The sequence below is a fragment of the Ambystoma mexicanum genome, chromosome 2q (genome assembly GCF_040938575.1).
Source record: "Ambystoma mexicanum isolate Mex_15411 chromosome 2q, UKY_AmexF1_1, whole genome shotgun sequence".
Classification (NCBI taxonomy): Eukaryota; Metazoa; Chordata; class Amphibia; order Caudata; family Ambystomatidae; genus Ambystoma; species Ambystoma mexicanum.
Window position 1 is genome coordinate 1,441,684,691 of NC_090924.1, and position 144,179 is coordinate 1,441,828,869.

Here is a 144,179-nt window from a genome sequence, read left to right on the forward strand (position 1 = left end):
TTTACAAAGATGGCAGCACCTTTCTGAGATTGCTAGCCGCCTTCGTGGACCCACCACTTCCAATGAAAACTGAATGTTGAGTCTGAGTCGCATTAAAATAGTCTGATATTTATGATGGGGAAGCGTTGAATGCAGTGTAGTAAATCATCCAGTTACGGTAAGAAACTTTTCCTTATAGAACTTGATTAGCGGAACCATAGAAAAAGGAAATGTTTTAATTATGATTTATTTATAATATGTTTTCACATACAAAAACAAATACTTTTCATACAATGCAGTCCATTTTATAACATTAATTTAAATACATTCCATTAACATTCTAGAGAATTAATTCATAGTATTCTTTCAGTTAAATTCAATATCAGACTTAGGAATATTATACCATTATTATAAAATCACATACTTATTGATTCAGTTAGGTGAGAATAAGCTGACAAGGACACCTTTTAAAAATCTAATCAAGTTCAACTTCCATGAAATTTGAGGGCCCTCTTGCAACTTATGACACAATTCTTCTGCCGAGCAAGTTCTAAACTCCAGGAAGAAGCGCCCCAAATATAACTGTCTTGTGTTTTTTAAACTGAGGCACTCAACCACAAGATGTTGTAGGGTTTGAACTTTAAGGGCATCTTGGCAGAAGCGACACATTTTTAGATTTCTTATAATTTTTTTCCTGGCTCCCAAAATGTAATTTGTAGGCAGTAACTTAAGCTGGATTTTAAGAAAATAATATCTCCAGCTCGCATCTGGGAATGTCTTTAAATACTATAGAATCATAATAACAGATTTCCCCACCAGCAATAAATGATGATTCAAGGTGTATTTTTTAGACTCTTCAATTATGCAAATCCACTCTAAACTCCAGAGGCAGGTGTTTATATACGTAGGGTTTGAGGCTAACATTTCAGGTGTTACTTCTAATGATTTCAGAGTATTGTTACTGTTTGTTTGTTTTATTCGTATTTATATAGCGCACAACAGTCCGAGGACATTGTGGCACTTGTTACAGTACAAAGCTTAGTTACATAGTCATTAGCAATATATACAGGGTACAATATAGTGGATTCTCCACTAAAACCCTGCCTAGAGTAATATTCCAGTTAGCCAGTAGAGGGCAGACGCTTCCTGATCCCAGACCTGGGGATGGTGTACTGTGGGAGGATCACATGGGTGGAGGCAGGGCACAGGGTACTGGGGTGATTTCACAGGGTGAGACATGGCACTGTTCCCCGGATGATGGCAAGATCATTCTAAGAGAGGTTATCCCATCTTGCCATTCTGATGAATATCAGTCTATGGTTCTAACTAATTCAGTAAAAACTAGGATTAAAAAATATAATTAAAATATCAAAAGAAACCGCCTCTTCATAACCATTCTTTATACCCCTAACTCCCCATATCCTCCACAATGCCAAGGGTATGCCAATAGGAACATTTAATATGTTCCTTTTACTTTACAATCTAACTCTAAAAAGGTTAAAAACTCTAACTCCTTTATTAATAACATCAAGGGAGGAAAATCCATTCATAAAACATTTGAAGTAGAGAAATAGATGTTTCCTAAAGTGCACTGCATGTCACAGAATCCCTCAGGGACTGTGAAGAAGGAGATAGCTGAAGAGGCATGCAGGAGCCAAAGTCAGGCAGGCAAGCCTAACAGCTTTTGGCAAGGTCAGGCAATTAGTTCTAAGGGCCTGTACCTGATACCAATAAACCCACCTGAGAGGCGCAAAAGGCTGCAGCAGGGAGGAGCAGTAGAAAGAAACTGGAGCAGAAGCAGGAAGTTCGGCAGTAGCAGAAGTAGAAGCACAAGACAGGCAGGCTCTAAGTTGGTCCTGCGCTAACAAACCCTGTTTGGCTATTGCAGTATTGGAAGAGGCTGGAAGAAACAGGCAGTCTTTCCAGGTGCGCCTCATTGCCATGAATGCAGAGCTGAAATCGGGCATCCACCCAAGGTCTGTGTGCAAAAGGAAGCCCAGGGAAACTGGAGAGTGGCCAACTATCCCTTGATGAGGCCGGATTGGAGACACCTGTGCATTAGAGCCGTGTGGTTTAGAGCTGAGACTGTTCAAGTTGGGAAGACATAGTCTGGAACCTAAAGACAGATTTTGTGGTAGCTGCAAGACAGAAGGAAAGGCAAATAGGCTGTCCTTTCTTGCCATCCAAGAGAGAAGAGTGCCTTGCCAACTTGTAGAGTTCTAAGAAGTCTTGTTGAAGTTGCCTAACACTTTAAGTTGCAGTAGCAGCAGTAGAACTGTGGTCATCAACATTCTTGGCAGCACTGTAGTAGGTGAATGTAGTAGAAGCAGAAGTCAACTGTGGGGCAAGGGAGTATGCTGGCACAGTTTCATTAGTAGAAGGGAGTTGCTGGAGAGAGAACAAACCCAAAGCAGGAGCATCCTGATAAACTGTACGTAAAAGGCGCTGCAGAAGTTATATGCAGAAGAGTTGTGGTTGAACAGAAGTGGTAATTTTGTCATCAACTTTATACATTCTTTCCTGGAAGGAGTTTATCCAGGAACCCTCATTGGTGCTGTTGTTCACAGCTGTTCTCCATGACTTAGGGATTTGCTCAGCTATCAGTATCTTATCAAACAATATCACACGTATAATAGCCCAGCTCTCAGGGTCATTTTTCAAAATAATACTGGTAAGGCTATCTGGACCCAGTGATTTAAAGGCTTTTAGTTTGTCAATCTTATATACAATTTCACTACGTTCAATCTGTATATTAGTTGCATAATTGGCAGACTTTTTAAAGGGTTTGTTCACTATAACTCCATTATATGGTTCTATTTTCAGATATTCTAACCATTGTGCCTCGTTCACAGAGGTTCAGCATCTTTATATTTCTATTATCCTTAGCCTTACCCAATATGCCCCATATACTCCTGTATCCCTTGAGTTCAATGCTGGCAGCATCCTCTGCCAGCTCGCACTTCTGCATGAGGACTGCCAACAGCATACCCAATTTTCCTAACTAAAATGACAGCATTACGATAATCACTTTCACATTTCATAATCCGACGCCCGCATTGGTTTCTTTTTATATCTCTTATAGCTTCATTATATTTTCTAGATCTCTGGAGTTCACAATCCACATACATGGTTTTATGAACTGCCATTTTTATTGGAGAACTGCTGAAACCACATTTCAATTTCATCCATGTTCATCTGCTTCAATTTAGTAGATATACTACTTCCACTAGCTTTTATTCTTCTACTGGCTCAAACAATATTGTGAACCGACCAGCAAATACGATTGCTAGCATGGTAACTTTTGGCTGGTAACCTTCCACCCCTGGAGCTCCCTCTTTCGGGCTTGGACCCCTTTCAGATATCAGCCTTCCTCTTCCGGGTTCACTTTAGCTAGATTGTGAATGCCTTCAAGTGATTCAGAATAGTGCAGTCAGGGTAGTCTCTGGACTCAATTGGAGAGACCATGTCGCTGATGCCAGGCGACACCTGCACTGGCCCCTGGTGAGGGCCAGAATTCAGTTACCACTTCTTCTGATCACTCAAAAATGTCACCTTAAACTTATGCCTTCCTATTTAATGGAATGATTGGCTATAAAGCATAATTTAAGAGCTTTAAGATCCAATAATACAAATCGGTTATAGATTCCACGTTGTAAAACCACAACATCACTTGTGGGTTCATTTGCCAACGCATCCCCCAGAGCCTAGAACACTCTTCCAGTTGATCTTAGGGAACTAAAGTCAGTGGAAATGTTTAAGGAGAAACTTAAAACGTTCTGTTCTATTAATAAGGGCTCCTGGATCTGGTTTTCACCGAGAATATGCCTAGCTGTGTTTATCTGTTAAATCGGCGTTAGAGCTGCTTTGTTTATTATTTGTGGGCACCCGTAAGCCTTCAGGTGATTGGAGCGCGGTACAAATCACTAAACATAAACATATAACACGCTTAATAGCCAGAGGTTTCTAAGCACGGACCCGGGGTTCAAACCTGTGTTGAACTGCGTCATCTTAATTCCAAGACAAGAGCGTTGCCCCTGAGCTATCCTCCCGTCCACTTGATAGAAAGATGTTATTTTGCCTTTAACACCAGTGTTCTTTTGAGCAAGGTTCTCATTCTGCTCAGGCAATACATCCAAAACAGTTTGCATTTTCAATGCTGCAGCTGTTTGTTTCCCTTAACACAGGTTATATGTCGTAGCCTTTGCTTTACTCTTACTTGGCATTATCCTTTGCGTCTCCCAACAATGAAATCCCATCGCCCGTAACACTCGTATCAAGGGATATCACAATTTGAAGGCACTCCCCAAGTTCAATATAATCCCAGCCCCTTCCCGCTTAGCGCAGACAGTGAGACAGCACTCGCCCAAAGAACTCTCTCACGGGATGTGCGTGTGCCGGATGCGCACAGCCAGTAGATGTTATACTTCTGGTGCTGCGGGGGGTGGAGGGCTTGGTTATTATCCAATGGAATTAATGAGTTTTGTGTCTGTGGCCAATCAATTGAATGAGTCTCGTTAGACTAGACAGGCATTTGAGCACGAGGCTCGCTGAACAATAAATGAAGTCGCCAACACTAGTTGCACCAAGAAATGTCAGCGGGTATAGGAAGCGAGACAGCACTCGCCCAAAGCACTCCCTCAGTATGCGCACACGTATATGCATTATTTAGTACAGGGTGCATTTTTCACTATAGGTTCCTTGGCACAAAGAGCAGTTGTAAATTAAAATATACGAGAAACTATATAAAACAACAGAAATCAAAGAGGAAGAGATGGGTCTTTAGCAAGCACCTGTAGGCCAGATGGTCTATGTGAATTTATAGTATCAGAGGGGGGACATTTAGATATGTTGAGCTGCACCACCCCGTAAATGACTTCAGAAACAAACAGGGATGCCCAATCCAGTGGAGGAACTAGATTCAAGACTACAGGGAGGGCAATAGGGCCTGTAGCTATTTAACAGCCTTGTTTTAGGCACTGTCATAATTTCCAGTGGTCCTTATTTTGCCTAAGGCCCTTAGACATTGTTTCATTGAATGTGTATTTTACCACAGAAGACACTTCCATTATAACTTCCAGTAGGATGCATTGCAAACACCAGTGTTTCTCCCAATTGTAAGCAGCAATTTGTAAAACAGTCAACACACAGGGCTTTGATGGCAATGAAAACTCAAGAGCTGAGATTTTGGTCATTAGCAGTGAGTGCAGGTGACATTTTCTAACCTGCATGTCTGCTGGTGGTAACTAGGGCTTCTCTCTGACTGAAATTGCTCCCTGTATTCAGTGTACTGTTCACATTTTTCACCTGTATATATTCTCTAGTGGGCAATAGGTGTATCCTCAAGACAACATTTTCCCCACATTAAATGCATTGAAAAGGTTTCTCAATTGTATGTGTTCCCAGGTGAAAGGGTCCCTTCGACTGCATCTTTTCCTGCATTCAGTGCGCTGATTAGTTTTCTCATTTTTATGTCTTCTATGTAGATTAATAAGAATTCTCTTCCGACTCAATGTTCCTGCTTTCATTTCACTGTTAAGCAACCTCAATTGTATGTATGCTCTTGTGCCCAACTACTAGTAAGATCATGCAGTAATAAGGTGTCTTTTCTATATGTTTTATCAGGTGGAGGGTAGGTCTTCACTTTGCACTGATTCTTTGCCCACATTCTGTGCACTGTTAAGGTTTCTCACAAGTATGCCTTCTTTGATGATTTATAAGAATGATCTTCCGACTGAAACCTTTCCCACACTCAGTACACTTATAAGGCTTCTCAACTGTGATTGTTCTCTGGTGCTTAATAACATCACAGTTACTAGTAAAGTTTTTCCTACTTTCCGTGCAACAATAAGGTTTCTCAGCTGTATGCATTCTCAGGTGTCTAATAAGATGTTCCTTCTGAGTGAACCTTTTCCTACATTCCGTGCACTCATGAGGTTTCACCCCTGTATGTGTTCTCTGGTGCCTATTAAGATTTTCCCTCTGACTGAACCTTTTCCTGCATTCTGTGCACTGATAAGGTTTCTCACCTGTATGTGTTCTCAGGTGACTAATCAGATTTCTCTTCTGACCAAATGTTTTCCCACATTCAGTGCACCGATAGGGTTTCTCACCTGTATGTGTTCTCTGGTGCCTAATAAGATCACGCTTAACACTGAAGCGTTCACCACATTCACTGCACCAATGAGGTTTCTCTTTTGTATGTGTTCTCAGGTGATGAATAAGACTTCTCTTTACGCTGAAATTTCGAAAACATTCAGTGCACTGATAGGGTTTTTCTCCTGTGTGTGTTCTCAGGTGGTCAATAAGACTACCTTTTACTCCAAAGCTTTTCAAACATTCATTGCACTGATAAGGATTCTCACCTGTATGTGTTCTCAGATGTGTAGTAAGATTTCCTTTCTGACTGAACTTTTTCCCGCATTCAATGCACTGATGGGGCTTTTCACCTGTATGTGTTCTCAGGTGAGTAGTAAGATGATCCTTCACACTGAATGCTTTCCCGCATTCAGTGCACTGATGAGGTTTCTCAACTGTAGGCTTTCTGAGGTGGGTAATAAGATGTTCCTTTACATCAAATCTTTTCCTGCATTGAGTCCACCTGCAAGGCTTTTCTTCTGTATGTGTTCTCTGGTGTTGAACAGGATCTCCTTTCTGACTGAAACTTTCCCCGTGTTCAGAACACAGATAGAGTTTCTCATCTATAGTTCTTCTCTGGTGACAAAGAAGACTTTTCGTCTGAATTAGATTTTCAGCATGTTCAGTGCATGGATACTGTTTTTTGTTCATTCTTATCCACAGGCGATGTACACAACTCTTCAAATAAACTCCTTATATTCAAAATATGTATATAATGTCACATGAAATTAAACATCGATAATAGCATAGACAATCACTTTTATAGAATATAATACATTGTGTGCCTATGATTGGTCCACAATTTTATACATTTATTCTATCTACATGCTGTCGGAAGCTGGTTGTTACTACAAAGATGTTTGGCTGCAAATCACTTGTCATGCAGTAGGCTCCGTCCTAGAGTTTTATATTTTTTAAGATATGTAGATAGTGTGTATTCCATCCACAAACTTTGCACAGTATTAGTCCATCAGAGAATTTGATCCGAATCGCTGTTATTGTATTTTTCTGGGCATCAGTCACCTATTGAAATAAAAGGGCAGTTAAATTAAACTTTTATACATGATCAAGCTCACAGGCATAGCATTTGATAGGCAGACTGGTTCTCAATTATAATGAGGAGTGCTAGTTAATTGCTTTCACATAACAAGTGATAGAACCGTTTTAGTGCCATCTATTGGGGATAAGCATCCTAACAGGTACTACAGTAATGATGCTAAAGTGATAAAGGTAATCTATCAGTGACAGAGCAGATATGACAAGGAGCAGGAATATTCTAGTTCATTGATATTTGCATACACCTTCATTTTAGTATAACAGATCATTCTACAGAGTAAATAATATAACAGTCAAAGACAAGCTGGAAGGCAAAACCTTTTAGGTAGATGCTTTGCTTATCAGGACCGTGTGTTTATGCTGCTCAATCTTATTTATCGAGCAAGTCCTCCACTAGCACATGAAAGCTCCACATTTCCATGCATTAATGGTAAGGGCAATTGCTTCACACTACGTCAGCAGTTTGTTACTGTGCAGATGGACTTCTAATCACCTTAACCCAAAATAGGCCCACCCCTTAAGAAGCGAGTGCACGTTTGTCCGCAAAGCAAGTTTATTGTACAATCAGCCGGGAGGAGCTAGATGATGCTGTAGAGTCAAACAAACCCGAGTCTCCCTGAACCACACAAACACTTGACATTGTATACATTTTGCAACAGTTAAAACACTCCCACATATTTTATTACAAGTCATCTCCCCACACACGATTGGTCAAACCTACACAAAAGAAACCCAATCTTCTATAATTCCCACATTCTCATTGGTCACTTTTAGTTAATCACATTCGCCTTTTCCTGGGATCTTCCGTGGCAGGTCATGACATCATCACATAGTTACACATTCGCATACACACATAATTCATTACAAGTTCCAGCTGGGGTGGGACCTTCTAACCACAGACGTGCTGTACATGGTTTGCAAGAATACTTCAAACAATATGAGGTGGGGGAGAATAAACAAGTTCCCTTTGAACTGCCGATAACTATCTCACCCGCCCAGACTTGCTGGTGTACTTGGAACACTCTAATCTAAACGACTACCAATTCAACATGCATGAACACCAGATACAACCTGAGAAAATAATCAAAACCCATAAAGTATTGGTCAACTCTGCCCTTAGTGGTCCCTTCACCTCAGGTTTATTGCTTAGCCACAAATAGATGGCTGGACCTATCTGGACAACAAATAACAGACTCTCATGCACTTAAAAAGATTGCATGTAATTTCCGCAATAGTGCTAAGTCATAAAAACCCTGAGCCTGCCTGCGACTGACCATCTGATAATGTTGCAGCTACTCGTAGCTCTTTCCTTCGGCCTTCAACCCTGGCCAAACCAGTTTTCCCCAGTCACACAGAGTTCACCTCGCAGAGTCTGGCCAAACAAGGAAGAAGCACACGGCAAACAGATTTGTACATTCCCCATGTACCCCAAACTGTCCCAAACATATGTCCTGCAAGACCCCATGTGTATATATATATCTATATACATGTTGGTGCATGCATGTTCAAGACTACCGCGTCCTCTTTACTGTGGATTCTTCATAGCAAATGTCATTTCGCGCGTGCGCATTATGAAGCTCCTCGTGGTTCAGTTTCCAGACACTTTGTGACACACCATGCCTATATTGTATTTATATTTAATCTGTGGTTTTGACATTCATCTTGTTGCGTGCATGCAAATCTAAATGTATCAACTAACACACAAGGTAACACTAAAAGAAAAACATATCCCATTCTCATTAGCTACGCTAAATACTAAGTAAAATTGCAACATCGCGCCAACTTCGCTATTCCCTTAGTCAACAATATGTCCCTCCTCTGGGCTTTTCCGCAACCTCTGCGACACTCTCTCTCTTTCCATTCTGTCCTCTGGCGCGACACACTCTTGTGGACATACTTTGGATGTTCTCATCACCTCAGACATCCCGCTCTCTTACCCTCTCACCACTCCTCTCTCTTGGACTGACCAATTTCTACTCTTCACTCATATGAAACTCTCTATCCCTCAGGCAAAGCCACCCCTTAGCACTCCCACCTCTTCTCAGCCATCGGCCCATAAAGCGTGTATCAGTGGATGCCTTTGCCTTTACTGTCTCTGCTCATCCTACTCCTGCGGCTGACTCACACCCTGACACATCCCTTTCTAATCTGCATCTTTCTATTTCGAACACCCTGGACATCCTTGCCCCTGTCACGAGAATCCAGCTGAAGCCTACCTCCAAGCGCAACTCTTGGTATGATTCCGACTTCGCCGTCCTGAAACGCAAGTGCAGGGTGGCTGAGAAAAAGTTGAGGGCTTTGGGTTAATTCTCTGACAAACTGGCCTGCCGCCTGCTCCAAAGGCAATACAGACACTCTGTCATGTCCAAGAGGAGAGCAAACATTCAAGCATGCGTCCCTGTGGCCACTAAAAAAACGGCCGACCTCTAAAGTCTGCAAGGACTGGCCAATCATGTTTCAGTCTCTGCCTCTCCTGTTCCCTTCCAATCCCTCTGTACGGCTCTGGCCTCTCACTTCACCGCAGAAAATCTGGACATCATGTCCCCCATCTCCTCTTCCACTTCCTCTTACTCTATTGGCCCCCCTTTGGCCATCTATCCCTCTCCTCCACATTTCTCCTGTTTCTCTCCAACACCTGATGAGGTTTCTAGACAAGTCTGATCTATGAAAGTGTCATCCAAACAGGTGCTCCCCTGCTCCTCCAGAACCATCGTGACACCCTCGATCCAGCCTTGGCCGATTTCTGTAATCACTCTTTCACCACTGGAATTTTCCCCTCTCCCCTTAAGCACTCCCTTGTGCACCCCCTTCTCAAGAAGCCGTTGGCCTATCCTTCCTGCCTGGCAAACTATCGCCCAATATCCATCACACCTTTCGTGGGCAAACTCTTGGAAAGATGGCCACCTCCCAGCTTACTCTCCACATTGAATCTGTTGGTTGTCTCCATGATCATCAGTCTGGCTTCAGAGCTGCCAGAGGCATGGAAACTGCTCTCCTGAAAACCAGTGAGAATCTGCTCTCTGATCTTGTTTCCAGAATTCCTCCCTTCCTCATCCTCATTGATCTTTCCTATGCTTTTGACACAGTCACCCACGCCATCCTGGTCAATCGACTTTGTGGAACCTGGGCATCATGGATCAGGGCCTGGAGTGGCTGACCCCCTTACTCTTGTACCGTCAAACTTGGTCCCATTCTCTCCGCCACCTCTCTCTCTACCTGTGGGATTTCTCAGGGCTCTATCCTATCACCCTGGTTTTTCAACCTCTACTTGGCCCCTTTGGCCCATCTGACCTCTACCGTCTCTAGCATTCACTGTCATGCGGATGACACTCCGCTTTCCTTCAGGCTCCCCTTAGCTTTCTCTCCTCTCTTGCTCATTCCTGAATGTCTATCCACGATTCAGGATTTCTGGGCCTCCAACGATCTCTGCCTTAATTCCATTAAGACAGAGATCCTTTTCATTGAGACCCCTGCCCCTGCTTTCCTTCTCTCACACTGGCCGCCCGCTTTGGACCCTCTTCCTTCACCTTCCTACGAGGTAAAAAAAACGTTGGTGTCATCTTCGCCTCCCTGCCCCCCTCAAACTTGGGCCAGACCACCTGAAGTTCTCCTCTGCTTTCTATCTCTCCCTCCACTGCTGACCTACCCGTCTGCTGTACTGACTGGTTGCTTGGCTACTCTCAGAGTTGCACTGGGTACCAGGCTCTTTCTTGGTCAATCACCCTTGCACTGTCTTCGGGCCTACCACGCATTTACTCAGAGCATTGCTTCCCTGTTTTCCCCTCCCCTCTCCCTTGCACTTCCCTTTTCCTTTCCCCTTTCACTTCTCGTTCTCGCACTGAATGACACAAGGCCTAGTAAGATTGTTTGTCTTGTCCTCCTTCTGTCTTTCCACCTTTGTCTTGCTGCGCCTAGAAACTCTTGTCTACAGGCGCATTATAAATGACTTATCATATCACGTGCAACGTGAATCCCTCTTTCTCATTGGGACCTTTCCTGACCACCCAACATTACCAATCGCTATGCATCTTGTGACCCACCTACTATGTTTCGCCTGATTACTTTTCTGCAAAAGCATATTGTCCTTGTCAAGCAAATATAAAACAGCCTTTGGGCCTCAATACAGGTCCGGCGGTAACCCTGCCAGTGCTAATGGCGGGTTGCCGCCGGACCCGTAAGAAATGACCAGCGCCTGTCTTCCCGGTGCCAACGGGCTATTACAAGTCCATAGGCTGGGAAGTCAGGCGTCAGTAATTTTGTTAACCCCCATTCCCATAGAGTTCCATCGGACTAACGGTGCCGGTGCTTCCACGACGGCTTTGCCTACTGTAACCAATGTGCCTGGCAGGCAAACCCATAGTTTCGGAAACAAGGGTGCCGGTGAGCTTACCGGCACTCTTATTTCCAGACCAGCAATCTTGTAATGAAGTCCAATATCTTTGAAAAGACAAGGACCCCATCGAGGGTAAAGCAAATAGCACCATTCTCTTTCCTCTGTGAGAATGATGCAGGCTATGATGACGTAGTCAAGCAATGACATTAACCCAGATGTTTTGGCAAGCACATTGATGTCCTGAAGGATTGCAGAAAAGTATGAGCTTGGTTCTGGGACAGACTGAAACAAATTCTTAATGATGCGGCATGGTCTATAGGAATCTTCCCCCGTCAACCTTCCTAATTGCACTATTTTGGTCTACCAGTAATAAGTGTTCCAGAGGGAGGCCCCCGCTGAAGAAAGAAAGGTACCCCCAACTCGTTGCTTGGAGAAGCGACTGACCCTGAGGGAGTTGGAGGAGCAAAGAGCTCCAGTAGGAAGGTATTTCCCAAAGGGAGAGTTGAAGGTATTGCGGGCCCAGGCCCCAAACGGCCTTGTGGACAATGCAAAGGGTTTGAACGTAATCCTTGCAGCCACTGGGAGCCAATTAAGGGATTTCAGGGCTGGAGAGATACGATCGCAGGGCTTGAGGCTTGAAGTGATGTTTAGTTTAAAAACACAGAAACACATTTATTCTGCTAAGCTACACTACATGCCTGTATGCAACAGGGAATCCATGTGTACTCATGTCTAGAGAGGAAATAGCATCAAAGTAAATGGCGTCTCCTGAGGTTGACGGGCATCTGCTTCCGTGGACCTGGCTGTCTCTGTCTCCTCTCGTTCCCCCGGGCCCCTCTGGCTTCAAAGTGCAGACAGGTCTGCTAGCCTCTCGTGTGTTTCATTGCTGTGCTGGACAATATATTCATATATATGGATCTGTAACAAAAAAAGGGATGCCCTGCGCGTGGGGACTTTGTAATGTCTGCCTCTTTTACAGTCCATGGGTGACGTGTTATTTTCCTTATCAGAGGTAGAATTTTAAACATTAAAGAATACAATTTTTCCGCAAGCTATGTTTGAGGGCTTTCTGTATCAAAGGTCAAATTGTCTTAATTTTTATCAAGTGCGTCTCACTGCAAACTATGTAAAACGGGTTTGTACATGTGAAAAGTGAGCATTGTGAATGTTTAGTTCATGCCGATTTCTTGTGTTGTGTATTAGCTTAACAATCAGCCATGTAAAGCTACAAACTGCCAATTTTTGGTTTGAGAGCCAGCTGGCTGAGACAGGAAACGCACCAACAAGGAAACAAACAATGTACCATTCGTAGGCATAGGCAATTAGACAAAAATCAGTAAGGGCACGGCCATTCAAAGAGAATTATCAGTACAAAATGTATTCAACAAATGCAGAAATATTATTGTCCCATGCAACTAACAGGATAAAACAGACGAAAGATATAAACAATTATAACACAATTATATCAAAATTATGAGGTAGACACATTTTCCCCCTTTGTCAAACCACCCACCATAACCATAATGTCAAACTTTAGTCATCCAACATGCGAAACACATACTGCAAACATAAAATACATTAATCCTATTAAAAAACATTACAGGTAATTATTGCCTATCGGTGCCAAAATGGTGTATGCCGTGCGCCATTACTATACTACTTGTGGCATACAGACCAACATACATACTAATGAACAAAAACTATTTGTAGTGAATGATTACTGGCACGTGAGACGTGTTCATGCTAGTAGTTCATGTCAACTCGAGTTTCGGCCTACGGCTGTGGCTGCTTCCAAAGAGCTTGGCCTTCTTCAGGGTTAAAAGATTTGTTCGATAGGGTGGACAGTTAATATTTTCAGAATTGTGTGCTCACTGTATAGTCTAAGCCGCATGCGGTTTCCAACTAATGTAAACTCCCAACCGCAAACATCAATTGCTGCCTTATACCATTCATACTTCCCACAAATGGCGCTGAGGTGAGAGAGATGCTTCTGTTGCTTGCCTGTGATTGAGGCTCAGGTGCAATTTAATCACTACTATGGCATTGTCTGCATGCCACAGCTTGGAGGGATCCAGTCTCCCTCTCCTGATTCCAACACAGTGTATACCAAAGCCCGCTTTCAGACGCACTGGGGGTTTGCACGGGAAACTACCCTTTCCTTGTTCTTAGCTAAGCTGGCAAACGTACAAACATTTACAAGCTGAGACTTTGCCCTATTGAACTCTGACGAGTGGTAAAGAGCTGAGCTAATGCAACATAACAGTACACACATTATGTTTGTCTTAAATTGTCTGCCCCATTCTAACAGTGCACAGGTTGTGTGGGCTATTCATGCTGTCTGAATTTGATCTCTGTTTCTGACGCATGTCACTATGGCCCCTAACAAATGATGTCTGATTTTTATTTAAAGCATATATGGCAATGGGCAATGCATACTACCATTACTACCAAGTACATTTATAGTGAATCAGTTCCAACTCTTAATATGACTGTCAGTAAAAGATATTCTAGTTAACAAAACTTGCTGGATAATAACTAAATTTCCAGCTCATAAAAGCTAAAGCAACACCAACAAGAGCTTCAATAACTGGAAGTCAATGCATTGGAACTTTAGCCTCGCACATTGGGAGTGTGTACAAGAGACAGTCACAGATAATGTCCCAGAACACACAAGGCTCAAACAAAAGACAATCTGTTGCAATAGAAGCAGTCACTGATAGTTAGGCCAGAATTTTATTTCTGGGGGTCCCTAACAGTTATGTTATATGGCATTTGGACAGCACCTAATGCCATTAGTATGGCCTCAAAGTGCTGTGGGGTGAATGCTCTTAGGGGACCGAAGTCCGAGGTATGAGAATTGAAAGGAGAATTTTTAGAATGCAAGTGTGCATTTTAGCCAGAACGAAGGAAGTTATGGAGGGTGTTATATGTTCTTTCATCAATGTCTATTTTTCCGATAGGTTTTTTAACTAAACCTTTTGCTGAAAAATCCCATTGGAAAAATGTGTTTTTTATTTTTGGGGGTTACCACCCAAGCACCCCTCCCCTATTGTTTTTTTACTATTCCCGACCCCCCAACCCTTTATATGCCCTTTCCCCCCTCTATATTTTTCAATGGGTTATTTCATCAAAACATTTCTGTAAAAAAAAAAAACATCTAAAAATGGGCTGTCGATGAAAGAACGGTATACGATGGAGCGGTGGCTAAGTCCCTGCTAGTGACCCATGGAGATCTGGTTAGTGGAAGGGTGCTGTGATAGACGGTCAGGAGAGTAGGGGAATCAAGGGGACTGATTATGTGCCCAGCCGGACCAAATTTATTTCGTGGGACTTAGCTGCATTCTAACGGCAGAGGTGATGTGCGATGTGAAGTCGAGTAGTGAATTGTTGCAGATGTTTGTGGGTGGGTGGCGCTGCCACGAGAGGGATACGGCTATGTTCCATTGAGACGGAGTGCTATACATACCAGAGAAACCCTTTAACCTTTTTCTGGCTTCCTTGAAATTTTGATTTTCATTTTATACTTTCTTCTGCAAGTATCATAAACTGTAAAAGTTCAAATGTACTAACCCTGTGTGAGTTTGCCTTAATCAGTGATACTTTATTAAGATATTGGAATCAAATTAAGAAATACAATTAATACTTGACCTCCTTACTCATCTGAAACAACATTCCAAGGCGCGCACAACAGGAATACAATGCATCAACACATGGTTTAATAAAGAAATTGTCAAAGCAAAGCACATTAAAAGCAAGCAGAAAGGAGGTGGAGCAATGACAGGGCCCTAAAGTCCATAGCCCCTGAACTTTGAGACAGCCATAACAAACTAATTAGGAAAGTTCCATGAGGTTACAGTTTTCAGGAAGTACAGCAAGACCACCAGCATTAACTGTACATTATATTTGGCATACTGATAGGCTAGCTTAAAATAACACACATGGAAATAAAACAACTCAAAATCTGGGTCCAACCCTTGTGTGGTTTTGTTCTTTGAGCCCAGTCGCTTACATGGCCCACCTACGAGAACCTCTGTCACTACCTGCTGCAGGCTTCTCAGGTTCCCAACCTCTTCTTATTAGAGGTGGAGTAATCAGACATACTCAAGTCTTCCTCCACTAGTCTTTGTCTCAAGCTGCTGCTCATCTCTCTGATCCTCCAGAATACTCCCTCTCAGGTACTCATTCATCCTCCCAACTCTAACCAATGGCTCGGACCAACCCGCTTCACTGGAGCCTTCTTCCTATGCTGGCTAATGTGGTGCTTTGCTGCAAAGCTTCCCGACATCTTGCAACCAACTTTGCCTTCACCACCACATGATGTTATATCGTCTACCCTACTACTGCCTAGTATTCTTTTTTTTGCGGCTTTTGCAGTGTTCCAGGAGCTTTATTTAGAAAATGTAACATTCCATAGAATGCCAGTTTTAGAAGTGTTGTTTATACGATTATTTTCCGTGTCAGCTCTATGATCTGGCTGATTACTTCATCTGCATCATAAAATTTGCTGTCATCTTGTCAGTATCAGAGGTAATGGTTGTGTTCTTCATCATAGTCATAAGCAGAACTGCTTTCTTAACCCTTATCATATGTACGATTGCTGCTTTTCTCATCGTGATAAGTGTCAGCATCAAAAGTACTATTGCCTTCATCACTAAGCACATTAGTCGAGCAAACCTCGCCATTGTAATATGGCCGTCTGATCCCTTCAGGAGTGCTGGTGTAGTCTTCATCATAACTGTCGAGAAAAATACCACTACAATCACTGCTTCTGTTTTGTAAATAATCCCTAATGCTATTATTGTCAAATGTGAAAACATCAACAACTGCATGGACAGCGCTTTGACTAATGTCTTTGCAAACACCAGTAGTAGCTGCTAAATAGGCACTGCTCCGTGATTTATGGGACTGAAGGCATGCATGTTCACCCTCTTTAGCCTCCTTTCCTATACTGGGTTTCATGTTTACAAGGTTGTAGGCATCGATAAAACAGTCAACCAGTTTCTTCATGGCTTTATGGTCTGGCATGTGGGTCCAAAGCTCTGAAAATTTGGAGAAGTCCAGTTTGGGCACAACCAGCAGCAATGAGTGCCTTACAGATGGGCTTTTAAGCCTACTGCCTGGGCTCTAGGGGCTTCTAGTGACAGTTGGGAGCCCTATTTCTACTTTTCTCTTTTGCAAGATCTCCTGTCTGACCTCTGTTTAGCTTGTAAAGTATTCTCCGCAAAACCAACCCTGTATGTGGTGCGCTACACCCAGTCCCTCCATCAAATGTTCATCTCTACCAACCTTCTAGTTCTTCCTGCCAACCTCCATTTCTTTCCCTCCAACCTCTTGATCTGTTACACCAAAGTCCTCCTGATGCACTCCACCAACCTCCATCTATTATTTTCTCTTTCCTTCTACATTTCTCCTGACCTCTGATGTGTACCAACTACCTGATCTTCCATGTGACCTTAGAAGCCAACCATCTGATCTTCTCCCCAGCCTGCATAGACATCTACAGCTGGAGAGCAGCCAATACATTAAAACTGAACACCTCTAAAATTGAAATCTTATACAAGGTGACCTGCTGTTTGACTGGCCTTGAATATTAAGCCTAACCCTAAGTGCATGCAGGGCACACCATTAGGATTGTATAAGCAGGAGCTACACACAGCTCTTGGGTATCCAGCAGTAATCAGCACCAGGAGCTACCACTAGGGGAATAAGGAGCTAGTACACAGCGTTAAACAAATCTAATTTACAAATGAAATGCAAACATATAATTGTATCCATTATTTATGACCCCTTATGCTTTAAATGTTGTATAGATCTGCCCTAATGTTTATTTATAGATTGTCCAAAACACACAGAGTTAAACACATAGCTGTGTTTGTTTGGCATCAGTTGACCTTGGGAGCCAAAAGTAGCTCCTAGAAGCTGTTGGTTTTCTGCTAACCATGCTCTTCTAGGATACAAGCAGGAGCTACATTTCTCCCAGCTCCTCTCCATTTTGAACCCTGTGCATGCGCCCCACCAGGAGCCCAGGTGCACAATCTGGAAGTTATCATGGATTAAAGAGGCTCACTGGATAAAATGATCACAAAGTCCAGACTCCATACTGTGATGAACCTCTGTGGCCGCCTGCTGGCCAGGCCTGGGCGCCTCAAGTATGGAACTAATATTCAAAAAGGGAAGCTGCAAAACAAAGCCTATTTTGAATACTGAACTGGTGTAAAGTTGAAAAATAAGCTGGTTGAAAACCAAGCTCATTTAAAGAGAAGAAGGTAGCAGAATAAGAACTTGACAAACAGACCACAAAGGTGTGATTGCATGTATGTGGGTCAGAATAAGTGCCAGCAACAAAAGAGGGAAATATTACGAGAAACCAATACAAACAACTGTTGCTAAAGCCAACAGAGAATAATACTAAGGCTAGTCAAAAAGAACTAACATTGCTAAGGCCAAGAGAATTAAGAAACCAGGTGTTTGTAAATCATTTTGCCTGTGTGCAAAGACGGGCATAAGAGGAACTGGCTTATACCCACATTGCCAAAGCCAAAGAAGTGTAAGAGTGAGAACAATCAATTGTCAGTATTTGGTTAACGTGGCAGTGGGGACACAAGAGTGGCAGGAAGTCTGCTCTTCTGGCATACGGTATTCAGGACGAGTGGAGCATAACCTGCATTGCTTGTGGCAATAACAAGGGTGTAATAAACAGCACTAATGTGTTTCTTGTCTTTCCAAAATAAGTAGTAAAACCTGATGTAACGAAGCAAAAGACATTGCGAAATTGTTGGAACAAACCTTTACCACAGAAGTACTGGTAGTAGTGAGTAGTTTTCATTTAGTCCTGGCAAGGAAATACACCAGGACAAAAGGATCTTGTAGTATAGGCCTGGCAGGTGAGTGGACTAGGCAGAAGTTGTTGAAGAACTGTGATGAGGTTGAAGGGGCTGAAGAAGAAGGGTCAGAACCACTGTTGCGTTTTGTGAAATATTGCAGAATCATCCTGACAAAGACATTGATGTTAATCCTAATGAAGTGTGGAAGTATTCTAGCTTCATGAAAATAAGTTATTTTTAACTCCTTATCTCAAGTGGAAAGAGGAAGAAAACGTGTTGAATATTGTGAACTCTTGGTGGAGTTCAAGTTGGAACAAAAGAACGTTATTGGAACTGTGTTGCGAGCAAGGATTTCCTTATCCTTTGTGGAACTGTGGAATAAGAACCTGCTTGAATCTGGGGAAGGGGACTTGACTCGGGTTATAATGAGAAACAGTAACCAGGTTGTGAATAGAACTGTTATTTCTGTTTTATTGATATTGCAAATGGTTACCTTGTTAAGCTGTTGTATATATGAGGGACAGAAACCTTTGATACAGTGTTTCCTTTTAGGCAGGGAAATTCTCGTCAGGGTACAGATAGTGAGGCATTTATCCAACCTTTTGAGTTGAATGAATGGCATATTTTGTAAAACCTTCACAAAGTTTGTCCACCTCACATTTCTGACCCCGCAAAAAACCCTACAACTACTCTGACATCTCACCCTTTCCTTTCTCATGAGCACACATTTTGGGCAGTAAACCGGCAGAAAGCTTTTGCCTGACTGACCATTTCCACCAGCCACCAGTGATTGGCTTTTAAAGAACCTGATCAATGTCACTGCTCCCACAGAGCTTTCTGTGATACTGACACCACATTTTGAAGGAATAAATGTAAACAATATAAACCTGGTTTCAATCCACACTCCCACTCTGCCTTTCTCTTCGATCCAATACGTTTCTGGAAGAGAGGATCTGGGGGTAGGAGATTTGTTACCCAAGCCACCCCAATATGCAATAACCTTCCTCTCCATCTCATAAATCTATTATCGGCAGTTTATCCCAAACCTTTCCACCATTGCTAATAATTAAACACATTTTAAAACGCCCTAGCCCAACAGACTTTTTTTTGACTCGGGAAGACCCTAAATGGCTAAGATGGCCTTTTACTCTCCCTGTCTCTTTGAGCCAATACTTTTCAGGAAGACAAGATTTGGGGACAGGAGAGTTGTTACCCACCCAAGCCACCTCAATCTGCAAAAACCTAACACTCTCTCTCAAAAAAAAGAGGTGACCATTCCCTCTTTGCCAAAGAACCAAAAAACCCATCTGTATATAGTATAATTCACTCTGACCCACTACCTAATGTCTTATACCACAATTCCTTCTTCAAAGTGCCAAAAAGCCATCCAGCAGTTCTCATGATGAAGATAAACCTTCATAAAATAAGACTGCCATTGTCTACATTCCAATTTTTTGCAGCTCCTACTTTCTCCAATTGATGCTTTCTTTCCGGCGGGCTCCCACCATAACCGGGGTGCGTTCCCCTGCCACAAAAATAAAATACCTTCTTACCACCATAGATTCGAAATACCAAAGGATCCAAACCTCATGTTGGTACTTGTCACACAGTTTGGAAGCTTTGCTGCTGATCAACCTCCAAAGACTAAAGCTTGCCCTCAGCCTATGGTGACATAATAGATGTAAAGGAGAAACACAAGCCACTTCCCGTTAAACATTTCTGACTTAAAACATCACTGGCACAAGTTGTGGTACACCTTCTGGCATAGCGCACAGAAGCATGTGGTCTCTCTTGTACTGCTTCTGGATTTAGTACTGGACTGCTCCTACAACCCAGTCTGCCAAAATAAAACAGTTTAGATAATTGTATATTACATAGCTTATTGGAATAATTCAATTACTGAGGATTACTAGCTTGATTCAAGCTGAAAGTTGTTCTTCTCTGAAATAAATTACGATCTAATATAGAAGCTCACGCCATCTCAAGCTTTGGGCCCCAATGGGTTGTCTAATCTTGTTTATAGTGGACAATTGTATTTATGGTCAGTGATTCTTAACATCTTGTTCACGCGCTTCCTGGCTATACACGACACTCCCCCAGGTTGAAAAATGTCTCATCTTGTTCCAGTGTTCAAAAAGGGAGACAGGATGAATACAGCCCAATAGCAGTCCTAGACATCGCATGTAAGGAACTGTCATTGTTAACATTTAGAGAACTGGTGGCCTGGGCATCTACAAACGGAAGAATAGACCATCTTCAATCAGGGTTCCAGAAAGGTATGGTTACCTCTGTTAATGCATTTTTTCTAGTTCAATCCCAAAAGAGAACTCTGAGGTCTCTCTAGTGTGAGATGGGCATTGTATCAAGAGATGACACCGAGAATGTTGAGGTAAGTATCAACAATAACTGGTTTTATTTTAGTTTTCAGGATGGTAGAAGACCTAGCTTGCCCTATCTCTAATTTGGGATTTCCCTCAACTGATGCAACTAAGGAAAGTCTAAGTCAGTTAGTCCAAAACAAAAGTCGGTCTGTGTCATAACCTATGCTTGTCCACACATCTAAGACAGAATGCAGTACTGGGTTCTTCAAAAGTAACTCAGTTTTCAAAATTAAAATCTGGAGCGGTTTCTGGATCGCTTCCCCAAGTTCAAGATATATTTGTTCAAGTTGTAGGTTTCACATACTCCACTTGGATTTCCCTTCCAAGGCTCACTTGTTTTCAGTATACAATGTTCACCTGGTTTCACAATCTTCCAATAGGAGTTTGGGGTTCCCTTCCCAAAGTTCCAAATACCAGTTCACAAAAACACTGTCTCTCAAGGCTCAATTAGGAGCTTAGAACTCCCTTGCCTTTGCTTTCACAAGCTTCTTTAAATTTAGTTGGGGCATCCCGGTTTTGGCCCAGTTCATAGATCGCACGGTCCTTCCATTACACATCATTGCAACAAGTGGCCCTTTCCGCAAACTCTGCATCATCTTGATCAATCTCTACTTGATCGGTTTTTACTGCTAGCCTGGTTCCTTATCTTTTCAACTAGTTATTTTGCCAGTTCAGTTCAGCAATTTGCACACTTTTTTTTGCTGCTGTTTTGCTGCTCCCATTGGCAGCTCATTCACATATTTCATGCTCTTTTAAATCCACAGAGACTTTTGAACATGTAGTACTTTTCTTGTGACCACTCTGATGCTCAGTTTCCATATAGTTCAGTGTTTTTAACTGTCCTCATCCTTTTCATTATCCTTCTTCAATAGGAGACTTTCAAGAATGTGCCCATTGCACACAACCACTCCGATTCAATGCATCTTGTCACTTCATACGCGCAGCGGGTCTCTTGCATTCTCTGAGACTTGGTGGTCGCGTTTCTGGTTTCTTTGGCTTCTTCGCACATACAGCTTCTCACAAACTGAGGTCAGGGCCTCACCACCTACCACTCAGACGTTCTTGGGCTGGCTTTTCCATCTAGGGGATCAAGCACATGCAGAACTGCATATAGCTCCCTTCCTCCAACCTGACTGGCTCCCAGGAGACACAGCCCCTCGCCACGCTTTCCGCAGAGTGCTCTGCTCTGCAACCTTCCAGCGTTCCCAAATTCTGTTCTCATCCGGTTCCCAACAGTCAATCTGGACTTCTCTGCTGTTCTTCCCGCACCTTCCTCATTCTTTCTTGCAGTCCGCCTTTTATACACCTGAGCCCTACCAAGGGGATTCAGATGTGACACCTTTGCATGGTTTGCCTGACTCCACTCGAGACAATTAGTGTGACATGCCTGACCTTCAGCTCTGTAGTTTGCAAGATCCCTCTTCTTCGTCCAAGTACCATAGTGGTGTTTCCTATGGGTGTCATGCATTACTCAATGAGGCTTCTTCCTCATCTCAGTACTTGGTGTAACATAAGGGGGAATAACTTTATTAGAGGAAGCCCCTTTTAATTCTGGTTATTCTTTCCTTACTCTCCTGTTAGAAGGTGGTTTGGTAAGGGATGTTCAGGGGATTTCTGTTGGTTTATTCCTGGCCTCAGTGTTTTGTAGGATTGAAAACTTGGACACAGGATAGGACTGACAATAGCTGATGAAGTAGGATTGGTCGGTATCAGACAAGGGGGTATAGCATATCTCGCCCTTGGGCGTCCCTTCTCCAATCCCCAAGGAGCACCTGCTTAGGTGATCCTCCCTCGCTAGTCCACCCCCAGGGTTGGGATCCAAAAGCGATGGCCATCCCCTGGTCACATGAACAAGAAATCCACAGGGAGCAGATGTGGAAACGCCTTCAGGTTTCTTACATAAGCCAATTTATTTCTGTTTTATTGACCTTTCTATGGCCTTCGATTCTGTAAATATGAATTATGTGTAAGCAAAATTGTGAAGATGCGGTTGCCCTCCCTCAGTGGTAAACATCAAGTGCTTCATTCACATAGATACAGTGGTTGTGGCGAAACAACATAGGTTAATGGCAAAACCAGTCTCAAATAAGGGACTACAACACGGCGGTGTTCTGGTCCCTATGTTGTTTACTCTTCATTTATCAGATATAGGGGAGGCCCTTCGACGTCGGGAAAGTCCAAAATATCTTGGATGGCTTATGCTGACAATTTAGTATTGACTGAATATAGGTCTTCATCACTAACAAAATTCTAACAATCACGAAATGAAAGTGGCTAAAAGTAAAGTAATGCTCATGTCCGTATGAAAGAAATCTAACCAGAAAGTTTTCATGGAGACTACATCATGTAAAGAAACCATCAATACTGTAACATATCTTGGATTTCCTGTTCGCGAGCGCCACTCGGCAAAGGCCTCCCGGAGATTGCTGCAAGTTAAGACCTTACCTAAAACATGAATTCTCTGTATGTTCGTTTCTCTCTAATTCCTGTGATGAAGTTTTATAAAAATGAAAGTTATCCCAGTGTTGACTTATGATGCCGTGATAACAGGTCACTCGAACAATCTTCCTGGGGCTAGATTAGAAATAATCTACTGGAGATCCATTCTCAGACTAGCGAAAGGGGTACCAATCTCCATGATTAGATATGATCTGGGTCTGCCATCGCTGGACTAGATGGTTAAATAGAAAATCATATCCCGGTATAGGAACATACTCGGCCCCCCAAGGGACTCCTTATATGGCTTCTTGAATTCAATGCTGGTTTTAAATGCTGACAAAGAAATGTTAACATGAAGGAAGGGAAGTGTGGGTTTATTAATGAGCTGCTGATTGGCCAACCACTGCTGCTATGGAAAACAGCAAGCAGCAGAACTAGAGAGGATGGCACCAAATAGAAGCTTCTTACCTATATATCTGGACCAGAAAAAGCAGTAAAACCTCCCTAAATATCTACAAAGATGTTCTGCCAGCTTTTATTTTTAAGGATGTGGGCTAAATGATTTCCTACAAACGAGATAGTGGGGGCGCGCTAAAAAGTTCAAGGCTCTAAACGATTTAGCAGATTCTGTAAGCCTGCTACTTTTAAAAAAGGTTTTATGTTTTATTGGGTAAACCAGCCACCTTTAACATTTTCAAAGAATAAAATACAATCAGCACAATTAAAAGGAAAACAAACATTGGAATAAAACAAGCAAAAGAAAAGCAACAATAAGAAACATGAAAACACATTGGAAAGTGTTACAGGGAACTAATTGTAAAAGAACACTTGTTCTTCCACACTCCTAAACAGAATTTCACAGATAACAAATGAAGCGAAACAATTGCTAATGAGGCAGCCATTTTACAGCTGGCCCCTCTTCAAATTCCAAAGAGTCCAGGATTCCCACCACTGCATTAACAATTGATGTTAGGATCCCAGACAAACAACGGTTCCAAATTAAATCCTCTCAGTCCTTTCTCCTATAAATGTGTGGAGATTGAGTCCGTACTTGTAACAGGGCAGGACAACCCAACAACAAATGCCGAGTTTTTTCTTTCACATCACACTCTTATAGAACCTGCAAAAGGACTCGGTTTCAGTGGCCAACCCATATCTTAATATGATCTCTCTTGTTCTTAAGAGATTTAGCCTAAATCTTATAAAGGTAGAGCGGACCACTCTGCTAGCATATATTGATAAATAGGGGGCCAAGCATCCCTGCTTTTTATGATCCACAGCAAGATGGGATACAGCAGGGTGTGAATGGAAATAGTGAACTGTGTGCGCCCAGTCGGCCTTAAAGAAGAGTGTTTTCACCCCTTCCAGATTTTCAATCGGCTCTTTTTCTGAGCAACCATTGTTAGGGAGAATTCTCCAGAATGGCTAATTTCCCTTACCTACTGAGTCCCTCAGCAGCTTTGCTGGATTTCTAGGATTTATTTTTTCACCTGGTAAGAGTGTGAGCCTTTTTTTCCCACTCTTACATGTGTTTTGCTGTGCGTGTTTAACATTTTCTTGTGTTCGTAGACTGTGGAGCCTCACCTACTCCACAGGCATCATCTTTTTACTGTGTTACACAGCACCTTCAGTGCAGTGACACAGGGTTGACTTCCGAACTCAGACTCCATTTTCTGGGACTGACTACTGTCTGTGAGAACATATAAAGTTGCCATTAACTTTATTAGCCTCGGTAAATCCACAGACCCCGTAAACCCTATCTTACATAGAGTACTGGAAAGGGTTAATACTTATCCCTTTTTTTCTGTTTCTCTTGGAGCATTGTTTCGCTCCATTTTCATCAAGACTTGGCTGGTGGCAGTGGTAACTACCCTATTTTTCCTACCGTGGTTATCTTAAATAACCTTGGTATTGTTTTAGGCTACCTTAGTAGCCTCAAACTTAAACCCGCTAGACCATGTATGTTTTATTTTGGTTCCGGCTGGGTTTATTTGCCATTTCTTTTTGTAAAAGTCTTTCACGTGTTTTACTCTGCACGCCAAACCTGTTACGCTCACCTGGACCCCACAGGGGTGTCGATCGGACCCGGACAGCTGCGGTCTCCTTCAACGTGATGCGTAGTGCAGAGATGACTGTCTGGACTGGCCTGCCTAGTCTTGTCTGCTGGACCCGAAGAAGTATTTTCCTTATGTTTGTAAAAGATGAGCTCTCCATCCTGCGTGTCTTGCAGGGGCGCGTAGATACCAGTTACTTCACTGGTTTGAAGGCGTTGGGAGAGTTCCGGTAAGCATGGACTCTGAAGTCCCAGGCGGGATTGGTAAGTATCAAGTTCAAAGAGTTCAATGTGCCCGATGTTCACTCTTGGCCCCTTCCTTCCTTAAGTTGCAACTGAGTTCATGAGAAGAAGGTCTCATAGCTGCTGCTGGCGTTCAGGTAAGAGTCTGTGTTACCCAACGCTGTCCGGTAACTATTGCATGCGTTAACGTGTTGTTTTTCTCCCTCTTTACAGATGCGGCATATGAAGATATGGAGAATAATACCGCCGGTGGTAAATCAGGTAAGTCTATGGTGGTAAGAGGTATTTGTTGATTCCCTTGGCTCACCTTGTTATTCTTGTGCCCCTAGGTGCCGGAGTACGGCGAAGAAATGATGGAGACAGTGCCGGATCGAAAGATGCGGTGAGAACTGGTGAGTATGGCGCCGTGCTGGAGCTGGCGAAGCGACGCGTGCAGGACTGATGTACTTTCCAGGTCGGGAGATGAAATGGATCCGGGATCAGGTGAGGAATTTGAAATTAGTTCGTTTTCTAACCTTGTCCTTTTCTTCCTCTTTATTCTAGGAGCTCCGGATTCGAGGCGGGCGTGGCAGAAGACTGGATGCTGGCTGTAGGCACGCGGGCATGGCAGAAGACTGGATGCTGGGTGCAGGCACGGTGAGAGTCACGCTGCTGGATGCAGAATAACACGAAGCACGTGCTGCTGTTCGGGCATGGTTTAAATAGCCTCCAAAGTAGTCCCAGGAAAGAAGTTCCCCAGGACCACACCCGAGTAAAAAATAGTCCCTGTAGTAAAATTGTCCCATCCAGGCCTCACGTTGGCTTGGATTTATTTGCAGCATGGTCTGCATGAGGTAAGTAATGTCTATGAGCCTGGCGCCTATGGCGCCAGGACTCATTTTTATTATGAGCCTGGTGCCTACGGTGCCAGGACCGAACCCAGACAGCCCCTAGCTGGGGCTGCTGGGGTTTTTGTAAATGTCTCGATGCCTGCTCCCGAGGCTGATGGGCTTGATCCGGATGCCCGGGGGTAGGCATCCTGACAAAACCAGGTCTGGTTCCTTTGTTCACTGTCTTTTCGCAGGCTTCTACTCAGAAGCCCTCCTTAGGCACATGTATGTCTGGGGGGGACAGGATTTGATGGAGGGGTTTAGGACTCCCTGCACAGGGTTCTCCTTGGAGTCCCAAGTCGCACTCTGAACTGATTGGCTGTGGTGACTGTCCCGACGGGACAGCCACCCTGCTGTGTGATTGACAGCCAGGCTGTGTGAATGGGGGAAAACTGCATAAAAAGCAGGTCTCTGGGTCTGGAAAGGCAGAGTCGCAACTGGAACGAAAGAACCGACGAGGAGCTGACGGAATAGGACCCCTACCACGACTGAACCGCCCGGTAAAGCCCTGCTGCAGGTCTGAATCTTCAAACTCCAATGACAGAGAAGATCCTCCAGGAATCTTCTTCCCCTGAGCTGGTGGGACCAACCAGTTTGCCCAAACTACAAGCCAGGACGGCCTCCTCTGGTGGAATTCACTGTACAGAGATACAGTGGGCCGGATAGCCAAGAAGGTCGGACGTTGCTTGGGTTTTAAGGAGAACACCTTTTATTCGTTGCTCTGCTGCTGGTTTCTTCCCTGGGCAGTGAAGGACCCTCCAGTCTTCCTACTTCTTGTCAGCCCGACAGTCGCTTCAGGAACCGTGAGCCTGCAGGAACTGCCAGGAACGTCTGCCTCAGCTACAGCTTCTTCTCCATTTAAAGGTACTGTGCAAATCCGGTTGTTCGTTTCTTCCAGCCGTGGTGAAAGTGTGTGAAATCTTTCTCCAATCTGAGGGCTTGTCCTTCTTTACTCTTTAAACTAACTTTTCTGCCGACCAACTTCGTCTGGAACTCTTGGCCAAGACCTAACCGCAAACTACCCTCCACTGTGTGATCTTGAGCAAAAGACACTTTGGCCCTAAGCCTTTTTTATTTGATTCCATCACTGTAGTTCCTCTTTCTAGATTGCCCTGCTTACTTACCTGTTGGTGCTGCACAATTTCTGCCTAACTTTGTCTTACCCTCTCTTTTAAATTTCTTGAGTTCCATTTTTCTCCCACTTCATTTTGTCAGCTTAACTTGTCAGGAACCTATTGGGAGTGGTGTGCTGTATTAAGAGTGTGATTTTTTAACTGCTTTACTTTAGTGAAATGTTATACAACTGATGTGTAAATAAATGTATTTTCTTTTACTCAGAAACCTTGAGTCAGTGTTTGTTTGAATCATAGTAATTGCTGTTCTTTGTGTAACTACTGATACTGCTCGCTTGCTCTTGAGATAAGTCTGGCTGCTCAGCCATCACTACCACTTTGCTGTGTAGTACAGGCTTGTACCAAAGGTGAATTTGTACTGTCACTTGTAGTCTTAATTGTGTGTGGTGTGCCCATAGGGTACTGCATATAATTCTGCCTAACAACCATCCTCCTGGAGTGCCACATGGGCAAGATCTTTTATTTCCACCAGGGCACATGATCCCCTCACCTTCAACATCTCACCAAACATCTCCCAGAGAGAACCTTTTACAGGAATAAGTGACTTCCTAAAAAAGGAAATGTATTGCCACAACACCCTGGCTTTCAAAGAAACCAGTCCAAATTCATATCTGATGCTAGAATGAGGACCGGAAGGAGCGAGACGCAACACTTTGCGCCAGATGAGAGCTTCCGGAGTCAGCAAGTAGTGAATTAGTATAGGATTATAGATCTTGACTTCATAGATTAATTTTGGAATAATCTTACACCTATAGAATTAAATGCAGGGTAGCAAAGAGAACTTGCCGAATCTGGCATTCACCTGTTGCATTTGTGCTGCGAGTTTTACTGCCCTGGAGTGATGCCAGTCCTGAATCAAAGTCAAAAATGAGTTTGACTGAGATGAAAAAGCCTAAATAGATTAAAGACTTTATTCTCTAAACTGGGGTAGCCTGTGCATTACACCTATAGGTAGCTGGCCTCCGCCTATTTCAAATTCCCATAACTTTGATTTTGAGTGGATTTGCATTCAAAGCATTCTCACATACAAATTTGGTGAAGGCATTGAGTACCTGCTGCAGACCCACAGGAGTCGTATCAAAAATAAGAAAATCATTGGCGTACCTTGTCCTCACCACCTTGTTTTGAGCTAACTTGGGAGAAGGCAAAGCAACAGCTTATAAGTGGGGTCCTAAATCTGCCATATGTAAATTGTAAAGAAACAGTGCCAGGATAAATCCCTGTCTCACTCCTCTAAATGTCTTCATTGAGCGAGATAGGTTGCCTTGTTGATTCAGGCAGACTTAAATAGCTGAATCCTTGTGTAGGCCTATCAGTAGTCTTAGCCGCCCCAGAGGAATTCCCCATCTCTGTAGCTTACTCCACAAAAGTGCTTGGTCTACTGAATCAAAGGCCGCCGCTAGATCTATTGTGGCAAGGTATACCGGAAGCACCCCCTCAGCCCATGCCAATCCCTGTAAACATTTGACCATCATACCATTTAGGAGCGTCCCCATTACCAAGTATGAAAACTGCGGGTCATCCAAGAAAAAGTAGGCAACTAAGAGTGAGTGATTGCTGATATTCATAGGCAAGACCTTAAAATCCACACATTTTTTCATCCCCTCCCCAAAACACTAAATCAATTGTAGAAGAACTCTTTCCATTCGTCCATGTGGATGAGTATGGAATGTCTCCACTAAAGGCACCATTGAGGGGGGCAAGACCAAAGTTCTTGAAACAGTCCAACCAAGCTCTACCATTTTTCATTTTCATCCCCTCCTTACTCCACCAAGAGTGACGATGTGCCAGAGCCCCCATAAAGTCTGAGTTCAAATTCCCTACCACCATCACCTGGCCTCCTAGTGTAACATTCAACAAATCCGCCACACACATTATTATAAAATCCAAGCAGGAAACTAACTGGCCCATGCAACCATGCCAGTAGATATTTAGCATCAAGATGTTCCGGGAATTAAATCTAATGTGAGTGACCAGTATACCAAATGAAAGCTCATGCGAGGAAACAAAAGGAGAGAATTTGATGAGGGTAAACAGACCCCCAAAAGGGCACCTGTTCACCACCTGATGTGCTGCTTGATGTATGACTATGTAGCCATCACACGCCGGTGCCTTTTTTAGCCAAGTCTCTTGCAAGTTAATCATTGTGCATTGTTTCATGCCGGCTGCCAGCTCCCAGCTATTTTATAAGTGAACATGGCCTCTGGTGTTAAGACAGGCAACTGAGAACAACCTTGCATGATTGTCTTCGGATCCAGGCACAGGCTGAACATTGGGAGGACATCCAATGCAGGTCTAACTCTAATGTGACAGTAACAGCCAGGACCTATCTCTAGATTCCTCTGATGCCATTATTTTCCTTTTCAGCTACAGGACTTGTTCTTCAACTAGAGCCTGTCTCAGCGGATATTGTTGGGAGTTAATTCTTCCCCATTTTCCCAAGTCACCCTGCTTGTCCACTTGATGGTTTAGGGACACAGGTAACTATATCGTAACCAAGCCATTTAAGACTTTCTCTTTCTTTCAGGGCGGTGTCCATAACCAGTTTTGACTTAAAGAACACAATTACCTGGTCCAATCTAGAGATATCTGCCAAGAGTATCCTAGCAATGTCGATCTAATACCTTTCAGAGCTGGAATCCCAGGCAGAAGAGCCAATAATGTGAGTCAATTCAGAGCCGTGTCGGGAGTTTCTGATATCACACCTTCCAGAAGCACTGACAACGGTTTCTCTTGAGGGCACGATGGGGAGTCTCCCACAGCGCGAGACAAGTTGGACGGTCCGGTAGGAAAACGTTGAGAGGTCCTTCCCATATCTTGTCTCTTTTCATTTGCCTGCATTGTCCCGGCCCTGCACTCGACTGCCCCAGCCTTACTATGTTCTTCAGACCGTTGGAGTGGAATAGCAGTATTTACTAGTAAAGGCCATATCGGGTCCAGCACCATTACACAGTCTGTCAGTGTCACTATGTCAGGCTGAATCTGAGGCGCCACCTCCTTTTGTTGATCGCTTTGTGAAGGGACTTGGGATCCTCCCCCCTGGAGGCCGATCCCATCTGAGCAGCTTCCTCCATTCACCTGCTTCAGTTGTGATCAGGCTGATTTTACCGCCTGTTGCGCAAATAAGGAGATTAGGGAGTTTCTAGTACGCACATTCCTCCCTTTTTCTATGGGCTATATTTTTCATTTTCTTTTGCAGGGGCCCCTTCAACTGTTTTTTCTTTGTTGAGACCCACCGCCCGCCCACTTTGCCCTTCGTAATTGTTGGAGCCTCCGACATCATCTCCTCAATGGAGGCCTCCTCCAACACTTCTTGAGTGGACATATTCATTCCTTCACAAACACGAGGAGTTTCCCTTTTTGCCTCCTTGTGTAGGACTTTATTTCATGGCCCCTTGCCGGTAAATCTGTTCTTGAACCTCATCCTGGGCTAGTGGAACTAGAGTCCCCTCATTCTCCTGTTTGTCCAAATCAATGTAAGCAACTGCTGGCTTAGTAACGGCATCTGTTTCCTTTGTTTCCATCCTGGGCCCCAAGAACCCTCCAAAAGCTAATGGATTATGGGCATCAAGACAGCTCTGCGCTGCCACATGCATTCGAACATTATCAAATTTGAAAATTAGAGATTCCAATAGGGCTGTATTGCGCTTAGTCTCACACTTCAGGCCCTCATAAAGTGAGACCAGGATACACAGAGCCTGATTGATTTCCGTGCATAGATCTGTCTTCTCAGCCTGTAAGCCCCAGTCCAATCTCCTCAACACTGCAGATAGCCTCCTTGGGGGAAACAGATTATGAGAGGGGGCGGGGGATGAGCCAAAAAAATCTGTACCTGGGTTTTGGCCATTCTGCACTCCGAATCGTGAGCACTCCTCAAGGTCCCCCAAGTCAGGAGGAGTGTCTTCCATGAAGGTCTCCTGATTGATGGCATTACTACTCTTTCCATGTGCCACTCCCTACAGTAAGTATAGGCCGCTCCAATACTGGGTAGCCTGTACCCACTCCTTAACAAAACACAGGCCGACTACCCACATTGTCCACAGCCTGTGAGGCTTGAGATGACTCTGGTAAATTAACTGTTTCACTTATCTTGCAAGTCAGAGTGGCCCCTTGTGGCATCCGTTGCACCCTATTCGCCCGTGTCCTCTCGTAGTCCTCCGGCTTACTAAGGGCCTCATCACGACTTTGGCGGTAATGCTGGCGGTATTACCGCTGGCGGTATTAGCCCTACCGCCGAACTCCCCGGCGCTAATAGCGCCGGATCACAAGTTCGGCGGTAATGTAATTCCCCATTCCCTGTTGGGCCCATTCAGGAATGCCCCATTCCCCATTGGACTCAATCCGCCGTAGTCCTGATTTGGCGGACCCTTAAATCCGGCGGTTATAGCACGACCGCCGGATTTAAGGGTCACCGCCAAAGTCGTGATGAGGCCCTAGTCTGTCCTAGTCAACTGCCCTGCCGGTGATAAGTGAGTCACTCAGTTCTTATAGCTATTTGTTTTGGCAGCAGCCGCAGTGCATTCCTACATTAAGGCTCTGTTTATTATCGGCTGTTGTGCATCAAGCCCCTCACACACATTTGATGAACGTTTCACCTGTTCAATCTCTGATGGTAGATTTGTTGATATTAATGTCTCGATGTGCACATTAATTGCAGGTGTCGGTGGAAAAAAAGACGAGGTGGACTTTGAGCCCAAGTTTTTCCGTTTCTCTCTTTTCCCCTTTTTCTTGTCTGCTACTGCCGCAGTGACAGAGAAATTGCCTGTGTAGGTGCAACAGGCAACTCCATAGGAGATGATGGAAGCGGCAGAAGGGACGCAGCTAACATTTCTGCATCGGAAATTGTAGTAAGCGGAGGAGTAGCAGATAAACCCCCACTCAGTAGTTCATAATCATAATAGAGGCACTCAGACGTGGAGGACAGGTTCCTAAAGCTTGCTGTGTTTCAGGGACAAGTAGCAGACTTCATTCTTACTGTCAAACTCTGTAGCTTAAAAGTTCCAATGTCGGTCTGCCTTCAGTGGTCCGGTGCAGCTCGACCGCCTTGGCCTCCTACTACCTCCAACCACCAAACACACTACCCACACAATGCGCGCGCTCTGTGCCGGTATAAGGGTTTTAAGGAAAAGTCTTCCTCCAAAGTTGAAAACAGCAAGAAAAGACTCCAGAGGGACGTACTGTAACTGCTGTATTGAAAAAACACACTGCCCGCACACCGCCTGCTACTAAGATAGAAACACTAAAACATCTCTTGTTGTAAAATGTACAACTTAATGAGTTTAGCTATTGGACATGTTTGCCCTGCATGAATGTTATCATGTGTTTTAGTCAAGATGAACTGTGGCAAAGAATTTTAGAGGGCCATAACATTTTAGATTCTTACTTACAATCTTCCCTAATTGATTTGGTGTTTAATGGCTAAGTTGAGACTCTGATGAAATGCGGCTATGTACTATTTTATTTGTAATTGTGAGAAACCAAAGGATGTCTCACCTGCTAGTCCCCGGGGATCTCTTTCTCAGGTGGCCTGGGCGCGGCCATCGCCTTTGGATCCAGACCCTGGGGGTGGACCAGTGTGGGAGGATCACCTCGGTGCGGGGTCTTCGGGGAGTGGAGTTGGGACAGCCGATGGTGGGATGCAGTATTCCTCCCTTTCCCGTACCCATGACCCCTCCTATTTCATAGGATTCTCTGATGTCCCAACTCCTCCCCTTTTTTACACAAACACTGGCCTGAGGAAGAGGGCGACTGAGAATAAAGAGACTACCTCTTACATATCGCATTGGAAATGTCCCGCTTATTGGTTCAGGCAAAGTCAGGCCCTTGACTCTAAGCGCATACATCTGATACCAATTAGCTCTCCTCACACGGATAAAAGGCAGAACCTAGAGACACACTCTGAGCAAGGTGGAACACGAGTAAGAGCAGAGCTTCCGTGGTGAAGGCAAACCTACTAGAGCAGAGCAACAGACCGAGGGACAAGAGCCACAGGTTGAGAACGCCAGGAGTTCTCTGCGGGAGATCATTGCATTCAAAAGGCCACAAAAAAGACACGTGGGGAAGGCCAAAGTCCAAACAAGAAGGCTGCATTGTGTTTAAAGGACGCAAGCGGGTGAACGGCAGAGTTGGGGAGGTGAGGCCAAGCCTGTGGTACTAACCTTGAATCGCAAACTGGAAGACAGTAAAGACAAGAAAGAAACGCACACAGCCACTGAGTTGGCAAGTGACACGAGAGACTGGTGTGGGCTTAAGATTGAAGTGTCAACATTCTACAACATTATACCGCACAACTGAAGGCTGCACACATGTGGGTGTGATGCCAAGAAAGGCAGACCTGCGAATGAACCTTGAAGTAATGATAGCTGTAAAATCAGCGATACTGAGTAATGGAGTGGTCCGGCGAAAGGAAGTAGTACACTCGAAAGTCTCAGTGAAAGGCGAAAAGTTTGTAGCGATAAAGTGAATATACTATAAAAGAAAGGTGATGAAAATTAACCCAGAGAGAAGGGGAAAGTAAAAAGGTGAAAGTTGAACTTTGATGCATAAAACAGTGAACTGCCCAGACCAGTAAGCACTGGGGAAAATAACATACGAGTGTGAGTTGAAACCTGAAAAGTCAAAGTGGTCCTGCAGATGTCTGTAGCAGAAGCCACGCACAGTCCAAATCAGGAAATGCTCTGAGCCCGACTGGGGGAGACCGTAAGTGGAATTAGTTAGGGGAAGGGAACCCCTAAAGGAGGTGAATTAAACTTCGGGAAGGGAACCCCTGCAAGTATTTTGTTTTGCTGTGAAAGGTCTGGCCCAGACTGAGGGAGACTGAAGTGAACTTTATGGTGAACTGTGTTTTGGAAAGACTTTAATGTGGAAGGTCAGGCGGGCCTCGATCTATGTTTTGAACTGCCTTTGCGTTAAAATCTGAGCCAGAGTATTTCACCAAGCCTATAGGGACTGCCTTACTCTGTGCTGTCCAACGTGGGGAGGAGGAGAGCTGACTCAGTGACATTTATTCTTTATATTGAACACTGACTTTCCTTTACATACATATTCTCCTTTTCACACTTTTTGTACATTTTGATTTGACGGACTCAACTAGGACTGTTTAATTTATTATTTGATGGTCAGGACTACTCCCATCTTAGATACAGGACAATGTAGGCATTTCTCCAACCCCACTGAAACTTCAAATAAAGGATTTACAAAGTGGACCTTTTGCGTCAGTGTCATACTTGTCAAACCATGCCTCCCTTACATAACATAGAACTACTTTTAGTTTTTAAGATGCACGTTTCTATTTTCTACGATGTATGTTATTGTATTGTTTTGTGAAAGGTTTGCATCACAAGCCATATCACATGCATAAATATATAATATATTAGATAATGCCTGGGGCATAGTTGAGGCATTTTTGCTATTCAACAAAATCAGATTCTTGTTAGGATTGACAAAGTTAGACAAGAACAAAAGGGTACATCACAGTAAGGAGGCAATGAGGCTTGAGTAAGTTAGTGAATTCAGTTAGCCTGTGAGACAGCTAGTCAGGGGAGGTAGCCCTAGTGGGCTAATGCATAGCACCAACCCCAAAGCATGGTAGTAGTGGTCCCAGAGTAAATGATTATGAGGAACATAGTGAGAAACACTTTATGACACCTCTTCCTCCAATTTACTTAGGTCACTAAAATGTTGGCATGGATATTGCCAGGTGGTTCACATTCTGGTGGGCACATTCAGGGTGTAGCCCATACCGGAATATTACTAAGGGGACATCCTTAGGAGTAAATTGACCCCAGGAGGCTTAAATGACTTGGTAAATGGAAGCCCCCAATAGAGGTACATGCACACGTATATGAGAAATACCCTGGTGGGCTACTTCTGTGAGGATTGGTAACAAGTTCTATTGTTTTCAGGTGCGCAGCGGCATGGGAGTAATGTCAAATTATCTAGAGGAGAAGGATCCTCAGAAATGGAGTTCATCAGGAACTTGAAGTAAAGGCTCGGTACTATTGGATGACACAACAATTATTGGGAGCACAGCAGAGCCTGTGAGAGATTAGTCTGAAGCAGAATCTATACAATCCTTAGGTGGTTCCACAGCACCCAGACCACTGGCTGAGGCCACAGGAGTGCATGACAGCGCTCCGGAAAAGGAAATATCCTGGGAGGGGCTAACTTACAGAAGGATGGCTCGATAAACTGGTAAAGAGCCGCTATCCCCAAATGCATAAAGGGCTCCATTGTCATGAATTACCGCCCCTGGTCCTTATGGTCATACTGGAGATTGTCCACGCGATGGACTGCCGCCATTTTCCCCTCCAATATGGCACCCTCCTATTCTGAGTGTGAACACATGATGAACTCTTGTCGTGCAGCAGGTCCCGAGCACCGGCTTCTGTTTTCTGGTTTTCACAAGATATACATCGCTCGCAAATGCCAAGACCTCGCGCCTCCTTGCTTTCCGGGTATTATTCTGCCCGTTCCTTCACTCCTTGTCTGGACCCCTCATTTTGCTACGTTCTGCCTCCCTTTAGCAACTCTTCCCCTGCAACTCTTTCTCTCCTTGGAGTATACTCTCTGTTCTTGGTTCCTGGGAGTTCTGGAATTGCTAAGCTAGAATCGACTTTCCAACAGCTGATTCTCCTGGTCGCAGTCTCTCCTGGTTAGTCCTTCTGGAGAACTACAATCATCATCATCATCATCACAGGGTTTTTACCTCCCTTTAAACCTTTGGGAGATTTCTCTCTGTTTCCTTGGCCTTCTGCTCCGGAGGTCACATGGCCTGGGTAACTGCCTATCAGGTAGGGTGGCGTCCCGAAAATGTCTCATCCTTACCTGCATGACATCCGCTCCAAGCAGAGGGCCTTTCAAGGATTACCTGCAAGCAAGACTCCACGAAGAAATCTCAGGTGAGCCCAACCTCAGATCCTGACACCCATCCCCAAAAGGTACCAAAGGCACCACAATCAAAAATGCACAAAAAGTCTTGTGTGGAGACGGCAGACTTTGCAAGACATTTAAAAAGACAGTGTGCTAGGTTTGCCCGGAATATTGTTTTAAAAAGGGAGAAATCGAGCCGGCAAGATTTCACTGATAGAGAAAGTAAGTGTTTGAAGAGTCCTTATAGAGGTTCTTCAAGGAGAGATTAGAAAGGTAAGGCCTGGATGTGAGGGCGATCTGGCTGCGACATCTGTCACCCCATTGATCGCTAGGGTTGATTCGGCTGATCTGGCTGGCTTCCTCCCTCACCGCTCCATAAGCGTCCCTCCTAAAGCTGTGCGCTCGGTCGCATAGGACGGCTGTTCCCCGCTAGAAGAAGTACTGATCGCCGGTGTCTCCTGGGTATATGAGTAGCTGCGCTCCCCTGCAAGAACCTCCAAACAAGTTTCAAGAAAGGTACGGTCTCCCTTTGTTCCCCATGTTCGGCCAGTCACAGAACCAAGTGGGATGCGGGGAGGGTAAGGGTTGGTTTCCCCATAGAAGATAGCTGTACGTGTCTCATGCTCTGGACACTGCTATGCTTTCTCGTGTGGTTTGTGAATAAAAGGCCAAACAATCCCCACATATAAGCAGCTAACCAGACAGCTTTAGTCCACAACAATAAGCAAACACACCACACAAAAAACAAAGAATAGAAAGTATCAATAATGAACAAAAGAAAGGAAATGATGGCCACACAAGACTCTATCCCCTGCTTCCACCCGTACATCACAATACCTGCAGAGCAGTACCATATGAAGTAGCTCTAACACTATTAAATCTACTCTGGGTAGGAATGTTATAATTGCCATGAATTAATAGATGCATAAAAGTGCAAACTGTAAAAAGCAGTATAATTTAGAGTTAAGACAAGGAAATTACTTGTTTACTCACTAAATATATTGATTTTACTTCCAAACAATACAAAATAGGGAGTATACTACTCCCACTTCAAAATCTAATCTGGAGCTCTAGGCCCAATCTCCAGGGAACCCTCAGGGGTCAGACCCTATGTTTTCTTGTTTGTTTGTTTATTAATTTCTATTGGCCACCAGACCCTGAGGTATCAAGGTGCAGAGGTTCGAGGGAAATTCACAGGTTACGTTACAGAAATAAATACACATGGTAGACAAATATTGATCAGGTCAATCCAAAGGTAACAATTACAAGTCTTTACAAGCAAAAATAAGATCATGATCGAGGAGAGCTAAGTTTAAAGCATACTGGCAACATTCTAGAAGGCTATGTGTGAATTGGTTAGGAGGCTGGCATTAGTGATCTGTAGACTTGAGCCAGTTAACACAGTTAAGTCTGGTATGGTTGGTCTACTCGGAGTGTCGACGGCATGGATTCCATTTCATAGTTGTGACGCTTTGACGGGGAAGCTACTGCCTCCGTCCATAGCTAATTTAAATCTGGGAGTGGAGAGGCAGTTGGTGTTAGTTTGTCTGGAGGGTCTGGTGGAGGTCCTTCTGTGAAATCTCTCCGAGAGATAGCTGGGTGCAGCATTGTTCAAGGATTTATGAACAAGCAATGCGGTTTTTGGTTGGATTATGTTGTAAATCGAGAGCCAATTGTTTTATCGCCTAGTCTCGGAGATATGATCTCTCCTGGAAACGCAGAGGGCCACTCTGAGGGCGATTGTTTTGAAGCGTTTGGATTCTCTTTAAAATGGATTTGTTGGCGCCGATGTAGAAAGCGTTACAATAATCCAGCCTGGACAGGTTGAGGGCTCTGGCCAGGATTATGCAACTGTTACTGGAGAGAAAAGGTTTGCCGGTTCTGATAAATTTGCAGGTGTACGAGGTAGCAGATGCCAGGACATTCACTTTAGTGAAGGAAAGAGTAGAGTCAAGGTAGAAACCTAGGGTTTTCACCTCATTGGCCACTTTAATAAGGTTGCCATCAATTATGAATGAGGAGTATTCCTGACCTAATTTTTTAAGCTTGGTCAAGGTGCCAGAATGATGAGCTCTGTTTTGTCACCATTCAGGAATAGACCGTGAGTTGCCATCCATGCCTAAATAATGATGTAAACGCTATTCACCAAGGCCAAATCCTTAATCCCCAGAAAGTGGGAGGAGAATCTTAGTATCATCTGCATAATTAGTGTAGGTGATACCAAGATGGTCCAGATCATCGAAAAGGGGCTTAGTGAATATGTTATACAATGTGGGAGAGACACAGGAGCCCAGTGGTACCCTGCAGGTGATGGGAATAGGGTCTGCGGCTGCTGAAGGGGAGAAGACCCTCATGGTTCTGTAACACAGGAATGATTCGATCCACACTGTCGCCTCCTTGGAGAACGGTTCAGTCTAGATGGCTGCATAAAACCTTATGGTCCACAAGGTCAAATGCAGCTGAGAGGTCGAGGAGGAGAAGGAGGGCTGATTTCCCTAGGTCTCTGAGCTCGTCTACCTGGGCCTTCAGATTGATGAGGGCAGTTTCTGTTCCGTATTGGGGGCGAAAACCTGATTGGCGTGCTCCTAGGAGGTGGTGTAGTTCCAGGTGTTTCTGAATTTGTAGGTATGCTACCTTATCCAGTATTTTTAAGAGAAAAGGTATTGTCGTAATGGGCTGGTAATTGGTTGGTATTAAAGGGTCTAGAGTTTGTTTTCTTTAGAAGTGGGAGCACCCACGATTCTTTGAGGTTGGTGGGGATGGTACCAGAAGTGAATGAGGCATTGATGAGTTTTGAAATGATGGGAGCTAGATCCCTTGCTGCATCCTTGATAAGATGGGCTGCGCAAGGGTCGCCCTGGCAGTTAGAGGGTTTAAGTGAGATTATGACTTTTTCTACCTCCAAAATAGAAGCTTTAGAAAAGCTGAAACGAGTGGGTGGGAGGTCAGAGGTCAAATGGGTATTGCTGTGAAGAGTCGAATGGGTTAGGGATGCTTTTTTTTGGGCTATTTTATTTTGGAGTGTGTCTACTTTGTGGAGATCGGATGCTGGATATCAGAGCACCGCGTTTTATCTTTGGTGCAAGTGTCTGGCATAGGGGTGGGGGGTCTCTAATTCTTTTAGGATTGTTAATAATTCCTTCATAATGGAATTGGCTTGTGAAATACGGTTATTGTAGGAGTCATATTTGGCCAGGCAGATTTCTTTTTTATAGCGGGATGAGATTTTGGTGAGTTTGGTTCTGTTAGCTTCTGGAGGGAGTAGTCTCCAGGAAGCCACACTACTTCTTTTTGTTTGCGGTAAGTTTTTTTAGGTGTGGGGTGAACCACTTGTTCAAATGAGTTTTAGGCTTGCTTTGTCTCATTTTAAGCGGGGCAATGGTGTCTAGTGTGGTTTTCATAATTTTGTTGTACTCATCGACAGCAATCCGGGATCAGTACTGTCTGGAAGTGCATTGAGAGTAGTGAGAATGAGAGGAATGAGTCTATCTGTAGTGATATTCTTTTTGTTTCTAGTTAAGGTAGGGGGGGTGGTGCGAGAAGGTACAGGGAGGGGTCTAGCAGTAGTGAGAGCAAATGACAGAAGGGAGTGATCCGTCCAGATTTTAGGGGAGATAGAGGTAATATCAGCATGGTATTATAATCTGCCACCCAATCTAGTATTCTCCCTTTATTGTGGGTGGGCGCTTTGGTTCTTTGGGTGGGGCCACGTTCAGACAGGATGTTGGCAATTATGGTGGCATGTTTATCTAATGGGCCATTGAAGCCAAGGTTAAGGTTGCCTAGGAGTAGTACTTGCAACGTATTTTTGAGGTTATTTGAGAGTATAATGTAAATGCCCTCCTCAAATGTCCCAATGTGCGCCCGGGGGTCGGTAGATCAAGTGGATAGTAAGGGTGTGGGGGTTGACCAGAGGTAGTTTAACTGTTAGAATATCACATGACTGGATGTCTTGGGAGGGGGGCAGGTCTCATAGATAGACTGGCTTTGAAAATAATGGCGATGTCTCCGCCTCGCGTCTCATGTCTATCCTGTCTTAGGATCGAGTAACCATCTGGGACTGCTAGCGTGAGTATAGGGCCTGCTGCCGCAAGCAGCCAGGGTTCAGTGATGGCGAGAAAGTTGCGGTTTTCAGCCAGAATCACATCAGCAATCCCTGTGGCGTGTTCTACCAATGACCTAGCAATTATTAGTGCCCCCTGGAGTTGAGGAGTGGGGGGATCTGAGGCAGATGTGTGGGAATTGGAGGACAGTATTTTCTTTGGTTGATTGGCCCTACGGTACTTAGGGGTAACGTAGGGAGGTGTACAGTTGTTGGAGTGTTTGGCACTTGTAGTGTTTAGGCTGGAGCGGAGCTGGTTTCTTTTAACATCTAGGGTAGGTATGGATCTGGCGAGAGGTTCGAATATTTTGGCCAGTCTGGAGCGGAGTCTAGTATTCCTAATATCTGTATTACCGGGATTGCTTAGGAACAAACCCTGGGTATGGTTGCTGGCTTGGTGAGGGTTAGAAGGGACTTCAATAGTCATTGTGAGATTGGTCAATCTCTGGGAGTCACACTAGTGGGGGTGGAGGGTTTAGCAGAGCACATTAAGATATTAAATGCAAGGAATGTAGCTACGGTGCTAGAGCTGGAGGTCGAGGTAAGCATACTGGGATAGGAATCTCAGTATCACAGGGGAACGTGAGCTCCACAAAAAAATATAGGATTAGGAAGCATGGGGAACCTGTAGAAATCAAACCTGGACCAAGGTGCACTGCGTTTCCTAATCCTGAGAGAATGTGGGCAGTGGTTTCAGTGAGGAGAAGCACAAGGTTTACTAGATGTTCCTAGCTTCTGCAAGGGAGGGCCCCACTCAGGGAACCTAAGAGGCTCGTACCAAAGGGACTCCTATGAAGCACATCCCATGTGTGTAACTGTCTATTTCCCGCATCCACATCTCAGAACAGTTGAAACACAGGGAACACCTGTTTTTAGACAAAAAAAAAGATAAAAGGCTGCCAAGTTTGTACTCCCGAGGAAAAAGAGTCTGTGTCTACAAAATGTCATAACCTTAAAGGAGAGGAACCGGATATGGCCATGGTGCTCCATACTTCAGCACTGGGGTGTCTTTTCTGTTTTCAACGAGTTGCCAAGACCCAGGGAGAGGAAGGCTGTCCTGACTGATCTGTGTTCATAGTGCATCCAGTTGAAAGAAGACATAAGGTGGATGTTTAAGAACTAGATGAGGTGAGAGGAGTCTAGATAAACCAATGTCTGATATGTGGGGGTTCTTCTCTCAGAATGCCTTGTGGCTTGCCTCAGTTTGTTTGGGTAGTCACTGAACAAGGGTCAGTCCAGGACCCTCCAAATGAGTATCATGCCATCAATCCAGGTAGGCTACATTGGCCCTAGATAGGCGCAATCCCCCTTGACCTCTCTGAGGAGAGCAGAAACAATGGCCTACAATGTGATAGTCCCAAAATTGGTCTCAAAATTGGTCACAAAGATTTTTAACACAGCAGTCGGCAGTGAATCCTCCAAATGAACAGCATCAATGACGACTCCTGTGAGTCCAGCTGGGCCACCCAGCCACTGGACAAAGGATCTGTTCATTGACCTCTCTGAGGAGAGCAATAGTCACCCAGGAGGAGTCTTTTGCGAAAAGGAAACTCGAGAAAGAAGGGCCACTTCATACTGAGGGCCCTGCCTCTTTTGACTCTGTTGCAGTCATTGGGATGCTCATATCAGACAAATGTTCACTAAACCAGACGGAAACCTATAAACTGGAAGGACTGGAAGGACAGCAAAGATGAAGGACACATAAGGTTACTGTCTAGAGCCCTGCACTAACCCGTCTCCTAGACCAGTCCTTAAATTCACCAACTTAGAGAAACACAGGGACCCCAAACCCTTGATCATCCATCCAGGAATCTGCTGTGGCCCAATAGAACATGTGGGGCCTACTAACAAAGCCATTAATGCAGTCATGCAAAGCTAATGCAATTCCTCTACACTAAACGGGTGAACACCGGTGGGTGAACCTGGGCCAATCCTATTACCGAATGCAAGGAAAACTGATTTGCAAGACTTTGGTTATCGCCCAAGCTACTCTTCTTTGAGCAATCAGTTTCAGGTTAGCCACTTCACACCAAAAGCAGCCCTATTGGTATCGGTGTAGGATCTGATACTATGGCTTACATGATTGCTCAGGAAGGCAGGCATGCCCGGTAACAGCCCGCCAGCCCGAGCTAAGGCAGGCCAAAGTGAAGCGAGGGTCTCAGCTCGTGCTGTGGCCCGTTACGGGCAATGGCCACCCTTCTGAGCAGGCATGAGAGCCATTTGAACCCCGGAGTTTATCCGTTGTACAAATGGCTTTCATTATTTTCCTCAGGAGGTGTACACCGTTTGCACAGTCGATTTCCAGACGAAAAAAAGAAAAAGGTTTAAGGAAGACAAGACCTCAGGCCGGAGATTTGTTACCCAAGACACCACAATATGCAAAAACCTTCCTCTCCCTCTCAAATACCTATTATCAGCAGTTTATGCTGAACCTTTCCACCATTGCTGCTAATTAAACAGACAAATTTAAAAACGCCCTAGCCCAACACACCTTTTTGGACTCGGGAAGACCAAAATGGCTTAGATGACTTCATACTCTGGCTGTCTCTTCGGTCCAATACGTTTCGGGAAGACAAGATCTGGGGACAGGAGATTTGTTACGCAAGCCACCTCAATTTGCAAGAACCTTACACTCCCTCTCAAAAAAACAGTTGACCAGTTTTAGGATTAAAGCAGAGTGTAACCTTCATCAGCACCAGTTGTGCTGCCCAGCATCTGAGAGGATCACACCCACTTACCCAAAGCCACTGGCGAATGAGAGGACAGAAATGAGGAAAGCCATTATACCTCAGTGATTGGACATATTTACTCCTATTTTGGATACTTGTTGTATTTAGTGGACTGTATCATGATTTTACTGTGATACTCAGGTGGAAGGGAAAGAAAGTGGAAGAAAGAGAAATAAAGAGCCAATGAGCGAAAATACAGCATGAAAGATAGATATTTAGAGACTCATAAGTAAGAACCAGGTAGAACATGTCTTCAGACAGAGATAGGTAAGAGGCCAGGGCAAAAGGGCATACAAAACATGACGAACATCTGCGTGCAAGTCCCAGCCAATCCATGGAGACACGTGTCCCGATTAATCACAACTGTTCACGCCGTCCTGTGGCTCTATACAAACAAGATACGACAGATCTGTGGTGTGGGAGTTAGGAGTCAGTGTTTGCAGAGAGGAGTGGGGAGGCGGTGAAGAGTGAGCGGGGAGAGAGGGAGCGGGAGACAGGAGAGAGAGAAAGAACAGAGTAAGTGCATAGGAGCAAGAGCAAAAGAGAGGAGGAGAAGAACATACATCAGAGATGAGACAAAAACAGAGCAAATGAGGAGAATGAGGAACAGAAGAGGAAGTTAAAGACTGGAGAAGAGGTGGAGGGATGAAGTGGAAGAGAGACTTTCTGAGGTGGCCGAATGGCTAAAAACAATTATTACAGACAACCAAAAGCAACAAGTGACCATAGATCAGCAGAAAGGAGTTCCACCAAGTCCACAAAAGAACAGCAAACTAACAGAAAATATTGCAAACCACATCACTGTAAAAATCACTGTAAAAACCACGTCTTAGATGATAAAGGGTTCCCAAGTCAAACTACTGAGGCCCTCTGAACGCTAAGGATCTTAGGTCCTATTCAGACAGCAACCACCAAATGTGATCAAAGCATGAGGCTGAAGCCAATAGTATCCAAGGTGATGGAAAGATCAAGGAATGCAAATAAAAGGCACAAGCCCAGAGGCGAACCCAAAATTAGCAAAGACCATCAAGTTGTCCTCGAACCTACACAAAGGCGGATAATGTGCTTTACTGAAAGCTAACACCTAGTTGGCTAAAGCAGTCCTCGCAGTATGCACTCGTCACTAGCCATTGGCTAGTAATAATTGACACAGGAAATTGTGTGCTCTGTGAGCGAGGAGAATTGAGAGGGAGAGTGACTTTTTATGCTAGTGACTTTTTTGGCTAGTAGCTTGCAACTTGAAAATCTGACGACTGCTATATAGCTATATAACTTAGAAGGCAGTGTTCTTCGGGGTGACCTTGGAGTAATGTTACCCTTCTCTCTCCAGGATATCAGTCAGAGATGGGAGAATGAACCTAGGCCGATAGTTTGTATGAACATCAGTATCAAGGGAAGCCTTTTCCAACAGATGCTTTAGCAGTACCTTTTTCAAGATGGCAGGAACGGCCTCATCTTGAAGGGCGCTATTACAGATATGATACAAAGGGGGTTATTTTCACAGCACAAGATTGCAGAATCCACCCAGGAATCTTGTCAAATATTCCCACTTTCGCTTTGCTTCTCACTGGGGTGACAGAGACCTCCTGTACAGTGAGAAAGTGAAAGGGGGCATTAGGAATCCTATTCAATGTAAGCGGTGGCACATGTGCGTGGGCATCAAGCTTGCCTGTAACCCCATTACACTGTTGCGCTGAAGTTTGAATGCAAAAAGGATCAACAGGACGACCGAGTTTCAGCAAAAGCCGGAGGAACAGCTCTACGGAATTGCTTAGAGTAGGGCTGTAAGTGAAATAAGAAATCCTGGGCAGGTCTGAAGAATCGCTAAACAATATTTGCGGCAATGTCTTAGAAGTGGTCGGTGCAGCCTTAGAATCGTAAGTAGCTAATTAGCCTTTAAAAGAGGTGTGTCCTATATAACTAAAGGAGTGGCCTAGCATGCACGGTTAATTTTGTATTCCTGCCTGGCACGGAACGGGAGTAGAAGCAGTTTAAAAAGTGTGCTTAATATGATACAATGAAAATTGACTAAAATATGAATATTGAAAGATAAACATTGAGAGGAAATCCAAAAAGGTCAATGCTGTTCCAATTCCTCATTTTTTGTTGAAGGAACCGTTTGATTCCTATGTATCATTACATTTTATTAAATCATTCTAATGACAACATATTAAATATGCCACAAGAAAGCAAATAATGTCTTCTTCATTTTAAAAAAAAATGTATTTTATTGGTTTTTTGGTGAGGAAATACGTGCAATACAACATGAAATAAAACAGTGATTCAAACAAAGGAGGAAATGGTGAAGGGGGGAACAGAAAAGAGGGAAGGAACAGACAAAACAACAACAGTCTTCATGTAGTAGCGAACTTTTCGGTGGATGGATGGGTCAAGGCCAGTGTCCCAGTGTTTCAGGAAGCAGGGGAGGTCGCATACAGGGTCTGTCCGTTCGGGCTAGGTGCAGGGAGCTAGTGTCGGTATGATGCTATGGGATTTCAGGGGGGCTTGTAATCGGCACTGAAGCGTATGTCTCTGAGGAGGGCCTTCCAGGATTCCAAGGTGCCGCTCTCTGTTTCGCCGCTTGACGTGGTTCCTTCTTGCCAGGCTCTGGTTTCGGCTGCCGTCCATCTCTCCATCTCTTTGAGCCAGCGTTCATGCCTAGGGCCCGATGGCGTCTTCCAAGCCATCGCAATTGTTCTCTTAGCCAGGATGCATGAGATGTCTATTAACCTAACAGCATGTTTGAATTTGCTGGGTCTGGGGTACTTCCCCAGTAGGCACTTACCGGGAGTCCATTCGTACCTCCGCATTCCGGCGTCCATGCAAGTCTGTTTGGCTTTGGACCATAGTGTCATCGCCCTAGTGCAAGTCCAAAACATGTGGATCATGTCCGCATTATCATTCCCACACCATGGGCATGATGGGGAGGATGACTTGTTGAAGGAGGCGACCCTATGTGGGGTCATGTATGTCCTATACAGGACGTTCAACTGAATCTGGCCGAATCTAGCATTCCTAGACACTTTTTTGGGAAATATTAACACTCTTTGCCATTCTTTATCCGTGATCGGGGTCTCGAGGTCTGCTTCCCATCTCGCCCTCAGAGCTTCGCCTTTAGGGTTGGGTTTATCACATAGTCTGTTATAGAGCCTGGAGACGGGTCTCCAGCCATCCGTGAGGTCGTGCATTTCTTGTAGTAGAGGGTCGGGGGAGGGCTCCTCCGGCCAGCCGTTCCATTGTTTCTTGGCGGTCTGCTTGAGGCGGTGGTACCAGAGAAACTGGCCCGGGGGTATTCCTTTGATGGCCTTTAGAGATTCAAAGTCCCTGAATTCCCCGTCCTCAAACATGTCACCCCATGTGTATATGCCGGCTTCTTCCCACCTCCTTGCTGTGGAGAGGTCTGCCTCCGTTTGGCAGGTGTCTGCCAAGATAGGGTTATCCGGAGAGTACGGGTGTTTCACTCGCCTGATGTAGCAGGACCTGGCCCATATCCTCCTACCTAGGTCTATCACTTGTAGGGTGACCGGGGATTGCCGTGTGTTTCCGTTTCAGCTGAAGGTTCGTCCGAGAGCCATTTCGTTATGTGGCTTAACTGGGCAGCCAGGTAGTATAACTGGAGATCTGGTAGCTTTATTCCTCCCTCTTTATGTGGCAGGGAAAGGATGGATAGCGATAGTTTGTGTCTGTGAGGTCCCCACAGGAAGTCCTTGATGATTGCCTCCAGTTTCTTGAAGAAGGGCGGTCGGACATAGTGACAAATATTCACGAAGAAGCATAGGAATCGGGGGAGTATGATCATCTTTACTATCGCTGCTCTGCCAACCATAGACAGTGGGAGCTTGGACCAGAATTTTATAGAGTGTCTAAGACTCGTGGTGGCGACTTCTGTGTTGTGTTCATGCGTGAGTAGCGGGGTGTGGCTCACGTTGATCCCTAGGTACCGGAACTTGACCAGTTGCCACCCTATTCCTAGTGCCGGGAGATCGCTTTCTGGTATGCCGCGTAGGCCCACCAGAGGGAATGCGGAGGACTTACTTCTGCTGAATCTGATCCCCGAGTACTTTGCGTAATTGTCGAGCACCTCCAGTGCTGTTGGGGCATTGACCTCGGGGTTTCTTAGGTATAGGAGAACGTCGTCCGTGTATAGAGATATTATGTGGTGTACATTGCCCACCTTGATGCCAGAGTCGAAGAGCTGCTCCCTGATGTATAATGCGATCGGCTCCAGGCCCAGTATGTACAGCATGGGCGATAGCGGGCACCCCTGTCTCGTTCCCCTTTGTATTTCCCAGGCTGCTGATACCATTCTTCCCGTTTTCACTCTTGCCATTGGGGAATTATAGAGGACCTCGATCCACCTGATGAAGCCACCTCCGAAGCCGAATCTCCTCAAGACCTCCCTAATCCATTCCCAATATATGGAGTCGAAGGCCTTGATAGCGTCGAGCGACAACACCGCCAGGTCTTCATCTCTTTCGTATGTTTCGGCCATTACATATTGTAGCATCCTAAGGTTAGCTGTGGTGTTGCGCCCAGGCACAAATCCGTTCTGGTCCTCATGGACAATGGATCCCACCACTCTGGCCAATTTGCCAGCTAATATGGATGTGAGGATCTTAGCATCATAGTTTAGCATGGCCAGAGGGCGATAGGACTCACAGTCGGTGGGTGATTTGTGTGGCTTGAGCATGGGAACGATTATGGTTTCTTTCATGGTGTTGGGGAGGACCCCGTTCGTGTATGCCTCCTGGTAGACTTCGTGGAGAACTGGGGTGAGGAGGGGCTCGTACGTTTTGTAGAACTCAGGTGGGAGGCCGTCGCTGCCGGGGGCTTTGCTGTTAGAGAGGGACCTGATTGCCCCTTGCACGTCCTCAAGAGTGATCTCCATCTCCAGTTCCTCTCTCTGCTCAGCTGATATTCGGGGGAGTTCTATCTCCTCAAGTGTTTCTTTAATGTCTTCCGTAGGAATTTGTGCCTCGTGGGCAAACAATTTGGAGTAGAATCTGGCAAATGCGTCGTTGATCCCCAGCTGTGTCGTGTGGGATGTCCCATCGGCGTTCCGTATCTCCATTGGGAGGTGCTTGGGGTGTTCTCGCTTGCAGAGCCAGGCCAGTAATCTCCCTGGTTTGTCCGATTCCTTGTGGGATCTGATGGTGTATGTGGTGAAATCGAATTTCTCCAGTCTTTCCCAAGCTTGTTGACATTCTGCTCGAGCTTCCTTCAATTTGTTCTCGGCCTCTGTGGAGTTGTCGTGGGTGGTCTCTAGTTGGGAGATCTCTGCTTCTTGTGCTTCGAGTGTTGTCTTTAATTGCCTACGAATTCCACCGGCTATCGACATAATTTCTCCTCTGGTCACCACCTTCATAGCTTCCTATAATGTGCTCCAGCAGGATACCGACCCCATGTTGATTTCCAGGTAATCTTCCAGTTTTCCGGCGAGGTCTTCCCTGAACTCAGGGTCTTCAAGTGCCACAGTCGGCATCCTCCACATAGGCATCAGGGGTCTGGGTCCCTTCAGTTGCCATAGCATGGTTAGTGGGGAATGGTCGGAGATCGTTCTCCCCAGATATGCTGCGGCTCGTGGGACGAGCTCCTTGTTGATGAACAGATAGTCAATTCTTGTATGGACTCCGTGCGGAGCTGAGTAGTGGGAGTAGGTCCTTTCGACTGGGTGGTGTTCCCTCCAGATGTCCACCAGGTTGAGCTGCTCCAGAGTTTCCTTCAGGGCCCGGGGTGCGAGGTTGCTCGGGTGGAGGGGAGGCAGCGATCTGTCCATGCTTGCGTCAGCAACGCAGTTGAAGTCGCCTCCCCATATAAAGGTGCGGTCCCGGTGCTGAGTCAGCTTTGCGATCATTGTGGTGAGGTACGCCGGTATCCCGTGATGTGGGAAGTATGAGTTGACCAGGCAAACCGGGGTCTGTTCCATTGTGCCCCAGATCACTACATATCTCCCTTCTTTGTCCAGCTCACACCCCTCCAATTGGAAGGGCACATCCGGGTTTATCCATGTTAGCACCCCTCTCGCGTACTTGGAGTAGGGGGACCCTCTCACAGTTCCAGCCCATCGGTCTACAATCTTGGATATGGCCTCCGTCGCGAGGTGGGTTTCTTGAAGCAGTGCAATCGAGACTTTCTTCCTTTTGAGATAGGATTGTATGCGATTACGTCTGAGGTATGAGCCCATGCCCCTCACATTCCATGTCATCACGGTAAACTGTGCCGCCATCGGGTCTGAGTTTCGGGTCTGGCACGGGACACCGTCCCTAGGGTTTGGCTCTGTTTTTGTCCGCAGTGAGCGGGTTGTAAGGGGGATACCACTGGCTCCCGAGCTCCCGGGTCAAGTCCTGGGCCCATCCCGGTCTTTGTTAGCGAGAGAAATTTGAAGACTGTAGAACTAATGAAACTAATAACAAAACTCAAACTGGTGCGCCCAGCGACTACAACATTGTCGCGGTGCTCAGGCGCTCTCGAGCCGCCGAAGCCCATCCGGGGGTCAGGCGCGAGCTGGGTCAGGCGGGTGCCTGGACCGACTGGATTCTACGCTGGGGCGGGGCTAGGGCCGGGCGGCAGAGCCAAGCAAGGCCGTTTCCGTATGATAAACTGAGATTGGATTACCTTCTATTTTCCGGCGTCTTGTTTGCTGGTTCTTACTGTTGCGGGTTACTTGTGAGATCCGAGGGGGTTAGGCCTCAGTCCGTGAATTGTCCTTGCCATCAGCCAGGTTATTATCCTCTAGCCACATGTTGGCTGCGTCTGGATTGTCGAGGAATACCACTCTCTCCTTATAGATGACCCTGAGGCGCGACGGGTATAGTAGTCTGTATTTTAGGTTCAGTTGGCCGAGCCTAGCTTTTATCGGGACAAATGAATTTCTATCTCTTTGCACCTTCTGCGTATAGTCAGGGTAAATGGAGATTTTGGAGTCCCCTCTTTCGATGGGGCCACCCTCCCTGGATCGCCTTAACTTAGTTTCTCTGTCCTGAAAGTTCAGTCTCTTAGCAATTATTGGTCTAGGGAGCGATCCCGGGTGGGGGAGGGGGTGCCTCTGGAGGGACCTGTGGGCCCTTTCGACCGAGAATCCCTGTGTCAAATTGCCGGCCCAAATTTCTTGCAGCAGAAGGGTTTCGACGAAGGATGTGGTGTTTGCCCCTTCACTTCCCTCCGGGACACCTAGGATCCTGATGTTGCCCCGTCTGGCCCGGTCTTCGGCCTCTTCCGCCCTCCCTTCCAGGAAGGCGACTTTCCTCCTCAGGTGGTCGACTTCAGACTTTATAGCTGTGGTGGCCGCAGATGTTTCCTCTGTTGATTGTTCAATGGTCGTTACCCTCTCAGCTAAGTTGCGAGCGTCCTGGCGAATTAGTTGGATGTCTATTTTGAATTCATCGATCTTGGAGTCTATGTGCGTTTTTAGTGAAGCTATGGCTTCCAGTATCTGAGAGTGATTATCGGCGGCCACCCCTTCGCTCGTCTGGGCGACTTCAGAGGGACTGGCCCTGGCGTGAGTGGGGGTCTTGACCTTGGTGGAAACAAAGGAGTCCATGGTGGCAGCTCTGGTTTTGTTCTTGGCGGCCATCTTGAGGTGGTGGTTGTGGATGTCCTGGGCCTCAGGAGCTAGGTAGCATACGGGGTTGCTAGCGAGGCCCTCTTCCGATGCTGGGCTTGGGGTCCAAGACAGTATTTTGCCAGCCCCCGGACCTGGGCGTGCGGCCCCCCGAGGTGGATATCAGACGAATAGGGATATGCGGGGGGCCCCTTACTCAGATGTTGCGAGGTCTCACGCACCTTGTCTTGTGTGGCCGGACCGGTGGAGTGTCCTCCGTCACATCTGTCTTCTCCTTCTGTGCATCGGGTGCTGGGCGATCTTTGCCGGGGTCAAATCTGGCACCGTCCCGGTGAGATTAGCCGCAGTGCAGTCGTTGCGACTCGGGATTGGGTTTGTCGGTGTGTCCTTGTCCACAATCGCCCAGCCGCGGAGGTGTTCGCCGTCCCGGAGCTTGGTTCACCTCAGTGGGCCGTGCGTAACTACGGCGGGGCCCGCGTGGCGCGCTTCCTCAGCGTATGTGATCCGGCCCGAGTGACCCCGCGCTGTGCGGCGGGAGGGCGTCCGGGCTGCGGGCTTTGTGTTGGTGCCAGTTGGGCGGCCCCCGGGGGCGTCGTTCTCCTTGTCGTGCCTCCGCTTCGCCCCTCCAGGCCTGGGAGTCCGTTGGGGGAGGGGTTCCCCTCAGAGGCTCTGCTATGCGGTGCTAGGCGCCATCTTGGATTCAATCGGAGCGGAGGGGGGGAGAGCCGACTTAGGGCTACGGTGATGTCTAGGAGGTCCGATTCAGTGGGCCCAATGGTGGTTCAGATGCAGGTCCGCTTCCCACAACAGCTCGTTCTTCTCCGAGGGCTGGAGCCTCACATGAGCCGGAGAAAAGGTTCAGGAAACGGCGTCTCGGCCGGAGCTCGGCAGATCAGCTACCGCTCGCCATCGGCGCCAAGCCACGCCCCCATACTGTCTTCTTCATATTCAATATTCCCTTTAATGTATTAAAAATAATTAACTCGTAAAGGTCCGAATCTGATGATGTGATTCTAAACATGGGTTACTGCGCCATCTTTTGTGGAAGAGCAGTATTGCCATTCAAACGCTCTTCATTGACTTTTAGCACAGGGAGATAAGGTTAGCGAGCCCAGGTTATGTTTGCGGATGGGTAAGGGGGGCACTCTCCAGGAAAAGCATGTGGTTCGTTCATCGGCAAAAGCAAATCCAACATCTACGGCGGGACAACATGTAAACTCAAAACATGGCTGTCCATATTTAGGAATATTTATGTTATTTCGGGGGAGGGGGGATAAATGTACTCCAGCATGTAGGATTTGAAACGATTGTGCTCTACTTTTATGTCGGAGGCAGTTTCCACTAGACGGACTGCATCTGCTACTACCTTTAGAACACTTCATCCCCTTCATGTGTCATCGGATGCTTATTGTAGTGTCCATCATTTGAGGATATGATATGTTATTTATAACGCGCTTTATACCCAGAGGTTTCTAAGCACGGACCCGGGGATCGAATTGTTGTTGCTCCGTGTCGTCTTGCTTCCAAGGCGAGCACGTTGCCCCTGAGCTATCCTCCCAAGACTATAGACTGGTAAGTAGCAGGAACCACACTGGAGCCATCAGGTACGAAAGTGGAATGAGCTTTATTGTAGTTCCAGGATAATAGATAGCAAATAAGGAGGGAGTTTAGGTTGCCATCACCCATCTTGAAGTTCCTCACTGACATATGGGGAACACTGTATTCAAGCTTTCTTAGTTTCCTTTGCGCACTTGACACGGCCCGGGGTCTCTCTGCCTTCTAGGCAGACTCTCCGGTTTCAAGTCATGTGTCTGTCTGCTCCGGTGCGGTGCTGGAAAACCGCCTTCGGATCTCGCTACTTCTAAGTGAGGACGCCCTCAGATTCCTCACAGTATGACTTTCCTTTAACATTCGGATTTATGAAACGTCTGAACTGCGCCTAACACAGCAAATGATGGGGCAAGCATACAGTATACGGGACACAGACCTGTGCAACACCGAATGCACTCAGCTGCACAGATCCTTGCACTGAAAACTCTTGTCAGAGTGTTCTTATAATAATTATTTGTGTCTGTTCCTCCAGCCAAACTTTGCATTCCAGGCACTCATCTCACTAATTATATCTTACTTTAGAGGTACACAAAAAACAGGCTTTGAAAATGTTTGGAGTTATTTAGCTCCTGCTTCAAGCCTAGGCAATCCTGGTTAGCTTGCACCCAGCAGCTCTCGGAAGCTACATGTGGCTCCCAGGACAACTGGTGTCTTACAGACATGCATATGTGACATTAGTACCTGGCATGCCAGGCAGAAAATGAAATCTACGCTGCGATTGGAGCCATTGCAAGCCTTACTGCGACTATAATCAAGATCATGTGGCGGCGCATCCGATTCCTTTCTCCTGTCAGGCCGCCATTGAAAGGTAGAAGGGACTACATGTATTCCCGTCTCCTGTCCCATGGCGACCATTTTCTTTGTTTACCATGGCCGCCACTTAAAGGGAAAACTGGCTACATTTCCCAGTCCAATGTGTCCATTTTCTTTTTTTTTTTCAGCAGCAAAACGCTGGGGTAAAAATGACAATAATTAATAAGACCCTGGCCGGCGGGCCATTACTGCATCCAGTAATGCCCCTGGTGTCTTTGTTAACTATGGGCCCCGGGCCATTACCTGACGTGGTAATGGCCTGCCGACTTGGGGCGTATTGTCTAATTAACTTTGAGTATTTGCGAATGTTAATAAAGACAAATAAGGAGACTTAAAGTATGCACTTGAGCATAATGGATCGTAGATAATGGGCAAAAAGTTAGTGTGTATTTTATGTGGCAGCTAGAGATGCATTGCGCTGGGTACACGCTCCTGGTTCCCCAGCAGTAGCTCCTGCCTACTGGGTGATGCCTGACATCTAGCTACTGGTTTTAGCTACTGCTCATGGAATCCGAATTGGGAGCCCTTCAAAAATGCTGTGTTGTTGCAGATTTTATGTCTTGGTTACAAATACATTCTGGCGACATTAAAAATAATAGCACAACATTGCTAATCAAATAGATGTATTTACTGATCAGTAACATTACAATTAGCAAAGTCTGCTCGTCAATGTTTGGAAACTAATGTATGCCACGCAGCTCCCTGAGCGGCTGTATTAGCCCACTGGGCCACAGACCAGGACCCCGAGTCAGGGACTTGGACACCACTTCCAGGAGGAGGCACGAGGGCAGCAAATGACGCGAAGGAAGGAAAGAAGGGACAGGGGTGGCACAAGCATGTAGGCCAGGAGACAAGCTTCCTCAGAAGCACAGAGCAATGTGTGCCGAGAGGAATTAATAAACTCAGCAGTTATTTACCTTGGGTAGCCTGTGATTCTTACTTTTTGCCAAACGAGACGACCCAACAGTTCTGGAGAAGGAAAACATTATCATGATTAATTCATCTACAATAAGTCTTCTCTAAATTAAATACTCAAATCGATTACGGGACATCCAGAGAAAATAATGTGAAACGTCCAAATAGGGTGTTGCTTGATGTGATGGTGTCTGCCAGTTACCATGGAGACGCAACTGCCATGGTAAGAGCACGACTCACGCTTATATGTATCTAAACACACAGTGGGAAAAACATCACTGCACCAATAGCGTTCTAGCGCGCTCAGTCAGAAGGCCCAGAGGTAAGTAACCACCCTGTGTGTCTGCGTCATCTTGCAGTAGCACCGCATATATAGCTGTTCCAGGCCCGTTCTTGCTGAGTTGGGACTCCTCTGCTACAGGCACATTGGGCCTCATTATAAGTTTGATGTCATGTGGCGGTAAATCCGCAGAATTACCGCCACTTGGCCCTGCAGTTTTACCACGGGAGAACAAATGGTGGTGTTGATCGCGTTCGGAATCCCATGGGGGATTTCAGTGGAATTACCACAGGCTGCAATTTTGCTAGCGGTAATACTGACAGTTTTTGGCTTTTTGTTGGTGGATAATCCTCCCCGTAACCACCAAACTTGGGGTATGGTGGGGTGGTAATGTGGCGGTCATGGAATTACTGCTGCATTACCGTCATTTTCACCTGCACTACCGTCCTTGTAATGAGGCCCAAAATCGTTTGCAGGTCACACACCTTATCTCCTTTCCCTGCACCATAACCTACCCTCAACCACAGGAGAAAGAACTGAGGGAACATCTAACCTACCCTCAACCACAGGAGAAAGAACTGAGGGGTGCTATAACCTACCCTCAACCACAAGAGAATGAACTGAGGGGTGGTATAACCTACCCTCAACCACAGGAGAAAGAACTGAGGGGTGGTATACCCTACCCTCAACCACAGGAGAAAGAACTGAGGGGCGGTATAACCTACCCTCAAACACAGGAGAAAGAACTGAGGGAAAGCCTAACCTACCCTCAACCACAGGAGAAAGAACTGAGGGAACATCTAACCTACCCTCAACCACAGGAGAAAGAACTGAGGGGTGCTATAACCTACCCTCAACCACAAGAGAATGAACTGAGGGGTGGTATAACCTACCCTCAACCACAGGGGAAAGAACTGAGGGATTGTATAACCTACCCACAACCGCAGGAGAAAGAACTGAGGGGCGGTATAACCTACCCTCAACCACAAGAGAAAGAACTGAGAGGTGCTATAACCTACCCTCAACCACAAGAGAATGAACTGAGAGGTGGTATAACCTACCCTCAACCACAGGAGAAAGAACTGAGGGGTGGTATAACCTACCCTCAACCACAAGAGAAAGAACTGAGGGGTGGTATAACCTACCCTCAACCACAGGGGAAAGAACTGAGGGATTGTATAACCTACCCACAACCGCAGGAGAAAGAACTGAGGGGCGGTATAACCTACCCTCAACCACAGGAGAAAGAACTGAGGGGTGGTATAACCTACCCTCAGCCACAAGAGAATGAACTGAGGGGCGGTATAACCTACCCTCAACCACAGGAGGAAGAACTGAGGGGTGGTATAACTTACCCTCAACCACAAGAGAAAGAACTGAGGAGTGGTATAACCTACCCTCAAACACAGGAGAAAGAACTGAGGGAAAGTCTAACCTACCCTCAACCACAGGAGAAAGAACTGAGAGGTGCTATAACCTACCCTCAACCACAAGAGAATGAACTGAGGGGTGGTATAACCTACCCTCAACCACAGGATAAAGAACTGAGGGGTGGTATAACCTACCCTCAACCACAAGAGAAAGAACTGAGGGGTGGTATAACCTACCCTCAACCACAGGAGAAAGAACTGAGGGATTGTATAACCTACCCACAACCGCAGGAGAAAGAACTGAGGGGCGGTATAACCTACCCTCAACCACAGGAGAAAGAACTGAGGGGCGGTATAACCTATCCTCAAGCACAAGAGAATGAACGCAGGGGCGGTATAACCTACCCTCAACCACAAGAGAATGAACTGAGGGGCGGTATAACCTACCCTCAACCGCAGGAGAAAGAACTGAGGGAAGGTCTAACCTACCCTCAACCACAGGAGAAAGAACTGAGGTGTGCTATAACCTACCCTCAACCACAAGAGAATGAACTGAGGGGTGGTATAACCTACCCTCAACCACAGGAGAAAGAACTGAGGGGTGGTATAACCTACCCTCAACCACAAGAGAAAGAACTGAGGGGTGGTATAACCTACCCTCAACCACAGGAGAAAGAACTGAGGGATTGTATAACCTACCCACAACCGCAGGAGAAAGAACTGAGGGGCGGTATAACCTACTCTCAACCACAGGAGAAAGAACTGAGGGGCGGTATAACCCACCCTCAACCACAGGAGAAAGAACTGAGGGGCGGTATAACCCACCCTCAACCACAAGAGAATGAACTGAGGGACGGTATAACCTACCCTCAACCACAGGAGAAAGAACTGAGGGGTGGTATAACCTACCCTCAACCACAAGAGAAAGAACTGAGGGGGTGGTATAACCTACCCTCAAACACAGGAGAAAGAACTGAGGGAAAGTCTAACCTACCCTCAACCACAAGAGAAAGAACTGAGGGGAAAGTGTAACCTACCCTCCACCACAAGAGAAAGAACTGAGGGATGGCATAGCCTACCATCAACGACAGGAGAAGGAACTGAGGCATGGTATATGCAGCAAAGGCAGAGAATATAACATTTGTCCCAAAAAATAATAATTTCTCAGTAAACAAAAGAGTGTGGGAAAGCGCCTATCACTTACCTATAACACATGATTCCACAATTTAGCCTTCACGGTTTGTGCTGCATTTTCCATTTCAAAATGTAGCGTTTGAGCTGCAGGTGCCAGCGAAGCAGTTTCTATGGAGACGAACAGCAACGCATCCACAACCCAAAGAGCTTCTGAGCAAACTCTCCTCATCGGGGAGACGGGCTGCAGCGCCGAGAAACACACCCCGAGGGACAAGATGTAAATCACACGCGCATGCGCAGAAATGAAAAACAAAGCAAGCCATGCACATAAAATAGGACTGTAACTTATGTTCTGAGAAGGAACACTACTGCTCCACGAGGAACGTTCCGAGAACAGACACAATCAGCAAAGAAAAACAGTGCAGCACAGACATTACACAGCCAAGACATGCTCACTCCATCTAAAGGCTGCGGGGCTGTGCACTCCAAGGTCAGGGCAGCAGGTGTTTCCTCGACTTTCCCATGAGCAGGGGAAGGGGGTGGCAACCTCATATTCTGCCCAGAGCCCGAGACACTAGTCATCAGAGCACGCGCAACATTATATACGTACACACCATTAGAATTGCACAGTCCATGAGGGAGTAATTGTTTAGGTTCTCAAATGGAATTCTTCTGGAAATGCACAATGCCGAAGAAATCCAGTCTTAATTCAACTCCAGCCTCCTGTGAAGGTTCTTAGTACAAACTCTGTTTAGGAGCACAATGCACATGCGTCATTATGTGAGACTATGCTAATGGTAATGTTTATCTATAAAGCGCCTATACACAGGCACTGTTTCAAAGCGCTCAAGGAGGGTGAGAACATGGGAAAAACAGTCGCTTAGAGCCCTTGAAATTCAGAGACAATAATAGTCTGCACAGGCAGAGTAAGTGCATACAGTACATTTAACAATTGAAACACAGCAAATAGGCCTGACAGCGATTCTGCAGTATTACCATGTGTATTACCAGTGTGTATTACATATCTCTGAACTCACATGCTTTTGGCGGGTGTCACCCGCCACTTAGGCAGCTATCTCACCCGCCAAGCTCCCTACACGCCCACAGGAATCAATGGGCGTTCACCCTCCAAATGTAAAATGGGGTGTTTTCACCCGCCCAGGGCCAATGAAAGGTTGAGAGCTATGGTATTAACAGGTGAAGACAAGGGAGAACAGCACAGACCATCTTCATGTAAGGTGCATTCGGATCGTGCATGTGCACAGACTGTCAAGGGAGGGGGAAGCCCAAGTGCACCCAGTCATGGGAGACTGGGGTAAGTGCCAAGAGAGCCACTTATTGGGCTAATTATCAAGTGCATTGAGGGAGGGTGGGGTGCATGGCCCTGAGACAAGTGCAGAGAGGACTGGCGTGGTGCCCGGGACCTGTGAGACTCTGAGGTACACCAGGCGAACAGCTGTAAGGAGGAGGAGGGAGAGATTGAAAGAGCTAGGTTAGCATGGTAGAGAGAGAGAGAAGGAGGAGGAGGAGAAGAGGAAGGTCTTGAGGAGTTTCCAGAATTTAAGATGATCAGGCTCAAGATTGAGGGTGGCAGGGAGGATGTTCCAGTTGGAGACACCTGCTGAGAATAAGGATCTCCCTCCAAATATCTGCTTAGAGAACCGGCTCACTCGCAGAAGGTTGGAGGTAGATGAGCGGAGGGCTTGTGAGGGACATTATTTAGGTAGGCAACGTTGCAGGTGGATAGCTCCCAGGCCCCAGAAAATCTTGTGGACAATGACTTCTGAGAAAGCTCTCTGTGTGGTCGAGAATTTCTGCCCATACTTATTAGGCTACAGTGAGCTGAGCAAGTACTAAGGAGAGAGACTCTGCTTAAGTGAACACGTTTAGGGAGAGGCTATGTTATGGGGCCGCCCAGTCCAGCCCCACCGTGATCAGGGTGCCCTGGGAGGGGGAGGTATGGCGGCCTGTCATGGCCATTGCGGGCGCTGGAACGCAGGGCCATAATGAAGCACTTATAGACAGGGAGTTGGGAGGTGTGGTACCTTACAGGTGGGACATGAGGCCCAGGTCTCCTCATTCCCTCTCGCTTCCTCAGCCACCCTTCAAACAGATACACAGAGCCACAGAAAGACGTGACCTTCTTAATTTCCCTCTACATGGTTCTATCTTCCTGGGCTGTAGTAGCCCCTCCTCTTCCTCTCTCATCCCCCTGCCAAGTCCTTTCCTCTGCACTTCAGATCATGCTTTCGTTTAAGGTGGACTGGTCGAGGTCGCCTCACAACAGGAGGCAACTGATGAGCGGGAAAACGCGTGCCCCTTTTATTACACAAATAAACATGATCACAGCCGTCCCCATGGGTGATGTGCTGTGATCACCCAGAACCCAGCACGTGACTGCACGTGCACCCTCTAGTGCTGCGCTACCGTTACACCATCCCATTCCATAGTTAAGGATAAACCAATGACATTATATTGCAGAGGGTTCATTAAAACATTACAATTTACACGTATATACACAACCCGTCTGTGGGAGACGGTAGTGCTTGCAGCACCCTGGTGGTTCCACCAACACATCGGTGAACTACCTGTTTACTGGGTACATTTACGGCACAGTGGATATGCTGCAGCACACCTTAAGATTAAAGCATACATCATTATTCAGTGGCTCACTGGGAGCATTAAATGTATTTGTCCCTTGTCAAACATGTGGAGGGTGCACCCCTCTGTGGACAGGCAAAGTCGCACCCGGGTACACTGGGGGCCACACACGCTGTGGGGCCACTGGCTGTGAGTGTCTATCATGGGGCAGTTTATCTGTGCCCCCCCTCAGGTGGGGGATACTGGTGCTAGCGTTCTTGACCGCTCCTGCTGGCAAGCGACATGAGCCCTCTGGCAGCGGTGGAGGCCGCACCTTCTCTCACCCAGGCGGGAGTTGAATGCCCTAACATATTGGCATATGCCGGGTCTCCTCTTCACTGTTTAGCACTGTAAGTGATTTCACTCCGACCCACACCCAAGTCACGCCCAGCATGTAGTGCGCAAATTAAACCCTTATTTATTTTATCTATAAGTTCAATATTCAGAACGATATACCACTCATATCACACCCTTCTCCTGAGACCCCCCGGTCACACTGAACCAGGAATCAGGCTAGTTTGCAAAGGTAAATATTAATGTATTCAGAATTGTAATCACAATATGTTTTAATAGGTAACAACGATCACCAATAGGGTGACAGAACACTGAATAGTATTTTTAATGCACTAGGAATCAAGTAATAATCACAAAAACAATTGCAGCACAGAAAAGAATATGTTTCAGTTGGTTTGGTATAGATGGCACTATGGTGTGGGGTTCCCCTTGCAACACCCCTCAACCCTCCAATAGGCAATTAAATAGATGTGAGGAGAGAGCAGGTATTCAGGAATAGCACAAATCAAACAGAATGTAACTCCCACCTTCCCCTTTCAAACACAAGAGAAAAACGGAATTGACTTTTCAGCTGTTAGAATGGCTTTGAAATTGTCTTTGGAATTGACTGGGCAAAAACACCAAATGTGGTCAAAAATACTTAAAAGATTATAAATTCCTATGGGAGCCGCTTTGAACAGTTGCACACAATCACAAACAATGATTTAGTCAAGAGAAAACATTTGAAAACTCAAAGTCCAAGTGGGAAATAATTTAAAGCTAATTCACACGTGCAAAACCTTTCAGAATTTCAATTAAAACGTTTCCTGTCTATGGATAGCTAGATAGCTAAGGATGTTAGGGACAGGTAGGAGTTTAAATTTCGCTTCTGTCATAAAAACTGAGGGAGTTATAGAAGTTTTAGTAAAAATCATTTTTGCAAATAGGCACGAGAATGGAAAACAAATGCACTTTTGAAAATGAGAGATGGGTTTGATTACATAATATTATGACTATGAAAAAGCGAATGCCACAGATGGATCTTACAGTCACGTGATTAGCGTAACCCACCTGTTGTGGATACTCTACTTCTTCCTGGGATTTACTTTTCTTAATCAAATCAAGAAGAAGTTAGGGTTTAATAACACAGATGAGAAAAGAGTCACTGCAGGGATAGTTCTAGCAGTACTATGGTTCTGAATTAAAGATGGGATGGGTTTGAGATTGGGATCATACAATGCAGATATGTTATGGGTCACTTTTCTTCCTATTAATACTCACAGAACAAGTTATTAAATTGGACTGTCAGATCTGGTCATGGATTGGATCTGTCAAGGAATGGACAGCACATCAGGCGCGGGACTGGATCAGCTAGACTGGTCACCGGGTTTGCACAGGATGTGCCCTTCTTGTTTGTGGGTATTTCAATCAGCTGGATAGCGAGTTCCTCAGGCAAGCCTTGTGGTAGCAAGCCAGAGAGTTTCAGGATACTAGTTCAAAAGGCCTTCTCACACCACATCGCTTCACTGGGTTGCAAGAATAAGTTTGAGGATTTAGGCCTTGTTGAAATCAATAGTTCTCTACTGCTGGTAAGAGTATTGGCATCTAGATCTGGAAGGATGTTAAAGCTGGATGTAGAATGCTGGATCAGAGTGCTTCGCTGGAATCAGGAAAGCGAGTGAATAAGTCAATCCCTATATGTTGTCAGCTGTCTCCAGTTATCCTTTCAAATGGCATCACAAAATGGGTGTATGGGCCAGCTTAACTAAGCCGCCCCTGTGAGCTGGGATTGGATCAAAACCTCATCTCCGCCATGCACCTGAGTGATTGGATCCAGGCCGGATGATGTCACATTTTATGGTTTGCTTTACAGTCCTTAGAAACCTCCCTTTAGCCACTGGTCTCAAAATCGTATTTTATCCTAAATACATATTTCTACCTTGGTCACCTCTAAACAAATCACACACAAAGATTCCATATTGTATGCAGTATCTGCTGTGGGATCTTGTTTCACCTTTCTGCAGAATTTTGTCCTTTTAACCATGAACACAATTTCCAAATGTTCTGCAACTTTCCACCAATGTGTGTGTTTACCATAGGAATATGTGTGTAAAGTTTCACATTTTTAGCATTAACACAGTTCACATAAAACCACACATATTGCCATTCCTGTCCAGAACCTGTTACACAGTTCTACCACCTCTTGAAACGTGCAGCCAAAAATTAGACTAACAGATCTGTCCTTTGTATATTTTTCACCACTTTGAATCACAAGTTATGAGTCTTTAAAAATTGTTCATTGTTCATGCTTAACAGCAAATGGTCCACCCATTTGTCTCTCTCTCCCTGCAGTCCAGGAGCAGCCCCCTCCTTTGGGGATTTCCTTGCAGGAGCTGTTTACAACCCCTTTCACACCTCCGTTTCCTGGACTGAAGCTCTTCCATTGTTCATTCTCTTTCTGTAGACAAAAGTCTGGGTTAACCCACAATTATCATCTACCAGTGAGTTTCTGTCCCCTCCCCTTGGAAGAAACCTGTTTTTCCACTTCCAAAGGGTTGCAGCTCAGCCAGGCTAATTTATTCTTAATTAAAAATCCAGCAGAAACTAAACCTGTTGCATCAAATCACATAAATGCATTACTCTCTGAGCTTTAAATCTGTGGGATCAAAAACACAACTAAGATCTGCATTCCTTTTAGCAACAATCCTTCTATGTTTGCTAATCCGACAGAATTTTAGTTTAAATACTTTGAAGTTTCATCAGGAGCTCATCTGACAGCTGTCATTCACAGTTAGCCCAGGGTTCTGCACACCGATTTTGACAGGGGTTGTCAGTTTACAGACAATCCAGTTTGCCTGAGGAAATGTTTTACTTTTTACACTTTAGGACTTTGCATATTCACCATATTTCATTATATTACATGAATTATATTACCAAGCAAGATTTAGAATGTTGATAAGTGTTGTGTTATAGGCATTTTGGAGTTTTTAGCAACAAAACCAATGTCATTTGTAGGCCCATTTTGGAGTTTCATTTGCAAAGCACTGGTTCTCTCTCTGCATTCTGTTTGCTGGTCATGGAGCCCACTGGCACATTTTCTGCAGTGTGTGCTCTATTCCACCACGCATGCACCATGGGTGGCAGGTTGTTCATCCATCTGTTTGTGCGTTTGAACATGCGGGTTTGTAGATTTTTGGCATGCACCAGAGTTTTGCTGCCATTGTTGCAGTTTCTTGCGCCATAACTATCAGAGTGATGCTGCATAGCACAGCGGAGTGGGTCAATACATCCCACAGAGCCCCTCCTCCCGACTTGGTTTTGACCTCCCGTCAAGGGGAAGTCAGGAGAGTTGGATGTTCTTTTCTGTCTATGTGGAGAAATTCAGTCGCTTCTCCCGTCACTGATTGAGGCGACACGCTCTCCTCATCGGTTCAGGTTGGGAGTATGGAGCGGCACTCAGGATTCCTTGGGTTTCTCCTTCCTGTCCCTGAGTGGTCCTCCTTGGGGATTCTTGGGATGATTCTTAGTCCAAATACTAGAAAATAGAACATAGCATGGTTATGGAGATTTTCCCACTACTGTGTCCAGACATCTTCGGGGGATGTCAGCAGTGGCAAAGACACTTGCATTGGTTAACAATTGGCAATATTCCCCATCTATGTTTACTAATGGTCTTAACAGTGGATTCTGTAGGTGAGGCCTGGGATGGTCACCTCTCCTCCATTTCTGAAATTCCATTTCCTACCGTAGCACTAGTGCTGACCTGAAGGCTTTCTTTAGGTTTGCCAGGACCCTGAGATTTACTCTCCAGTTGGGACCGGCTTGGCAATAACTCGGGTCCAAATTAATCTCAAGTTGGTTGAGGAGGTCACGGCTCATATAAAAGGCGGAAGGAACACCTCGCACAACCCAACAAGTATGTATTATGCTTTTGTCATTCCTAGAAATGTTGATCATACAACTGCTAAGCAGAGGATGTTTGAAGCGGGCGCTTCCAGGTCCCGTACCCATTGCTGCACTGACACTACGGCAGGAAGGGTCTGGTCTTTTGGGAGTTTTTTGAATAATGCTTTGCTGATGAAGCTTTCTTTGCTATTCAAATCAACTCGGGTGAGGACAGACTCCTTCCCGTCATTTAACTGAATCAGGAGGAAGAGGGGTTCACCCTTTTTCAGAAAGCCAGCTAAGTTTTGTGCTGGTTTGATATCAATTTTGGCTATGGACTTGGGATTTTCGGATTGTATATTAGTATAAAATTTCAATGTATCTCCCTCCAAGGTGGAATGCCACTTGAGAGTGGAAGGGAGGCTGATTTGCTGAAATGGAGAGGAGTTCTCATCACCATTTGGTGGTCCCATAGCTATGACGGTGACCTTGGGTGTGTCATTGTTTTGAAAGTAGAACTTAATTTGGTCTGGTTTGTGTTCAACCATGTGGCATGTGTCATTTAAACTAACATGGTTGACGCTATATTTTAATTTAATTGGCCTGTGAGTCTGGGTCCAGAGGACATTGTTTACACAATCTATGAGGGGAGACAGCCTGCAGAGGATGTCATTCCCTAATAGACAGGGAGTTCCCTCTGGCACCACAACTAGGACTGGGTGCTTCATTTTGTGTCGTCCAATTTTAATTTCCAGCTCTGTAGACTCTTCAATAGGAATTTCCTTCCCGTCAAAGTTCTGAATTTGTCCAGGAAGAGGGGTGAGAGGGATTTGGTATCTCTCCCCCTTCCCGAATTTAGCTGCTCAAAGACCCTCTTTGACAGCAAAGTTGCTTGGGATCCAGTGTCCACCAGTGTTGGAATTGCACATTGCCCTTGCACTTGGATGGAGGCGTAGAATCTGCCTGCCTTCTCCTCCAAGGGGCAAAGGTAATGGGTGCTCTTGGTCAGCTTGATGGTCAACTTGCTAATTTCTGACTCTGACACCAGGGTAGTTGGGTCAAGAGACGGTGTTGGAGTTGAAGAATCTAGCACAGAATTTTGACACACTGCTATTTGGGGAGCTTGGGGCTTCCCTTGTTCTGTTTCTGCCCCCCCCCCGTCTGGAGGCAATCAACAGAAGTGGTTGGTGAGGTTTGAGATTCTTCTTGTGCTGGTTCTGGGTTGCTCCCCCCTTCTAGGAGGCGGTCCCCAGAATGGAATTGGGTGGTTTGAGAATCTGAGCACACAGTTTCATACTCAGTGATTTGAGGAGTCTCAGGCTCCTCCCTTTCTGATTTGGGGCTTTCCCCCCTTTTTGGAGACAGTACTCAGAATGGCTTTGGGGAGCTAGGGACTCTTCTTTCTCCGGTTCTGGGCACCCGCACCCTCCCTTTTTGGAGGCAGTCCCCAGAATAGGTTTGGACATGATCCTGTGTGGGAGCCTGGGGGATCTGCAAAAAAAATAGGACAGTTGGATATGGAGGGAGATTTGGGCTCCCCTGGTTCTGATTCTGGCCTGCACCCCCTTTCTGGAGGCAGTCACCAGAATTGGTTTGAACAAGGTGATTTTCTTGCTGGGCATTCTGGGGTTCAATGATGGGCGGTTTAAACTTGGTCCCCACATCTACCCAGTCTTGATCAGGATTTCTTGGGACCCATTTTTCTTTGGGAGGAGGACCCCCATCCCTGAAGGAGAAGATCATTTTCCCAGAATCCTCTGAGGCGCCCTCCTTCAAATTGGAAGATTCGAACCTCCTCCACAAAATGGGTATTTGTAGGCTCTTTATTTCTCCTACCCGCCCTCTGTTCCTTAGATTGCAGACTTTCGGGGGCAGGAGATTCTGTTTCCGTTTCCTGGGTTTCCAGGGGTCTTTCACAGGTGGGGAAGGAAGCTTCCTCTAAGGCTTTATACCCCCCCTTCCCTCTATGCCTTCTCCTGGGAACAAGTGGGTTGTCGGGGTTCTCTCCCCGTCATTGCTCTGGAGTACCAGACCCTTGATTTGAGGAGTTCTGGGCCACCATGCTGATCTGAGGATTCTGCTGAGGCCTCAGCATGCGACCCAGATCCTGTGCCAAGTTCTGCACCTGGCGTTCCAGTTGGGACACCCGCTCTGGCTGGTACGGGGTCCTCTGGTCTACCCTAGGTTGATCTCGGGAAGGGTAACTGTCCCTTCTCCCATAATACCCTTGGTTGGGATAGTTTTGGTACCCCTTCACCCTTGGCCTCCCCTCTCCCGGATTGGGCTGTCTAGGCTCAGGAAAGTGGGGAAAGAAAGAAGGGTTGTTTTGGGGGTTGGTGTTTGGCGGGTACCAGGGAAAGAAACTCAACCCGGCATTTGGGGGGTTACTGCTGGGGGAGTCCACACATAGCCCAGGATGGGTCTGTTGCCCTTGTAACAGGGGCTGATGTAATCAGGGGAGTTAGGGGTCCCATTTTTGGGGTTACCTCCCTGACTCCCTGTTTGGGATTGGCCCGAGGGCCTTCTGGGTCTTTGGTTAGTGGGATTTTGCGCAGGAATGTTTATAGCCCCCCCATCTCCAGATCTAAAATGGGGGCAACCTTCACCTCCGCGACCTTAGCAGCAGCAGGGGTGTTGGTTGGTTTTGGGGATTTATTGGCACTTTTATTTTCTACTGGTTTCTGCAATTCGTAAATGTGTGTTACTTGTTCAATGACCCAGTCTAGTGATCTTTTGTCATGTAAGTCCCTCATCAGCTGGGTCATAATTTATTTAAGGAGGGCATGAAAGAAGGTATTGATGAACTCCCTGCTGTCTATGTGCACCCTCCTGGTGGTCTGTGCAAAGGCACGTTTCAGCTCTTGGACAAATTCTTGTGTGGCCTGGTCTTCCCCACAATGCAATTTGTAGGCCGCCTTGCGGGCCTCTTGAGGGTTTCTGTGTATTGAAAAATGCTTTAAGATAGCCGCCCTTTAGGTGGACCATCTTGAATGGTTCTGGTCCTTCAGCCCCGCAAAGAAGCTTGAGTATTCAGGTCAAAATGTCCACTTGACATACTGAATGCAGCTTTGGCTGTCCTTCAGGTGGAAAGTCTCCATCATTTGCTCATACAATTTGAGGTGCTCCCAAACTGAATATTTAGCATTTTTATGGTAGGGCGTTATGATGCTCCTAATAGCCTTGATTTGCTTCAGGGGATCTTTCAGTAGGACCCTATTAATTTTGTTGTCCTTTTTAGTTTTGGTCACCCTTGTCCACTCATCCTCTGACTCAGAGGCACTGCTACCTCAGTGGCTGTCTGATCCTCTAGGCTTTCCCTGATTCTGCGGGCCATCAGAATGTGAGGGCCTGGTCTCTTGAGACCTGTGGTGCTCAGAAGAGTCCTCTGACTCTCCCTTGCTCCCAGGATTGGCTGAGTACCCCACCCCCCCATTGTCCTAACTTGGAAGAGGTTTTTAAGATGGTCTTTGTGGGCATATTTTCATGGAATACCCCACCAGATTTGACTGACTGATCCCTTGGTAGGTGATATTTCTGAGGATCCAGTTCTCCGATTCTCCCCTCACTGGAGTCTCCATGATCAGAGAGGCTGGCCCTAATATTTGGGAACCTGTACATAGATGCCCGCCCATCCATTTCTGGGAGGCGCTGATCTGTCAGTCCCATATTCTTCATCCTTTTCATCATCATGGCCAGCTGCTGTGTCTGTGTGTGAGACTGTCTCTGGAGGTGGATACTCCATCATCATCATCATCATCACCAGGTTGGACTTTCATTTGCCTGGGTGTGTATCAGAACTGTGGTGTGGTGGTGGGTGTGAGTTGCAGCCCCCAAATTCCATGCTGGGGGTGCTGTGCGCTCAAGCCCATGAACGGGCCTGGTGATCAAGACGGTGGTCAGCCAGCTGATCAGCGGCAGCCTCCTCAGGCCGGTGGGTAATCAGCAATTCAACAGCAGCCTCCTCAGGCTCAAGCAGGAGGTCAGGCTCCATTGCCTCAGGCGCCACCAGTAGTACAACCAGTTGTTCAGCCACCACCTCCTGTCATGGCCCAAGCACGAGCCCCAGCGGCCCTGCAACCCATCCCCGAATTTGATGTCTCGGGTCAGCCATCCAGTCTGGGGCCCAGGTGGAAAAGGTGGGTTGACCGCCTCGACATGTACTGTAGGGCCGCACAGGTGACGGATGATGACAGTATGCTGGTGACCATGTTGTATTCGGCGGGACCTTCGGTCCAGGAGATATTTGAGTCGCTTCAAACAGCGGACGGCTCCTACGGGCCGGCAAAGGTAGCACTCCAGGCTCATTTTCTGCCCCTTGCCAACTCGGACTACGAATGATTCGTTATGCTATCTGCAAGGCAAAAAGAAGATGAGACTTTGGACACTTTTTATGGCCGCCTGAAGCACCTGTCGTTGGCTTGTGCGTGGGGTGATGCAGAGGACATGATAAGAACAATGCTCATCCAGGCATGTTCCTCTGGCAAGCTCAGACGGCAGGTCATAAGAGAGCCGGGTACCACATGGCCCTGCATCCTTGAGCTGGGGCGGTGCCATGAGGTGTCCGAGGCTCGAGCAGCCAGGATGGAGGCGGGGTCCCGTCCAGTCAAGACAGAGGAGGTGTGCACCATGTGGCGAGATGGAAGAGGTATCAGAAGATCTGGTGTTGGTCTCCGTGACAGAGCTGGAAGAGCTGCTGAGTCGTGCCAGAAGTGTGGGTACGACCTTCCCCACCCAGCAGAGTGTCCAGCGGCTGGAAGGACATGTGGAAGATGTGGGCTGCCGGATCATTTTTCCAGGGTGTGCAAGGCAGCTCTGCTGGTGATGGTGCCAAGAAGCCGGGCCTGGTCCGAGTTCCTTCACCAGAATCGCCTGCCGAAAGTCGCTGAGGTGGACCAGGGCGAGGAAGGTGCCCCGGTGGAGGAATTAGAGGAAGAAGAGGAAGAGAACATTTTCTTCGTCTCCAGTGTGGGGGCCCTCAAAGCAAAGAGCAGGCAACAGCCGCAGTGTGTGGTGGAGGTCAACAAGTCCCTGGTCCCGGTCCTAGTGGACACGGGAGCGTCAGTCAAAGTGATGGCCCGTGGGCACTACGATGCCATGGATGCGCCTCCCAGGCTTGTGACACCGAAAGCCTGCATCTTTGCGTTTGGAAGTCTGTAACCCATCCCGTTGGACGGCGCCTTCGTGGCATAGGTGGAGCATGATGGATCACAGATCACTGCATGCTTCTATGTGACGCCCGTAAGCACAAACACCCTCTTGAGCTGTGCCGCGGCTGAGGCCCTCAGCATAGTTAGCTTTGCATACTCGATGTACCTGGAGGACATTAGCGACCTGCTCGACAAGTACGCCACCTTATTCAACGGAATTGGACAGATGGTGAGGCTGCACATAGACGAGTCTGTACAGCCCATTGCCCTAAAACATTGCAGGGTACCCTTTCATCTCTGTGAGCAGGTGGACAAGGAGCTGGATAACCTTGTGAATTTCGACATCATCGAGAAGGTGGAGGGTCAAACTCCCTGGGTGTCCCCAATTGTCGTGGCGAGGAAACCTAAGCAACCTGACTCTGTCCGTATCTGTGTCGATATGAGGCTGCCGAACAAAGCCATCAAAAGGGAGAGGCACCTCACTCCAACGATTGACGACATCATTGCAGAAATGCAGGGTGATCGTTTCTTTGCCAAGCTGGACCTGCGGGCGGGCTACCATCAGGTGGTCCTACACCCTGAATCAAGGTACATCACGACGTTCACCACCCACGGGGACTCTACCGTTACAAGAGACTGAGCTTCGGTGTGTCCTCGGCAACGGAGGTATTCCAGAATATCATTCGGGGCGCCCTCGCAGATCTAGAGGGCGTTCTGAACATCAGTGATGATATCCTGGTGTTCGCCAGAACGGAGGTGGACCACCTACAGAGGATGGCAAAGACTTTCGAGAGACTGCAGGCGCTGGGCCTCACCCTCCACAGGGAAAAGTGTGAATTTCTGTGCCCGTCCATTGAGTTCTTTGGATTTGTTTTCAAAGAGGGAGATGTGTCGCCAGATCCCAAGAAGATCCAGGACATCAAGAAGGCACAGCCACCCGAGTCGGTGTCTGATTTGAGGAGCTTCCTCGGCATGGTTACTTACTGTGGACGGTTCATTCAAAATCTGGCTTCGAGATCCGAGCCCCTCAGGGTCCTGACGAAGAAAGAGTCCACCTGGCATTGGGGCCCGCTTGAGCAGGCGGCTTCGAGAACATTAAGGGCGCACTGGCGGCCGAGGACACCATGGCGTTCTTTGACCCTGCTTTACCATCGGAAGTCATTGTGGACGCCAGCCCGTTTGGCCTGGGCGCTGTACTAACACAAATTGACCGAGACGGCGGGGTGTCCGCCCGGTGGCCTATGCCAGCAAAGCACTGTCCGAGACGGAGCAGCAGTATTCGCAAATTGAGCGTGAGATGTCCTCACTATATGTCCTGGGATGCCCATCCTATATGTCCTGGGATGCCCGGTGATGGTTGTGACAGACCACAAGCCTCTGCTTCCCATCCTGCAGGGTTGTCATCCAAGCCACCGGCGAGGATCGAGCGATGGATGCTCGCTCTCCTGGAGTATGGGGTTACTCTGATGTATCGGCCGGGGGCGTATAATGCAGCAGATTACCTATCCCGACACCCGGGTGCGCATGGGGGAAAGGACTATGAGACATGTGCTGAGGAGGCTGATGATCATGTCCGCATGGTGGTGGAGGCGGCCACGCCCAATGCGATGCCTCTTGAGGAGCTCGAGGCAGCAGCGGCAGGAGACGAGTGTTTCCAAATTTTGAAACACGCCATGCAGCAGGGTTCCTGGAAGTCGGTGCTGGAATCCCTGGTGGGGCGTACTCAAGAGGCCAAGACGGGGCTAGAGCAGCTATGGAAGGTCAGGGAAGAGCTATCATTCTCGGTGTCCGGCCTGCTGCTCAGAGGTGACCGGATAGTTGTCCCCCAATCCAAGGTGAAGGACGTGATCTCCCTTGCTCATCAGGGCCACCAGGACGCTACGAAGACCAAGGCCCGGCTACTGCTGAAGGTATGGTTCCCTGAGCTGGAGCGAAAGGTCGACGATTTCGTGGAGGCCTGTGTCTGGTGCTAGGTGGCGTCTCCTCTGCAGAGAGAACCCGGCCATAGAGGCGATGCCTCGAGGGACGCGACCCTGGGAGGTGGTGCACGCAGACTTTGGATCTACAACACTGGGCACCCACTTCCTGGTGGTCATGGATGAATACTCGAGATACCCCGAGGTTGAATTTGTGGAGTCCATGGCCTTTGAGCACGTGGTGGTGGCCGTGGAGAAGGTGTTTGCGGCCCATGGGTTCCCCCACACGTTGTGCTCTGACAATGGGGCACCGTTCCAGAGCGAGCGGTTCGCGGAACTGATGGAGAGCTGTGGGGTACACCGGAAAATCACCCCCTTGTGGCCAAGGGCAAACGGCAAGGCCGAGGGGCTGATGAGGACACTGAACAAAACATTCAGGATCGCCCAAGGCCAGGGACAGTGCATAGAGAGAGTCCTCTATCAGTTCCTGCGTGTGTACCGCACCACCCCGCATGCCTCCACGGGGGTGGCCCTGGCCGAGGCACTGTTCAAGCGGTGTCCCCGAGGTCTGCTGCCCGAAGTTGGAGAGAAGGAGCCCGGGGGTCATTGACGATCAACAGGTAGAAGCGGACCGACGATTGAGGATTGAGCAGGAAAATACGAGAAGAGGGCTCTGCCTGCAGCGGCTGGAGCCAGACGACAAGGTCCTCATCAGGAACAGACACCCCCATGGAAAGCTCTCACTGCCCTACAAACCGGAGCCTTTGGGCGTTGTGGCCGTCAAGGGGTACATGGTCACCGCCTCTGATGGAAGCTCGGCGATCACCCACAATGTGAGCTTCTTTAAGAATCTAGGAGACCCGAGGACTGAGTTTCCCCATGAACCAGACTTAATGGAGGTACCCGACGACAGAGGAGGCCCCCCTTACACACCCAAATCCCCTGCCCGGGGAGTGCCTGTGGATGGACCACCCGTGCCGCAGAGGTAAGCGGGAGGTACCCCCAGAGGGCTGGGCGAGGCAAACTCGCTTACCTCAGCGACTATGTGTTGGGACACTTGTCTGACCGGTCTGAGTCCCAGGACTGTTAGTTAAGGGGACCCGGGTGGATGTGAATAAAGGGGTGCGTGGGGAACTGTTTAAAGTGTTGTGTTATTATAGTTGTTTGGTTTGTAGTGTGTAGCATTAAAGCATTTCTTGTTGTCCTCCTGAAAAAGGAGGAGTGTGGCGCTGCCCCTTTATGGGACGCGCACGCAGCGGTGTGACGTTGCACGCCGCCGCGTGCAGTATAAATAAACGGGGCGTTCCCGGCCACGACAGTGCGACCGGGAAGCCCGAGCAGTACAGACGTGTTTGTATGTGTCTGTATCTGTTGGGGGGCTTATGGGCATCGTGAGTGGGAGTCAGGACAAAACCCCAACATTGGCCGCAACCCACTCCTTAACCATACTGGGGGCACCACATACTCGTATTTATTCATTACAATGTTATTTTGCGTATATCTGTATATTATCTTTAAAATTCAAAAAATAATTGAAAAAAAAATAAGATTTGTCTAGCTTGCATTGTGCATCAGGACTTCTTTGTATGCACAGTCTGCAGGGCAGAATGTGTGGAAACCTCATTGTGAATATTAGCACTGCTGTTTATTAAACATTACATGGACATTGCAGGTGAGGTGCACTGTCTCCTGTACATTATTCTGTGCATTTAGATACAAATGTATTATCTGCAGATCTGTGTTGCTTACGCTGTGCCTTCCATGGACAGGAGGGGTGGCTTTCTCTCCGTGTGCAATCTGCAGCCATTCAGATGTCTCGTCCCCTCAAGGATGAGCAATGGTACTCCTATGCTTCCTCTGGCAGGATCCTTTGTGCACTCTCTCACACTCCCCCCCAATAACCCTGTGCTCCACCTCAGGTACCCGAGTTGGGCCCTGGAGGATGGTGCACAGGACATGAAGTGAGATGCTGCAGAATGTAGAAGTAAATGGGGCGGGGGGGCTCTTAACAGTGTTTCCATCGATCATGACAGCATGTAAGGCTCCTTTCCAACCCGAACAGTGGCAACTCTGCCCAGGAATAGTGTTTGCAGCCGCACTGCTGCCACCTCCCAAGCCCAGTGTTGCCAACTGTCATGATGAGAGATTCCTGGAAGCTATGGTCTAGATCATGGGTGCACAACATACGGCCCACGGGCCAGTTGCGGCCTGCCATGCTCTTTTGTCCGGCCCGCGAGGCACAAAGACTTTCTTAATGGATTAGGAAAGTCTTTGATGCCTTCCGGGCCGGACAAAACACTGGCCCTCATTGGCTCAGCACACACACGCGCCACGTCGCTCCTACAAGTCACGTAATGCGTGTGTGCTGCACCAATGGAGGGCCAGCACTATGGCTGGCGTGGTCCATAAGGCTTGATGCCGGAAGGCATTTCAGCCTTGGACCATGCCAGCCGTAGTACGATTCCAGCGTTCCAGCTTACCTGCCGCTTACCTGCCTTCCAGCACGTCTCCGGTAAGTGGTCTGTTTGTGTTTGTGTGTCGGGTCTGTTTTGCTTTATGTTTGTGTGTGTATGTTGCGATGAGGGGGGGGGGGGTCGGATGTGTGTCGGATGTGTATGAATGTTTGGCTTTGAATGTATTTTGTGTATGTTGAGATGCGGGGGTGGGGGTGTGTCTGATGTGTATGAATGTTCGTATTTGAATGTATTTTGTGTGTATGTTGAGATGCGGGGGTGGGGGGTGTCGGATGTGTATGAATGTTTGGATTTGAATGTATTTTGTGTGTATGTTGAGATGCGGGGGTGGGGGGGTGTCTGATGTGTATGAATGTTTGGATTTGAATGTATTTTGTGTGTATGTTGAGGTGGGGGGGTGTCTGATGTGTATGAATGTTTGGATTTGAATGTATTTTGTGTGTATGTTGAGATGCGGGGGTGGGGGGGTGTCTGATGTGTATGAATGTTTGTATTTGAATGTATTTTGTGTGTATGTTGAGATGCGGGGGTGGGGGGGTGTCGGATGTGTATGAATGTTTGGATTTGAATGTATTTTGTGTGTATGTTGAGATGCGGGGGTAGGGGGGTGTCGGATGTGTATGAATGTTTGGATTTGAATGAGGGACACGGGGCTTAGTGTTTGGTTGGGGATGAGGGGGCCCTGGGGCATAATGTTTGGTTGGGGGTGAGGGGGCCATGGGGCATAGTCTTTGGTTGGGGGTGAGGGGGCCATGGGGCATAGTGTTTGGATTGGGGGTAAGGGGGCCATGGGGCATAGTGATTGGTTGGGGGTGAGGGACATGGGGCATAGTATTTGGTTGGGGGTGAGGGGTCCATGGGGCATAGTGTTTGGTTGGGGGTGAGGGGGCCATGGGGCATTGTGTTTGGTTGGGGGTGAGGGACATGGGGCATAGTGTTTGGTTGGGGATGAGGGGGCCCTGGGGCATAATGTTTGGTTGGGGGTGAGGGGGCCATGGGGCATAGTCTTTGGTTGGGGGTGAGGGGGCCATGGGGCATAGTGTTTGGATTGGGGGTAAGGGGGCCATGGGGCATAGTGATTGGTTGGGGGTGAGGGACATGGGGCATAGTATTTGGTTGGGGGTGAGGGGTCCATGGGGCATAGTGTTTGGTTGGGGGTGAGGGGGCCATGGGGCATTGTGTTTGGTTGGGGGTGAGGGACATGGGGCATAGTGTTTGGTTGGGGGAGAGGGGGCCATGGGGCATAGTGTTTGGTTGGGGGTGAGGGGGCCATGGGGCATAGTGTTTGGTTGGGGGTGAAGGGGCCATGGGGCATAGTGTTTGGTTGGGGGTGAGGGTGCCATGGGGCATAATGTTTGGTTGGGTGTGAGGGGGCCATGGGGCATAGTGTTTGGTTGGGGGTGAGGGACATGGGGCATAGTGTTGCACTCCAAGAGTGAACCCAATAATAAAGCTAAAACAGGCACAGTTAGGAGATGTTCATCTTTGGCTTTTTGAGGAAACCTGACTCAACGAAGGCCACACTCCTCTTGGGCAACCCAAATAGCAAACTGTAGCAGTCCAAAATAACGGCATGTCCAATCTAGGGTCAATAAAATATATATATATAAGTTAATTAAACAGGTGAGATACAATAACTAAATAGAAATAAATTATAACAATGGAAAATGTGTAGTACAAAATGTAAGTTTGAAATGCAAATAAAAATCGTTACCCCTCAAAAACATTCTTTTTCCATATGTTTAGTACAAATTGGGGGTTTAAAAAGCCTCCTGCCACGCCCCGCCTACCGCCCCGCCCACATTTACTTTTCGGCCCACTATAGCCCTCATGTAAGGTACTTTCGGCCCTCTGTTAAAATCAGTTGTGCACCCCTGGTCTAGATGGAGGATCCGCCATTAACGTTCCACCACGTTGCCTTTGATACGGTCTAGTCTTTCTGTCCTGATTCCTATTTCTGTCTCCAGGCCCGCACCCCTGTGCCTTGCAACTCCGTTTTGTACTTTGCTCCGTGCCAGTTCGCTTCACGTTCTAGCTGCTTATTGCTCTGTGCTCTCCTCGCCTCTTTTCCGCTCACCGGTCTCGGCCCGGTGTTCTTTACTTTTTCCCTTAGCCTCACTCTGTTTTCGTCTGCTTTCTTTTCTGCTACTTTTACTTTGTGCCGGTCGCAAGTCCCGCCCCGCTTCCTTCTCAGCCGGCTCGCTCTCCCTTTACTGTCTTTCCTCTCTCCGCATGGCCTGCCTCGCTTCCAGCTCGACCGGCACTCATTCTCACTTTTGTTCCTTACCTTTCGCTTTCAATCCTTAATAGGAGCCCCGGTCCTGTTGCTTTCCTTTGATCAACGTACTGGCTCCTGCTTTTCCTTTCGGTTTCGTTTCTGGTCACTTGTTTTCATTAGGTCTTGCCTTCATTTTCTCTCCCCGCTTTCACTGCTGTTTTTTTTGCTTTCTTCCTTATTCTGTGTAGCTGCTTCCGTACTCTTGCGCATACCTGCCCTCCTCTTCATTGGATCCTACTACATGCAAAATCTATACTCCTCTGGCTCCATCATCAGTCGGAGTATTGTTGACCTGCCAGTGTTCAAGAAATTGGGTGTGTTAGACCAGAAGCATCCTCTAGTACTGCCAACCATAGCCCAACCGGTTCTGTGCCTTTTTCAGAATTCTTCACTCTGTGAATTCAATAACCTACCGAAAATACCATCATCCTTCTGTGGATTTACCAACTTCCCAGAATACCAGAATCCCTCTGTGGACTTACCAACTTCCCAGAATACCAGAATCCCTCTGTGGATTTACTAATTTCCCAGAATACCAGAATCCCTCTGTGGACTTACCAATTTCCCAGAATACCAGAATGCCTCTGTGGACTTACCAATTTCCCAGAATACCAGAATCCCTCTGTGGATTTACCAATTTCCCAGAATACCAGAATCCCTCTGTGGACTTACCAATTTCCCAGAATACCAGAATCCCTCTGTGGATTTACCAATTTCCCAGAATACCAGAATCCATCTGTGGACTTAACAACTTTCCGGAATACTGATGAGTTTTTTTTTTTGCCTTCGCCTTTTTCCCCTTCCTGGGCTGCAAAGGGAGGACGCCATTCTTGTTGGTACTCTTTCTCAGTCCAACGACAGTGGTGAGTTCCCGGAACAGACCCTATCTCTTCAGAAAGAAGGGAACCCCTGAAGAGACCACCGCAGAACTTTCGGAATCTTAAGTTTCACCCAGCGACTCAGGTGGGACCATCCACTGTTGACACCAGGTTGGAAGAACACAATAAGCTGAATGACCTTGAAAACAAGCGGAGTTCCATGCAAATAAAGGTGACTGTGGACAAGTCTCAAATGTAAGAAACATACAACAGAGTACACATACATGGAGATACCACATGTGTGTTAGGGTAAAAAGATGCTGTTATAATGGCTGGCAATTAGTGTCACTTCTGTTCATTTCATGTAGGTATGGGCTTTATAAAAGCTCCCTTGGCTCTTCTACACATTGGCTTTGTTGGTCCATCGCCCCTCTGGTTAGGGCTCCCACCTTTGTTTAAAGCAAAAAGTGGATTATAAGCAGGTCTACATTTTAATAGCTCCAACCCCCTTAACACGTCCGTTTTTGGACTCCAAATATGATGGAAGATTGCAATGGAGAACAAATCATTCTTACAGTTTTTACTTGTTATTAAAATAGAAAATATATGAGGTTGAAAGTGCCAAGTCACTAAATTATATACCACATAGCTTTTAATCTTGGACCAATGAAAGGCTGCGCTGGTTCTGACAGAGATGTATCCAATGACATTCAAGTTGTTCCGATTTCAACAAGATATGCAGCAACTTAATGAATTATCCTTTTATAACACACTTAATACTGGAGACCAGTCTCTAAGTGCAGGGCAGGATTCGAACCTGTGTTGCTCTGTTGTCGTCATGTTTGCAAGACAAACGTGTTGCCCCTGAGTGATCCTCCCTGCCCCACTTACCGCTGTCAGAGGCAACAGTGTTACATTCCCCATGAGCTGTGCATGTACATTGGCCATTGACAGAGCCAATGGTAAAAGACATAGCTGGTAAAAGATACAGTGCTAGCAGCCATGTTTTGGGCTGTTGCCTAGAAAGGGATTTGATTGGTTGGTATGCATGTAGAGGCCCAGTTGACTGTGCAAGAATGAGGTTGCACTCTGCCCAAGGTGCAGGTATCCCCAGTCAGTAGCTCTAATCCAACTAATGCATTTCTTGTTAGACAAGCGCTGTGTTTACTAGGTGCCAAGGAGGATGGCAACTGCCAAATGTGGGCAAGGTGAGATGTATGACCATCACCCCATCTGGTGCTTGGGTCCCTAATGAGGGGCGCTCCTCTAATCAATGGCTGATTTTTTAATTGCTCCCATCTTCACCCCTCTATTCCTTGTAATCGCAATGGTTGTGGCGGGCAGCTGGATGGCATTGCCAGGTGATAGTACAGTGAGCTGGACATGCACCATAGACTATCAGCCCATGTAAGACTGAGCGTTGATGCAATTGGAGTGTCTTTGAGGGGACAGTAGGCAGTCAGAAGGGAGGTCCCGAGCAGCTGACTAGAAGCTGGGGGCCCTGAATGTGTTTCAGGGCTCCTGATGTCACATGCAAAGGCATAACAATATACACAAACTGCAGAAGGAATATTTTGCACGGATAGAAGCACGATTCTAAGCACTTTGAATGACTTCTTTAACAATACGATGAAGTATTGTATTACTTGGCGTACTCCTCGGGACACAATATCCTTTATATCCGTGGGCCAGTGGCTCACTCATGCATTCATCAAATTGGCTATCACAAGATGAATTGTCATACTCAATGTGCATAGACTGTGAACTAAGTTTCACTGACATTAAGTTCTACGCATTGTTTCTCTCTAGATTCATTGATCTGCACCTGATGAAGGGAATTCTGAATCCCGAAACGCGTTGTGACTTTCATTTTCAAACATAAAGAGGAAATGAACAAAGAATTGTTTTGGTACATTTGTTGTTTAACTGTTTAATGTATCAATATTCATGTAGTGACACTTTATATACATCATATTGGCTGTTATTCAGTACAACGGTGTGCAGGGGACGGGAGTGTCCGATACTCTTCGGACAGCATCTTGATCTTTTCTTGTATTTGTTCCACCTGTGTGTCAGGGTTGTGTTACCTCCTCTGCACCCACATTCACCATTAATAGATTTCTAGACCTTTGCAAATATCTTTACAATATGGTGTGCAACTATACAGATTTCATATTTGTCTTTTTCCCCATCATTGAGGTGTGACACAAAAAAAGTATAGTGCACCCACAGATGAAAGATATCCACAAACAACTGTGTAATGTCGTTTTCAAGAATGAATAACCTTACCAACACACTTTACCAACAAACATGCCACAACTCTAGCCTTCTTTATCGAAGAGGCTAACAGAATACTTTCATTAATTAGCCAAGTTGAACATACAACCTATACCTCAGGAGACCCAAATAAATTAATAAACTTGAGAGACTCCTTAGACGAGAAATATACCAGAAGTTACAAGCGTCTACACTAGTAAAATATTACAAATCTAAGCGCATCCCAAGGGGCTTACGGTTATATTTACATCCAACCCTATTGAAAGATTGTACTAAATTTGTTAAGAAAATGGGATCAGGTGCTGAATAAGCATTCATTATACCTTATACTTCTTCTCATAGAAGAACTATCTACAAACTCAATTGAGTGAGTTGACAACAGCAGAAACACTAAAGGAAATCTTGGAGGAGATCAACACAAAACTTCAGGTCATCAACTAGACATTGTACAGAGAAGAATCCATAAATTTAAAAGAGATACCCTATATTACATTATGGATATTGTCTACAATTGGCAAGAATACTATACATAGAAATTTGGTGACCCCATTAGACGGAACCCCCACAAACCTAGTAGGCCACCTAATTCTAGTGACCCTAGTGATGACAGCAATTCTAGTGACAGTACAGGTGGTAGGACCACACCCACTCCACAGTCACTCCATGAGTGAAATCCAATTAACCTCAGGCATTACACCGCCATTAGCCAACACAGACTCTGGGACCTCGATGGTTCCTTTTTTAGACCCAAGAAACAAACAAGAAGAGGCAAATAAAAACTATGATCAAATCAAACATAATTAATGATAACATTGTTGTGAACATCTCTAGTAAATCATTAAGTGACAACAATTGAGATTATTAATAATACGGTTATCCATTGTACCTACTTTTAATTTCAACTTATTCACTGAAAAATTTACTTTTACAAACTATTGTGCAAAATGCGTTTACAGATGTTTTTTTAACTCCAACCTCCCCTGGAACATGATTCACCTTCCTTTGACCTTTTGGAACTACAACTAAAGAATCAATTTAATCCAACCTTTAACAACATAGCGTTCGACATGTTTGAGAGTCAAGTCATCAAACAGATGAATAAGGTTAACTGTAAAAAAAAAGTTTCCAATGAACATTAAGAATGATCAAATTAAACTCATTGAAATCTTGCCAAAGGATGAAAGTCTGAACATCAAACCAGCAGATAAGTGAGGAGCAATAGTTGTTATGGATTCCATATTCTATCATAGCAGCTGTCTCAGCCTTTCACCTGATGAGTATAGATACATGAGACCTGATAGGCACCCTATCACAGAGATCAAAGAACTGGACTATGCTTGACAAAGCTGAAGCCAATGAATGGATCTTTGCAAAAACTAAGGATTTTCTAACCAATCAATTCCCGATAACCCCAGTATTTTATGCTTTCCCCAACATCTACAAACACGCCACTATACCATCTTTCAGACCGATAGTTGCAGCGACTGAAAGAGTATTCAACCCTTTGGTTATCTATGTTGACAAGATACTACGGCCCCTTGTACCGGCTACCGATACATAGATAAAAGATACCACAAACTTAATTAACAAATTACCAGACATCAAGATGATTTCTAAAGACCACATTCTTTTTGCATTAGATGTAGGAAGTCTGTATACTTCCATCCCCCACCAGTATGGTCTGGAAGCATTAGAATGGCTTCTATTGAGAGAAGAAGGAGTCCGGGGTGATAAACCATTCATAATTGAATTAAATTACATTATCTTGCATAACAATTACCTTAGATATGACAACAAGTACTATGCCCATATTTCTGGCACTGAGATGGGTTCTGCTATGGCCCCTGAATATGCCAACATCTACTTCGAAAAACAACACATTCTCAAAAAGGAACTCTGGAATAAACATCTGATAATATGGAAATGCTACATCAATGATATTTTTGGTGCATGGGAAGGTAACAGAGCAGAGTTAACCAGCTTTCATAACTTCCTCAACAATGTACACCCTAGGATTACATTTACGCTAGAGGTTGGAGAGCCATTCCTTCTTTTCCTTGATGTAGAACTCAAAATTACCGAAACTGGACTAGAGACTAATGTGTACCATAAACCTATGGATGTTAATAATGTATTTCATTATGCAAGTTTCCACCTGAGTGTCAGGAATCGCCACGTCTGCCTGCAAAGGCTGGTTGACCTGCCTACAGACGTTACTACTAGAACCATAAATTCGCACAAGTCCGCTCTCATACAGGTGTCTCACCGGCTTCCTCACTTCAAAGGCGGTTGCCGTTTCTCACACAGTACTTGCTGCCATAGCGACGGTGGAAGCGTCTCTCTGCGTGTCACCTGGCAGGGAGGAGAAAGTGTGTATGTCCTAATCACATGACACAACGACACGTACACCAAGAGGATAAAGCCCGCCCAGACTCTACTGCCAGTGCTTCTGATTGAAGTGTACTAGGACACTTTCATTTTGTTAAAGTAGGTTTTTGACTGCTGCCTGTTTCCAGGATCGTCTTGCGTGTCCCCTTGGTACTTCTTCTTTGATCTATTGCATCTGGTTTTTGATTCGTTCTGCATATGGATTGTCTCTGCTTTCCGTTTCTGTCTCTGTTTGCTGCCCACACGTTGAACAACATTATCTGCTTACCGGATTGCTTCTGCTGTATGTTTCTGTCCCTGTTTGCTGCCAGCACGTTGAACGACTTGGATTACTTCCCGGACTGCTTCTGCCTTATGTACCTTCCCTGTTGCTGCTTGGACATAATCAACTCGGCCCACATATAGGATTTCTCTTTCAAGACTATTCTATCGCTTATCCTGGTACATTTCACCGTGGAACTGCACATTCCCCACACAGGAAACTGGAGGCACTAGGACTAGAGACGCTTGCTGAGTGTGCCATTCTTCACATAGACGTCCTCGTGCCATCGGGGTAGGTTCCTTTGTATTCCAGACTTGCCCCCTTGGAACTCAGCCAGGCGTCCTCGTGCTGTCGGGATAGGAGTCTGGAACTTCATGGATTCAGGACCTCGCCTTTACCTTTCTGGAACCCTGGTAAGAGGTGTTCTGTTTCTGGTCTTCTAATTACTGTACTTCTTTCTCTTGTATCTGGATAATTGCTTGTTCTTGTTACCTCAGATGCCTGAATTGGGATAGGATTGGGGACATTGCATCACCTACTGCCCACCTACGTATACCGGCCTGGCCTACCTTCCACATCTTCAGGTGGGTAGTTTCTGTACTGGAGGCGGGGTCCTTCAATTAAAGTCCAGTTGTATTGATAATCCTTTTTGTTTGTTCCTACAGCCAGTGAGTCGTGGGCGTGTTGCTCCTCTTCCACCTACTAGATCCTTCTGTCTGTTTTCGTTGCACAGGAGAGGGTTACAATAAGGGGAATAATTATTTGGCTACTGTTCACGCGTTCTTGGTTCTGCTCTCCTTCCAAGTGGTGTTCCTTCTTGGCGGTGAGTCCTAACACTGAGACAGATGGTACAACAGAGTTTACCGTACAGTCATTTCTTACGAATAAAAAGAAGTACAACCAACAATGCCATGCTAGAGAAAGAATACTCTGAGCAAAGAAAGAAATTCACCAGCAGAGGATACCCCATCGAGATAGTTCAACAAGCGAAAGAAAAGGCGGATACCATCAATAGAGAGACCTTATTACACCCTTTCCCTAAGATAAAGGTATACCACTTCTTTACATCTCTGAGTTCTCTAGACAGAGCCTACACTTGAGGATTATCATTAACAATTAGAAATACTTACACCATGAACCTCTACTTCAAAAACATTTCCCAAACCTCCAATTATGGTGTATAGGAGAGGGAGAAACCTTAGACACAGACTAGTGAAAGCAGAAAAATGTCCCCCTGCCAAACAAAGAACACTCACTACATGTAAGAAAGGAACGTATCCGTGTCTCCAATGCAGTAACTGTAGCCATGTCAACAAAGGGAACTTTTTTAAAAACATTTTTATTCAAAACAGATGTTTGTAGTTTGATTAACAAACTTTCACAACCTCATTTCCATTTCATGTTCCACATAACGTTTTTACATTTCATGTTCCACATATCATTTTTACATACAATTTATATGCAATTTCCAACAATAAAACAATATGATCAACTAAAACAGCTAAAATAAATTCTCATGTGGAATTCCCTTAATTTACATAAATTGTCTTCTGCATGTAAGAAAGCTACCATTTAACGACAACGTGAATTCAAATACATTTTAACAACAGTATATTAGCATTGGAGAGTTCTGTTTGTATCATAGTTTCTCCACTTGCTAGTCGAATGTTTATGCTGTTAGATTTAAGCCTCTAGTATAACTCAACTGCTGATAAGCTTGGTATCGCCTACGTGCGAGTGGGCCCACAGCTTGTTAAACACAGAAAAGCAGGTACCCACTAAATTGGTGAAAGGATCAAGGAACGTCTTTGAAAGGAATACAACATGTTCCTGTTTTTATATGGTATTTTTCCAATTCAATATTTAGTATAGATAGAAATCTCATAAGCCATAAAATGGCTTTGGTGGTGCTACTTCACATGCATGCGAGCCAAAGCCATTCTCTTGTGCCACCTAAGGCTCCCACTAGCTCGATTCCAAATATTTCCTTGCGTTCTGTTTCAAAATATACACAATCAATAATCAAGTGCTTTAGGGACTCCTGCATATCAGGCTCTTTGCAAAATCTACAATCGTCACCAGACAAAACTTCAATGTGCGTTGTCTAGTGTTAACAGTTGGTTTAATTTAAATCTCAGATATAAGTCTCTTCCTCTAGGGCATGGAAATTGCAACAGGTAAGGCTTGTGCGGTACGCGACCTGTGGAAAATTCGGCGGATTCTGTGTAACTTTTAAGTTTTTCAATAGTATTTATTGTTTTACACGAGTCATACGCAAATAAGCGGAGTTTAACATGCGCTTGCCGGAATTCTAGATCAGCAGGGGTTAGTTCTAGATCAGCCAATATTACGACCATTTTCCTATAAAAAATTCCAACAGATGGAGCATTGGCAGCATTTAGCATTACCCCCCAAGTCTTCATACAAAGAGTTTTCCGGGGCAAATAGCATTTTTCCCAGATTAGATAATTGCCGCTAGTTGTAACGGGCAGACAAGCACGTTAAGCCCAGTTCCTGTCTTAATACCGCATTAGGCAGAGAATTGGCCAAACACAGCACCCCCTTCCATAGGCGTCCTTGTAATTGATCAAGGAATTGATCTATATCCGCCAGACACATATCAAGGGTGTAGAGTATAAGCGACTCAACTTTGAGGGTGTAAAATTCAAAGAGAGGAAGCAAAGAGAACTTGCAATATTTATTGAATACCATACGCATTTGGGTATTAAGAATTTTGGCCTTTTCATTTAGGACATTCTTCCACATAATACTTGAATTGGAATCGGATATTATGTAACCTAGGTATCTAATTGTGGTTGCCCTAGGAATGAGGGTGTTGCCAATGGTCCACTTCCAAGAACAAAGACGTCTCTTAAGATTCTTAAATATAAATATGTATGATTTTCCTGCATTAAATGACAAATTGTGGGAGGAGCAGCATTCAGCAAATAGGGACAACTTTGTTTGCAGTCCTGAGGAAGTGTGGTCGAAAATCACAATATCGTCCGCAAAAGCAAGCCACTGAATTTTTAAGTGACCTAATCTTGCAGGGTAGCTGATTTGTTGCGCCCAAATGTCATTAATGCCACATGGGTACAAATTAAACAATGTGGCCGGCAGGTTGCAGGCCTGCTTGACCCCTACCCTAATAGGGATAGGATTGGTGGTTGCACCAGGGTACTGGTTTACTCTAACATAGAATGCAGTGTTTGCGTGCCAAATTGTTTGGTGCCACAGAGACGCGGACTTGGATGTGGGCTTACCTCTTGGTGCTGACAGGGAGCCGGTATTTCCTTTGGAGCAGGCAGCAGGCCAGTTTGTCAGAGGATATACCGGAAGCACACCATTTCCTCTCAGCCACCCTGCACTTGCGTTTAAGGGTGGCAAGTGCTGAGTCGTATCAGGAGTTGCACTTGGCTTTGGGCTTCAAGCAGATCCTCGTGACAGGGGCAAGAACATCAAGAGTATCTAACAGAGTGGCGCATGGAGAGGGCTGTGTCAGGGTGGTGAGTCAGCCAAAGGGGAGGGGGGAGGAAGTGGCAGCGAAAGCCACTACCTTGTCTGTAGAAGCACCTTTCACTGTGCATTGCTTACCACCCGTATGCACTCAGACATGGAAAATGCTGAATATTGTGCACTGTTAGCAACCTTACCCCTGAAAAAGCCTCTACTTACCTCTTATGCACAATAACTTTGCAAAACAACCCCAGATAAAGTCTTTACTGTACTCTATGGCCACCTATTTGTACTATTATCCCTGAAAAGATATCCACTAAATTCTTACACACATAAACTGCACACAAATCCTCCGATTTGACATCTACTATACACAGTTTGCAAATGTACCCATGAAAACTGCCTTTTACTGACGTCTTATCAAGAAACACTGCACATGGCGGCCCCTGTACTAACACTTAACCAAATAAATAAATAACTGTGATGAATTGCCATTTGACGAGGGTGTAGGGGCCCCGTTTTAAAAAATGTTAATCATGCTAATTATATGATGCAGGTAATTCCATGTCAGGAAGGAGAATATGCTGGTCAGGTCTCCCTTTTGCATAAGCTCCATGTCATTGTGTGCACCTGTGCCCTGCAGCATCAATATCCTGATCTGCAGTGCCTGCTCTCCCCTGGCACTGAGCAGCCAGTGGCAGCTTTTGGTGCCGGGGGCCTCGAGGGGGCAGTGTTAGGCTCCAAAGTGGGCACCTCCATTGTATGAAAATGTCCCTCCAATTTGTTGTGCAAGTGACCAATCATAGCGGGGGGAGCAGGAACCATTTGTGGGGGCGTTCTCCTTGAAATAATAATAAATTGATAAAATTGATAAAATGTCACAAAAGCATTCAATTATTTCTTCGGGGTAACATGTTAGGCAGAATTACAAGCTTTGGGAACACTACACACAATTAAGACTACAAGTGTAAGCACAATTTCAACTTTGGTACAATCCTGTACTACACAGTTATGTGGTAGCAGCGGCTGAGCAGCTAGACTTATCTCAAGAAGGATGTGAGCAGTACAAGATGTTACACAAAGGACTTGCAATCACAGTAGTTCAAACAAACACTATTCAAGGTGTCTTGGTAAAAGAATATACATTTATTTACACAGTCAGTTAGAAAACATTCCACTATAAAGAAAGCAGCTCAATATCACACTCTAATATACTACAGTACACACCTAATACGTTTCTGAACAGGTTAAGCTCCCCTGAATTGGGAGCAAAATGGCACTTCAGTTACTTTCAAAAGGGGTAGAAAGACAAGGTTAAAAGAATTTAGAGCACAATTACTTGCATAGGCACGGCAAAGAGTTTCAGTTGACTGAAAACCAGCAATTCAATTCAATAGGCCTGGGCCAAAGTCAATGGTTCAGAGTCTTGGATAGGATAGCACAGTTCTGGTAGTAAACGGTTAAGTCTTTGCCAATGTTCGAGGAAGTCGTTTGCCAGAAAAAGAGTTATATGTCAGTTTAGGAGCGAACAAGGCCCCAAAGTTGGGAAAGTTTCCCAAACTTTTACCGTGGCAGAAAAGATTTCCACACCGTGTTTGCACAGTATCTGAAGGATGAAGAAAAGCTGTAACTGAGGCAGTTGTTCCTGGCAGTTCCTGCAGATCTTGCTGTTTCTGAGCTTCAGTCCTGGGCACAGGAAGGAGGACGTCGGGAGGTTCCTGCACTGCCCAAGGAAGAGGCCCAAGCTTGGCAAGACGTCAGGTTTAAGGTGTGAGTGCCTTAAAGACCACAAACTGGTATCCTTCTCACTGGCTATCCGGTTTTCAACAGCACTCTGAAGAAAATTCGACCAGTATGGAGACGGTGTCCAGATGGCTTACGAGTTGGTTGTTCCCACCAGCTCAAGGGAAGAAATCGTCCTTGCAGGAGCTTTTCTGTCGATGGAGATTCAGGCAATTCGGACCTGCAGCAGGGCTTCACAGGGCAAACCAACGGTCCAGGAGTTGCAGCAGTCTTCCTTCAGCTTGTCTTGGGTTCTTTCGTTCCAGTGGTCGACTCTTCCTTTAAATCCTGGAGACTCGCCTTTTAAACAGTTTTCTCTCATTCATTCCAGCCTTGCTGTCACTCACCCAGCAGGGTGGCTGTCCTTGCCGGACAGTCAGCCAGCCAATCACACCAGAGTGCCTTCAGGTCTCCTAGGAGACAAAGCACAGGGGGTTTCGGGCAACTCCCTCACACCCTGTCCACCCCAGACACTCAGGCGCCAGAGGAGGCTTCAGCACTGAAGCCCACCAAAGGGCATCGAACAAAAGGGACCAGACCTGGTTTGGCACACAGAGTTAAACACAAGAAGGACCTTTCCTAAAAGAAACAGCGAAAAAAGATGACCAGAGTCTGTTTTTACAGAGGGGTCATGGGCGCCATATTGAAAAACATGGCTGACCCGATTTTTAGCTACCGGTGTTCGCGGTCGGGAAAAATCATGGTAGTTTGTTCTAAAACCACTGCCACCAGCCATTTCAAGAGGAAAGGGTCACATTTGACTGTTACATGAGTGTTTAGACACAGGGGATGCTAAGCAACCCCTCCAGCACTCTATAGGAAGATAGTGTGTGCTGGGTCTATGAATTTAAAAGGACTAGCAAAGTCAATTTAACTTCACATGCTCTGCGAGACAGTAGTCAGTCCCAGAGAAGGTATTTAAACCTTGGGGAGTCTGGAAGACATCCCTGTGCCACTGCACTGAAGGTGCTGTGTGACGCACAAGAAAAAGATGATGCCTATGGAGTTGGTTTAAAACTCCATATCCAAAGAACACAAGAGTAAAACACACATCAGAACACATGAAAGAGTGGGAAAAAAAGGCTCACACTCTTTCCAGGTACAAATTAAAATCCTAGAAATTCAGCAAAGTTGCCTGGGGTCTCAAAGGGTAAGGGAAATTAGCACATTCTTGAGAATTCTCCCCAACATAACACATGAAAAAATCCAATAGATACCAGGTCACCAACATCACATATTCTATATCATGTTTTCATAAAGTCTGCGTCCGCAGTATATGCCAACATTGCTACAAGAGCACGCAGAAGGATTCCCGGATAGGTGTAGAATCCTTGGCTTTTTTGATTTACATTAATAAAATGATGTGGGTAATCCATCTCAGAAAGGGTGGTCTGCTAAACAGGCCCCCTATCTTTAAATTCCAAACCAAAAGCATAGTAGCCAGCTGTGCCCTGCTGCGCCAGTCTCCTGATCTGCACATCCAGCCCTTCATTTACACAGATCCAGTTTAGAGGTCACAGGTGACCTTTCTGACAGCTCAGGTGATAGCAAAGTGACCACAGACAGAGGTTACATTTCAATAATGATTATGATAAACGAATGCATGGTGGCTGGGTAATCTTGAAATGGAAGCCATGCCTAGGTGTTGATACAATGACTGGTGGTTCACTTAAATATTAAAGCCGCGTCTGATTTGTAGCACACGCATGTCAGGATTGTGAGACGAAAAAGTCAGACTTCCAGTCGTTGCTCAGCCAGCAGAACAATGGGCAGGGAGACTGTGCCTCTCTACTATGATCCTTTGTGAGGATAGGTAAAACCTGTCTCCAGCAGGGCAGCTCTCATTAGGGCCCCCTGGGAATCAAGCTTCAAAGGGCACACCCTAAGCTAAACGACCAGTGTAGTGTCCTGGTTCAGGGAAGGCAGGTAGGACACAGTGATCACAAGGGAGCCAGCAGGTACAAAAGCTAAATGGGCTTTATTGTAGTTTCAGGGTACAGGCTTGAAGTAAGGGGAGAACATAGGCACAGACAACCTTCTAGTCATATCTCCCATCCTGAATCCACAACTGTAATCAGTAGAATCCTGAGGCAACACAAGGCTCCAACCTGACCAGCATTCCATGGTTTGTATTGCCATATACAATGCAAGCCCACGCTACAACCAGCCTCACAGCAGGGTGCTGTAGTCCAAGGGGCATTTGAAAGGCAGGCTTAGGTAAGGTGCAGGATTAGAGCATCAGGCAGCAGAACAGGAGAGAGGAAGGATTCCTCCAATTTCGTTTTCTGTGAGGTTCTCTTTCTTTCAGGTATCCTACACTTCCTGCACAGAAAAGTACTTTGGGTATGATTCAACTAGGCAAAAGTGACTTCTTATCATTTGGACCAGATTGGACCATTTAAAGCAGGCATGCTTTTACCCAATCCTGGGTGGCCGTGTGCCTTTATTAGGAAGTGCTCTCCATTCCTTCCTTGATTTAATTGACTTCAAGATGAATTAATTTTGACCTATATTGTGAGATCAGTCCTTTCCAGAGTCCACAGTCAGTGAGATAAAGATGGCGTGTTCAAATGCTGAGGCAAGTTCTGCTACTTGCCCACTGTCGGGGTTCTTTGGGGTAGAATTGCGGTTTGGGGTAAAACCAGCCTCTCTCTGCCCGATGCATTGGTAGCCAGGCTCTGAACTGATATTGATATTGATATTTTATTTCTATCGCTCTCGTACACAAGTGTTTCAGAGCGCGACATGGCAAGGGAGGGGAACAGGGGAGAACAAAACAGCGATCTTACTAGGCCCAGGGACATAGAGAATGTGCAAGTGCATGGGAGAGGGGGAGGGCAAAAGTACATGGAAGGGGAGAGAAGTGGAAAGTGCAAAGCAAAGGAGAAACAGATAAATAATAATACATAAATAATTAGCCGGTCAAGTGGCACAGCGAGTAGAGCGCTCGCTTTGACATCCGTGCAGAGCTTGCTTACGCAGGTTCGAATCCCGGCGGGTCCAAACTCAGCCTTTCATCCTTCCGAGGTCGATAAATGAGCACCACACACCGTGGGTAATAATAAGCAGCGCTCAGATACCTGAGGGTTCGTAGCGCTATACAAATGCCAAATTATTATTATTATTATTATTATTATTATTATTATTATTATTATAGGCAACAAACAGTGGTAATGCAGCCAGCAATTTGCAAGTGCTAGGTTTAAGGCAGCAGACAGAGTAGGTCTGATAAGTGCAGGAAGAAAAAGGCGGGGCTGTATGGGTACAGATACAGACCCCAGTGCAAGGGGTGGCCCAGAGGCAATGCGGGAGGGTGGTCGGGTGAGCAGGCACCTGGGCCCGGAGGACAGAGGGCGGCCAGGTGCACAGTGCCAAGAGAGAACAGATCAGAAGGGGAGAGGGGGAGCAAAGGCAGAAGAAAAGAGAAGGTCTTGAGGTGCTTCCGGAACCGGAGATGGTTCTCCTCAAGTTTTAGAGGTACAGGGAGGCTGTTCCAGAGGGAGGTCCCAGCCAAAGACAGAGATCTACCCCCAGCTCGTTTCTTTGAAAAACGACTGACCCTGAGGGAGTTAGAGGTAGATGAGCGAAGAGCTCGAGAGGGGAGGTATTTGCGGAGGGATAGTTGAAGGTATTTTGGACCCAGGCCCCACAAAGCCTTGTGGACAATGCAGAGGGTTTTGAATTTAATCCTTGCATCCACTGGGAGCCAATGGATAGATTTCAGAGCTGGAGAGATACGATCCCAAGGCTTGAGGCCAAGGACAAGTCTCACAGTCCTGTTCTGGATTAGTTGCAGAGGGCGGAGAGTAGAGGCAGGTAGATTTAGAAAGAGGCTACTACAATAGTCCAACCTAGAGAGAACCAGAGCTTGGGATACCATGAGCTTCTGGGAGAAGGAGAGGAAAGGCAGAGTACCTCTGAGGAGATGCAGTAGGAAGTTTGATTTTTTAGAGACCTCAGAGATGTGGGTGGAGAAGGAAAGGGTGGAGTCAAAGATGACCCAGAGGTTCTTAGCCTCACAGGTGGGGGTAGGAGGAGGTACAAGGGAAGACGACCAGAGAGTGAGGGGAAAGGATGGTGAAGGTGTGCCGATGAGGAGGATCTCCGCTGGCATTTAGACAAAGATCATTGGTGGCACACCAATCTTGAATGGCAGTTAGGCAATCAAAGATGAGAGAGGGAGAGGAGGTGGCTGAGGGCAGCCTGAAAATGAGTTGAGTGTCATCAGCGTAGCACTGGAAATTTGAGCAGAAAATGGCAATGCAGTGGGTGAGAGTTGCAGGGTATTGGTTGAAAAGCCAGGGCAAGAGGTTAGACCCCTGGCTTTACTGGAGGTGAAGGACTCCTGCAGTTAGCAGCTAGTCTCACCTGGGTTTGGAGTGAACAGAGTAAGGACCAACCTTCTTCCTGAGCACTTGGGCTGAGACTCACAGTTCCATAAGAAGATAAACATCTGGTTTCCTGCATTCAACATCATAAAACCACCATTAAACTATTTTCAACTGCTTTCAAACATCTTTTGTCTGCCAGTGCTTGTGCTGCAGCCCTCTGAACTGCTTCGAAAGCTCTGCAAACTGGGGGTTGCTGCACTCATTGATCCAGTTTGCTACCAAATCGCTCAATATAAGTGCATCCCCTAATCCAGCTTAAACAAGACGCTCGCAGCTGAGGAACCATCCAAACTAGAATGTCTTGAAAAGGAACTTGAAAACCAGCATCTTCATCATCGACCCAAGCTCGACCATCAATCAGAGTGTGGTGGCCTCATCAACCCTCATACTTTGAACGACATATCGAACTGCACAGAGAATAATCTCAAAGCCAACTTGATGCAGACTCCATGACTGGATCCCCAAGATTTGCTGCATCCGAACCGGTTCCACCGGCTTACACATTGTTGAGAAGAATGATTCAATGCTGTCAAATCACCAAGACCTGAAAAAGGTACTGTTGAGAGGCCTCAGCCCCATTAGTCCACTTTTGTGATGCTACTGACTGCAAAGCCACCCATTTGGGCCTCATTCAACAAGACTTAACATTCTTTTAGTGACACCCCTTTTAGTGACCGCAGCTATACCCCTCAAAATCAGCCTAGCTGCACACATAGGGCCTCATTTCAGAGGGTTGCAGCCAAACTCGTAACACTGTTTCTGTCGGCTGATATCTTGGGAAATCAGGCGGGGGGAAATGACATGGGAGCACTGGCACCGTTGTTAGCTGTGCCAGTGCTTCCTTGACAAGTCTGCCTACCGGGACCATTGCGCACAGCAAGTCAGACCCGATGGGCGCAACAGCCTCTGCAGGCATACACTTGTAGTGTGGCAGTACGGAAAGGGAGCCTGTATGTTGGTACCAGTACACTTATTTCCGGACCGCCACAGTTGTAATTAGGCCCTATAGTCGCATACTCAAACTCCAAGCGCCACCAGACTGCAGATACCCAAGTTCATTGGTCTTGCTGCACACATTCTACTGTTCTCACACAAACACCTCACCACACCACACTGTTACGCTCAGATGATATCCCCGGGGGCGTCTGGAAGGCTTGAAGATCTGGAACCCTGGATGCATAGTTGCCCAGTGCTGAATAATGAATCTGAAATTACAGAAGGGAGGATTTGTGGTAACTGTCTCTAATGGGTGAATCTCCCACTTCCCTCTGACCGATTCCCTTCCCACTGGGTTCTTTTCTCACCTTAGTTATTTGTAGGGTGAGCTATCCATCCTGCGTTTCTTGTGCAGGGCCGCTTGACGTTTGTTGGTGAGCTGCCCGCGTTGCTTCACTGGTGCAGTACGCCTTCCTTGGGCACAGGCCTGCTGTGACCCCAAATCAGCTGGTAGGCAGGTAGGTTTGTTAATTGTAAGTCTTCGTTCTGTTTATGGTGGGAATTTGTTAATGTCTTTATCTCCTTCTTTTCAGGTGCAAAGGTCTTGCTGCTGGCGTGCTGGATGGAAAGGCACGTTTTCTAGGTAAGAGAAAGTGCGAAGCGCAGCGCCTTTATTGTCTTTTAAAGCTAACCTTTGTTTTCTTCTTCTTCTCCTCACAGGCCGCTGTGGTGCTGCGAGTAGATGAGAGCGTGATGAAAAACAGGCCCCCGGAATCCGTTAAGGTAAGTACAGCGCTGTGCGGTTGTTTAATATTGAAAGCAAACCTGAATATGTCTCTTTTCCTTTGCAGATGTTGCTGTGGTGCTCCGGATGAAAGCGTGGCGTAGCGCGATGGAATTCAGGTAAGACTGATGGAATTTGATGTTTTGCAAGCGCGCATTCTAATATTGTTTTTCCCTTTCTCGTTATTGCAGGTCGCAATGTTGGAACATCCGCGGTGGTAGCGGTTTGCCGGATGTTCTTAAGCTAGTATCACAGGTGAGTGATGTTTCTTCTTCACTCGGTTTCCACAGATTGCAGCCTAGTTGCGATGCTGAGTGCTGGATGGTGTTTTCTCAGGTAAAACAGAATAATCTTGGTCTTGTTTTTGCAGGATTACAGGAAGATGCTGAAGACCAGGAGCTGGACGCAGTGAGCGTCACGCTGCGGTTTGAAGAACACCACGAAGCGTGTTCTGCAGTCAGGGTGTGGTTTGTATAGCCCAGGTAAAGTAGTACCAGGGAAAGTAGTTCCAGGCCTGCCACACCCAAAACATTAGACCGCATGGCTTGGTTCTTAGCAGTAGACTGTTTGGGTGCTTCCATGTTGGATTTAAAGGCGCATGTACATAAATGAGACCTAGTTTGAACAGCCCTTCCTTCCTACATATGAGCCTGGTGCCAAAGGCACAGGGACTGGCTCCAGGATCCCTTTTGCATTGGTTTTAAGGCCCTCAGGGTTCTGGTGAGAGCCTGCTTGTGGCACAACGTGTGGCCCCTCACAGTGGTCATGACACACACCTAGCACTAGCATGCAGCTACACACCACTTATTCCAGACTGGCTGGTGTGAGAAACCTGAGGGTCTTCTCATGTCTACTCTCCCAGGATCCTCTATGCAGGTGGCCAGGGAAAGGCCATCACTTTTGGATCCTGCCCCTGGGGGTGGACAAGCGATTGAGGATCACCTGGATAGAGGATCCTCAGGGATTGGAGGTGGGACGCCCATAGGTGAGAGGAACCCCTGTCCCAGAAGAGGTTATGGGTTATTGTCCATCTAGCTCCCTGGTTTCTGAGACCGGTACGAACAGTATCATACCAGACATGTTAAACGAAGGAAGAGAAAGGGTAGGGATGAGATACTTGAGAATAAATCCTGACATTCCCTATATCCTAAGGATAACCAAACTAACCTTTCCCCAAACCTTATTGGTCATTATAAAAGTGTTCCACTTCAATCCCCCTTCAAAATATACAATAATACTGAGATGAGCAAGAAACAACTGGGAGGTGTGAAGATAACCTCGATTACCCATTTAAGTACTGGGATGAAGAAGAGGCCTGAAGGTGAGGAAAGGGAGAATGCCTCTGAAGAGGTGCAGTTCGAAGTGGGCCTACTTGGCAAGGTCTGTGATATGAGGAGAGAAGGAAAGAGAGGAGTCAAAGAGGACACCAAGATGTTTTGCCGATGGGGCCCCATGGAGGGCAGCCAGAGTGTGGGAGGGAAAGAGGGAGTAGGGTTCCCAATGAGATGGATCTCTGTCTTACTGGCATTAAGGCAGAAATTGTTTACAGTGCACCATGCCTGAATAGCAGACAGGCAGTCAAGAATGAGAGAGGAAGAGGAGGAGGCAGAGGCGGGACGCTTGAAGGAGAGCTGTGTGTCATCCGAATAACACTAAAAGTTAGAAGAAAAGGTGATCAAATGAGCTAGAGGGGCCAGGTAGATGTTGAAAAGCCAGGGCGAGAGGATGGAGAGGATGGAGCCCTGAAGGACACAGCATATGGTGGAGAGAAAAGAGAAAGGAGGTCAACAAGTCCAGAGCCAGGTCTGTGATGCCAAGGATATCACAGAGTCGATTTATCAGGGTGGAATGATTGACCATACCAAAGGCATAGGAAAGGTCAAGAAGGATAAGAATGGAGGGAGAGCTGGAATCAAGATTAGAGAGCAGGTCTTCATGGGTGTTCAGGAGAGCAGTTTCCATGCCAGAGGTTAATATTGAATGTGCAAGGAATTCTGGCCATGTGACTGAGTCGGAAGCCCTCTTACCTGGGCCTCTATGATGTCACATCAAAAGAAGTCTCATTGGAGAGAGATCAGGGTCTTATAAGGATCCCATACAATCTTGGGTGAAAACAACACCCTGGGAATTAAGGCTCTCCTCACTCGATATCAAAACTGGTGCAGAAACTACAAAAACTCCCTAAATAATGCCAACTGGAGCCACCAGAGATTCGGTAGAACCTCTCCACACAATGAACACATCGTCTATGAACCATTTCCACACTCTCAAGTGTCCCCCAAATGGCTGTTATTTCAAAGCACATAAGGGTCCCAGTACAAAATTATGTTCAAAATCAGCCATATATACATTTGCCACATCAGGTGCAAAGGTGGCACCCATACTTACCCCTCTGAGTTGTTTAGATAAACTTTTCTTAAAAAGAAAAAAGTTTTCACACATGGCCAAACGCCCACATTCAAGTATGAAGCCCGTTGGTGGATTTAATGGGGTTTCTCTTGTATCGAGGATCTTTCTTAACACCTCCAAACTCTGCATCTGCGGGATGGACGTATACAATGATTCAACGTCCATCGACACTAAAATGTCATTTGGTTCCACGGTGATGCTTTCCAGCATGAGGAGCATATGGATCGTATCCTTTATATATGCAGGCATTAATTCAACAAATGGTTCAAAAAAGAACTCTGTATATACAGATAGGGGCTCTAACAATGAGTCAATGGCAGAGACTATCGGTCTCCCTGGTGGGTGCTCTGCATTTTTACAAAGTGAGTGTAAGTTTTCTGGATCTAGTGATCCAAAAGAAAGAAGATCATTTGGAAACAACATTACACAGGAAAAGCACAGATAAAAACACACTCCTACATTACTCGGGTTTTCACCCGGGAGGTCTTAAACAAAATCTACCATGCGGTCAATTTCTCTGCATCAGGAGAAATTGCACACAAAAAAACGAGTTTGTGAACCACTTCGTGAAATTGAAGGACAGACTAATGGATAGAGGGTATCCAAAAAAGTTGGTGAAACAACACTATAAACGAGCCCTCAACACACATCGGGAGACCTGTCTATTAACGAAGACCAAAGAAAAGAATAACAGATTGATCTGTGTGTCTACATTTTCCCCAATAAGCAATTTGATCAAGAGGAGTGTCAATAAGAATTGGCATCTGGTGAAATGCCCAGGGAGTCTGGCACAGAAACCAATGTTTGCGTTTAAACGCAACATGAATCTCAGACAAAAACTGGTCCACACATATAAAGAACAAGAAGATAACAAAACAGTGATGAATCAATGGGGTTTGAAACCCATCACGGGACATCACAAATGTGGCCATTGTGTGGCGTGCCAATTTACTTCTACGAAAAAATCATTTGAATATGGCAACAAGGAGTGGTTTTTTAAAAATCACACCAATTGCTTGAGCAAAAATGTCATATACATTATCCAATGTCCATGTGATCTTGTATATGTAGGAAAAACTATGAGAGAGGTATGCCAGAGAATATCGGAACATCGTTCGTGCATAAGGAACAATGTGCAAGACAAACCTTTAGTTGAACATTTCTCTAAATTGGGGCACACTGACAAGGATATTAGGTGGTTTTTACTTCAAACCATCAAGACCCCCATGAGAGGAGGCGACATGTCCACTATGTTACACAGACTAGAACAAAGATGGATTCACTCTTTGGACTCAAATAAAAATGGTTTGAATATTTCCATAGAGTGGAACAAACTGGTAACTGGATAAGAGACATGGTCTCTGCTCTCATTGGTTGAGCACGGTTCTATATCAGTTATATGGTGAACCTCTGATATATATGCCATCTGATAAATATATATGAAGGGCATGGCATGTCAGCACATTCATTTGGACTCTGGTTTACTCATATTTGATTTTGACAATATTGGTTGTGGTGAAGGCGCCTCCTGCCACCGTGAGGGGGAAGGGCGTTTGTGTCCATTAGTAAGTCATGAAAGATCACACCATAATCCAGGATGAACTGAAGGTGAGTGGCCATGAACCAGAATAGCAAGCTATACCCAAGGATCACCTCGGATGTAGGAATGAGCTGCATACACCAACAGTAACAATCATGCAGCATAAGCACCCATTGGTCTATGCACGAAATATGGTGAGGTAATGTGAGGCAATGCATCTTTTTAACATCCCTCATGCTGCACTGGTATTTTTACACAATCTAAAATGTATTTTTACACAATCCAAAATGTGTGTACATGTAAAAAACCTTTGTCCATGAAGGGACTACAATGCCCATAAGTCACTGGGAGCCGGGGCTTAACAGTTCTGTTCACCAACAGAAACAATCATGGTATAGCAGCGTTTATTGTTTCATGCACGTAATAGGGTGAGGTAATTCATCCTTCACGCTGCATGGTTTCGCCAGGTTGATCAAATAAACACTATTGGGTTCACGAAAAAGGAAAAAGAAAAAAGCACCCATTGATCTATGCACGAAATAGGGTGAGGTAATGCATCTTTTTAACATCCCTCATGCTGCACTGGTATTTTTACACAATCTAAAATGTTTGTTAATGTAAAAAACTTTTTTCCATGAAGGGACTACAATGCCCATAAGTCACTGGGAGCCGGGGCTTAACAGTTCTGTTCACCAACAGAAACAATCATGGTATAGCAGCGTTTATTGTTTCATGCACGCAATATGGTGAGGTAATTCATCCTTCATGCTGCATTGTTCCTCCAGGTTTATCAAACAAACACTATTTGGTTCATGAAAAAGGAAAAAGAAAAAAAAAGAAAAAAATGTTTTGCTTACGGAGGGACTACATTGCCCAGAAGCCTCTGGGAATTGGGGCTCAAGAGTCCTTTCACCATGTTGATGGCATATAGTGTGTGCAGGACAAGAGAGAAGGAACCCATGGTAAGTAAAATGTGTGTGTGGGTTTGAGTGTTTAAATCCACAAAGTTTGCTTGCAGTTTTGAAGAGAGAGAGAGTGCGAGGGTAAACTCAACCCTTTCAATTCCATTTCTGCTGACAATCAGCATGCATAGCACATGTAAACAGATGCTGGATGTGTCTGTTTCTTCCCCTTTTCACTCGTATAGAGGCGTTTGAACAGCCATGGAGCCCAGTTAAGGCAGCAGTTGTGTGTTTTTCCATAAGCATTAGAAGCTGTTTGGCAGTCACTGTGCACGCTGACCTATTATTATTTTTAGGGTCAGAAAAGCCTAATATGAGAGAGGGGTTGTTATAGAACTCCAGCATGATTGAACAAAGGTTCATAAAGGGAATTTTAATCTGTTTCCTCCACAAAACTCTATGTGGGGAGGGGCAAGGGAGTGAGACAACAGCATTAAAAAAACCTTGATAATGCTTTGAGCTAGTTACATATATGAGCATGACATTTTGTTCCATGTATCCCTTCAGGAACATTGAACTGGAATCACCGCGCAGTGAGAAAAAACTGGGGTACCAGATTAGAACATTTCTGGACTCGGCCACATGAGGTGAGGCGAATTGATAGGAGGTTTTGATTACCACCAGTGTGGTCAAGATGAAAATATTTGAGTATTGAGTCTCTGTGTTGCATTTCAGGCGAGAACAGGGATTTTTCCTCTTTGGATTTATTGACTAAAGACGCAAGACACCCCCATACCTGAATCTTTGATCAGGTAAGACAATGTGTCCAGACCATTTATACAATGGTGTATTGTTTATAGGGCAGGCTTACTAAGATGCTTTGTCCTCCTCTTACGTTGCAGTATAGGCGCAGAGTTATCTAGCGCCACTGCAGGATTTAGTCCATCGTTGACACGCGTCTCCATTATTTCACGTGGAGGTGAGTGCCAATCTGTATACACATAAACTGAGATATACACACAAGATATATCTGTGTCTAAACAAATAAGAAATCGGAATTCTGATGTTATGTATATTGTTTGTTTGTAGATTGAGGTTTGATGACATCCTCCACATTTTGACATTTCGGAGTGGTTGCAACAGAACCATCCGTCTCCTGAAGAAGGTCGCTTATGTTTACCGGCTTAAATTAGGGGCCTATTGTGACGACCGGAACATATGTTGAGTTACAGCAAATAAGCAGGATGCTATTTGTTTTTGTATTAACACTTACTGTAATCACCAAGAGGTGTTGAAATTTATGTTAATATATTGGTTCTAGGTGGTCTGAGTACCACAAGTGTGGAATATTGACATGTATAGTGAGAGTGTGAATGAATGATGGAATGAATGGTGGTGTTTAAATGGGGATGTTGAGAATAAATATTTGTGTAAATTGTTTATAAATAAATATATATATATTTTGACAAGACCTGGTATTGTTTAAATGTGTACAGATGTTCTGATCTCATTTCGCCCAGGTTCATTTTTGTTGTTCCATTATATTTAGCCTGAAGAACCTGTGGCAGTAAGGCAATCCCTATTTTGAAACTTTTTACCTTACCAGCCTTCACTAATGTCAAGGTCTTTTGATACGCTGTATATTCTACACAAGCCAAGTCCCACTCATTCTTCTTTAAGGCAACATGAACTTGGAAAAGTTCTGTCATTTCATCTGAACACAGGCTAGGCTCTACTCTGGCCCTTTCAAAGATCTAGAAGAAAATGCTATTGTGTGCAGACCCATACAATCTTCCTGCATGAGAACAGCACCAATACCACAGTCACTGGCATACACAAAAACTAATGTGCTTTTCCCCTTTTCAAATATTTTAAGAATGGGAATACTGACAATGGATGACTTAATCTGCTCGAATTCACTCATGCATTCTCCATTCCACTTAAACACCACCCCTTTTCGAGTAAGCTTTCTCATGTTCCGTGACATCTGTGACAAACCCTAGATGAATTTTCCATAAAACTCTACAAGACCAAGAAAAGATAGTACATCCGCTTTAGATTTGGGTGCCTCCATCTTCTTAATGGCTTCAATTACTTCCTCCTTGGGTTTAACACCCTCTCCAGAAATTTCATGGCCTAAGTAAACTACTTTATTAGCCTTAAATGTACATTTTTCCATCGTTACCGTGAGACCTGCTTCCTTCAATATTCTCAACACTCTGTCCAGACGCTCGTCATGTTCTGTTTCATTGCTTCCACACACTAGCACATCGTCTTGATAACACATTACACCATTCTCACTTCCCAGAAGTCTATACATAATGCTTTGAAAAACGCTTGCTGCTGATACTAACCCAAATGGCATGCGTATACATCTCAATATCCCAATGGGAGTGATAAAAGCGGTACGATCTCTAGAATCAGGATGTAATTCAACCTGATGATATGCAGATTTGAGATCTAGTATAGAGATGCAGCCACCCCCACTAACAGATCATCAATTCTCGGAAGAGGAAATGTATCTGCTACCACCATACTGTTTAAGTGTCTCAGGTCAATGCATAATCTTAAAGACCCATTGGATTTTTTAACTACAACAATGGGACTAACCCAATCTGATGCTTCAATTTTCTCAATCACGCCATCCATCTCCATTTTCTTCAATTCCTTCTCTACATCATCCTTAAGTGCCAAAGGAATGGTACAAAGCGTCACAATTCTAGATACCGCACCTTTTCTCAAACGGATTTTATGCAAAAATCCTTTTAAAGACCCCAGTCTTTCTTTCACTTGAACATCAGCATTCGCCACACTCCTCACTGAAAGTACTTGTTCTGGATGGTTTGTCTCAAGCCATATTTTTAACTCTGCCTGATCACTCCAAGACAGTAACTCTCCACCTTTCTTTGCAACATGTATGGTTCCAAAAGCTTTTCTATCTTTGAATTGTATTTCACCTTCAAAACTCCCTATAATCTCTATAGGAGTTTCCCCATATACATTTGCCCTAACCGAATTCTCCCACAATGTGCAACAGTCAAATTTCTCCTTCCAAATTCGTACACTGATTAAAGTGTAATCTGCTCCACTGTCAATGAGCATTGTTATAGGTACTCCACGGAGGAATACAATGGCATAAGGTTTTTTTTTCTCTTCACTTTCCCATCCACCGCATTCACAGTATACACCACCTGTCTGCACTTCAATTCCACATTCATCCTCATACTCAGCAGTTACCTCATGCACTTGAGACCTACCAGTCTCAACCAAAATATTTACAACACCGGGCAAGGTGACAAGGTGACCTTTCCTGTCACAGTCATTACATATTATATGTATTGTAAAACAATCCTTATCAGATGCTAAATGAGAGAATCTTCCACATCTGCAACATCTCCTTCCAGAGGGTCCTCTGTACTCCTTGGAATATCCAGTATCTCTGACAGAATTAGTCTCCTTTGACCCTCCCTTCGAATCCTTTAATGGTAACCATTGGCGTCCCCAACCTCTGCCACTTGAAAATGTATTCTCATCTCTCATCTCTCACTTCAAACATGTTACTAGAATAATCTGGCCGCCTTGTTGTTGTACTTGACCCTTGTCTTTGGACAGCCTTTGAGACTTTATGCACTGTCCCCTCACTCTCCTCATGTTTGGGTTTTTCATCAGATGCATCTGCTTGAAGCCTCTTGATACACTTATCTGTGTGTCTATAGTCTTGGCAATCTCAATGGCTCTGTCTAAAGACGGATTCCTCTCCTTCCATAAAAATTTTCTAATATTGTGGTTGGGGCATTTGATCATTAATTGATCTCTGATATGTTCGTCTTGACAATGGTTAAATCTGCACTTGACAGCCAGACCGCTCAAGGTTGGAATAAAATCCTCTATGCTTTCACCACTTTTCTGACTTCTTGTGGCAAATTTATATCTCTCTAATATGATATTCTCTTCAATGTGGAAATGTTTGTCTAGCTTAACCAGTGACCTCCATCGGGAATGTCACTTGGTTCAGGAAGTTTTTTCAAAACTTCCTGACCTGCCGTGCCCAGACAATGAAACAATAATGCCTCCTTGCATTCATTTGAAAAATTAGCCCCAAACACAGCTAGGGCATACTTGTTAAATACCTCTTTAGAATCTGACCATCTTACTCTGGGCTCACCCGGATTTAGAAGTAAAAACATAGGAGCCGGAACATTTGCCATGACAATAGTCTTAATCTGTAGTCATACTAGGGGCAGGTTCATTGCCCAGTCACTAAATATGGAAACCCCAAACTCAATCCACACAGTACAAACTGGGGTAAGTAGACTCACCAGTGCTGAATCTCCACTACAAAATCACCCATGGATTCGCTGGTTAATGAAGAATTCTCAATAGTCAAATACCAACATCGGTCGCGTAATGGATATGGCTGCGTCCGACTAAGTTGGCTGTATCTGGCTAACACACTGGTGTAGTCCCTCCAAACTCTTTTGAACCATTCCCCTTGACGTAATGTACCATATGATTCAGATCCTATATTACCTGAAGCTTGGCACCAGCCCACACCAAGATGGCCACCACGTCGCTATGTCCTTTCCTCGTCAGACGTGATGACGTGGTGCGCTGGATTCCCTTCAATTGGTTGAAGCTTCTCGCGTGCGGAAGCGTCTACATCTCTAGGGACTTTCAAAAAGGCACAATCAGCAACTAGATGATGTGGGGCACTGGAATACGCTCCACCAGATGACGTGCTGCTACTCAAGTTGGTAAGCGTCTCTAGGCGACCAATGTCAAACATACACACCGCTCCAACCGATAACGTGCCCACATCCCTAATCCGATTTCACTGCTGCAATGCGTTGGTACAACTCGTAAAATGTTTCAAAGCACGTGCAAATGAAAGTACTGTGCAGACCTCCGACACCCATGCACTGGGTACTCTCCCAACATCCGTGCTCAAAGTGCGCTTTCTTGCTTGAGCTGCTTGGAAAATGTAGATGAACTGCTTGGTGAAAGCCAGTCGTCTCCTCGCCGGTCAGGCTGTCTTCTTGGTGCTACGCGTACTCCACAAATACTGATCCTGTTCAGACTATATTCTCATTCCAGTCATTTACCGTGGAAACCACAACTCGCAACTGGGGGTCGTCCAGGCTTTCCCATCCTCGTCGCCAATTGTTATGAAGGAGACTTACACAAATCCTTGTGATTCCAATCTTTTATTCAAGTTATAGAGATGTAGAGATGTAGACGACCCCCAGCGGAAGGAGGTTCAGCTGCTCCCCTCTCCAGCTCAACCGCTAATCCTTCTCTTAACGCTCTTTCTAGAATCACGTGATGTCAGTATGATTCCATGGTTGTCATGGAACATGAATCATAATAAACTAGGTACAGAACTACAAAGCATCAGCAATGGATTGGTGAAAAGTGACACACACATTAATAATGAAAGATGCATATCATTCCTAACATCTCCTCCCCTTATAATTAGCACACATTGCAATAATGAGTAATTGGGAAGTACTTATCATTAATTCCTAATGCTTATCATTCCTAACACATACTCAATGGGTAAACGAAACAAAGAGGGAGGGGCTATCGCATGTTTGGCCAGACACTGGGTATTTGTTACGCTCACCTGGTCTCTGCGGAGGCACGGTTGCAGCTCACCCGGGCGTGAGGTCGCTCGGGTCCGACTTCGCCCTCTGCGCTTATGTGGTGACTGGTGGTAATAGGTGATGCTGCTCTGGACTGCTCCTGCGTGGAGAATAGGGGGTGTGAGTATGCCAGCTTGTGCGCCTGATCCCCTTCCAGACCCCTTCTCCCAAACCGTGGTACCCGTGGGATGCGCTGTCCCTGCTGCTTATTTTAAGAATGGGAATACTGACAATGGATGACTTAATCTGCTCGAATTCACTCATGCATTCTCCATTCCACTTAAACACCACCCCTTTTCGAGTAAGCTTTCTCATGTTCCGTGACATCTGTGACAAACCCTAGATGAATTTTCCATAAAACTCTACAAGACCAAGAAAAGATAGTACATCCGCTTTAGATTTGGGTGCCTCCATCTTCTTAATGGCTTCAATTACTTCCTCCTTGGGTTTAACACCCTCTCCAGAAATTTCATGGCCTAAGTAAACTACTTTATTAGCCTTAAATGTACATTTTTCCATCGTTACCGTGAGACCTGCTTCCTTCAATATTCTCAACACTCTGTCCAGACGCTCGTCATGTTCTGTTTCATTGCTTCCACACACTAGCACATCGTCTTGATAACACATTACACCATTCTCACTTCCCAGAAGTCTATACATAATGCTTTGAAAAACGCTTGCTGCTGATACTAACCCAAATGGCATGCGTATACATCTCAATATCCCAATGGGAGTGATAAAAGCGGTACGATCTCTAGAATCAGGATGTAATTCAACCTGATGATATGCAGATTTGAGATCTAGTATAGAGATGCAGCCACCCCCACTAACAGATCATCAATTCTCGGAAGAGGAAATGTATCTGCTACCACCATACTGTTTAAGTGTCTCAGGTCAATGCATAATCTTAAAGACCCATTGGATTTTTTAACTACAACAATGGGACTAACCCAATCTGATGCTTCAATTTTCTCAATCACGCCATCCATCTCCATTTTCTTCAATTCCTTCTCTACATCATCCTTAAGTGCCAAAGGAATGGTACAAAGCGTCACAATTCTAGATACCGCACCTTTTCTCAAACGGATTTTATGCAAAAATCCTTTTAAAGACCCCAGTCTTTCTTTCACTTGAACATCAGCATTCGCCACACTCCTCACTGAAAGTACTTGTTCTGGATGGTTTGTCTCAAGCCATATTTTTAACTCTGCCTGATCACTCCAAGACAGTAACTCTCCACCTTTCTTTGCAACATGTATGGTTCCAAAAGCTTTTCTATCTTTGAATTGTATTTCACCTTCAAAACTCCCTATAATCTCTATAGGAGTTTCCCCATATACATTTGCCCTAACCGAATTCTCCCACAATGTGCAACAGTCAAATTTCTCCTTCCAAATTCGTACACTGATTAAAGTGTAATCTGCTCCACTGTCAATGAGCATTGTTATAGGTACTCCACGGAGGAATACAATGGCATAAGGTTTTTTTTTCTCTTCACTTTCCCATCCACCGCATTCACAGTATACACCACCTGTCTGCACTTCAATTCCACATTCATCCTCATACTCAGCAGTTACCTCATGCACTTGAGACCTACCAGTCTCAACCAAAATATTTACAACACCGGGCAAGGTGACAAGGTGACCTTTCCTGTCACAGTCATTACATATTATATGTATTGTAAAACAATCCTTATCAGATGCTAAATGAGAGAATCTTCCACATCTGCAACATCTCCTTCCAGAGGGTCCTCTGTACTCCTTGGAATATCCAGTATCTCTGACAGAATTAGTCTCCTTTGACCCTCCCTTCGAATCCTTTAATGGTAACCATTGGCGTCCCCAACCTCTACCACTTGAAAATGTATTCTCATCTCTCATCTCTCACTTCAAACATGTTACTAGAATAATCTGGCCGCCTTGTTGTTGTACTTGACCCTTGTCTTTGGACAGCCTTTGAGACTTTATGCACTGTCCCCTCACTCTCCTCATGTTTGGGTTTTTCATCAGATGCATCTGCTTGAAGCCTCTTGATACACTTATCTGTGTGTCTATAGTCTTGGCAATCTCAATGGCTCTGTCTAAAGACGGATTCCTCTCCTTCCATAAAAATTTTCTAATATTGTGGTTGGGGCATTTGATCATTAATTGATCTCTGATATGTTCGTCTTGACAATGGTTAAATCTGCACTTGACAGCCAGACCGCTCAAGGTTGGAATAAAATCCTCTATGCTTTCACCACTTTTCTGACTTCTTGTGGCAAATTTATATCTCTCTAATATGATATTCTCTTCAATGTGGAAATGTTTGTCTAGCTTAACCAGTGACCTCCATCGGGAATGTCACTTGGTTCAGGAAGTTTTTTCAAAACTTCCTGACCTGCCGTGCCCAGACAATGAAACAATAATGCCTCCTTGCATTCATTTGAAAAATTAGCCCCAAACACAGCTAGGGCATACTTGTTAAATACCTCTTTAGAATCTGACCATCTTACTCTGGGCTCACCCGGATTTAGAAGTAAAAACATAGGAGCCGGAACATTTGCCATGACAATAGTCTTAATCTGTAGTCATACTAGGGGCAGGTTCATTGCCCAGTCACTAAATATGGAAACCCCAAACTCAATCCACACAGTACAAACTGGGGTAAGTAGACTCACCAGTGCTGAATCTCCACTACAAAATCACCCATGGATTCGCTGGTTAATGAAGAATTCTCAATAGTCAAATACCAACATCGGTCGCGTAATGGATATGGCTGCGTCCGACTAAGTTGGCTGTATCTGGCTAACACACTGGTGTAGTCCCTCCAAACTCTTTTGAACCATTCCCCTTGACGTAATGTACCATATGATTCAGATCCTATATTACCTGAAGCTTGGCACCAGCCCACACCAAGATGGCCACCACGTCGCTATGTCCTTTCCTCGTCAGACGTGATGACGTGGTGCGCTGGATTCCCTTCAATTGGTTGAAGCTTCTCGCGTGCGGAAGCGTCTACATCTCTAGGGACTTTCAAAAAGGCACAATCAGCAACTAGATGATGTGGGGCACTGGAATACGCTCCACCAGATGACGTGCTGCTACTCAAGTTGGTAAGCGTCTCTAGGCGACCAATGTCAAACATACACACCGCTCCAACCGATAACGTGCCCACATCCCTAATCCGATTTCACTGCTGCAATGCGTTGGTACAACTCGTAAAATGTTTCAAAGCACGTGCAAATGAAAGTACTGTGCAGACCTCCGACACCCATGCACTGGGTACTCTCCCAACATCCGTGCTCAAAGTGCGCTTTCTTGCTTGAGCTGCTTGGCAAATGTAGATGAACTGCTTGGTGAAAGCCAGTCGTCTCCTCGCCGGTCAGGCTGTCTTCTTGGTGCTACGCGTACTCCACAAATACTGATCCTGTTCAGACTATATTCTCATTCCAGTCATTTACCGTGGAAACCACAACTCGCAACTGGGGGTCGTCCAGGCTTTCCCATCCTCGTCGCCAATTGTTATGAAGGAGACTTACACAAATCCTTGTGATTCCAATCTTTTATTCAAGTTATAGAGATGTAGAGATGTAGACGACCCCCAGCGGAAGGAGGTTCAGCTGCTCCCCTCTCCAGCTCAACCGCTAATCCTTCTCTTAACGCTCTTTCTAGAATCACGTGATGTCAGTATGATTCCATGGTTGTCATGGAACATGAATCATAATAAACTAGGTACAGAACTACAAAGCATCAGCAATGGATTGGTGAAAAGTGACACACACATTAATAATGAAAGATGCATATCATTCCTAACATCTCCTCCCCTTATAATTAGCACACATTGCAATAATGAGTAATTGGGAAGTACTTATCATTAATTCCTAATGCTTATCATTCCTAACACATACTCAATGGGTAAACGAAACAAAGAGGGAGGGGCTATCGCATGTTTGGCCAGACACTGGGTATTTGTTACGCTCACCTGGTCTCTGCGGAGGCACGGTTGCAGCTCACCCGGGCGTGAGGTCGCTCGGGTCCGACTTCGCCCTCTGCGCTTATGTGGTGACTGGTGGTAATAGGTGATGCTGCTCTGGACTGCTCCTGCGTGGAGAATAGGGGGTGTGAGTATGCCAGCTTGTGCGCCTGATCCCCTTCCAGACCCCTTCTCCCAAACCGTGGTACCCGTGGGATGCGCTGTCCCTGCTGCTTTTGCCAGGGGCGCTTGTATGATCTGGACCGAGTTCCTTCACTGGTCCCTTGCACGTGGTAGTCCAGCCCTGCTGCGACTAAGCCACTATACTTCAGGTAAGTGTTCCTGTTTGCCTTTGTCTTTCCTCGTCTGTTTTTGTTGTATTGTAAAGTTTGTTGTCTTGTATTGCTGTCCGTTCCACTTTTGATGTTTGCTCTTTTGCTTTCTTCCCTTGCAGGTGATGTTGCCGGCCCGGCAGAAGCTGGGGAGCTCGAGGCGGCAGCCGGAGGGAATGAGTAATGAAGCTGCAGCAGCTGGTAAGTTGTTAACTAGGGGGTGCGTGGGGTTCAAATGCGGCGCGGCCCTAGGACGGATGTTCTAACCTTGTCTTCCTTCTTCTTCACAGGGTCCGAGTTCGTGGATGCGGTGCTGTGACGTCGGGATCAAGATCACTGGATGTCAGGAGATGAGTCTGCAGATGAAGCAATGAAGCACCGGTTTCCTGGAGGTGAGTATGCAGGAGAACGCCTGGTTTCAAAGGGAAGTAAACTGGTCCAAGTGGCGGTGAGCGTCACGTTGAACGCAAGTGCACAGTAACGCGAAGCACTGGCCTTAAGGATGAAGCAGCTTATATAGCTGAGCTTCTGAAGCAACGCCCAACAGGTTCGGCCTGCCTGCCACACCCTGCAACACCCGATGAGTCAGCACATGAAGACCAGGCCTAGGGAGCCACAACCGATGAGTCAGAACATGAGGATGTTCTATGGAATAAAGGCTTTCAGCTCCTGGAAAGTTCTTGTAAAATAAAAGCACTCCTGCACTGAAATAAAGTTCCTGCTCACAACTCTATATGAGCCTGGCGCCAAAGGCGCTAGGACTGAGTCCAGGCAGGGCCCCTGTGTTTATGGGTCCCAAAGGGACATAAGTGAGTTAAGTGACCCATTGCCCCCATCACTAGATGGCGTGGTGTTTGTGTTCTGGGGCCTGTGGCCATGACAGTATTTTGATAAGGGAACGTTAGAACACCTGTCCACATACCTAACAGCAAAATATAAAGGGAAACAGCTCCAAAACAGAAGGGAGGTGGTAGATTTGTGGAGAATGTTTGAAGAAACTCCTGCCCCAAATAAGAAGGAAAAAGGGTCAGAACTACTGACAGTGGTGGGGAAAGACGGGAGAGACACAAATGGGGCAGATGGAACCCAAGAAAATATATCCATTACTTACCAGGCCAGCAGAGGGGTATACTAATCCAACATGTGTGTCTGGTGGAAGTACACCAAAACACCCAGCACACCCTCACCCCCGCCTTAAGACCCATCGACTACCACCCCCGCACACACTGGAGTGAGTACCCAAGATCTTGAGGTGGCATTAACCTCCACCCATACAGAATTGGCTCGATTGCGAGCTGTGTGTGAAGAAACATGAGGGTCTGGGGAGGATTCCCAATTACCATGGGGGACCCCTCCCATACAAGAAGATAGATGGAAGTCAGGAGACTTCCTTTTCAGAATTGATTGTGTGCCCATACAGGCAATACAGGTAGAAAGGGAAGGGGAAATTGAAAGTTTGGGATATGATACAGTAGCCTCAGTGACGGATGAGGAGTATTGTATGATTTCAGCGAATCAGAAGAAGGTGCAGTAGGGCGGATACAGCAGGTGCAATGGGACACCCCTAGGGTTGGGGAGACATGCGAGGATAGGATCTGAAACAGAATGGGGAGGAAGACTCTGGTAAAAAAAAAAAGAAAGGGCCTGGGGCAAAGGGAGGGAAGATGAAATCAAAATTGCAAATGCCCCTCATCCATAAGGGAGCGGGGTGACCCCATTATGTACCCTGGGCACAAATGGACAAAAACAACCTCCTCAAGTCCCTCCTCCCACTCATGGCTGGCACGGGAAAATTGATTTACACCTTTGAGGAAAATACTGCAGGAGAGCCCTTTGCTATAGGATATATTAAAAGACTCCTGGTGTCTGCAGTAGGAGATCAGGCAGACCATGTGTGGGTGAAAGCAGGGTTCCCAGGAGTAACAATAAATAACAATATTCATGATAGAGCATCATTCAATAATATTCAGGCCCAAGTATGGAATGACCTGCGGAGAACCTTCCCCGACACCCCCTATTTACATTCCATAATGCAGTGGACTATGGGGGATGGGGAAGATGTTGCGCAGTTCATTCGTCGAGTGCAGGAGATGTGGCGTGCGGAGACAGGCACCACGTAGGACCAGTCTACCTCCCTATTTTATTTAATCATTAAGCAAGGTCTCCCAAAGGAAGTACAGAAGGCCCTTGACAAAATAGCAGGGATAGAAGCCAAAGGTTGTCCTGAGATTCAGAGCATTATAGTTCACCATTGTAGGAGGATCAAAGAGAGGGAAAAAGAAACAATTCAGAGGATATTAGCAGAAGAAGCGAAACTAGCACAGACAAAGTTAGTGAAGGTCGCAACAGTAACAGCATCACTGCCCTCAGAACAGCTGGGAGAAGAGGGGAGTGTTTCGGTGGCTACACAAGCAAGGATGGCGGCAGTGTGGACAGACAACGGGCAGGAGCAATGGGGAGGAGATTAGCAATACACAGGACCCCAGTGGCAAGGAAGACCAGCACGAGGAAGAGGTGTGTTCCGAGGACAGAGAGTAAGGGGTTAAGGTAGACAAGGGCCTAGAGGGGGGAGCCCAGGACAATGCTGGTCATGCCTTACTACAACCAACCTCAGTGCAAACACCCACATCCGGGGAGCCAACACGGCCTTCCACAAGGGGCTTACGAGCAACCCCTGCAGGATGCACAGCAATACACTCCACCTCCTGGTTACAGTACACTCCGCCATCCCCCATATACAATGCAGTCACAGGAAAACCGCCCCAATCAGATGAACCAACGGCACAACAACCCTTTCGCAACCACCGTAAATGGTGCTCCGGCACCCCACCAAGGGGTGTGTGTACTCAGAAAAATATTTTTTCCTGCCCCATGAAAGACACTCACCACGACTAGGACAGCCCACAGAGAGCACTTGCGTGTCCAGTCCTATCCACTACCTTACATCCAGAAGAGGAAACACTGGTGGGGGCAGAGACAGGGAACAAACAGTTCATCTTTATAGTGGACTCGGGATGGAGAAATCATGCATATGTGAAGGTGATCTTCCGTTGTCTGGCAAACATCTCAAAACGCAAGGGTTCTCTGGGGCTGTAGTGACGGTTTCTTATACAGAAGATTTGTATGTCAAGAGGAGGAAAACCTGTGCAGGCACCCCTACTCTATTACGAAAGTTCCCCCGTCAACTTGTTGGGACAAGATTTGCTCAGCAAGTTAAACATGACCATATCATTTACCAATCAAGGGATTGTCTGCTCCACTCCCAGCATGTGCTCCCTCAGAGCAATATTATTGATACATTCAATGGCAAACGAACTGGCGGTGAAGGGAGTATCAGTAGACCCCGACATTTTCGTGTACAGGATTAGGGTCTTGGCTAGAGCAGTGCCCAAGCTCACCAGAAAAGAATAGAGTGCCTTCTGATTTTGTGTTCCACCCTGTAGCTGCTCCCGAAATAGTTGCTGGCACAATCCTGCCCCTAGATTTAGAAGGAGTACAAGTGTCTGTGAAGAGAATAGTGGCAATAGGGATGGACATGCCTGGGTGTGAATGGTGCACAATGTTGTGCATCGATTCAAATATACCATTGCGTGAGCTAACGGATGAGGTGAAGGTACTGTTCACTGACAACAATGACGGGGACATTTTGGAGATTAGCATCCCATGTGAAGTAGTAGTACAGAACAGAAAGGTTCCAAGCCCCTCATGGCTGTCATCAGTGAACCACATTCCTACTATGCCACAGATAGGCGACAAGTGCCCCCTCATTTGTGGACCACGACCCCCCATGACGTAAGTCTGTTTAGAGAAGTAACACCAGTAAAGATTACTCTAAAGGCAGGAGCAATACTACCCAGGGTCAAGCAATACCTGCTGTCCAGGGAAGCAGAGGAAGGTATTCAGGAGACACTGGGTGCACTCCTTCAGCAAGGAATAGTTGTCCACTCAAATTCACCATGCAACACAGTTGTGTACCCCAGGAAGAAAGCGACAGGGGGGTTGTAGCATATGATCCAGGACTTTTGACCGCTTAATTATATAGTCCAAAAGAAGTTCCCGCTTGTCCCAAATCCTGCCTCCATATTGAGTAGCATGCCAAAACAGGCCACTCATTTCACTGTAGTCGATATGAAAAACGCCTTTGTCTCAGTACCCCTTGATCCAGGGTCACAATATCTCACAGCATTTACACTTGGTGGGAGGAGGTATGATCACAGTTGACTCCCACAGGGGTACTGCAAGAGCCCCAGCATATTTAATAGAATATTGCATGAAGATCACAGCAATATTCAAGTCCCGAGCACCATCATTCAGTACGTAGATGACCTCCTAGTATGCAGTGAAAATAAAGAAAGTTGTTGAAGAGACTATTGCCCTTCGCCAGTTGCTCTCTTAAAAAGGGTACAAAGACAAGAAAAAACTGCAATACTGTCTGCAGTTCTGTCTGCCTGAAGTCCTGTACTTGGGCCAATTGATTTCAAAAGATGGTAAGAGAATAATACCTGACAGGGCGGCAACAGTACGTGCCTCAGCCAGACCACATACTGTAAAGGGCATGCAGATGTTTCTCGGAATCTGCAATTATTGTAGGGCATGGATATTAGATTATGCAGCCTACACAAGGCCCCTCTTACAAGGTCTAAAAGAAGCACAGAAAGACAAGACACATATAAACTGGACAGCAAAAATGCAGACTGCCTTCGACAGTCTGAAAGAATTGATTAGCACGGCCCCAGTCCTAGCCACACCGGATTACGAGCAGGAATTTTACCTGTTCTTGCAATCCAATGAGACCCTAATGACAGCTGTGTTGACACAAAAAACATCCTTGGGCCACAAACCACTGGCATATTACAGCGGCGCTCGTGATTCAGTAATGCAGGGCCACTTCACTTGTGAGCAAGCTCTTGCAGCTGCCGTCTTTGCTATTGAAAAGAGCTCAACAATTGTCATGGGATGTTCTGTCACCCTGTACGTTGAACACTGCCTGTTCGCCATACTTGAAAGGTCTAAATTCACTCTCACCACGCAAAGAGCTTCAACATACGAGATAATACTCTTGAGCCCCAATATTCATGTGGTACGCTGTAAATCAGTTAACCCAGCCACGTTCCTCGCAGAACCATGCACCGTGCAAGACATGCAAGAACATGATTGTGCCACCTATGAGGGAGAAGGAGATGACATTCCTAAAGCTAGAGAAAATGCACTGAAGGAAGGAGAAGTGTTCTTCGTAGATGGATCAGCATCCATTTGCCAAGAAACAGGTGAAAAACCTGTCAGAGCAGCAGTAGTGAGACTGGAAGATGTGGAGTATGAGGTCCTGGTTTAGAAACGCTTACCCATGTATTATTCTGCCCAAGCAGCAGAGCTAGTGGCATTGATTGAGGCACTACACGCAGCAAAGGGGTGTGCGGTAACAATATATTCCAATTCAGCATACATAACCACCACGGTACATGCTGTACTATCCCGATGGAGAAGAAGGGGGGTCAGAAGAGCTGATGGGTCCCCAGTGCAACATGCAGAGTTACTCAATACATTAATTGAGGCCCTGGCGGAACCGTCTGTAGTGGCCCTGGTAAAATGCCAAGTCCATACCCATAACGATGATGCAATATCTCTGGGAAAAGCAGCAACAGACGCAGCTGCCAAAGAAGTAGCATACCTGCCAATACCAATGAGCACAGAATGCATATTGGTAAGTAAACAAGAAGACCCCAAAGCAGACGGCTATAACTTACTACCTATTGCCCAAATAACAGAGTTACAGAAGAGAGCCCCACCCAAAAAGCAAGAGTTACGGACCAAATGAGGTTGCACACAGTCGCCCACCAATCTAATGTGGAGACATGAGACAACAGGGAAAGTTGTTATGCCCATAGAACTGTTGCACTTCCCAACACACACTTCCAAACAGCACATTGCCGCCGATCTCCAGGAAGATTGCTTCATCCCAAACCGCCAGGAGTACCTCAACAAAATGGTAGTCGAGTGCACAACATGCCAAGTATTTAATTCAGGTATGATACTCAGGGAAACTTTGCCCCGCCATGTAGGTCCCTTCCGTGAGCTGCATATTGATTACGCAGACATGGGAGAGAGATGTAATGGAGCCAGATATTTGATTGTGGGGGTCTGTTCCTTGTCATGCTGGGTGGAAGCAGGGCCGTGTGCCCACCCAGACGCGAAATGTGCTGCTAAATTCCTTGCTGTAAAAGTGAATGGATTAGGGTACTGGATCCACATCTTGGATGCCAGGAAGGCACACGACAGTGTCACACCTGAAGTCGTGGATAACAATTGGGCCAATGTAGCAGTACCTTAGAGGGTTACTGGGGTTATAAAATACATCAGAAAAATGTAAATGCTAGAAAAAGATATGCAGCAGTTATAAAAATAGATAATGTATATAAATCTCTCTCTCTCTCTCTCTCTCTCTCTCTCTCTCTCTCTCTCTCTCTCACCCTTATGTCTCGTCCCATCTAAAACTTTATTAATGCCAACCCCGTATTATCCTTTCCTATAGGTACAACGATGTTGGAGCTGGCACCACGTCACCTTAATACTGTTCAGTCAGATAGCAGTAGGAATAGAATACTGTTCAACACGCGCATGTAGTTACGAATGCGGTATTAATTTTGTTGCCATAGTATTCACACTAATTATGTTGATTTTAGGAATATATAGGTCAGCATCTTTTATCTGGTTGGCCCATATAAAAAAAGGGGGGATGGGCCACATGGAAAGGAGGTAGTAATATGTCCTTAAATTTAACAACTCTGTATAAAAACTTGACTAAAGCAACCTCTGATGTTGAATTATCTATGAACAACGAATCTGAAAGGTTACCAATTCAACTGTGAAGTCAACACCCCCCAACATGTTTACAGTTTCGAAAGTTAGATCAGAACCAAATATAATATCTATCTCAACCACTAGTGATACGTATAATGTATTCCACACCCCTGTATCCAATCTAAAATGAAGACCCCGCTCTCCAACATTGGTATACCAACAAGAGACCACGAATACTAATGTCAATATAAATACTGGTATTTTTCCAATGTACAGTCAGCAACCTATAGCGTTACCCTCCAGTAATCCAATGTGTAATGGATCCCAATCTACCCTGTGTAATAATGTAATAGTCCACCTGTTACCTGCACATATACATAGATCACTCTGCCACAATGACAGAATGTGTGAAAGATTGGCCCGAAAAGCACCAGTCCCTCTTGTATAATAGAAGGAAGAAAAGGCAAACACACCCATACACGTATGACGTTTACCATGGTTTGGGGTTAGATAAAGTGGAGGACCTCTGCCATCCAGGGCAGTCCAACAGCTTGTACTCTGACATGAGTGCCACAGGAAGGCGAACAACTAACGGGAGCTGCTTTGTGTGTTACTTGATACTGCATGCATCTGTGGCACCGAAGGTCCTAATACCCCAAGAAGCACCCCTAGTAGACTCACAATGTTTCATGCACCTTGTACTATGTAGAATAAAGAGCACTTTTCAGGCCCACACAGTGAAGATGAAACTCCTGCCACCCGATGAAAAAATCTGCAAAAAGGGATCAAAAGACACAAACTGTTTCAAAAACCATTCCTGGCAATAGAGGGTACAAGCTTCAGGGAAATCAAATGGCAACCATCCACGTTTATGTGCAAAGCAAGAGGCTTTGTGACCTTTCCGATGACAGACTGAAGTTTGTGGAAAATACGTGTGCACATATATTGATTGAACACGCTGCCAAACTGACATGGTCACAGCTCTCGAGAAACTCATCAAGGTACAGCAAGAAGAAAAATACACACTTTGTTTCTATAGCGAAAGACAAATATCCATGGGCTCAAACAAACAGTGTAACAGTACTATCATAATTCCAGATCTTCGAAATGGTACTGCAGCACTCATTGACTATTATTCGGTATGCGACAAAAAGGCATACTTGCACCTCCAGTCATCCTGGAGGGGCTACTGTGCCTTGGCAACGCTGCAGTCGGCACTGCTGTTCGTACCTCAGGAGCACCTAAAAGGGGGAGCTGTAACCAGGGACCTCATTTCACCAAAATGCCAGGGGTAGCGGAAGTGAGATCACATGACCCTAGGCCTCCGATGACATCACAGGAAGTGATGTCATTTGACCTGACCCTGAAATGACATTGCGGTAAGCGATGGAACACAACCTTTCACCCCTTGACAAAAAGGAAGTAGCATCACATAGCATTATTCCTAAGTGTATTACAATAAAAACGGTTACGATATCAGTATAATGTGATATACATTTCATACAAGAATCGATTGCCATGTGTATCATTAAGATATTACCAAATTACTGTGAATGCTAGCAGAGGTCCATGGCCAAATGATAACGATGTGTTATTATATAGCACTTACACTTAAGCGCTTTATATAGAAAAATATACATACACTATCACCAAACCTGTGTTGGTACTCATTGGTTGACCGCCGAAGGATAAAAGGCTGAGTTGAGGTGTTTAAGCAATGACTAAATCAGTCACTCACCCCCTGAATTATGCCTGGAATAAACCTTTAAGGAGTCTAGCAATTATTATGTAGAATTCCAGAAAGACACATTATTTGGTGTTCCTATTCTTTCTCATTTAGGGTCACTTCTGAAAGTGTTAGACTTGTGGAAGCCCTGTTCTTTTTTTTTTGTTTGGGAGGCCTGAGCAAGAAAACCAGCCACTCCAGAAGCAAAGGGACACATGTTGCTGCCCACAGCCCAAAATCTGGCATTATAAAAAAAAAACGTTACATTTTTTTCTTTTTTTTAGGGGTAGCAAAAGAGACCACAGGGGTAGCAAGGGAGACCTGGTAGGTCCCTGGCTGTAACAGCAGATGGTGAGACAGCACCAAGGCCTACAAGAATACCACCTACAGCAGCACCCCCATCTTCTAGATACTGGCAGAAGAGGAGCAACATGACCATCTGTTCCGGAAGAAACACTGCAACTATATATCTCAAGATTAATCTGACCTCCTTGCACAAATCCCCAATGAATACAAACATTTCAACTCAACTGTATCTGTATCACTTGAGCCCAGCCTCCAAGCAAGAGCAAATGCCAAATGGCTCCAGATAGTTCGGTGGAGGGGGTTCAACATCATCAAAGTGGAACTAAGAGCACTTTGACTCATGACAATGAAAAATGGGTATCTGTTGGACCTCCTCACGGCTATGGAAGGCAGTGTTTGCAAGAAAATCTGGAGTTCATGTTGCACATTCATGTCTTCTTCAGATGCTGAGAATGGAACACTATCGCATGTGATCGCAGCAGTAAACAAACTTGGTGTAAGACTGAGAAGAGAAGGAGGAGTTCAAGAGAACGATTGGTTCAATATGGCCTTGAAGTAGGGTACCCTCATGGCTTCAAAAAATCATGAAGATGCTGATTCCCATCATTGTGTTCCTCCTGCTGATCTTCTGTGTGTGCCAGCAAGGTCTCTGGTGCTGCACAAAAGCAGTGCCAAATTATGTGATGATAATGGTGACTATTGGTAATAGAAATAGTAGTAACAAGATGCCTCATGATACTAGGGAAGCTCAGGTACCAAATACCACATGGTGGCAATATAACACACAGGGAATGAGGTAGACAATTACCATCATACCACTATCAAATAGCCCCAAAATCTTGAAAATTATAGGGAGGTATGGGTGGACTTGGATGGGGATGGGTGATGTATTTACATGACCTGTACTCCTCAAGAATATGCTCGACGTGGGGTAGAGCATGGATTCCCATAAAAGGTACCCCTGCATGGGACCAAGCAGTAAAAAGGACTGCAGAATGTGGAAACACTGGGGAACGGTATTCATTACTTTAGGAGTAGCAAAAGAGGGGAATGTTGGAAAGGAGATGGTCCTATCCCACCCCCCCTCGCCTTTTTCTGCTATAAATAGATCATGTGTAGGCCAAGGGGGGAGAGACAGCCACCCCCACGGCATGATGTTTTATGATATAACAAAGAGATTTATACCAATAATGCAGTTCTCAGCCTCTGCAATAGACGCCATTTTGTGTCACCGCAGACGCCATCATTTTACTAGACCCAAAAATCATCCCTCTGTAAACTCAGCTCTCCCCTTCCCAGCAGTGCACACAGATGGCCCAAGACATCGTCACCACTGTTGCAATTGTTTCTTATCACTTCGACAGAATGAGCTCTCTGCAGTGCGTGAGATCAGGGCAGGCCCTAGCTCATGTGCCCATCCATCTCCACTAAACTGCCTGTGCCCTCTCAACCCCCACCCCGCCAGACTAGGACCAACCAGCCCCCGACCCTCCACTCTCTTTCATGTTGATACACTTCTAACCCCCTCCCAAACACCCACCAAAGGCAGCAGTATATTCTGTCCAAAAGCAACACATGTCTGTCCGTATCATGAGGCATCAGGGAACATAAATAGCAGATTAAAACCTCACGGGGAAACACCTGGGAGCAGGACCCCAGTATCGAGAAAACCCTGAATGTAGAGGTCGGGATGCCAATATTAGCCTGTTTTCTCTATGTACCCCCATTCATGCCAGGATTTTATGTTCGCCATTATTCTCCTTCGATCAGTTCCTGTTGTTAGTTAGCCCTGTTTCATATTTGTCCTGAACTTCACCGCAGAGATGTGTCCAGCTGACCCACATGCCACCAGATCGACTGGGAAGCAGCAGTCAATCACAGCCTGGCAACCCCTATAGAACAAACTGGCCCATACGGGCCCACCAATCTGCACTATTATTTTGAACTATATGTGATGACGATCTTACCTCTTATATTGTGCTGCCTGTGTATTGTATGGCAGAGCGCCCTCAGGCAGCAAAGTTCTAGGACAAAGGCATGACGTTACAAAATAAAGGATTGGTCATAAAAGCAATTTCCAGGAACGCATCACCCCATGGTTAAGGGGGCTACGTCGGATATGCAGGTAGGCATACAATAACATTAGTGTGGGTGCACATTCTGGGAAGACTTACCCCATAGTGCAGGGGGCTACGCTGGATATGCACCTAGGCATAAAGCAACATTAGTGTGGGTACACATTCCGGGAAAGCCTCACCCCATGGTGCAGGGGGCTACTTCGGAAATGCAGGTAGGCATAACATAGCATTGGTGTGGGTGCACATTCTGGGAAACCCTCACCCCATGGTGCAGTGGGCTAGGTCGGATAAGCAGGTAGGCATAATAAACCAACCTTAGTGTAGGTGCACATTCCAGGAAAGCCTTACCCCATGGTGCAGGGGGCTACATCGGACATGATATAATGATATGATATGGCATTTATAACGCGCCTGTACACAAGTGTTTCACGGCGCGATGAGGCAAAGGAGGGGAAACAGAGGAAGGACAATGATCTTACTAGGCCTAGTGACATTGAGATTGCGCAAGTGCAGGGGGGAGGGGAGGGGAAAAAGTGCCAGGAGGAGGAGAGGATGGGCGAGTGCCGTACAAGGGATCAAAAACAAGTAGTGCAGCCAACAGGTGGCAAGTGCAAGGGTTAAAGTTCAAACAGCAGGTGGCAAATAAGTGCAGGTAAGGGGACTGTAGCTTTACAGATACAGACCCAAGTGCAGGGGTTGCCAGGAAGTAGTGCAGGTGTGCAACTGGCCGGGCAGGGACCTGGGCCCGAATTCAGAGCGTAGCCAGGTGACCAGTACAATATCAGACAGGAGATCAGCCAGCAGATGATAGGAAGAGAGAGGGCAGCAGCAAAGAGGAAGGGCTTGAGGTGCTTCCGGAACCAGGGATGGTTCTCCTCAAGTTTCAGAGATGCAGGTATGCTGTTCCAGAGAGAGGCCCCAGCCGAAGAAAGAGATCTCCCCCCAACTCGTTGCTTGGAGAAGCGACTGACCCTGAAGGAGTTGGTGGATGAGCGAAGAGCTCGAGAAGGAAGATATTTCCGAAGAGAGAGTTGGTGGTATTCCAGTCTCAGGCCCAATAAGACCTTGTGGACAATGCAGAGGGTCTTGAACTTGATCCTTACAGCCATTGGGAGCCAATGGAGAGATTTCAGGGCTGGAGAGATACAATCCCAGGGCTTGAGGCCAAGGAAAAATCTTACAGCCCTGTTCTGGATGAGTTGTAGAGGGCGGAGAGTAGAGGCAGGCAGATTTAAAAAGACTATTGCAGTAGTCCAGCCTAGAGAGAACCAGAGCTCTGGAGACAGTGAACTTCTGGGGGAAGGTGACGAAAGGAAGAATACCTCTGTGGAGGTGCAGCTGGTAGTTTGACTTCTTAGAGATGTTAGAGATGTGAAGAAAGAAGGAGAGTGCAGAGTCGAAGATGATCCCGGGGTTCGTAGCCTCACAGGTGGGAGCAGGAAGAGGGCCAAGGGAGGCCAGCCAGAGAGTGACAGGAAAGGAATGTGCAGGTGTGCTGATGATGAGGATCTCTGTCTTAGTGGCATTGAGGCAGAGATTATTGGCGGCACACCACTCCTGGATTATGGACAGACAATCCAGGATGAGAGAGGGAGAAGAGGTGGCATAGGGGAGCCTGAAAGCGAGTCGAGTGTCATCCGCACTGAAAGTTGGAGCAGAGAGCAGCAATGTAGTGGGCGAGAGGTGCCAGGTATTGGTTGAACAGCCAGGGAGAAAGGTTAGACCAATGGGGAACACCATTGGTAGAGAGTGAGATAGAGGAGAGGAAGGACCCAATTTGGACCTGGGATGGTCGGTCTGAGCGGAAAGTGGTCAGCCAGGCCAGGGCCTGTTTAGTGATACCCAGGTTATCACGGAGGCGGTTGAGCAGGATGGCATGGTTGACCGTGTCAAAAGCAGAAGAGAGTTCAAGTAAGACAAGGACAGAGGGGTGATTAGCATCAAGGTTAGAGAGCAGGTCTTCAAATGCAGGTAGGCATAAAGAAGCAATATTAGTGTGGGTGCACCTTCCGGGAAAGCCTCACTCCATGGGGCAGGGGGCTACGTTGAATATGCAGATAGCCATTAAAAGCAACAATAGTGCTCAAAGGCCAACCCCACTCGCTGAGACCATAATAGAGCAGTGGGTGTGTAGGATCCAAGCAATCAGAAGGGGAACAGTAATTTAGTAGGTCACCAGGCGCACGCCAGTAAGGCCCTACCCAGTGGGCTAGGGGCTACATCTGCTGTGCAATGCATTAAAGTCTAGATTCTGCAATGTATAATGTTACTGCCAGCGGTAAAGGGCATACAAGGTCTGTGAAGAAGACTAACTGATCTGTTGTGGTCCTTGCATCTCCTGTAGGGCTGTGGGCGGATCATGGGTAACGTGGCAGGTGTGATACTGAAGCCCTCGGCCCAGACATGGTCCCGCTTTGTGTGGGGGGCCTTCAGTGGGGACAAAAATGCGGTAAGATATAGCGGGCTTGAGGTAGGGTCAGAGTGTTTTCTGTACAATAATTTCCAGACAAGCGTCTCATGCAGGGGTGTAGAGATAAACCATATGCATTGTAAGGTGCCGTACCTTGAATAAGGTGTTTGGTGTACGCCAATGTTCGTAGTATTGCTGATGCTGCTCTGTAATGCAAGCGTGGGGGATACCCATGGCTAAAAACAATCCGGATTACACAGTGGCACTACTAAGGATAGCGGGCAGGGTGCCCTCAGCACCTGGACAGGCCCACACGGGAGAATAATGCCCTTAAAAGTGGTGCATTGAGGGGGGCAGCTTCGCCTGCCAGCTCCCCTGGGCTGGAGTAGATGAATGAATCCACAACCTATCCGCTGATTGTGGATGCAGGACTTCCTTAGTGAAAGTTCTTGGGTGCTCAGGGGAGGCCATGGAAGCCATTTTAGACTGGAGCAAGGCTCTGATAAAGCGAGTATAAGCCCATCAAGGCTTGCCTGATGGCATTGATCTCCAGGAGGTGCACAACGCTCTTCAGTGCACAATCGAAGTACCAAATATGTTAGTAGATAACATATCACCTTTTGAAGGGACTTGGTTGCAGAAAAAATATGTGCTTTAGCACATGGCACTTTTTGCACGTTTTTATGCAATAGTTAAGTTTTCTAACTTTTGGTGATGTTGGGAAGGGGGCAGGCCCGCCCCACCCCCCTAGGCGCTTTAGAGTGAGGCGAGATGCATTCAAAGCACTGTGACGGGCGAGGGGGGAGGGGGGACTGTACAAAAGGACCCCAAAACTATAGAACCAAATATAGTCTATCCACATAGTATAGCGTAGGGTGCATGCAGCATTGCTATTTTGCGTAGATATTAGTAACCATAGGTTGAAGGGAAGGCCTGCGCGGCGAATGCAGCATTGTATGCACTGTGCCCAAATTGCAAGACAAGGGAAATTTCCAGCCATGCCCAAGCTCCCATGAGGACAGCCCACACACCCAACCGCCACAACGCCTATTCATTGTTCTAACAGTGTTATAAAGCTGTTCGAGAGGAATGTGCCCTACAACGCTGTGATCACAGACCGGCGCTTGGTGTGCATGTTATCTCACACTGGCCAAAGCATGAACTGGCCCATCCTCACTGTGACCATGAGCCCATATAACTGACTAAAACTTAAGACCCCTGAATTCCATGGCACAAGGTTCCCTTTGACCACCAAGCCCAAAGTAACAAGTCCTGAAATGTTCAAAGAGAACTGACAGGGCACATCGTTGAAGCGACAATAAAGATTACCCCTGCTAACTGCGCAGGGAGTATTAATTCTATTAAAGACTAGGAGGCGAGCATTATGCTTCACTTCTTTAATTCACTACTCTTCACAGCAGTTTCAACAAACTCAAACATATAACAAAAACGCTGAAAAACGGTCTGAACAGACTTTTTCTTCCTTGAACTACAATCCCCATAGTCTCTGTAGTCCTATCTACTCCAGCTCAGCTATGACCATATCCTGTCCCTGAGCTCCTCCTCTCTTTTACTCGCTCTGAAAGTCCCAGAGAAAACTCCACACTAGTCCTGCAACCGGCAATGACTCGAACCACTCCAAACGAAAGTCGCCCTCTCTCAACTTCGACAACGACTCCTACTAGTCTCTCACTTCAGTTATTCTTCTGCTCCTCTCCTAGAAATAATAGAAAGCAGAAAATCAGGGAGGTGTCCTTGTATTGCTATCATCCTCATAATATTATCGCATGCAACATTCAATAATATATACAATACATTTCTCGGGTGGGAATTTAATGCTCGCCTCCTAGTCTTTAATAGAATTAATACTCCCTGCGCAGTTAGCAGGGGTAATCTTTATTCTATGACAAGACTGGAGGCGAGCATTATGCTTGTTCAAAGCTGTCCCAATACTGTACTAGCCATACTTTCTGTTGGTTTAAAATAAAACTCTCTAAACGTACGATCATTTGCCCAGTCTGCTGCTGCCATAATATCTTGCAAGGGCACCCCTGTCTTATATGCTTTAGACGCCATGGCCCCCCTCACTGAATGTGCACCGAATTGCTGCAAATCGATCCCTGCTGCCAGCATTACTTCTCTGACCCATCTCGCTATGGTAGCTGTCTTTACTCCCTGAAAGGGCTTCCTACGCGCTATCAGCAACTGACTTGTACTACTCGCTCTATCTTCTGCCGCTCTGGCCTCGTATTCCTTAATGCAACTAGCTACGCACCATTTGACATTACTGGGGAAATAGGGATAGTGCACTGCGGATGTGCCGGATTTCGTCCTTTGCACTACTACGAAGGTCACTCCTTCAGGACCGAACCTCCTCCTACTGATTTCCAAAGCCCTGACGTCCGACACCCTCTTGCAGGATATGAGACATAACAGCATGGCCAATTTGCCTGATAACTGCTTGAGCGACAAAAATCTATTCACCGGCCAACTCTAATAATTTCAAAACTCTTGTAACGTCCCATAACACTGTATATCTGGGAACTGGTGGCACCTTAAATTTAGCTCCTCGAATGAGCCTACACACTGCTGGGTGTTCACCCGCTGGTGAACCCTCAATTGGCATATGGCCAGCGGAAATCGCTGATCTGTACACTCCAATAGTGCGGAAAGCCTTCCCATCTTGCAGCAGGTGTGCTAGAAAATTCAGTATGGCTACTATAGGCGCAGAAATGGGATGAAAACCTCTCCCTTTACACCAACTCGTCCACCTGGCCCAAGCCGCGTCGTAGCTCCTCCGAGTCGATGGAGCCCATGATTCGGCAATAAGTTCTGCTGCTTGCATCGAAATGCCTGGCAGTTCCCATCGTCTCCTGATATCCTGCACGCGACGAGCGGGAGTGTCTTCTTCATTCTCAGAGGATGACACTGCCCAGCTGGGTCCGTGAGCAATTGATCCCCTTCCGGGAGGATCCTCGGCAGGTCTATCAACCGCTCTATCAGCGTCGGGAACCACACTTGGGCTTTCCACAACGGTGCTACTAGCACTAACTCTGCTCTCTCCCTCCGACACTTCGCCCGCACTCTGCTCAGCATCATGAACGGGGGAAAGGCGTAGTGAGTGCCGCCTGTCCAGTCTTGCAGGAATGCGTCCGTACCTCTTGCGTCTGGGTCCAGTCTCCAGCTGAAGTAGCTGGATAGCTGGGCGTTGAGCCGGGACGCAAATAGATCCGTGTGCAACGGGCCCCATTTCTGAGCTATCATCTGAAACACTGATGGATCTAACTTCCAATCGCTGGAGTCTGTGAGGTACCGGGAGTTCCAGTCTGCTATCACATTCAGTGTGCCGGGTAAGTACTCCGCTGTCACTGATGTCCCTGTCCTCAGGCAATAGTGCCAGAAATCTTTCGCTAGTTCGGCTAGCATCCTGGACTTCGTCCCTCCTAAGTGGTTTATGTAACGCACTGCTGATATGTTGTCCATCTTCAGTAGGACGCAAGACTTCACTTTGTCTCTCGTGAATGTCTTTATCGCGAAGGAGCCTGCTAGGAGCTCTAAACAGTTTATGTGCAGGTTCAGCTCCTCTGCGCTCCATCTCCCACCAGTTTGCAACTCTCCGCAACGCGCTCCCCATCCTATACGGCTGGCGTCTGACTCTATCACGAGGTCCGGCCGGTCTCCGAATATGGCACGCCCATTCCAAGCGTCCATATTCTGTAACCACCATTCCAGTTCCGTGATCGATTCCTGATCTAGCGGTATCGATTGATGATATCTCAGCCCCTGTTGCAGGTGTCTGATTTTCAATCTTTGCAAAGCTCGATAGTGTAACGGACCTGGAAAGATAGCTTGTATTGAGGCTGCGAGGAGGCCCACAATCCTCGCTAGGATCCTCAGAGATATAACTCTTTTCCCTAGGCATGCTCTGATCTCTCTCTTGATATCTCGGATCTTCCTTGCTGGGAGTTCTAGAGTGGCTTTCCTCATGTCCAGGATGAAACCGAGGAAATCCAACCTCTGAGCCGGCTTCGTATCTGACTTCTCTGTGTTCACTAGAAACCCCAGTGACTGTAAGAGATCCAGGACCCACTGCGTCTGATATTCCAGTGCCTTCTGATCTTCCGCTAGCAGCAATAGATCGTCTAAGTATATGATCAGCCGAATCCCTTTTTCTCTGATGGCTGCGGCTACTGGTTTCATCAACTTCGTGAACGCCCAAGGCGCCGACGCAAGCCCGAATGGCATAGTCCTGAATTGCCAGAATTGTCTCTTCCAGCGAAAAGCTAAAAATCCCCTGAACTGCTCCTGTACTGGGACTGTAAGGTAGGCATCCTTCAGGTCTAGCCTGGTTAGCCAGTCTCCCTCCCTCAGGGAGTCTCTGAGCTGATGGATTCCCTCCATCTTGAAATGATGGTAAACTATCCATCCGTTCAGCTCCTTCAGATTTATTACTGGGCGTACTTTCTCCTTCCTGTGAACGAGAAACATGTTGCTGAGAAAGCTTGGGAACCCGGGGCATCTCTCTATAGCTCTCTTCCTCACTAGGAGCTCCAATTCGGTATCGAGGGCCGCCTGCTCCCCGCTGCTAGCTGCTGGCGTGGGGGGGGCTCTTGTCTGCACTGGGTCTTGGATGAACTCTAGCTGCAGACCTCTGACGGTTTGCAAAATCCAGGCATCGCTGGAAAGCGCGCGCCAGCTTCCCCAGAACCTCTTTGTTCTCCCTCCCACCGGAGGGTACGTTACCGCTCTTACCTGGTGTGAACCCTTGGCCTCGTCCGAAGCCTCTTCCACGACGTCCTCTGTTATAACGACCTCTGGCTGGGAAGAACGTGTCTTGCTGTCTGTTCTCCCAGTATTGGGCCCTGTGATTCGGGGGTCTTCTGCCTCCTTGTTGGTGACCGGTCGAGCGACCCCTGTAACGACCGGTCCCGGCAAAAACTCTCTGCGGGAAGATCTTACGGATTGACGCTTGCGCCTTCTCCAGTGATGTGTATGTGCCTACGAATCGGCCCATCTCCTTCCCGAAAGTCTCTCCAAACAAGAGGCCTTGCGCTGTCTCCCCGGCCTCGTAGGATGCCAGGTCGCTGAGCTTCGAGTCTATCTTCAGAAGTAGTCCTCTTCTCCTCTCGGAGGCTATAGCGCAATTCGCGTTACCTAGGAGGCAGACCGCCCTTTGCGCCCATCCAGCTAGGGCTTCCGGGTCCACCTCCTCGCCTGTGTCTTTCGCTCTTTCCGCCAAGTCCATGATCTTAGCGAGCGGACCGGCTAAGTCCAGGACCTTCTACTGGCAATTCTTCCATGATCTATCAATTCCTTTACGGGGGTCCTTACTGGTCTTTGAAACGAAAGTGAGCATCTTTGGATCCAATTCGGGGGCTTCTGCCACCTTCCCAGGTAGGTCTGGCCTGGGACATTCCGCACGAAGTCGCTGGCGGACTTCCTTATCCAAGGCTTTCCTGAGCCTTGCTGTCATGTATTGAGCCACTCTCGGAGAAGGCTGCCAGTCGGAAGATCTCGGATTCCTGATGGCGTCCGGATCGAACATATCATCTTGCTCCTCATCGAGGTGCTTCTCTTTGCGGGCTTTCTTTCCCCCGCTGGGCGTTGCCCACTCCTCCTCCACTGGTTCCTCTGGCTCTTGAGGGGAAAATTCTTCCTCCTCTGGCTCCTCTTCCGAGCCTGGGTCATCATCTTCCCTATTATCTTCCCCGGGAGAGGGGGTCGTGAGGTCCGGCACTGCCTGACGCTGCAAATATGCTCTCTTAAGCTTCGCGAAGGCGTCGGCGACCTCCGGGGCCTTGTCTTCTGCCCCATCCGATGGGCCCTGGGGGTCTGCAGAGGCTTTCCTCTTGCGGGCCCGAGTACTCCCCTTAGACCCTGCTCCAGAGGGTTCCATGGGCAGGCTACGAGTCGTCTTGGTGCTTTCCTTAGGCTGATGAAGCATAGCTTCTAGTGTCTCTAGCCTTTCCTGTAGGGGTCTCACCCCTTGAGCCACCGCATCTATCAGGGAATTCCCCAGCACCTCCTTAAAGCTTGCAGCCAGATCTAGGGACTGCTCCTCCTCACTCCATTCATATTCAGACATGATAAGGGGTGCTGCGTGCCTCGGTACCTGCGTTCAGGTGTCTTCTGCTGCCCACTTCCTGATAGATGCTCCTCTGAGACCTCTTCCAAGTCTCCAGATATCTTAGATCCTCTTTTTTTTTTTTTTTTTTTGACTTTTAATCTGTAAGTGCTCGAACCTGCTGCCTCCTCAGGGGTAATGCAGGCTCCCGCTTGCTGAGCGCTTCACGCTCGCGTGTGAAAGTTAGGGCTCTCGCTCTCGGAGTTCTAAACGCTCCGACTGTTCGAGCGCTCCGTGCTGCAGCCGCGTCGCGTAATGAGAGCGACGCGGCTCCGCGTTTCCTGAGCTCCGCCTCCCCAAAGGTGGGGGGGAAACTCCTCTTGGCCCTCTGCGAGGGCTCGCCGCGTTCGGCGTTCGGCTCCTCCCCCACAAGGGAGGGGGCCCGCTGCTGCGTGCCCGCTCCTCGCCGCGTGAAAGGGAGGTTCGGGGAGCCCCGGAGCCCGGCGGAATACCCCTAGAGTGCTGGTAATGCGGCACGGGGCTGGTGGGCGCCGGGGCTCCCGGAGCTGCTGTGAAGCAGCTATGCGGATCGCTCCGTAAAGGCGCGACGAAAAAGGGCGGAGTTCCGGATTCGAAACGCCGTTCCGTTACGCAGTAAAAAGAAAAAAGCTTTTATAAGTACTGCTCTGAACGCTGCTACTCCGCGTGAACTTGCCCTGGGCCTCTGCAACCCACTAGATCGCCTAAAACCTGCGCTAAAGTACATAAACCCACATTAGGTTAGAGGTAAACAGAAAGCCACTTATCTGCTTGAAGAGCAGTAAAAGAAGAGGAGGAGCTCAGGGACAGGATATGGTCATAGCTGAGCTGGAGTAGATAGGACTACAGAGACTATGGGGATTGTAGTTCAAGGAAGAAAAAGTCTGTTCAGACCGTTTTTCAACGTTTTTGTTATATGTTTGAGTTTGTTGAAACTGCTGTGAAGAGTAGTGAATTAAAGAAGTGAAGCATAATGCTCGCCTCCAGTCTTGTCATAGAATCGTGTGATTTCTATTGCAAGCTGCTGGGAGGGATAAATTATAGTTCAAAACGAGGTTGGAGACCTTGGAGCCGGATGGCGCTGAAGGCAGTGAGTGAAATGTGTGTGTAAAGGTTAGAGTGCCCCAGAACTTCCTTTGTGCCGGTCTTAAGGCCTGCCAGGTGCATGATATAGTGATGAAGTAGTATAGTGTCAGGAGTGTAGTTCATTTGTTCTTTTACCTTCGATGTGAAAAGATGATCACCGCAGCACCCACGTGATGGAAGACGGACGGAGGGACTGCACTGGAACTAATGACCTGGCGTCTCTTATGGAGCAGGCGGGTCATGTATAGGTGCACCCCAACCTGCCGCGCTGGTTTTTACTTCATATATTCCATCATCTATGACAATGTTTTCCTTTATAAGATTCTGCTTGTACTACTTAACAGAAAGTTCCTAGCAGCAGAGTTCTTTGCTGTTGCTCTCATCTGCATGTGAGATTAAAACTTGCTATCCTTACAAGATCAACTTGGGACTTTCTTCCCTAGCAGGTTGTATTCTCTCTGGTGTGAGCGTTCAGTGTCTTGCCTTCAGTGCAGTTACATTTATATTGTACTTGTGAGAATGGAAACGTGAATGTAATGTCATGTGTTGTTTTTTGTGTTATTTAATGTGGATATTGAGTCAGTATTTTCTTCTGTGTTTTTTAGATGTAACCAATTTTGGTTTTTTACATTTTGGCATCAACGTTTGTTTTGAAATAAATTAATAAAAGAAGATGTCTTTTCACACACTTCTCTGATTCCAGTTGGACGTTGTACAGCGTGTCTGCATATTCATTATAATAATTATTAAAAAATGTATGTCTTTCAAAAAGAGGTCACATACACATTCTCATGTGACACCGTTTTTTTTTCACTTTACAAAGAGCCTCAGCTAGTTCCAGTCCATGAGGCCTTCTTTCATGTTCCAGTCTGTCAATACGGAGGCAGCTACAGGCAGACCAGTACACTCTGCAAAATCGATTAGCACTGCACCGCCTGAAGCGACAATCTAGTGTAGTCGAAGCTTTCAAGGTGAGCTAAACATTATGTCAAGAGACTGCACAAATCATTATTAAGAGCAGTACAGTCCAGAGGAGCACAGGGGGAGGTGTGGGTGGTACGCAGATGTGTTCCCCCAGGCTGATTTGTGCACTACACCGCCAGTGCGTGCGGTTAGTGTGGCAGAGTGTCCCTCTGTCAGTATTTAAGGGGGCAGGGAAGGTTCAGGAGCAAGCAGCAGTTGGGATCCGAGTTGCGTTTGCCGCTGTCCCCGTTCCTTCCATGCCTCATTGGCGGTGTTAGGCCGGGTCGGGTGCGCTGTGGTTGAGGTTTGTTAGGTTCGGGAGGCTTGATATACAGAGAGATACATTGAGATGGTTATGAAAATAAATAACCATATCACTCTGTGTAGGCTAATATAAACTAGGGTTCACTTACTCCCCTGCGCGCGCAGCGAGGCCCAGTAGCAGGCTTACCTAATATTGTCTTTCCCCCGCAGGAGTTGCGTTGGGTGCAGCAGGCTCCAGGCACCTGCAGTGCAGTCAGCGCGCTCCGAGTGTTTTACTCAGCTGGTGCAAGGGGCAACGGTTGGACGGGGCTAGCGCCCCTCCTTTGGCGGCCCAGTGGGCAGCTGTGTTCAGTAGGGTCGGGTGGGAGTAGGTGCTTTGTTAGGTCCAGCTGGCCCTCTGTGGCTCTAGAGCTCCGTTGCTGGGAATGCGGTGTTGCTGGTGGAGCACCAGTGGGCGGTGTGCCGCTAGCAGAGGTTTGGCTGCAGGAGCAGCCAGGCCCGGGTATTGGGAGAGGCTGAGTTCTGGGAATGAGGGGCCTGGGTCAGTGTTGGTGGAATGTATTTAGGTGCATATTGATAGAAAGGGGAACAAGGACACAAAGAATAAAGGCAAGGAAGAGACATTTAGTAATTGTGGCACAGGTGTACGGGTGTTACCTATAGTAAAGGACCTTTGGGTCCCCCAAAGGAAAGGGCGTAGGGTGTAGGCCCCCTGCAGAGGTGTTATTATAAAAAAAAATATAAGAATAATAGTATACATAAATAATAAAAGAACTGGTGGAATTTCTGTGAGGGTAGTCAGAGTGGGGTTTTGGCATGGCTGGGGGGCTAGAGGATGCTCAGGGCCCGCGGGAGGGTCTAGGTATTATAGGTAGTGCGCCCAAAGCCCTTTTGGAGGGATTGGTCCAGAATGTCACCAGGGTGAAAGCATCCAGGGGGGATAGGCGCCGGCACAGAATGGCTTTGGGTGAGGCCGTCATGGGCGGTTGTAGTGTGCAGCCTGACAGCAGGGACAGAGGAGTGCAGGGCTAAAGGCAAGGGTAAAGGGGCCAGGAAACGCACAGTGGATACACCAAGGAGGGCGAGTAGAGGCGAGGCAGGGACTTCGGAGAGAGAGAGGGAAGATGGACATGGTGGGGGCATGGCGAGGACGAGGGCGTGAGGAAGAACATGCAAAGAGAATGAAGAAGCGTAGAGAGGGGTAAAGCAGGAAGTGGCATGGGTAATGAGGGGGAAAGGGAGGAAACACCTGCAGAAAATTGCAGGGAGGAGGGGGTGGATGCTCTCCCCTGTAGTGGTTGGAACAAGGTAGAGGTCCAGGGATGTCTCCCGGGACAGCGAGGTGGATCGCAAAGGATGCAGCATGGTGCCCGCTACAACATGGGAAGGGGAGGGTCCCAGGATGGTTCCTTCGGCAAGCGGTGCTGAGAGGGCGAGGGGGTGCAGTACAGCCCCTAACACAAAGGAATGGAAGGCAGAGGTCAGGACGCCTAGCCCAGGAACAGCAGAGCATGAGGGGGCTGGTGCGGCCCCTGCAAATAGACAGCACAGGAGTACTGGGGTGGACGTCCCATGCTGGCAGGAGGTTGATCTCCCTGTCCCAAGTGATCTTACGGACAGAGAAGGATGTGGGGGAGGAGGATGAGATGTTGTGGGAGGAGGGAGGTCAAGGGGATTGGGGAGAGGTGGAGAGCAGGGAAAGGGGGAAGGGTGGCGCGGGAGGAGAGGGGAGTTGTAGCAGTGTTATAGAAGGAGTAAAGGAATGATGGTTGACATCCAGGATTGCAGGGCAGTCCACCACGCAGAGGGGTTCTGCTGATGTGTTTTGTCCCATCAGTAGGAGCCCCATCGGGCAGGAGAGGAGAAGTGGCGGTGATGCAGCCCGGATGCTGCGATGTGGCAGCATGGACAAACTTCCAAGAAGTGAGCAAGGAAGGGAAAGGTCCACTGTGTGGGGCAGGTTGGGGCAAGGTGGGGATCCCAAATGGGAGGAAATGAGGGGCGGACCCCAGGGAGGAGGGAGAGGGAGGTGAATGCCAGGCCCTCAGTGAGAGCGAATGTGAGGCGTATATGCACAGTGGAGGTGCAGACGCATAAGCTACCTGAAGAAGGTGTGCTGATGGTGGCCGAAGTTACCATTGGAGGAGCCAAGGAGGGTGCAGAGAAGCTGAAGAAGTTAGCCTATATGGGTATTACAAAGTGATTGGCATGCACTTGATAGCTTATACCAAGGACAAAATCTGGTTGGTGTAAATTGTAGATGTATTTAAGCTCCTACACAGGGAGTGAGAGCAAAAGAGGGTTCAAAAGAGGTGGAGCGATCAACAATTGGACATCGGGATTCTTGATATATGTGAGAGTGTACTGTGAAGTGTACTGAGAGAGGAGTGTGAATATGGTTACAGTGGATAGTGCCCATGTGCCTGGCACCATTACACACAGCAAGCAGGTTACCTGTGCCTTGCCAGACCTTTCATGCCCGCCAGGCCTCCGATGGGGGAATGGGGCCGAGGAGGCAGAGGAGAGCAGTCAGTTGCATACTGGGCTTCAATAGGGCGCACCATGGCGGTCTGCAGGTTTTTGGCACGAGTGCAGTAGGTGCGCCGGATGGCACCCGGTCATGCAATGATTTGCGGCAGGTGAAAGGGGGAGGGGTTGTGGGGGAGTGAGAGGCGTTTGTGGGGAAAAGCCTATACTCCAGTTAAGGTGGATATTTTGGAGGACTGGCTGCATTTTTCTGCCCAGACAGGGAGGTATCAAAGATTTTGGGGAAGGGTTTTCGGGAGGATTTTAGGTTCAGATACCAGGGTCCTAGGGTGCAGAGTTGAGTGATCAAACCAGTTTAGGTAGCAGTGACAGGCGGTCTAGGCTAAATTCTTCAGAAGTGGTGAGCTTGTAAGGGGTCCACAATGAGGTCACATAATGGGAATCGCAGATTACACTTAGGATGTATAAAAATACAGTTATTTGTTTATGGCCAAAACACACTATAGAAAAATTACTACTAGCAGGTAGATATATCATACAACACTATCAGGTTCGAGCTGATCTCCGTTTGGTGTCTTTTACTGTTGCAAGGACTCTCGGTCAAAGAATGCAGAAAAACTTGATGTAGCACTCCTCTCAGGACTGGACGCGGGTCAGTAGTCTATTTCAGATGGTGGTCACCGCAGCAGGGTGATGCAAAAGGACTCAGCAGCCACAGTTGGACTTTCCCTCCTATCTCGGATCCACTTGATGATAGGACGCCGAAATTGGACTCACCCAAGTTTCAGGCTGAAACTCGCTATGGTGATGCCAGCAGCATGGTAGCCCAAAACCAAAGCTGGTCAGAAACAGAACGGTTCCATGGCACTTCCGAAGACTTCCTTTGGCAGGGCACCGAGCAGACGTCGGGAATGGTTGGTCCTCCACAGGACTACTAAAGATCACAAGAAAGACAGGGCTCTACAAGGACAGCAGCAGAAGTCGGTTGGCAGGCCTCCTTCAGTCAGGTCTCAGGTTTGTTCGCGGGTCTCACAGCTGGACAGGATAATTGGCTCCTTCAAGTTTCTCTAGGATCTCTGAAAAATGGGTGCAGGGCTCCTCTTATCCTAAAAGCCAGGTAAGAGCTGAAACTCCCCCTAGCCAATAGCAGGACTAGCCCACACACACCCCAGCAGTGGTTCAATCAGGACCACTGGTGGGAACATTCATGCATATCATTCAGACACACCAAAACCAGTTTGTGGATCGGGGTCAGACAGACCCAGCCCACTTCCTGCCAGCAAATGCACACAGCCCTCCAGTAGCCCACCAACAACTCCTGCTTTCCTGGGCACTGGAAGTTCTTATAAGGATTTTTCTGGCCTCTCAGGCTAGGAAGAAAGCTAAAGAACAAGATGACAAAAGAACAGGCGAAAATTCTCGTGGCGCGGCCATGTTTGACCAGTACCGTCAGTTAGTAGCCAAATGCGGTAAATGCAGTAAAGCTGAAACTAAAATCCAAAAAAGTGGGGAAAAGTCACTGCTACCACTACCCTATCCTTTTAGCACACCTAGAGTAACCAAAAATCCTATGAGTCTTAGTCTAGGGCAAAACAAAAATACACCCCATTGTACTGCAGTGTAAGCTGCTGTGCACACTGATAGTAACCACAAGTTACCACAAGTGACACAAAAGTAACCAAAAGTACTAACACAGTAACACGACTAAGGGAAACAAGGTTTCCCAGTACTGACAGCCTAAAGGACGTATCAGTTTCCTCATAGCATATGAACAAATGTCAGTGTAGTGAAGCTTAATCCTTCAATGTACTGTGAAAAGTACTGGTCAGATTCAAAAATAAAAGGTTTGGGGGTTGCATAAAGGAAAGGTGCAGTAAAGAGAAATCTTTCCTAACAGTGGGGCACCTGAATTTTGCATGCTGGGTGGTGGTGCGTGGACGCTATTCTGCAGAATCATGGCGGGGTCTATGGTGGCGGTGAAACAACCGCACCACAGAATAAGGTTGGCAGGGGCTCTCAGGGAGAATTGCAGAGTGTGTTTACGGTTCCTGGAGGATTTCAATGGAGTGTCAATGAGGCTAGTGGGAGACCCGGTGGCTTGGGGGGTGCATGATTTCATGGATGCATCAGGGGGATGGGGTTTTGGGGTGTAGTGGCAGGGCAGATGTTGTGCAGAGAGGTGGCCAGAGAGAAAACTGAAGCAAAAGGGGGACGAGCATCACGTTCTTGGAGTTCTTTCCGCTGCTGGTGGCTTTGGATTTTTTTGGGCAGAGATTTGGCAAACAGGGTGAATTTCAACGTGGACAATACAGTAGTGGACAGAATATTGTGAACAGTCTTCCAAGGATCAGAAGATGGCCAGGATCTTGAGGGAGTTTGTGCTGATCTGCCTGAGATGGAATATTGTGTTTAAGGCCAGGCACGTGCCGGGTAAGGATAACAGCATTGCTGATGCATTATCATGTTTTCAGGGGCAGAGATTCCATGGGTTGGCACCGGAGGTAGAAGGGCACCAGATCCAAGAAGAGCTATGGCAGCTTGGAGATTGAGATCTCTGCAGTTAGTGGAGGGTTCACTGGCTCTGAGTTAAAGAGGAGCATATAGGAGAGCTTGGTTGGAGTTTCAGAACGGGGGTGTACAAAAGTTGGTTAGGGAGAGGTGATGCAGAATCGAGGAGTAGGCATGACGTGGTGAACTTCATAATCGATTGCATTGGGAAAGAGTGGTCTATGGCGACGATAGCAGAGAAGTTGGACAGTATTGCTTTCTACGGCAAGTGGTTCTGGGGTTTTCAGCCTGGTGGGGGGGAGATGGCGGATATGGCGAGTAGGATACTGGAAGGCTGGGCAAGGGACAAGGGGAAGGTGCAGTAGTTGGAGGAATATGCTGGTCCCTGTGGGAGAGGGACACGTTTACGGCATGTTTTACCTGGTTGTTCTTTGGGGCTTTCCGGGCATCCGAGTTGGTGTTGAAGGCTGAGGGGGAGGATACTCAGATGGGGGGACGTCTTTCTGTCAGAGGACAGGGTGGACATTAGGATCAGGAAACCAAAGACAGATCAGTTGGGGAAAGGGCTTTGGCTCATTAGGATAGGGGAGGAAAGGACTGGAGTCCAGTATCGGCAGGGTTATCATGGTGGCAGAGATGTGTTGGGAGGGGAGGTTTGGTTTTCCAACATGAGAATGGGGAAGGGGTGACGGCTGGGCAGGTTCTGGGAGTGATGAGGAAGGGTTTGGCAGCATTAGGAGAGCGGGCTGAAGATTTTGGGACTCATTCTTTTGGGATTTGGGCAGCATTAGAGGGGAGTAGGTTGGGCTTGACTGAGAGGAGACTGAGGAGTTTAGGGCATTGGAAATCGTCCAAGTATAAGGTATACATCAGAGATCTGCGTTAGGGGAGTGGTTAGATGAGGGTAGGGGCGTTTTCAGAAGGGAAGCTAATTTTCTTTTCTCTTGCAGATGCGGTTCGAAGGAGCAGTGATGTCCCTCAGATATCAATTGGTGGCCACTCCATGTTAATGTTAAAGTTATTTGTACCGCCCACTGTTACCAACAGAATTGGTCCCCAGGCGCTCAGGCAGCTCTGCAAACATGAAGGAAGGGGGGGGGTTTAATCGGGTGACGTGGGAATAGGAAAGTGAGAAAGTCATGTCCTGTTGGCAGCTTCAGCTCAGATTTCACTGTGCGCTCAGCTTGGGTGTGAATATCTGATCGATGTGAGTCCTCGTGTGCACTTGGTGCAAGTTATGTGTTTGTGTGTTGTTGCGGTGGGGTGAAGTGTGTGCAGGTTGCCGTGCGAGAAGGCGATTGTGGGGAGCTTGTGAGTTAAGTATGCAGAAATGTTAGCTCTTGGGTTAATGGGTTATATGTCTCTTAGCCCTTTCAATTATTGTTCTATGTATCTGGTTCTCCTATGGATTAGTCATAGTGAAATGGTGAAATGGGTGGGGAAAGCTGCTGCATAGAGAATTTTTGGCACCCAGTTGCAGTGTAGTTATGAGGTGGCTTTGTTGAGATGGTCAGGGGTGGGAGGGCTTAGGTGGGGTCAGTTGCTTCCCACGTTGGCAGGGCTGAGGGAGCAGCATGGGGTGCCAGCGGCACTGTTTTTGCATGCATGCAGGTCAGAATGATTTGGTGAGGGATCCAGGAGTTGCTCTAATAAAGAAAGCTACGTGGTATTTCAGCTGGTTGAGGGACATTTGGCTGGCTGTATCTTTGTAATGGTCAGAATTGATGTCAAGGAGAGCATTGAGGGTAGCCGTGAAGGAAGGGGCAGGGCAGTTGAACGGACAAGGAAAGTGATCGAAATGGAAATGTTGACATTTTGCAGGTCCTGTGGGGTGCGGATGCTGGTGCACTAGGACATTGAGTATGAGGATTTTTATCTGTTCTGAGAGAATGGCGTGCACCTGTCCGCGCTGGGTAATCAGTACTATATGTTGCAGTTGAGGATGGCGGTGGAGGATTTGATAAAAGGATGGATTTGAAGAGAGAGTGGGAAGGGCACAAAGAACACCTCAGGGGAGGGTTTTTCTGTTGCCGGGGACATGGCCCTTTGGGGGTTAGTTGGGGGAAGCTAAAAGGGTATTAGTGCGGTTAACATAACATAACTGGTGTCTTTATAAAGCGTACCTTCACCCACAAAGGGGCATTTTTGCGCTAATAACAGATGTAAATTGTTAACCAACTTAACAGTACTCATTTTATCGACCTCAGAAGGATGAAGGGCTGAGTGGACTTGCCGGATTTGAACCTGTGACCATGTGGTCAAACACAGGCCTCTGTAGTGGATGCATTAGTCCGCTGAGCTACATTCCCGGCTATGGTCTTGTAAAGGTAAAAGAGGGGGGTAGCGCATTTTTTGCGGACAGGCTTGCCCGGGGGGTTCAAGAAGAGTGAAGAGGTATGGAAGAAGGAGTGGTGTGGCCTCAGGGAGCAGATTTGGGAGAAGGGGAAGAGGGCGAGATGAATTGAGGGATAGGGGAGGGGACAAGGGACAGAAATGAGTGTAGGCTGTAATCAATTGTTTTGGTTAATTTTTAATTATTTGCAGTCTGCAAGGCCAAGGAGCCAAGTTACCATTTTATTTGTAAGCTGTGGCCTGTCACATTAAAGCAACCTTTTCCATGATATGTGAGTCTGGGGATTTTTGTGCAATTTAGCCCAAGGGGGGCACCACGGGGTACGCAGACACGTTCCCTCTGGGTGATTTGGGTGCTGCACCGCCAGCAAGCTTGACTGGTGTGGCAAAGTGTCCCTCTGCCAGTATTTAAGATGGCAAGGACGGTTCAGGAGCAAGCAGCAGTTGGGATCGGAGTTGTGTTTCCCACCTTGTTATTTCAATAGGCAGTCATTTCGTTTTTTGTTCTGATTTGGATTCATTTTGGGGGCTCGGAAAAGAGTGGGGTGACAGCCGCATAAGGGGGAGAGGGTGGTGGCGTTGGTGTGACAGGCCGGGAATTAGGGTGAGCATTGATATGTTAAATGGTATTTATTGTTGCCGATGTTGCAGGTCAGCCAGGCTGTGCGGCTGAGAGTAGGTCGAGGGAGATTGATGTTGACGGGAGCATTGAGGGATTTGGTTTAAAGAGGTGTGCCAGGGACATGGCCTTTTGGGGGATGGTTGGGGGAAGCTAATGGGGTATTAGCGCAGTAAATGAGGGGGGTAGCGCTGTTTGCACAAACAGGCTAGCCCGGTGTTAGGCAGAATTATATGCAGTACCCTTTGGGAACACCACACACAAGTACAAATTCACCTTTGGTACAAGCATGTACTACACAGTTAAAGTGGTAGCTGTGGCTGAGCAGCCAGACTTATCTCAAGAGTAAGTGAGCAGCATCAAATAGTTACACAAAGGACAGCAATTACTATGATTCAGGCAAACACTGACTCAAGGTTTTCAAGTAAAAGAATATATATTTATTTCACTCTTCAGTTATGTAACAGTTCACTATTCTAAGCAAGTCAAAAATTCACAATCTTAATACACCAAACCACTTCCTTTAAATTCTAGACAAGTTAAGCTCACAAAATGAAGTGGGAGCAAAATGGCACTCCAGCAATTTAAAAGGGAGGGAAAAACAAAGTTAGCAGAAAATGAACCACACCATCAGGTAAGAATTCGGGGCAATAGAACAAGAGGAACTTCAATGATAGAATCAGGTTAAAAAGGCTTAGGGCCAAAGTCACTAGGTCAAAAGTCTTTTGCTCAAGACCACACAGTTCAGGGGAGTTTGCGGTAAAGTTTGTGCCACGGATGTCGGACGAGATTGGTTGGTATAAAAGTTAGTTCAAAGAGAAGAGAAGGACAAGCTCTCAGTTTGGAGAAAGATTTCAAACACTTTCACAGCGGCTGGATGAAACGCACAACCGGATTTGCAGAGTACATTAAAACGGAGAGGGAGCTGCAGCTGAGGCAGATGTTCCTGGTAGTTCCTGCAGGCTCACGGTTCCTGAAGCGACTGTCAGACTGATCAGAAGTAGGAAGACTGGAGGGTCCTGCACTACTCAGGGAAGAAACCAGCAGCAAAGAAAAGCAACGAATAAAAAGGTGCGCTCCTTAAAACCCAAGTAGGGTCCGACCTTCCTGGCTATCCGGCCCACTGTAGCTCTGTACAGCGAATTCGACCAGAGGAGGGGTCCTGGCTTGAAGTTTGGGCAAACTGGTTGCTCCCACCAGCTCAAGGGAAGAAGTTTCCTGGAGGATCTTCTCTGTCGGCGGATTCTGGAGATTCGGTCCTGCAGCAGGGCTTCACCGGGCGGTTCAGTGGTGGTAGCGGTCCTCTTCTTCCAGTTCCTCGTTGGTTCTTTCGTTCCAGTGGCGACTCTGCCTTTCCAGTCCCAGAGACCTGCTTTTTATGCAGTTTTCCCCCATTCATACAGCCCTGGCTGTCAATCACACAGCAGGGTGGCTGTCCTGGCAAGGACATTCACCCAGCCAATCAAACAGGAGTGCGACTTGGGCTACCAAGGGAAACCATGGCAGAGGTCCTAAAACCCCTCCCTCACATCCTGCCTACCCAGACTTTCAGGTGCCGAAAGGAGGGCTTCTGCATGGAAGCCCGCGAAAAGGCGATGAACAAAGGGACCAAACCTGGTTGGGCGTGCCGTCAAAGCACGAGAAAGACATTTACAAAAAGAAATGGCAAATAAACCCAGCCAGAACCGTGATAAAATATATATGGTCAATCAGATTTATGTTCGAGGCTACTGTGATAGCCTAAAACAATGCCATGGTTATTTAAAATAACCGCGGTATAAAAAATAGGGTAGATGCCACTGCCACCAGCCAAGTCTTGGTGTAAAGGGAATGAAACAAGGCACCAAAAGGCACAGATAAAAAGGGGATAAGAGTTCACCCTTTCCAATACTCCATGTAAAATGGGGTGTACTGGATCTGTGGTAAAAGTGACGAATAATAAAGTTAATAGCAACTTTATCTTTTCTGGGGGACAGTAGTCAGCCCCAGAAAAGGGAGTCAGTGGGAAGTCTAAAAGACAACCCTGTGTCGCTGCACTGAAGGTGCTGTGTAACACACATGAAACAAATGGGGCTATGAAGTAGGTGAGGCTCCATTGCCCAAGATCACACAATTTGTAGAAATACACTCAGCAAAAACACATGTAAGAGTGGGAAAAAGGCTCACACTCTTACCAGGTGAAAATATAAATCCTAGAAATCCAGCAAAGGTGCTGAAGGACTCAGTAGGTAAGGGAAATTAGCCATTCTGGAGAATTCTCCCTAACACCGGGGGTTTACAATAATGGTTAAGAGGTATGGAAGGAGTGGCGTGGCTTTGGAGAGAAGATGGGGAGAACGGGAAGAAGGGTGAGATGAATTGAGGGGGAGGAGAGGGAACAAGGAACCAGAGTTTATGAAGGTTTTAATCAATTGTTTTGGTTAATTGTAAATTATTTGTAGTCTAAAGCCAAGGAGCCAGGTTAGCGTGTATGTGTAAGCTGTGGCCTGTCACGTTAAAGTGACCTTTTCCACTATATGTAAGTCTAGGGGGTTTTGTACAGTTTAGCCCAAAGCTAATTTCTGGCAGTTAAAATGTATGTAGAACACTATGGATTTGTTGGAATGTGGGTGAGGAGCAGACATTGCTGGCTCAAATATCGCCAATGTGGACGCCCTCATGCCTAAAGTAGACCCTGATCCTCACCTGCATGAGCCTTCCTAGTCAGGAGGGAGATGGGTGAGAGGACAGCCGCCATGCCAGGCATATGATTTCTATGCACTGGCATGTGTGTGGGAGCTCCCAGGTGCAACAGACTGTTGTTGCACTGGTTCTGTTGCAATCCAAATCAACAGGGCAGGGTGATACTGTGTCGGGGACTATTGGACATTGCCCCACTTGCCTTATTATGTTAACGACAAAGTGGAACCAATCTGGTGCACCATAAGTATATCAATTACAAAAGGGCAGTGGAAAAATTGTAAATATATTATTCAGAGCAAATAATGGTGTGGTTTCATATCACCCGAATACATATCTAATCACACCATCAATAGGTTATAAGTAAAATAAATAAATAAATTGGAAGAATATACACAGTGTAACCTAGGTGAAGGACTTCTGTTGGGGGAGGCAGCTATGTGGTGCATAGATAATAAGAATACTAGCTTAACTAGTATTCTTCGCCCGGGATTTCAATTCTCAGATTTTTAAATCTCTGATCTGTAAGTGTCACTTCAGTTTCTTTAGCAGTTTCATTGCTTCATAAGTCTCGCTTGAGTTTTTTCAGCAGTTTAATTCCTTTGTTGTTTAGCAGCACTAATTCTCTTAGCAACAAGTTGTGTTTCAGTTTCTTCAGCGGTTTAGTTGCATTGTTTTTTTAGCAGCATAAATTCTCCGATTAGTAAGTCTTGCTTCAGGTTCTTCAGCACTTTAATTGTTCTGCCTGAAAGCATGTTGTATTCTTCCAACGGGGGCTGCTGAGGAACCTGAAGCGAAGCGCCCAGACATTGAAGTCCATCGCCGTCGACTGGGGTTTCGGAGGTAACGCTGTAACCTCGTCGACCGGAGCTGCAACGCTCAATTGCCTAAGACATTTGAATCAAGGACTCCCCTGCTCATCACCGTTGACCGCTTTGTCCTGCCCGGAGAAAGTCAAGGTCGCTGATGAGCCGAGGAGAATCCACTGGTGGGTTTCCCGCCAGTCGAAGACCTCAGAGACGCAGATGAAGCTCCGAAAGCCAGCCATGGTCACGTCCCGTTCACCAACGCCAGATGGCGACGACCTGACGCCCTTGCTCGGCCTACGTTCTTCATTGACTCTTTGCGGAAACAAACTATCTTCGTCGAGGTGTACTGCACGCCTTGTCTTTGCAGGACGTCCACGACCTATCGTCGACGAGCACCGCCAGGGCCGAAACAGCTGCCTCAATGCCTTTGTTCACCCTTTTCTTTGTGGGATCTCAACGATCCGTGGCTCCTGCCTTAAAGGGAGTTTACTCAAGAAGGATCCATTGACGACCCAACGTCGAACTCTGCTACATCTGGGTAGTAGAACATTTGTAGACAATATATGGACTGGCCATGTTTAATATCTTATTTACAGGTTGCCCAGGTGGGAAGATCCTCGCACAGCACTATGTCTTGGGTAGGGACCCAGTTTTCTGCCAATTGTCTAACCAACTTGTTTTTCTCCCAAGTCTACTGTTGATACCTCTTGCTATTTGGATTTGTATGCCATTTTGAAACTGTCAGCAGTTGGTGCATTTTAATGGAATCAAGAGTAATTGTGGACTGTATATATTTACCATTCTAGAATTGCCTGAGCACAAAGTTTGTTATTGTGATTGTGTACATAACTTGAACCTTACTTATTTAAAGAACTGTGTTATCCCTAACATAGTGTCTGAACATTCCTTTGTGGGTCCTTGGGGACTACACTGTACTTAAGAACCAGCCTGCATCACCTCCTGAGAGCTTAAGCCTTGATTGCTCGTCCTCGTTTACCAAATAGAGAATCTTGGCTGGGGTGCTCTGTGCTTCTACTCCGCCATCTAGAGGGCAAGAATACAGATACCCCCCTCCAAACTTTACAACGCTAACTTATGCAAAGTCAGCGCACGTGAAGCCACGTGTGGCTGTTATATATAGAAGCTGTACTAATTGCAGTGTTTTATTGCAGCATTGAACTGCTACTGCAGTGATCAGGCTGGGACACTGCAGGAGACACCAGGGACACTCTACTTCACCACCACTTAAAACTAAGTATTTTGAATCCTTGAAACTTGCCACTGCCTTTCTTGTTGTGCTCTTGTTCAGGGGTGGGGTTCAGGGGTGGGTTTTATGAGAGAGTGTATTGTGTATGCGTGATACAGTACAGTACAGAGACAGGATGTACACGTATAACGTGGCCTGATGTCCCTTTTCCCATCCATAAACCTCTCCCTAACCCTCTTACCAGTTTCCCTCACCCCCCTCCCCGTAACTATCCAACCACCCTAACTCTCCTTCTCTGCTGGGGTTGCAGAGCCCTGTGTAAAACCGTACAAAACCGCAGCGGGGTGGTTGGTTTGTACCACTCCTGTGCCTTGGATCTGTCGACCCTGTCAAAAACACTGGCACATCCAACACCAGCCAGCATCCAGATGTAACTGACTTTTGCAGAACACTCACACCAGTCAAACACATTCCACATGACCTCACTACATTCAACATACAGTGTAATGCATCCCCAGAGCAAGTCTATAGCAAATCTCCTTCCGTTACACAAATGGAAAACAAACTAGCATAACCACAATGGACCTGTGAAAGACCCGCAAGACACACCCTCAACAGGGAAGTAGTTCCTCTACTCAGTATGCCTGTGGCCAGAATGCAAACCAAATAACAGAACCCAACACCAAGTAAACCAACTGTGTACCAAACCACAAACTTGTGACGGACACCGACCTTGAACGAATACACACCCTACAAGTCTTCATAACAACCATGGATACAGCCTACAAGTCCTCTCCACAACCCCATTTGACAGAAGAAAAACTCCAGTGCACACCAGCTACTTGATGGGAAATAAACTCCATCATATCACTAACTACTCATTTAATAACAGATTGAACACCGCCGAATGCCTGTGATGAAGTTGGAAACAACAGTGGAATCCTGGAACAAACCGTAAAAGCATCAACAAAACAAAACAGCATAAGCCACCATTTGACAGAAGATAAAACTCCATCAAATTACCGATTACTCCCTCCCTCCTAGGAACTACAATAAATACACGGAAACAATTTAACCACGCCCGTCTTGCCAAAGGCACTTCCCTGTGTCAAACGGCCACATCACACACACACACAAACAGCAACTCTGCCAGTGCAACTCCCTGTCAACAGGTACACTGGAAACATGAGAAGAGAAGGTATTACACGTCGAGCCTAGCAAGTCCATGCCCTCAACCTGACGTCCGAAGAAGAAAGATTGTCGAGTAAAATGCTTGCTACACATATCACCTAACACCCGGCATCACCACACTGCAATCCTGAAGTCTGGTAGCACCTCACTGCAAATACTGAGAACCTACCCGGCCATTCCCTCACTGCAAACTTCCAGAACTCACACAGCCATTCTGAAACCCCAGCAGCACCTCAATGCAATCTTCCAGAACCGACCCGGATATTCTGAATCCCAGCAGCACCCCACTGCAAATACTCAGAACCCACCTGGCTATTCTGAAAGAAACCAACAACTCACAAAAACACCAGAGGGAAAAAACCCTACAGACGGTACCAAAACAACACAAATTACATGTAAAACAAATGTAACATGCTTTACTAAAAATCTTGAAAACGTTGTTGCTGAACAGTCCCTGCATTCGCATGTCCTCAGCCCCAAACCATGTGTCCCAGTGTTTGCTGTGCACCCACATGTCCACATTCCTCCCAGAATTGAGTGAAGATGTCCAAAATAGATAGATCCTGTGCATCCCGCACCCTCAAGTCCAAAAACAAAATTTGGTGTGCTGCCACACACCCTAAAGTTCACTTAAACACCCCAAAGTACTGGAGGCCTACCCCGCATGCCACAACATTAACACAACAGCATTGATTAAAGAAAATATGAACAGGCGCTAAACTAATATTTCCCATGACCCCCCGCCCCCATTTACGGGTCTAACCCCTGAGGCCACAACACAAAACAAACAGCAGAATAAACACTGGCCTTGCCCGACCTTATTAAAGAAAACAAAAACATGTCTATTCTTCCTTCGTTACCCTCAAGTTCTTAAAAGCGAGAAACAGCACCCATAAACCTGGGTCTGTGCGCGTCATCACTAAAGACACAGATACAGCTCGAGCATACAAAAGTCATAACCAGACTCGCACGGCCGCACAGCATGCAGAATTCATCCTCCTCGAGTTCCCCGCACTGAATTCCATCACCAATTATAGGCTGTCCACCGCCGCCTTCCAGAACCGAATCACAGACCACACAGTCACTCCTAGCAGCCCGAGCACTGGGGGCTGACCCCTGTCTCCTCACCATGATGTCCTTGCTTCCGTCACACTAACGCCACTGATTGCCTGATTTCCCGTAACCAGGCCGTGACATCAACCAAACAGCCTCCAGCATGCAACGAACACGCCTCGCGGAACGACACACCATGACCTTCCTGTGCCAATCTCACCAG

At 46.5% G+C, this 144,179-nt stretch overlaps 1 protein-coding gene across 3 annotated transcripts; it reads right to left on the reverse strand.

The window, feature by feature from the left end:
- Positions 1-210: 210 nt before the first annotated feature.
- Positions 211-57,370, reverse strand: LOC138570254 (zinc finger protein 84-like). 3 transcript variants are annotated; one of them, XM_069649012.1, is made up of 3 exons: positions 57,288-57,370; positions 54,050-54,101; positions 211-7,137 (listed from the first exon to the last, which is right to left on the reverse strand). In XM_069649012.1, exon 3 carries the CDS (start codon positions 6,763-6,765, stop codon positions 5,656-5,658), a length of 1,110 nt encoding a protein of 369 aa, XP_069505113.1. In that variant the 5' UTR covers positions 6,766-7,137; positions 54,050-54,101; positions 57,288-57,370; the 3' UTR covers positions 211-5,655. The 3 variants fall into 3 exon arrangements, with proteins under 3 accessions (XP_069505113.1, XP_069505112.1, XP_069505114.1); XM_069649011.1 differs by lacking the exon at positions 57,288-57,370 and adding an exon at positions 56,902-57,281; XM_069649013.1 differs by lacking the exons at positions 54,050-54,101; positions 57,288-57,370 and adding an exon at positions 56,902-57,281.
- Between the last annotated feature and the right edge of the window lie 86,809 nt (positions 57,371-144,179).

What these genes read in the sequence shown, in the direction of transcription:
- LOC138570254 (XM_069649012.1), bottom strand. Translation starts at nt 6,765, where the DNA reads ATGAACAAAAAACAGTATCCATGCACTGAACATGCTGAAAATCTAATT.